At 39.1% G+C, this 144,179-nt stretch overlaps 1 protein-coding gene and 1 pseudogene across 4 annotated transcripts; both read left to right on the top strand.

The window, feature by feature from the left end:
* Positions 1-63,681: 63,681 nt before the first annotated feature.
* LOC116574956 lies at positions 63,682-64,312 on the top strand (annotated as a pseudogene).
* A 12,834-nt stretch (positions 64,313-77,146) lies between these two features.
* On the top strand, positions 77,147-134,732 carry RNF19A (ring finger protein 19A, RBR E3 ubiquitin protein ligase). Of its 4 annotated transcripts, XM_032315539.1 has the most exons (12): positions 77,147-77,253; positions 86,259-86,534; positions 98,412-98,541; positions 103,387-104,154; positions 116,845-117,053; positions 121,162-121,306; positions 122,171-122,333; positions 126,334-126,448; positions 126,947-127,108; positions 129,937-130,150; positions 131,351-131,494; positions 132,535-134,732. In XM_032315539.1, exons 4-12 carry the CDS (start codon positions 103,481-103,483, stop codon positions 133,223-133,225), a joined length of 2,517 nt encoding a protein of 838 aa, XP_032171430.1. In that variant the 5' UTR covers positions 77,147-77,253; positions 86,259-86,534; positions 98,412-98,541; positions 103,387-103,480; the 3' UTR covers positions 133,226-134,732. The 4 variants fall into 4 exon arrangements, with proteins under 4 accessions (XP_032171430.1, XP_032171429.1, XP_032171428.1 ...); XM_032315538.1 differs by lacking the exon at positions 98,412-98,541; XM_032315540.1 differs by lacking the exon at positions 86,259-86,534 and having other exon boundaries at positions 77,169-77,253.
* Positions 134,733-144,179: the final 9,447 nt, after the last annotated feature.

The following is a 144,179-nucleotide window of genomic DNA, read 5'->3' as shown; positions in this document are numbered from 1 at the left end:
TCAGTGTTCCAAGATTCATTGTTTATGTGCAATACCCAGTGCTCAACGCAATACATGCTCTCCTTAATACCCACCACCAGGCTCACCCATCCCCCCACCCCCCTCCTCTCTAAAACCCTCAGTTTGTTTCTTGGGAGTCCACAGTCTCTCATGGTTTGTCTCCCCCTCTGATCCCGCCCCCTTCACTTTTCCTTTCCTTCTCCTAATGTCCTCCATGTTATTCCTTATGTTACACAAGTAAGTGAAACCATATAATTGACTTTTTCTGCTTGACTTATTTCAGTCAGCATAATCTCCTCCAGTCCCATCTGTATTGATGCAAAAGTTGGTTATTCATTCTTTTTGATGGCTGAGTAATATTCCTTTGTGTATATGGACCACATCTTTATCCATTTGTCTGTTGAAGGGCATCTTGGCTCTTTTCACAGTTTGGTGATTGTGGACATTGCTGCTATGAACACTGGGGTACATATGATGCTTCTTTTCACTACATCTATATCTTTGGGTTAAATACCCAGTAGTGCAATTGCCTGGGTCATATTTTTAATTTTTTGAGGAATCTCCACACTGTTTTCCAAAGTGGCTGCACCAGCTTGCATTCCCACCAACAGTGTAAGAGGGTTCCCCTTTCTCCACACCCTCTCCAACATTTGTTGTTTCCTGCCTTGTTAATCTTTGCCATTCTAACTGGTGTAAGGTGGTATCTCAAAGTGGTTTTGATTTGAATCTCCCTGATGGCTAATGATGATGAACATTTTTATCATGTGTCTGCTAGCCATTTGTATGTCTTCATTGGAGAAACACTGTTCATGTCTTCTGCCCACTTTTTGGCATGATTATCCGTTTTGGGGGTGTTGAGTTTGAGAAGTTCTTTATAGATCTTGGATATCAGCCCTTTGTCTGTAGTGTCATTTGTGAATATCTTCTCCCATTCTGTGGGTTGCCTCTTTGTTTTGAAGACTGTTTCCTTTGCTGTGTAGAAGATTTTTATCTTGATGAAGTCCCAAAAGTTCATTTTCACTTTTGTTTCCTTTGCCTTTGGAGATGTGTCTTGAAATAAGTTGCTGTGGCTGTTGTCGAAGAGGTTACTGCCCATGTTCTTCTCTAGAATTTTGATGGATTCCTGTCTCACGCTGAGGTCTTTCATCCATTTTGAGTTTATCTTTATACACTCTTATTTAAATTTAACACATAAAACTTATATTTATAAGGACCAAATTTATATGTCAAAATACATCTGTTTTTACATACTTATATAGAAAATAAGAAACTCTGTGATTAATAAATAAGAGTTAGAAATAACTATATAACTCCTATAATACAAATGCTTTCCTGATCTAACCAATCTCAATGAATTAAAATTATTGTAATTCTATATTACCCACTCATACTTAAAATCCCATTAAGGTTGAATATTTCATTATAATATATATCCCATTACTTTGTTTATCCTCAGTGGTAGCAAATCATTACCAATCACCAATTTTTAATACAAATTTGATTTCTTGAAATGATCAGATGTCATTGAGAGCCAAGTCTAATGGTTCAGTGAAGGCAGTGATCGGTCTGGTTAATGCTTTTCTTTTTTCAAGACTAAGTGTTACTACTAGGTAATAATTAATTTTTCTTTAATTAATATGTCGAGATTTGTGTGTTTAAATGAGAGTTGCCCTACAAAAAAGTCCCTGGACTGAGCAGCTTGTCAACTTGTGATATGATTACTGATTAAGAAAATAATAAGGTATTATTTCTCAGCTATGACTGAGAAGCATGTTCTGCTCCTCCTTTCTTACCCCAACCCATTCCCTAGAACATGATTTTTCAACTTTGTCATTAGTGACATTTGGAGCGAGATAATGCTTCGTTGTCAGGACTATCTGTGTGTACTATGGGATGTTTAGCAGCATCCCTGACCACTACCCACTAGATGTCGGTGCCAAATGTATCTGGAGGGCAAAGTTGTCCCTGATTGAGAACCGCTGCCCAAGATGGTAGCCAGACCTTAGTGTCCTATAGATTTGGGCTTCTGTTTCTCCAGGGGATAGGTTTTTTTTACTATCAAAAGTCTAGGCCAAAAAAATCTCAAATACAAATCCTTCCAGGAGCAGGAAGATCATTTGTATTAGTCAGGTGGACCAGATGTAAAAAAAAATTTCAAGTATTTCACTCTCTTCACCATAAGAAATAAAACAAGTGGGATTAATAATGCCACTGAATGGTCAACCCGAACACTAAGGAGCAGTAGGGATTGGTGAAGACTATAGGGAATTATAGAGCTTGTGCCCCATCTAAGTGGAGGCAGCCAGTTTTTGGCTCTAGCTAGTCACTGTCATGGAGGCATGTGTTCTAATGTTTCAGAACTTTCAACTTTGAGGAAAAAAGCCAGAAATTAAGATTTTCTTTTTGAACAAATAATCCAGTTAAGATATGGGCGGAAGATATTTTTCCAAAGACAATATCCAGATGGCTAACAGATGCATGAAAAGATGCTCAATATCATTCATCATCAGGGAAATGCAAATCAAAACCACAATGAGATACCACCTCACACCTGTCAGGATGGCTGAAATTAACAACATAGGAAAGAACAGGTGTCTTCTAGGATGCGGAGAAAGGGGAGCCCTTTTAACGCAGTTGGTGTGAATGCAAATTTTGTACAGCCATTCTGGAAAATAGTACAGAGGTTCTTCAAAAATTTGGAAATAGAACTGCCCTATGACCCAGGAATTGCACTACTAGATATTTATCCAAAGGATACAAAAATACAGATTTGAAAGGGCACATGTACGCTGATGTTTATAGCAACATTATCAACAAAAGCCAAACCATGGAAAGAGCCCAAGTGTCCATTGACTGAGAAGTGAATAAAGAAAATGTGGGGTGTGTGTGTGTGTGTGTGTGTGTGTGTGTGTATAAAATGGAATATTACTCAACTATCAAAAAGAATGAAATCTTGCCATTTGCAATGATGTGGATGGAGTTACAGTGTATTATACTAAGCAGAATAAGTCAGAGAAAGACAAATATCATATAATTTCACTCATGTGAAATTAGGAAACAAAACAGATGAATATAACGGAAGGGGGAGAAAAAGAGAGAAGCAAACCATAAGAGACTCTTAATGATAAAGATTTTTCTTTTTGATTGTGAAATCTTCCAAATTTTCTCACTCTGTCAATGAATTCAAAAATGTGTAAAACCTTGAATGTGTATCTTGTGCCTGACCACTGGTCTCAGATATGCTACCCTGGGTAGAAGCACAGAATTGGATTGCTCTGAGGGGAGGGGATAGAAGCTGTGAGGGAAGGAAGGAAATGGTTAGGATCCCAGAAGTACTTGACCCTTGATTCCGGGAAGATATGCTCTCAGGTAGCATCTTAAAGGTACTAGGATCTCTGCCGGGATGTCTCTATGATGCCTGGAGACCAGACACTTCTGTGTGGCCAAGTTTGCTACAGATGGAGCAGGTGCTATGAGCACCGGCCTTCAGATGGGCAAGGTCAGCTTGGTTAATGAGCATCTTGATGTCAGTGATGACCAGGATGGACTCAAGAGCAGAGACCCTTTCTCAACTTTCCGGGATCTCATGAGCCTCAGTGTCCCAGTAATATCTTAACAGAGGGGTGGGGATCCCTCCCTCTGCAGTCCCCACCCCTCACTTCCACCGCATGACTGAGATTGGATTTCCCATGTAACCTGCTGTCATAGTGTCTGTAAATTGCTTTAAAACAATTTAGCACAGACTGGATGCATTAGTTTTATTCTAAACCCTAGGGGCAGTTAGCTGACATTTGAAATATCTGAACCAGAATATAAACTCTACAATAGTTTGTTAGCATTTGAAAGACTCTAATTAGAAACCCACACTCCCATGGTCCTTTGTCTCAGAATACTAGAGGCTTGTTAATTGGCAAAATGGATGTTGGAAAGGATTATTCATTGGAGAAGTCAATAGTGAACAGAGTGTATGGACCAGCTAGAAATCTGTACAGCCACACCCGCCCTTGCACAAACAAGTACTGAGGATCAAGTGAGCCCAGTAGTCTGTACCTATACCCTTCAATATGGCACTGGTCCTGTAATGCTTTTTGGAGACCACGCATGTTAGCTGACTCTGGCCATAAAATGCTGTCACATCCATCTTTGGTGAAACTTTCAAACAAGATGGCTTCAAAGATCTCAAAAATCAGAAATCTGGGATTTTACTCTGCAAAATAACTTCATGACTGCTTTTGTACCTGCTTGGTAATATATGTGTGGCAGAATCCAGCCTGAAACACACTTTAATAGTAAAAGAGGGTGTGGTTATGACTGTCACCTAACTGAACTATTAAAGACTGAGATGGCTACCAATAAGAACCAGGGCTTGGGAATATCCAAATTGGGTTCTCCATGTCTGCCAATGCTGGTGGATGGATGATGAGTCCAATTTCATAGGATCTTGAAAATTAAGAGTATGATGCTTCCTACTACAGAGCCAGGGAATGCATAACTATTACACACTTATTCCATCCATAATGCCAATGCCAACATTTGGAGGCTCTCTTTTATAACCACTGTTCGTGAAAGTCAGCCTTCCTAATTGTTACACCTGACATGTTAGAACCACACTTTGTTGGAACTGTGTGTCTGCAGTCTCAGCAAATGAGGCTGAGGTTCCTGCCCAGAAGGGATGGGAGAGAAGTCTCACAGAGCTTTTACTCTGTTTTATTCAGTTTCCATATTTTGCCTTGAAATGCCCATTCATTTTTATTCAACCAACAAATAAGAACCTATTATGGGTTAGCCCTCAATAGAGGCCATGTAAAGATGATCAATATGAATTAAATGTAAATCCTGAAACAACTGACTTTATAATTTGGTGAGAAAGAAAGAAATATGTGCAAATGTCAGTCAATAATTCAAATCAGAATATGATAATTTAAAAATAAAGGGATAGAGGCTTCTGGATGGATCAGTCAGTTAAGTGTCGGACTCTTGACTTCAGCTCAAGTCATGACCTTGGTGTTGTGAGATCAAGCCCTGTGTCGGCTCCACACTGGGCATGGAGCCTGCTTAAGATTCCCTCTCCCGGGGCGCCTGGATGGCTCAGTGTGTTAAGCCTCTGCCTTCAGCTCAGGTCATGATCTCAGGGTCCTGGGATCGAGTCCCGCATCAGGCTCTCTGCTCGGCAGGGAGCCTGCTTCCTCCTCTCTCTCTCTCTCTCTCTCTCTCTCTCACTCTCTGCCTACTTTTGATCTCTGTCTGTTAAATAAATAAAGTCTTAAAAAAAAAATGATTCCCTCTCCCTCTGTTCCTCCCCTCCCTGCGCTCTCTTGCACTCTCTAATTAAAAAAAAAAAAAAAATGGTGGGGGGGATAAATATCATGCTGGGAGCTCTGACTGCAGGGATAATCAGTCTTCAGAGCAGAGGATGAGATGAGTCTTAAAGAATGAAAAGGGATTTGATAAAGAATGAGGAAGTTGTTTTGTGTAGGTGGAAAGTCCCAGAGACAGGAAAGTCCTAAACTGTACAGGGAAGAGTAGGTAAAAGGACAGAGCAGGAGGAATGTGGAACCAAATCTTCACCATATCTAGCTGGGCAGTTTGCACCTGGCACTGAGGGACCCTGCCACATGGTCTTCAGGAGAATGAGATCCTGCCCTCCGCCAGCTCATCAGCTAGGTGGCAGCCATCTGCTGAAAGGGGTGTCTTTTCTTCTTTGATTTTTTTTTTTTAAGATTTTATTTATTCATTTGACAGCGAGAGAGGGAACACAAGCAGGGGGAATGGGAGAAAAAGAGGCTTCCCAACAAGCAGGGAGCCCAACGCGGGGCTCAGTCCCGGGACCTGGGATCATGACCTGAGCCAAAGTCAGGCACTTTATTTTGATTTTCATTATTATTATTTTTACAGAGCGTAAAGTATTTTACTGTGTGAGTTGTTAAAGCAAAATGGTTAATTAGCTATGCAAAATCCTTTGGTACCTCTGAGCATAGCACACAGCATTTCTGGAGGCCAGTATAGTGATATGTATCAAAAGTCTTTAAAATGGTTCTTAGGGCTATTTTTTCTAATTTGTACAAAGACCCCCTATGGGTTAGTGGAATCTCACTCTTGCTAGTCTTGAATGTCACCTCCCATCCCTCGGGAGTCTGGGCTTTGTTCTGTAGGCAATGAGAAGCCCTTATGAATTTGGGGGAAGGATTAGAAGAGTCTTTGAAAAACAATGTGAATAATGAGAATAATAACAAGATGGGTATTAAGCACACTTTTCACTGGGGCTCACTCTGTTTCAGTTATATTCTTGGATATTCACAAAAGCCTCTGAAAAGTACATTTCTCTAACATACGAGCAAATGGATCACACAACAGATGGATTTTTTAAGAGCCCACACCAAGTACAAATCTAAAGCCTGGCTCTAGACCCTCAGTCTAGAACCTAATTTCCCCGGTTTTTATTAGGTTGGATCTCTTCAATGATCTCTAGTGTGGTATTCAATGGAGTGTTTGGATGAAGTGCAAATAAAACAGAAAAAAAAAACCCACATATATAATCTAAGAGTAAAAACTTCATGGTTTCTCCTTTTGTTTAGACATATTCATTTTTCCATTTATAACTAAACTTCCCTTAAACCTTCTAATAAGATAAACTAAGATGGAGCACCTGGGTGGCTCAGTGGGTTTAAAGCCTCTGCCTTCGACTCGGATCATGATCCCAGGTTCCTGAGATCGAGCCCTGAATCGGGCTCTCTGCTCAGCAGGGAGCCTGCTTCCTCCTCTCTCTCTGGCTGCCTCTCTGCCTACTTGTGATCTCTGTCTGTCAAATAAATAAATAAAATCTTAAAAAAAAGATAAACTAAGATTTATAAGGCATCAATAGGTAGTTTACCCGAATCAGTTTAAGATCATGAGCAAAAAATGACAACTGACTTTCCCTCATGCAGACTCTGACATATTTCCACGTGTCTCTGTGTTAAATAATATACAGCATTGATCCAGCAGTCACTGGGTCATTAGTCATTAGCAGATCCAGCCTAAAGTCTTTCCTGGCCTCCAGAAGCAGCAGTGTCTTTCCTTCCTGGTACAGATCAAATTTCCACTCCAGGGAACACAAAAAGGAATGCAAATTCCAAGGAGAGACCTTTTCCAGAAGGAGGGTCCACCCCTTACTGGAGTGTGGCTTTTTCCACCCGGTTGTTCTGGGATTTCTGCACAGATGAAGACCAGGCCTCCAGGTGCAGGGCGTGGAGGCGGGGAGGGGAGGCACTAAAAGGAAATGTTGGAATCATCTAGTAGGATTTCTCTAACCCTCATGGTCTCATCTAGAGAAAAGAAAATGAGTCTCAGAGAGTTTAGGTGATGCTTCAGGTTACAAGGTTCCTGATTTCCAGCCCACTGCTTTCCTACCACACTATTCAGCCTCACAAAGTATGTATTGTTCCCTCTTGCTTATGCAATAGAATAGTCATTATTATGTTGGTTTTTTTTCCCAATTACCATCCTCTCATAAGGAGGTGCTTTTTTGTTAGCATTTGTGATAATTGAAATCGATGTCACCTAACAGACGGTGGTTCACTGTTTTGAAGTAGATACTTAAGTGGTTTTTAGTAGATTCCCAATTTGTACAGCAACCAGCACCTTCTAATTCTAGAACTTTTTCATCACCCCCAAAAGAACCCCTGTTCCACTTCGTAATTATTCCTCATTCTCCCTTCCCCTAGGCCCTGGCGACCACTCGTCCACTTCCTGTCTCTATGGATTTGCCTCTTCTGGGCTTTTCATAGCAGTGGGATCATACAATACGCGGCCTTCTGTGTCTGGCTCTTTTCACAGCACAGTGTTTTCAAGGTTCATCAGTACCATAGCCTGCATCAGGACTTCATTCCTTTGTACAACTACAGAGATGGGCTTTACAAAGAAGGTTCTAGACTGACAGATGAAAGTCTTTCCCTTTGAAGATTTTTCTTGGGGTTAGTCCTGGTATATCTGACCTAGGGAATATGCAACCCTTCTCTAGAAGGCAATTTCACTGTGCACAACTCAGTGGACCCAATTTTCTCCCTCTCTATTCACACTCTCTTTTCTCTCTTCAGCTTCAGAGGCTCCATCTTGGGCAAGAATGTAACTCAGAGATACAATCAGGCAAGTGGCTGTCTTGTAATTCATTCCTTTGCTTAGATATAAGATGTCACTGAGGAGAAATTCTGTTAGACATTCTGCTCATGGCAACTGAACCTAGTCCAGGATTACTAAGCCCACTGTTCTTAGGGACAGTTCACTTGTTCGCTGAGCAGCACACCCAGCCGCCCACCCAGCTCAGGATCAGAGCTAAACCAGATCCATTTAAGCTACCGTGAAATATAATTCACTGAATTCACTGAAACAGAGCTCAGCAGGAGGGCTGAGGGGGAGGGTGAGGTGGAGAGGATGGGCGGCCATTGCTCTTTTGTGGTAGGAAGCTGCTGTGCTCTCCTTGTATTATAAAATAGCCTCCCAAGTGTGAAGGTTCTGTCACCGGGAAAGCAGTGGTCCCTTTGGAGACATCATAGCTCTATTTATTAACTGTCAGCCTCCTTTCAAAGGGGAAGATGACTTTCTTTTTTAGAGCCCAAATCTCTTTTAACAGGTTATATTGGACTTTCCAAATGTTTGCATTTTGTGATTTTCTTTTTTTACATTTGTCACTTTCTAAAAATTCCTTTGCTAGCTGATTTTCAAAGTTCTTCCTTGGAATAGATTAAATGTTCAGAAATGAGGAGGTTTCTTTCTCATCCAAGTTCATGGATAATTTGGCATGTTTTCTTAGAGAGTTTAGATAGAATTTAATGGTGAGTGTTGGAAGGTTGAGACAGGGAAGGAAGAGATGAGCTAATGGTAGTCACTGCTTGAGAGCAGGACACAGTCATAGGGAGAGTTCAGCATCATCTTTCTCTAACACATGAAGTTCCACTGGTGATTCTTAGATGCACATGGACTAGGAAAAGCATGTCAGGTGGCATTATTTGACTTCAAGAACTCAGTCAGGAGATCAACAAGGCATGAGCACTCCAGGCCATCCACTCTGCTGGCACATGGTTGGCTGACACTTCAATGTGCCTTTTCTGTTGTCTGTTACCTGTCACAGTCATTTACTACTCAATTTCTCAGCTTCCTCTGCATCTGGAAAAGACCTTGTGACATAGTTACACAGAGAGGAAGCTTTTGCTTTTCCAGTGAGAGGAGTATCTATTGCCACTGTGACCTGCTTCTCCCTTTCTTCCTCTGAAGGTGTGAGGTCTGGCGCTATAGCAGCCCTTTTGGGCAGTCATCTTGCTCTCATAAGAAAAGGTCAAGAGACTCACTGAGATGTTAGTCCTGATATCACATCATGGACCTGATGAAACAACACTGCCTACTTCTAGCAAACTGACTAAGAACTCAAAACCATTATTTGTTGAAGACTCTTTTTAGCATGATTTTCCCTACCTGAATGCACTGCTAATATCAACAATTTATGGAAAGAATGTTATTACATACCTGTCTTCTGCCTTACTAATATTTAACAGCAAACATTCCTTTTACCTTAATATTCACCATTTCCCTTTTTCTCTGTCCTATGTATTCCAGTATTATCTAAAGGGAAATCATTATTGTTTTTATTATTTTATTCCATTTCATTTATTTTTACAGAAACTTAATAGAGGTATAAGTTTTAAGTTGGGGGTAGGCAGATTTACAAAATCCATTTTGAAGGACATATATTCAGGAGTGAGTTTCATTTTCACAATCTAACATGTGTTGCTCCATTGAGACAAAAATGTTTTCTGGGGAAGTTGCAACCCACACATGGTAAAACAGGTTGGTGTGCGAGAAGGACAAAGGGAAACTGTGACAGAGGCAGAAAGCGCAAAGCTGTCTGACCATAGGTCTGTGCATAGAAACCCATAACCTTTTGCAACCTCAAATGCCAAAAGCAGAGTGTGAAATAACCAGCACAGGAAAAAAAAAAAAAAATGGGGGCTTACGATTGATCTTCACTATAGTAATAGGTTTTAAAATTTTAAAGACATTTATATTTTTTTAGAAGAAAAAAATCTCTACTTTTAATCATTTTCAGATTAATCCCTTGCATGGATGCCTGTGGCCTGTTTAAGAGAGTCTGGGTGGCTCATACATTGTTTTGTCTGTTAAGGATATTGTCTATTGAATCATGGGCTTTCCTGTGTATTAGGACCTTTGAGGAAAATCTTCTGTCTGATCACAGAACCAAGAATATTCAGAGCTTAGCAATGGGTTTGTTTTTATCCTATGGATATTATAGTTGGTTTCATTGTCATTGAGCTGCTGATTTTTGCTTTATTGGTGCTTTAAAAAACAAACAAACAAACAAACAAAAAACCTGGGTGGTTCAGTTAGTTAAGCCTCTGCCTTCGGCTCAGGTCATGATCTCAGAGTCCTGGGATCAAACCCTGCATCAAGCTCCTTGCTCACTGGGGGGCCTGCTTCTCCCTCTCCCTCTACCTGCCACTACCCCTGCTTGTGCTTGCTCACTCTCTGTCTGTCAAATAAATAAATAAAATCTTAAAAAAAAAAAAAAGTTTATCCAGAAAGGTATGCAACTCTCACAGCTTTAGTTCCTATTAGCAAAGAATGAGCTAATTAGGTCAGATTTTCATGTAATAGCGAAGAATGACTCTCTGGCTAATAGTGTACCCAAACCCTCCACTTGAAGTTTCCCAACACGGACTCAGGATATGCAATGTTAACTAACATTATGTGAATTTTCACATTATTGCTATCCCCAACTTTAAGGATTCTCATTATAATCACAGTAAATGGAGATTAGTGGGCATTGTAGTTAAGAGAACAAACAAGTCTCAAAATATATAATTGCTTCCACATCGCTACTGAAGTCTAGTTTTCACTCAGGTTGAGTCTGACATGCATGTTTCTGATCAGCATAGAGTTCTTCTCTACCCTTGATTCCTTTCATCTTATAACTCCACTCCCTTGACTATGTGGCTTCCCAAATTGCCCTGCTGCTCGGCCATCTCGCCTGCAGCAGAGGAAAGATCATGAGGCTGAGGGCCAGGCCACTCATATTCCACTGGCTGAAGGGCAGCCCCATGGCCACACCGAAGTGCCAGGGAAGCTGCAAGAGGCAATGGAGCCCGGGCCCAGAAAGAAGAGTGAACAGGGTCGATGAAGCCCTAGCTAGTCTCCGCCACAATAAAAGTGATGATAAAGTCAAAGGCACAGAGCGTTTTATAACCTGAAGAGGGATGGAAAATTCAATTAACTCTAATCACTTGGTGTGAAGATAGGCTACACCCCAAGGGGGACTGTAGAGTTCTATCTACCCAAATCATGCGTTAAAAAGTGAAAGAGGCTATGATAAAAATAAGATAAGGGTGAAATTTGAAAGATACTCTGGGGACACATGGACACATTCCTTCTCTGGTGACACAGAAGCCAGAACCAATCCTACTATAAAAAGCAACTCAGTGTGTTAACCCGTTGTTCAGGTAGAATCCTCCTGGAAAAAATCCCAGTTTCATATATCTTGCTGATAATCAGTATTGTAGTTCCAAAGAACTCCAGCCTGCCCAGACTACCTCCCCACTCCTTTTGGCTGGTGACAATGACTTTGCTTCTCTCAAGAAGATGCAGAAAAAGTGTGCAGATGGCAAAGCCAGTCAAACTCACAATATGATTTACTCTTGTGTTAAGTTTAAGGAGTAAGTTTTATGACCATTGTGATCATCTGTTTGTGTTTGTTATTTAAAGGGTTTGAAATGTTTAAGAGACTCTAACAAATTAGCCTTGTAGTTTTATTTTCAAATGATAAATTGGTGCTCGATTCGTGATTTTTTTCCATTTGAACATTGTAAAGTAACTGAGTATGTTTGTGAAAAGCGTTTGTGTGTTGAAATGAACCCCAATGCACCACACATATAAATTAGTTTTATTAGATTTATAAAAGTTAATTGAGACATAGGAAGATTTTACTTGCTAGGTTTTTGTTGCCCTCGGGTATATGAATTGTCTCAGAAAACAAAATATATTAAGTTTGTGAGGGCAGTCAAAAATACTTCAGGAAACCTAATTACATGGCCAACATTTGAGGAAGCTTAATCTTTTTAAATTTATAAGTTAACTGAAGACTAATCCATAAAAAGCAATTGTTTTTACATAAAAATGTCTATATTTACTGATCAAATAAATGGATAAATTTGTAGATTATTTTTATAGGCTAAGTTTGAAGACTTAAGGTAAGCTAAAATGTCCAACTTTAACAAACAATATTAATTAATTAGAGTAGATGCAAGTAGTTCATTTTGCTCAATGACCTCTCACAAATACTCAACTGGTAGGAGTAAGGAAGAGGAGAGAGAGAGAGGGTAGGCATTTAATAAAGTGCAAGACCAGAAACAGTTAAATTCATTTCTTTCAAAGAGTAGTATGAGGCTAGATATTGGTCTATGGTATATCTTCAGAGAAAAAAAAAAAAAAAGCCAAAATATAATCTCTATATATCACGGTACCACAACTTGGAAATCAAAAAGGTACAATGGGTTGCTTTATTATAAACACATTAAATTTTCACAAAGTCAGCTACACGAGCTTGGTTATGACCAAAGAAGTTAATTTTGTCTCAGTCCCTAAAATCTCCTAAAGATTACGGGAATTTTTGAGAGCGATGTTGCCTTACAGATCAACCCTGGAGAAGTCAGGCATGATTCTGCCCAAATGACCGCCTGACCTGAGTCTCCCTGCTGGCTGGTGCTGCCTTTTGCCCACAAAAGGGAGGTGGTTCAGCTGAGCCTCCATGGGGAGCCCTAGAGAGGCTGAGGTGGTCAGAATGGGGAGGAAGCTGGGAGGGTCTAGAGAACTGAAGACCGAGCTGTGTTGAGGCTCCTGGGGAGCCAGTGGGATTGACAGGTAGAATAGAGGCCGTTCTAGGAATTCTCCCCAGAGCAGGGCAAGAGAGAGTTGGGGGCAGGTCTTGGTCCCAGGAAATGGGTCTGACCAGCATTCCAAAGGGGCACCAGTGCCTTGTGTCAACAGAGTAACTGGCAGCGAATGAGAGGATGGGAAGAGTCTTGTGGCAGTGGCTACAACTGTAGGGGAACTACCTGGCCACCTGATGCTGAGACAGAGCAGAACGGAGACTAAATATAACCAACTGGTAAGAATTTGTTGAATGAATGAATGAATGGCTTCTAGGTAGTATCATAGCAGTGGAAAAGTGGGGATTAGATGATGATAAAGTTCCAAAACCTTCCTGGATTGAGACAGGTGAAAGCTGATTGATAGAAGAGAGTCAAAAGAGATTTATCCCAGTAAAGAAAGAAGTAATGGTCATACGTAAAATGGGATATTACTCAGCCTTAAGAAAGAAAGCAATCCTTTCATATATGACGACATGGACAGACCTTGAGGACATTATGCTAAATGAAATGAACCAGACACAGAAGGACAAATACTGCATGATTCCACTCAGGAGATGTCTAATATAGTCATAACAGAAGTAGAGAGTAAAATGGTTGCGAGTGCAGGGGGGATGGGATGGGGGAGTTGCTCTCCAACAGCTATAATAAAGTTGTAGTTATGCCAGATGAATGAATTCTATAGATCTCTTATGCAGCAGTGTCTAGAGTTAACAATCCTGTGTCATACACGTCACAGTTTGTTAGGAGGATAGGTCTTGGTGCACCTGCTTGGCTCAGTTGGTTGAACGTCCAACTCTTGGTCCAGGCTCGGGTCTTGATCTCACCATTGTGAGTTGGAGGCCCCATGCTGGCCTCCAAGCTGGGTGTAGAGCGAGCCTACCTAAAAAAAAAAAAAAAGGAACACAGATCTCATATTAAATGTTCTTACCACCATTTGAGAGAGAGATAGAATGGTTTATACTTAAATTTAAAAATTTTTTTCTAGCTGGTATATGGGTTTATCTCCTCATTTAATAATGAGTATGTGTTTACCATTTTTAAATACATTTTTAGTCCATGTAAATACAGATGTGTTACTTCTGTGGAATTCTTAACATTCCCTTCAGAAGCCCACTTCTGTTTTAACCGGGAGTCCATCATATTACTTATGTGAGCTGACTACAAATCCTCTAGTGACAGCAACAGGACGGAGCAGTCCCTGGGTGAAGAGAGGAGAGCACAAAGCACTGTTCACGTTTTCCCCCAAAGCCCTAGCATGCGGTTAGCAGAATCCCAAAGGAAAATCTGGTTGGGTTTGTGCAGTGGGTCTGGTTTGGGAGGATCCTGGGAGGCCAAGCCAAGGAGTTGTTTTAAGGTTTGGAGCAAGGGAGAGCCCCGAGGTCACATGTTGAGCACAGTCCCATGTTGTCCACGATGCCCTGAGAGGATTCTTCAGGCACTGGTGGGCAAGGCGGACAGGAGAGGGGAGAGATGCCTCAGGATGGGCTCTGATGCCACATGAATGAAGGGAGTTGGCTGTTGGATCTCAGAGCCAAAATGCCATGTGGAAACGACTATGAAGCTATAATTGTGTCCAGCGAGGATGGAACTTCCTTACGGCTTACAGTTAGTGGAATTTAACACTGTCATGATGATCATAGATATATTTTCCTTTTCAAAAAAACTCTGGGAGCGGGTTACTAAGGCACGGTCACCAAGACCCGGACAAACCAACGCTCTCACTGCTTTGGGTAGCCTTGGCCATCAGGTCAAACCCAGTGTTATTTGAAAGGTCAAGGCATTATTTTGTCTCAAGGGAAATCAGTTTTAAGATAAGATTCTAGGATGGTCGGGATCCCTGGGTGGCTCAGAGGGTTAAGCCTCTGCCTTCAATTCAGCTCGGGGTTATGGTCCCAGGGTCCTGGGATTGAGCCCCGCATCAGGCTCTCTGCTCAGCAGGGAGCCTGCTTCTCCCTCCCTCTCTGCCTGCCTCTCTGCCTACTTGTGATCTCTCTCTCTTTGTCAAATAAATAAATAGAATCTTAAAAAAATAAAAAAGATTCTAGGATGTAAACTACATTTAAAAAATTCTTTTTATTGAGATCTGGGGAATAACTTTTAGCTATTATGAAATTACAATGTCTTAAGCTTGCCTTTTTTTTTTTTTTTTTAACGACATTATGGGAGGGAAAGGCCGTGAGGCCCGAATATCCTTTCTTATCTCCCACAGTAACAGAACTCCTGGTTTTTCAGCAGGGAATAATGGATCCCTAGAGAGCATACCTTACTTCCTGGCTTCCCATGCTAGATGTCGCCCTGTTGCTAAGTTCTGACTAATGAGATGGGGACAGAAGTATCGTGCGGAGTCTTCCAGGAATCTTCCCTTGAAAGACACCCAGTGTCTGCTCTTTGCCCTCTCTTTCTTTTGACCCTTCCTCCATCTTGCTGCTAGGACCCAGATGTAGCCGGCCTGGGCCATGAGGAGGCTGACCACCCCTAGGCGTGGCAGAGCGGGAAGCCAAAGGGGGCTGGGGGCTTGAGGCACTCACAGAGCTGTCACACTAGCCTGGCCTGCCTGACTGGCCTTTGCATGAGACAGATGGAATCTCACATGTTGCCCGAGTCTTTCTTTGGAGAGTTTTGCAGTCGAAGCTAATCTTCAGCAATACAAAAAATAAAATTCTGTTCTGTTCTTACTCACCTATTAAAAATACTTTTCAATTTCTCTCTTTCATTTTTTTCTTCCCTACCATTTGTCCCACATCACTGAAAAATGTCCTCTTAAAAAAATTTCCAACCTTCTCTTCCACGCCTCCCTCTGTTTGGCTCAAATGAGCCTTGTTCTCCTGAAATATTTATCCCCAACTCTGCCTGTCACTGTTCTCTGTGTTGTTCAAGGCCCAGCTCAAATATCATCTTTCCCAAGCAGATTTTCCTCCTTTCCTTCAACAGGATGGGATCCCTCACTCTGTTATCTAGAGCACTACATCTCTCCCACCTGACAATTATACCCTCTGATGGCTTTTCGTCATCCTGTCCTTCCTTTATCCCCATCCTATCTAGCAAGTATTGTGAAAACAGAAACTATGTTTATTCATCTGGGCATTTCTATTGCCCTTAGCATAACTCTTGCGTAGGGTGGATGCTTAATAGTTATTTGTGGAACTGAATGGCCAAGGTTCTTGGCATAGAGAGAAACCAATTCATTCATACGATTCATTGCTGATCCATTTGCTTTAGATTTTATTGTTCAGTCTCTCCTATCTTCTAGTTCTTGAAACAGAGCCCTTTGCAGTGGGGAGAAAAATTAGATACAGTCTTACATAATTAGTTGTCATAACCTAATAAATTGTAGCTCCTTGATATCAAGAACCATGTTTTTTTTTTAAAGATTTTATTTATTTATTTGATAGACAGAGATCACAAGTAGGCAGAGAGGCAGGCAGAGAGAGAGGAGGAAGCAGGCTTCCCGCTCTGCAGAGAGTCCGATTCGGGGCTCTCAATCCTAGGACCCCGGGACCATGACCTGAGCCGAAGGCAGAGGCCCCAACCCACCAAGCCACCCAGGCGCCCCAAGAACCATGTTTTAAACGCATTTTCTATTTCCTTTTTTTGTCACTTCCCCACCCCACCAAATAGTTCTGAGCTCAGTGTCACACTCACTGAATTATTTAAAATATCTGTTGAAGTAATGAATAAATGAAGTCAAATTACTTCTTCTTGACATGGATCGCATTTTCTTTTCCCCAACCTTGCTTTCTCTTTTCCATTTTCAGAGCCTGCCTCTTGCTTTGATGTCCCCGGTTTTCTTCTCGGTTGCCCAAGCATTATTCTTCAGGGATCATGCCCAGCTCTTCCCAGAGCTCCCAGATGTCCACTGACCGAAGAGAGGAAATAATAGAGACCCTCTTTGGTCTCCATGTAGTGAAAAAGTGGTGCAATACTGAAGGGCTTGAAATGCCAAAAATGTTTAAAAGACACGATCATAGCTTAGACAAGGTTTTCAGATATATAAATGTATATATTTAAATCAGAAACCACTATGAGGCCAACAAATATGATGTTATGTGGTCAACACTCCAAGACAAATAATGTTATTATAGCCAATCAAGATCTGTTCTCGTTTGGTTTTGTATGAGTACATCCTACCGCTTTCCAAATTGGAATTAAAGTAGATTAAGATCTGTTCATTTTCTGATTTGAGGCTTGCACGGTATCCCCAGGGCACATGGGTTTGGGAATTATGCCAAGGACAGCACCATCAACAAAAAAGTCTATCGCCAATACATTCCCTATGGGTACTGCCAAGCAGAAGGATTTCTTTTCTAAAGGCCACACTATTTTCTAACATAGCTTTCTCCATTAACTCTCCCTGGGATCGCTCTTGTCTTCTATGGTGCCTTCTATGATTAATACAAACTCAGTGGGTAAGCATCCCCAGAAGGACATAATCTCATTACTTAAACTACTTGTTGGGGTTTAAATTTTATAGCTGATACTAGATTTACTTCTTAATCCCATTCTTCTGGATCAACCAAGGGCCCTTTGCCTCATGGATTCTGTCACTGAGGACATTATGGTCCTACCATCTGGGTATATGGGTTAAGCCCATATATTCAGGCCAGACTACCCTCTGTATGACCTTGGGTATTATAAGTGGTGATCTTTCCCTAGTATCATGCTCACATAAATTTCCCAAAACTCACTTGCCCCTTTTGTGAACACAGGCCTCTATTAGGCAGCTCTAAACTATGCTTCCTCTTCGGTTTAGACAGGTCCTAAAGGCCACTACCCGAAGTCATTCAACCTGTGTCAAATCACAGTGCTTGACAGCTCTCCACACTTCCAAAGGTCTGTTTAGTTTAACGGATCTTTATTGACAGACTACCTCATGCCAAGCTTGATGCTAGGCTGTGGGGATATAAAGATTAAGGCATGGTTCTTGCTCTGCTGAGGAGGGGACTATAGCTTCCCCTTTCCTTTTCATATATTTTACACTCCTGCAACCATCAGCCCACAGGACTAGAACATTTTCTGGGAACTGCCACAGTTTTCAGGAATGGGAACTATACCTTGTGGTCCTACTAGCCAAACAGGCAAAAGCCATTCATATGAATGTCCATCATTCCCACTTTCCTTACTCTAATAATCTTGTGTCAGAAATGACTTAGTTTGACTTGTCCTGTAGACTACAGGGGAGATTTGGAAGAGAGGGACTCTTGTTGCTTTGAACCAAAATGAAATTTGGATCTGGGGCAGTTGAACCCCCTACTGGTTGCCTCCTATTATTTTACCCTAAAAGGAGTGTCTGGGTATCTTGCATGAAAATCTGGTAAGTAAAGATGGTCCACTATCAAGAATAAAGAATGGGGTGGGGGGGGCGGTCAAGTAGACCAGCCATCCCAAGGAAATCTAGGAAGGGAGGATGGGAAGGAAACAAGAAAATACAAATCTGTTGAAGGTTGTATTTCCTCCCCCTCCCCTGGTGGGCTTTGCTCCTTATCTTTGGCCTGGAGGAAGGGTCTGTAACTCCTCTCTGGGGCGGGGGAATTCCACCTGGGACTCTGTGTTGCTATTTCTCCCGCCAGGCCATCTCCATATGAGGTGCACCCCCCCCACCACCACCACCTCTGGAGGCTGTCACTAAAAGGGATCATCTTTCTGGTTAATCTTTGGCCATTAGCACCCACGAGATCGTATGTCTTCCTATTAAACTAAATTTTGTACTTTGTTATACTATAAAAATGCATCTCTTCTTTCTGATTGTGAGTTACATTACAAACCCTTCTTCTATGAACTTAATCTTGAGTGGCACAGTGACTGCCCCCGCCTCCGAATCAACTACAAAAGCATGTGGGGAGGGGTGGGAGCCTTCAGGATGGCCCCCTCTAAAGAAAACTGACAGGAAAGGGTGAAAGTCAGGAAAGATTACTCCTAGAGATTTTTGAGATTTCTTGAAGTTTTGTTACCTCCCCGTGGGGGGTGTGTGTGTGTGTGTGTGACTCAATTTCAAACGAGCAGTAAAAAATCCTTAATAACCCAAGGTAGATTGTGTGCTTGTCTCAGGAACAGCGGGGGCTGAGGCAGAGGTGAGATGCTTGCTCAACTTCCAAAATGCTTGAGCAACTTCCTTGCTATCTCAAAATCAGTCTAGGCCAAGAGAGGGGTCAAGAGGAAGTCACTGGGAGCCTGAGAAGAAGAGGTAACCAGGAAAAATCCTTGGACTTGTGTCATCAGTAAGAATGGAAGGGCTGAGAAAGGACCCTGCCTGGGACTGGGAAGTGGGGGTTTTCACCTGGAGAAAGGCCCGGCTCCCCAGTACTTCTGTGGCTTGGTAGCTGGTCTTTGACCCTTCTGGACACTTGTAGATGAAACGAATGAGAGTCTAGGCACTCTAAACCAAGGCTTCTAGATCTGGGGACTTTTTCCTGGGAGCGTCACTCTCTTTCATGCAGGAAGTCCAAGATTCAAGTCCTGGCTCCTGAGACCGCTGGCTGTGCCATCCTGAATCTGTCGCTTATACTCTCTGGGTACTTGGTTTCTTCATCTGTGAGAGGGATGATAATTCCACCTGCCTATCCCCCCCACCCCCCTTCAGCAGATATCTGAAGCGCGAGCCATTATACTCCAGGTCGCGGAGCCAGTGAGTGAGGAAAAATATGGTCCCTGCTCTCTGGTAGGTTTTGTTCTACTTTGAAATTGGTTGTGAGCAACTATCTACAGGTGTGACGGTGTCACCGTGGAAAAGCCTCCGGATTCGTGGGTGCATTCACCAGGGTTCCTAACCCAGACCGGAAGGTCAGGGACGGCTTCCTTGCTGGAGGCACACTTGAGCTGAGATGCAAAGGATGAGGAGAAGTTAGACCAGTGATGTGGGAAAGGGAGAGCTGGTCATGATAAAAGAACAACAGGAGAAGAAGGTGGCGTGAACAACAACAAAAAACGGGCAGAGTGACAGGAAGTGCAAAGCCATGCAGGGAAGGTGGAACAGACCGGTGCTCAGCCTCACAGGCTGCAGTAGGTTAATTCTAAGGGAGACAAAATGAATAATAAAGTGATACTATTTCTCGGGCCAGATGCTGTGGTCATCACTTTCCATGCACCATCCCATTTATGTCTCCCAATACCACAAGGTCACGTAATTATCAAGTAGGGGAGCCAGAACGCAACCCCAGGCAGCCTGCCCCGGCCCCCTCACACTATAAATGTGCTTTATATAAAAATTCTGTGCAGACTCGAAGGCAGCCTGCCACTGTCACATATGGACACTTAAGACCCAGAAGGAATCCTTTCTCCCCAAATCTCTTTTGGATATTTCTATTTTTGTAGGAGGTGTTTCCCAAGACCACAGAGAATGTGAAAAATGAAATCAGCTTCTTTTTAAAGAAACTCATGAGGAACAAATGACTCTCGGTCAGGCTGTTCCTCTCTCTGGTCAACATCCTGGCAGGAAGCTTCCATTGCTGCCTGCAACAAACACAAGAGACTTGAGAAGGAAGGAGGGTTTTCCTTTGCCTATAATTTGGTTTCCTGTTTTGCTTTCCATAATTTCAATAGATATCTTTTAAATGCTTTTAGGAAAAGTGGGGTTTTTTCCAGTCTTTTCCGGGAGACAAGATTTATGTCAGTGAGGGATCAGCCATAGGAATTGCCCAAGATTGGCTTGAGCCTTCTGGATGTAAACTCGGCTGCCTCCTCCCTGGAGCCTGTTCTGTGCCCCTTCTCCCGGTTGCCTAGAAATATCTGCTCCTTCCTTTTGTACTCTCACGCTGGCCCCACATTCCTCTGAGGCACTTTGGCAAGCTCATTTGCTTTTATGCCCGTTCCTCTACTAGACCGTCTGCTCCTTGGAGGCAGGAACTGTCTGACTCATCTGTCCATCCCCATGCTTAACTCACATGGTTTCTGGTACATGCTGGCCATTCACTGGAGGTTTATAGACGGAATGAGCAAACAGTGATACCAGCAGCAATGAAGTATCCCTTTTGTGAATAGCCCCATGTCAGTGGCTTGGACGTATCATCTCATTATATTCTTGGAAGCCTAATAGGCAGGGACTCTCTTGTTCCCTGGTTTTCAGGTAAGGAAACTGGGCTCAGGGGACTAAGTAAATCACACAAGTAGTAAACAACTGAGCCAGGAGTCTGTATCAACCTTTTCTGGCATGTTCTTGGCCTCCTTCCTTAAAGTGGCAGGTAGAAGTCAGCAGCTCAGAGGGCCAATTTTTAAATGCCGTCTCTTATTTGGCATGGTAAGGCTTGCTTTGGGGCCGCTCTAGGAGGGTGAGGTGATGGGGACCGTTACTTCCCTCATGTTCTGTGCGCTTTCCCACCAGCATTGAGCGGGAGGGAGGAAGGAAGCCATGGGTCGGCGAGGCCACAGTTCAAATCCTGGTTTTGTCACATTCCAGCTATGTGACTCTGGCAAGGTGTTCATCCCCTCTGTGTCTCTTAAAGAGGAGTCCTTTATAAAGTCTGGCTGGTTTTGTTGTGAAGATGCCCAAGAGATAAGGTCCCACCCGACCACACCCTCCAGCTTTAGCAGATAAAGCTCTGTCCCTCCACCAGGAGCACTTGCCCGTTCTGACGTTCTGACACAATCCTCCCCATCACTCCTTTCACCCTGCCTGCCCTATGGCTTGTTGCTGTCTGTTATTTGGTCATTGGTTGGTTGGCAGATATTGGGGAGGTCTTGAACTCTCGGCATGGCCAGGGCTCAGCAAACTGGAACCTGCGGGCTAAATTTTCTCTCCTTGTTTTTCTATGACCCACAAAGTAAGACTGGTTTATACATTGTTAAATGGTTGGGAAAAAATTTTTTTTAGTATATGTGCTGCCGAAGCGAGCACAAAAGGGTACTGTTTTGTGACAAACGAAACTCATGTACAATTCAAACTTTGTGGTCCATAAATAGTTTTATTGGAAGACAGCCAAAAAAAAAGGAAGACCGTCCTGCTCACTCATTTACATATTATCTACAGCTGCTTTCCTGTGACAAGACAGAGCTGAGTAGTCACAACAAAGGCTGTAGGGTCTGCACAGTCTAAAATATTTCCTATCTGGCCCTTTACAGGAAAGTTCGCCATTCCCTGGTATAAGCAAATAATGGCGGAAGATTCCTCACTCAAAAATACCCAAGCAAACCTCTTCCCCTTCTCCCTCGGTTGCCCATCCCCAAACAGAGCCTCAGGCCAGAAGTTCTACTGGGTGCACAAACTGCATATACTCCCTGAGAACTCCACCAGTGCTCACCACGCTTCACACTTTTATATTATTTGACTTCATCACACCTTAGCATAGGGGAGGGAGGGAGGAGAAGGTGGAAGCAGATGAGGAGGAGGAAAAAAAAAAAAAAAGAACAAGAGAAGTGAAAGAAAGAGAGAGTGAGAAGGATACACAAGAGCGTAAATAGACTTGTCCCAAACAAATCCATTAAAAGTCAGGAAAAGATTTAATGGAAATGTATAAGTTTCCCCATCTTCCCCTCAAATGACACAATCATACCATGTCTTCTTCTCCAAAAAAAGTAACAGTTCTGACAAGATGGCAACGAGAGCTAATGATACCAGTTAGAGAAGACAGCTGTTAACCAGGCAACTATTGTTGACACAATTTAGTATTTACTCAGCTTAGAAACTGACCAGTTGACAGAGATGACCTCAAAACTCTTGGCAAAATTTGGCTGTCCTGGCAAACAAGCTGAGGGGCCAGAACTATCTAGAAGTCACTGGATCTCTGGAAAAGAAAGAAATAGCAATTTTAGCACTGAAACCTTCGTAGTTTTTAAACTTTAATGTATTATTTGCCCCAGGGGTACAGGTCTGTGAATCATCAGTCTTACACAATTCACAGCGCTCACCATAGCACATACCCTCCCCTGTGTCTATCACCCAGCCACCCTATCCCTTCCCCACACAACCCCCCAGCAAACCTCAGTTTGTTTCTTGAGATTAAGAGTCTCTTATGGGGGCGCCTGGGTGGCTCAGTGGGTTGAGCCTCTGCCTTCAGCTCGGGTCATGGTCCCAAGGTGCTGGGATCGAGCCCCGCATCCGGCTCTCTGCTCAGCAGGGGAGCCTGCTTCCTCCTCTCTCTGCCTGCCTCTCTGCCTACTTGTGATCTCTCTGTCCAATAAATAAATAAAATCTTAAAAAAAAAAAAAAGTCTCGTATGGATTATCTCCCTCCCCAGTCCCGTCTTGTTTCATTTTTCCTCTCTTCCCCCCACAATCTGCCGCCCTGCCTTTCAAATTCCTCATATCAGAGAGATCACATGATAATTGTCTTTCTCTGACTGACTTATTTCGCTTAGCATAATACCCTCTAGTTCCATCCACGTCATGAAACCTTCATGTTGAATGACTATAGTAATTAACAGGGAAAGTGCTGGGTAGAAAAAGACATGGGCATTATTTTTAAAAATTAAAAAGCTAGCACATGCACTTGATTAGCATAAGCCTTACTTCATCAATAGAAAGAAAAGCCCTGGTGATGGTAAATACCAGAGAAGATCTGGTTTTATCCTCCGTGTCTGGGGAGCTCAGGCAAGATTTCTGAGCACAGGAATAGGGATTGTTAAAATACCACAATAAGCCTAGCAAAGCATTTCTCCACTTTAGCACAAAGACCAGAGATGACGACCACAAGAGCACAAGTGTTTGCCAAAGCCAAGTCTCATGGGGCTTCGTTTTTTTCTGAGTGTGCACTTGACACAGAGGGGGAGATTTAATCTAACCCGGACTCACAGAGGAATGGGAAAAGCTGAAAAATCTTATCTCCTCACCTCCAAGGCATTTAGTAGTACCAAAAGAAGATAAAAAAAAAAAAAAGAGAGAGAGAGAGCAGAAAAGCAAAAACCAAAGTGGTATAAGCAAAAAGAATAGGAAAACACTTGCTATGTTCTCTGCACTCTGGGGCTTTTAAGCATTTGCTTATGCTCCTGGCTCCCCCAGCTCCAGCATTCCACATTCCCAACTTGGGGGAGTTAATGCACAAGTTTATGCCAAACTGTAAAAGGGGCGCCCCCACCCCGATTCACTGCCCCAAATTAGATAGCAAAAAGGATAAGAGAAAAATTAAGTGATTCCAATCAGTGCATCTCAAAATAGTCAAGGTCATGAAAAGTAAGGCTGGTCTGAGAAACTGTCACAGCCAAGAGGAGCCTAAGAAGACGCAATGACTAAATGTAACAGCGCAGAGGATCAGAGGGGAAGGGGGGCAAACCGAATGGGAAGTCATCAGAGGGAGACAAACCGTGAGAGACTCAACTCTAGGAAATAAACTGAGGATGGCTGGAGGGGAAGGGGGATGGGGTGGCTGGGGGATGGGCATTAAAGAGGGCACCTGATGTGATGAGCACCGGGTGTTGTACGCAACTGATGAATTATTTAACTCTACCTCTGAAACTAATGATGCATACTATGTGTTGGCTAACTGAACTGAAATTTTTAAAAAATGTTATGTGGTACCAGGATGGGATCCTGGAACAGGAAAAGGATATTGGGTGCAAATAAATAAAATAAATAAATATGTATATATATATATATATATATATATGTGTGTGTGTGTGTGTGTGTGTGTGTGTAAATAGACTTTAGACTTGGATTAATAGTGATGTGTCAATATTGACTTATAAACTGTAAAAAATCCACCATACTTTTGCATCTCCCAAAATTCTCAATGGTTTCACTACATAGGGGGTAAACTGTCCTCTTGACCCTGCAATGGCTTAAGTCTGTGTTTTCCCAAGGGAAATTCTCTGTGAGATTCAGTAGGTGTTACTTCAGTAGGTGTTACTCTGTGAGATTCAGAGAGGGAGAGGGAAGAGGGATGGATGCCTGGGTGGCTCAGTGAGTTAAACGTCTGCCTTTGGCTCAGGTCATGATCCCAGGGTCCTGGGGTTGAGTCCGCACATCAGGATCTTTGCTCAGCGGGGAGCCTGCTTCTCTCTCTGCCTGCTGCTCCCCCTCCTTCTCTCTCTTTCTCTCTCTCTCTCTTTGACAAATAAATAAATAAATAAAATTCTTAAAAAAATTAAAGAAAATGGCACACATTTAAACAAAAATTAAAAGACAGGGAGAGAAAGAACAAAAGAGAGGGTAGACTTCGGTTAAACAAATTCCAGAAAAACTGAATTATGCACATTTCTCTACTGTGGGACCTTGCAGAGCCTTTCTTTGGTGCATGAACATTGCACATATCCAGAAAGATGTAGAATGCAGCATTTCCCAAACTTAGTTGATTATGAGACTCTTTTATTATAGAACACCGCTTGGGACTAGCTTTCTCCTGAACGTACTTTGGAAAACACTAATTTGTGCAACCTAAGAAGAGGACTAAAATAGCTAACAACAACTAAAAGAAGGCCCTGAAAAAGTAAGAAGAAACACAACGGAAACTATCCAATTAGCCATTGCTGATTTTTAACAGGGTTGCTTCGGGATCTCAAAAGCAAGAAATTCTGCCAAACTAATTGCTGAAAAATTCTCATTTTACGCCCAGGGCCTTAGACAAGAGCTTAATGGACTGTGTATCTTGTTAAAAGCAACTGGATGAGGAAACTATTAACATGGGGCTCAGCTGATTTCCTTTGTTGCTAAACAAAAGGCATTTGTATCTCAGTCCTTTGAAGAGTTACACAGATTTGCGTGAACAATGAATATGTGGTCGAGATTAGTTAATGCGAGATGAATAAATCCTCCCTCTTCTGGGGAACAAAGACAATTCAGTTTGCAAATAACTGCAGACACCCAAATGTATCTTGGACAGCTGGAATATTTAGAACTCATATGTGAAAAATTGTACATTTTATTCCCTTAGACGTGAGAGTTTCTCAAGTCCAAACTGCATTCTAATTTAATCAGTTTGGGCTTGTGTATCTCATCAACGGAGATTAAAATAATAACAGGCTCAAACTATTCAGGCTTTTCTGGCGAATTTGTTTCAAAATGTAACAGAGGATAAGGGATAAGACTTGAATCTGGACAACAAAGCTTTGTGATGGCATACATTAGTAGCATTTTTATCAGCTCTGTTTTTGGCACAATCCTTGAGGAATTGGAAAAATCTCGCTTGAGATGCATTTAAAGTAGCAGAAAAAAAATCGTTGAGGAAAGAGAAGACCTGAGACAGCAGAATAGACTAAGGAATCAGACTGGAATAGAAAGACACAGGCTTTTTGAAGGGTAACATATATGCGTTTGAATCCTAGATCCATCCCTTCAAAGTTGAATAACATTGGGCAAATCACTGGAAATCTTAGCTCCCTCATCAGTAAAATGTGAACAAGAATATTACCTTTGCAAGGTTGTTGTCATAAAAATAGGGCTCACAAACTGTCTTTTACAATACTAGACACTTACTATACTCTCAGCAAATGATTATTCTAATAAGAAAGTACCATCATTAATCTCCAACAGCAAAGAGTTTAGCAAGGATACAAGCAAATGTGGGAATATCAGTGCAAAACCCCTGGAAGCCAGGTTTATAGGAGACAGAGGAAAGGAAAAAATGTTAGGCCAACTAACAGTGAATGCTGTATGGAAAGAACAACTTTATTTGCATCAGCTGAGTTTCTTGGATGGCAGGCAAGACTAATAAACTTTTAGCCTGTTGGCATAACTGAACCCAATTATAGTCCTTCTGCTTGAGTCAAGTTCATAAAATGGGCTACCCTGTACTTCTCAGATCAAAGTCTTCTAAAACTAAACTTCCTAAACTCAAACAAACAAGCAAACAAAATTATTAGATTCTCAAAAATAATACAGTGAAAGTAAACCAAGGAAATGTTTCCCAAAGTACCTTCTGGATGTTATTCAGAGGAAAAGAAATTGTGAAATTATATATTTCAGGAGCCGTTGGGTTAACATTAAACCAATTTCTAGGTTTCTTTAAAAAAGCTAAGCATAGGGATGCCTGGGTGGCTCAGTCATTAAGCATCTGCCTTCAGCTCAAGTCATGGCCCCAGCATCCTGGGATCGAGCCCCAAATCGAGCCACAGGTCAGGCTCCCTGCTTGGTGGGAAGCGCGTTTCTCCCTCTCCCTCTCCCACTTCCCCTGCTTGTGTTCCCTCTCTCATTGTCACTCTCTCTGTCAGATGAATAAATGAAATATTTAAAAAAAAAAAAAAGTAAAGCATACACATGGATAAATATTTGGACAGTAGAAAAGAGCAAAGAATGCAACCTAAGATTTCTTCTCACCTCTCCTACTGCCCCCCAGTTCTTCACAGAATCAAGGATTGTTAAGTTTCTTGTGTATCTTTCCAGAGACATTGTATACATTTATAAGCCTCTTTTTAAAAATATTTATTTATTTATTTATTTGAGAGAGAGAGACAGAGAGACAGAGGGGCAGAGGGGCAGAGGGAGAGAAAGAAACTCAGGCAGACTGTGCACTGATTGCAAAGCCTGACACAGGTCTTGATCGCATGGCCCTGAGATCGTGACCTGAGCCGAAACCAAGAGTCAGACATTTAATCAACTGCATCACCCAGGTGCCCCTACATCTCTTATTTAAATCAAGGTGTCGGTAGCTATAGGTAAATAGTTTACACAAATGATAACATATTGGGGCGCCTGTGGCTCAGTGGGTTAAAGCCTCTGCCTTCGGCTCAGGTCATGGTCTCCAAGTCCTGGAGTCAAGCCCCGCATCGGGCTCTCTGCACCGCAGGGAGCCTGCTTCCCCTTCTCTCTCTGCCTGCCTCTCTGCCTACTTGTGATCTCCCTCTCTGTCAAGTAAACAAATAAAATCTAAAAAAAAAAAAAAAGATAGCATATTATACCTGTTTCTCCACCTTCCTTTGTTCACTTAAATATAACTTAGGGGAACTATTAGTTCCTTTAGATCAGTAGTGGTCAACCAGGGGTGCTATCTGGAGACATTTTGCTATGGGAGCTACCGGCAACTAGAGTTCAGGGATTCTGCTAAACATCTACATGCACAGGACAGCCTCCTACAGTGATGGATTATCTAGCCCAAAACAGCAACGGGGCTGCCATTGAGAAACTGGTTTAGGTCTATCTCATTTTTTTAAATGACCTCATATGCTTCCACTATATGGATGAATCCTAATTTATATAACTTATGCAATATTGGTGGTCATCCAGGTGACTTCAAGTCTTTTACTAGGAAAAAAAAAGAAAGCACAAATGCAGAAGCATATCTATAAAATATTATCCTATAAGTAGAATGGAGGGGTCAAAGTGTGTATTTTTTTTTTAATGATTTTATTCTATTTCCTTAAGTAAACTCTATGTCCAATGTGGGGCTCGAAACCACAACCCCGAGATCAGGAACCCTATGATCCACCAACTGGGCCAGCCAGGCCCCCCTGTGTGTGCATTTTTATCATAAAAATGATCAGTTGTTTTCCAAAGATGTTACACTAGTTTATACCACCATCAACCATGCAGGAAAATTCCTGTTTCCTCAGATCCTATCCAAGGCAGTGTCGTCACATAATTTTTTATACTTGCCCATCTAATTGGTTAAAATAGTTTGTTTTAATTTGTGTTTACTTATTGTAAGTGAAGTTGAGCTTTTGTTCATATACCTAAATTCCATTAATTATCTTTGTAAACTATTTGACTAAAGTTTGACTTAATGCAAGTCTTCTTAGAGCCTTTTATATATTCTTCTATATTATTATGAGTCTCCAAGAGATAACATTCAGCATCTCCCAGTTTTGGTGCCCTCATTACTGTATTTCCCTCGTAAATCATTTTTAGTAAGTATGGTTCTGTGACACACTCTGAGAATCACTAAACACAAGACACCAGGATAATACTGGCGTGTGAAAGGACTTTGTGGACATTTTAGGGAATGTACAACAGTGACTTATCAATCCTTTGACGGCCTTTTTAGCTCATAGGGAACCTCATAGAGAACCTTCCTTCCTTAGAAGGAAGGTCAGTCACACTTGAGCCCCCTAGACTCTTGCTTTTCCACCAAGTGTTCTGTCAGGATCCTTTCCCTTACAGACTGAAACCCAGCTGAATGAAACCCAACCGACTCAAACTAAGTTCGGCAAAACAAAACACATAAATAAATTTGGGGAGGGCCTGTACTTCAGTTGTACCTCAGTATTAAGTGGTGCCAAGAATTCAAACTCTGTGGGATTTTCCTCTCTTTGTACTCTCTTGCTCACTCACATTCTGGGCTTCTCTTATCAGTCTTAGCCCCTCAAATGACAACACCCCCCCGCCTTGCAGCTCCTATACCTACAATTTCACTATTCACTACCAGAGAGACTGAAACCCTTGCTTTTGGTCCCCAGGTTCATAAGTACCAGGGGGAGCCCTGGGTCACTGCCCACCCCTGCACCGCACTAGGGCGCCAGGGCTGGTTACCGTGAGGAGACCAAGCGGCCATCCCCTAGTCTGCATCATGGCAGTCGGGGAAGGAGTTTTGCCCAGAGAGAGGACAAAGGAAGTTTCTCTTTCACCAAGACATCACAAAATGTCCTCTGTGTTAACAAAAGAGACCAAAATCTTGGAGCATAAGTGACATTTGGCAAATAAATTTAAAAAGAAGCTATGATCCATATATACAATGAAGTATTGTGCCTCCATCAGAAAGGATGAATACCCAACTTTTGTAGCAACATGTACGGGACTGGAGGAGATTACTCTGAGTGAAATAAGTCAAGCAGAGAGTCAGTTATCATATGGTTTCACTTACTTGTGGAGCATAAGGAATAACACGGAGGACATTGGGAGGTGGAGAGGAGAAGTGAGTTGGGGGAAATCAGAGGGGGAGACAAACCATGAGAGACTGTGGACTCTGAGAAACAAACTGAGGGTTTTGGAGGGGAGGGGGTTGGGGGGTTAGGTGAGCCTGGTAGTGGGTATTACAGAGAGCACAAGTTGCATGGAGCACTGGGCGTGGTACATAAACAATGAATCTTGGAACACTGAAAAAAAATTAAATTAAAAAAAAAAAAGAAATTTAACTGTGTGCAGTTTACACAGATGTGCCAACATGAAAAACAGCATCAGACACTGGAAAAGGGCTATTAATTGACGTGATTTGGACAGGTGAAAAAATAAATATCAAAGGGATTGCCGGCTGAGGCCCTGGGGCAGAGGGTAGATTCATAAACCTTGCCAGATATTAAATAAATAAATTCTCTTTTTCACAGTTAAAAGTCTGGAATGGAGAATAGGAAAAACTGGACTATTCAGTACCAGTCTGAATGTATGGAACACTTAGAAATTATATTCAATTTCTATTTGCTGCCAAAACCTGGGAAATGCTGAATACTATCTCTTGGAGAGTTATAGTAGATGAACATATCAAAGGCTCACACAAACTTAGGGGCTTCAAAAATGCAAATGTATTATCTTACAGTCCTGAAGGTTAGCAGTCCAAAATGGGTCTCCCTGGGCTAAAATTAAGGTGTTGGCTGGGCTGGGTTCCCTCATAGAAGTTCTAGAAAGAGAATCCCTTTTCCTGCCTTTTCCGGTTTCTAGAGGCTGCCCACATTCCTTGGCTCTGGTCTGCGTTTCTTCATCTACAAAGCCAGCAATGGTAGGCCCTGCCTTTCTCACATCCCATAATACTGACTCACTTCTGTTGTCACATTTCTCTCTCTGACCCCCTCCCACTTTTAAGAACACTTGTGACTACCTTGGGTCCACATGGTTAATCCAGAAGAATTTTTCTGTCTTGAAGTTGATGATTAGCAACCTTATTTCCTTAACTCTGCAATCTCCTTCTCCATTGCCAGTAAAGTACCATTTCCCACGGTTCCCAGGGGTCAGGAAGTGGATATATTTGGGGAGGCATGATTCTGCCTACAAATTAAGACCTTGAAACCATTTTCTCCTGAGTCACCAGAAGGACAGTCAGCATTTGAAATACGGATTATCAATGATATTAGGTACTCCAGATGTATAAAGCAATGTCTAAAGTTTAAATATTTCAAATGCTCAGAGGACAGTTTGCATGGACATGGAAAGGTAAGTCTCTCTGTAGGCTAACCCCTAACTTAGAGGCAAGAAATTTCATGAAAAGAACTAAGTGAACACTTTTGAAACTGGCTATTTTTGAGTCATTCAGGAAATTGTTCACATTGCTTAATTTGTATTTTATCCTCCCAGCAACAGTACACATCATATATAGTATTACCACAAAAATCCCATAAAACTCATATATTCAATATCTACAACAGAAAACCAAATGGCAGAAATTCTTTTTTTTTTTTCATATTTTATTTATTTATTTAAGAGAGAGAGAACATGACCAAGGGGAGGGACAGAGGGAGAAAGAGAAGCAGACGCCACTCTGAGCAGAGAGCCTGATGTGGGGCTCTATCCCAGGACTCTAAGATTATGACCTGAGCTGAAGGCAGATGCTTAACCAACTGAGCCACCCAGGTGCCCCTCAAGGGAAAAGATCCTTACAAGGTATATCAAAATTAGCACAGCATTATCCTTTCCTTAGCTAACAGGGAAGACTTCTTCACAGTACTCCTGAGATTAGCCCCTCCTTCCTTGAAGGCAACACTTAGGCTTAAAGCTATCCAAATAGACAAATAGTGATGATAGTTTCCTGCAGATATATCATGAAATGAGAAAAAAAAAAGGGGGGGGGTGGATTTTATGTTATGTGAAATGTGGTATTGAATTATATCTCAGTAAAGATGTTATTAAAGAAAATAGTTCAGTATCATAAATGGTGGATCTGTCACAATTAAATAAAATAAGCCCTCAATAATAGTTCACAATAATTGAATATTAAGGACCAGAATTTTCCTGAATATTTCATACGTATTGACTTGTGTGATCCTCACAATCATCCTCTAAGGCAACTACTCTTACCCGCACAAATAAACTGATTCATCCAAGAACCCCAATAGTGAACCCCAATAGTAAATGGCAGAGTTGAGGTCTGAACTCAGGACATCTAAGTTCAGAACCTCTGTTTCTAACCCTACATTGTTCATTCCCTTAACCACTGTACTACGCCCTACTGCATCCTTGAATAGATGGGGTCCATTTATCTGAAGACCGAAGTTACTATTAGACATTCTCAGCAAAAAACTATGGTGGAAAAATAACTTAATATTTCACTCTAAATAGCTGTATGTTTTGGCAGAACTAAACAATATAATCAGCCTATACCCCAAGCCTGGTTTGACAACATATGTGAAGTTATAAAATTGAGAAAGTCATCATAGATTTAAACCACCTCCCACCCAAGTTCAACAGGCATTTTTTATCCTGTTGAATGCTCTAGAATTTTATCAATAAGAAAAACAGTGCAATCAGAGAAGAACATGTATTTCACATCCCATAAACATTTCCTTGAGTAGAATAAACAAAAGCTTGACGTCAAGATGAAATATATCTTCAATATCCATTTTGATATGGAAATGACATTAGAATTCCTGTATCATGTAAAAAAAAATGTAACTTTTTCTTTTGTTTCTATTTCCATTAACCTAGTCTGGTGGGGAAAATTGAAATATATATATGAGAGTTTAGGAAAGATTTCAATAGCATTTATTTTTCTCTCCTCAAAACAAAAGGCAATATATATCTGTTAAATAGGACACAAAAGTGTTAAGGGAGCAACAGTCCATGCTTGTAATGAGCTGAAGTTTCTTTGCCCTTTTGTTTTAAAATTAGGCTCTTGGGTTTTGTTTGACTAACATTTGAAAACTGAGTATTTTGTGCCTTATTAACACATAAAGTACCTTCTTATCGGAAAATGATGATTCCACTTACTCTGAAGGTTTCCCGTATACAAGGTCAGAGCCTCATCTCTTGCACTCAGTGCCAAGGTTTTTGTAGGATACCAGGACTGGGAAGTGGGGTGAAAGCTGACTCAGAAATGTTGGGCAAAGGCGCATGGGTGGCTCAGTCACTAAGCGTCTGCTCTCCGCTCAAGTCATGATCCCAGGGTCCTGGGATCGAGCTCTGCATTGGGCTCCCTGCTCAGTGGAGAGCCTGCTTCGCCCTCTCCCTCTGCCCCTCCCCCAGCTTGTGCATTCTTGCATTCTCTCTCTATCCCTCAAATAAAGAAATAAAAATCTTAAAAAAAATAAAAAGAAGAGTCAGGCGAATTGGCTTGGAGGTGTGTTGAGATTAAAATTCCACCTGCAAACAACAGTAGTTACAGTCTTAACCCTGAACAAGTTGTGTGCCCATGAGCTTCCCTCAAAGATGTGAAAAAGAAGAAAATGTCGCGACTAGCCAGTTGCCGATCTTTCAGATCGCCTCTCTTCCATGGCTCACTTACCAAAACCCTCAGGCTTCATCTTCACCAAGCCACCTTCCTATGTGTGTTCTACACTCCACCACCCTGGGGTCTTGGGCCCAGCTGCCCAGGTCCCTGGAGAAAATCTCCCCAACATGCACACATACACCTTCTACACTTTTTCTTCAGTAATTTTATTCAACCAACACACATTCATTTAGAACCAAAACTATGGGCCAAACATTACAGAAACAATGCTTAAATGACTATTTTGGGGGGGCAATTTTGCAATTATGATCGTGCTTGCATTGATTTATATGGTAACTCTGTCCTATTGCTTGATGAGGACTTGCCTGTTCTTTGTATCCTTAAGCACTCTGGATTCTGGCATTATTGGTACTCACTCGTGCTCTGTGAGTTTTACTTAGCCTCCCAAGAGTGAACCCAGAGCAGCTCTTCTCACTATGCTCCACAGTAAGAGAAAATACATGAACTTTACCTCACTATCTGAGCCACACTAATCCAGCTGACTTGTGACCCCCCCCTCCACCCTCCTCACCAAAACAAACATGGAATAATTATCCCCAAGAATTATCAACTTTGGCCAAAAACAGGAACCCTGAAGCCCAGAATCCAAGTCCTTTGCCTAAAGACTTTAATTAGCTGAAACATCTCAGAATACAGAGAAAGAGGACAAGGACACAGGATTTGAATCTGGGTGCTGCCACATCAGCTGGGACATCCCCAAGGAAACCACAACTTCACCGAGGTTCACTGTGCTCATGTGTAGGATGCAAAGGCTGGTGCCTGCCTACCAGGGCTTCTGGGAGGGAAAAAATAAGGAACCGTCTAAGAGAAGGCTGGGAAAACTGCATAGACTTAGGGGGAAAAAGAAAAACAACTATTGACAAGCCTCTCCTGCCTTTCTCTGGCTCACTACTGCCTTCCGAAGGACCAGTGCCTTCCTAATAAACCCAGTTTTGCGTCAATGACACAGACCTTTAATCTTTGCCTTTTGGCACTGGAATTTCAAATCAAACTTCACAAAAGAAAATCCTCACAGACTTTCTCCATAATCAGTCATGCCTCAACCCCTGTAATCTGTCTTCCGTTCTCAGAAATGTAATGAAGCTGTAGCCTTGAAGTTCATCTAGGAGTTCAGTTTGCCAAGTCTAAGAACTTCTTTCCTTGTCAGTCGACTGGTCACTTGTTGCTCTCGATCATTTTTCTTTCTCCACTCCTGAGACATAGCAACAGTGTGGTTTTTCTCTTACCTCTCAGTCTTCCCTCCCAGGACTCTTTGCGTTTCTATCTCCTTCTGTCTCCTAATGGCTGCTGTCCCTAGCGTCCTGCCCTCCATTGTGCTTTTTGGCTTCTGACTCTTGCCTCATGGACTCATCCACCATCATGACTTCAGCGACCACTTTCTGAGCAAATGACCCCCATTTGTAGCTTCAGTCCCCATCTCCCTACAGGCTTGCTGGATCTTCCCACACGATGAAAGCTTGACCATGTCATGTCTGCAACAAAATTCATTATATCTCCCCCAAACTGACTCTTCTTTCTGCTTTTTCTCTCCCTCACCCCCCTTATGTGCTTAATCACCTAATCCTGGTAGTCCTTCCCTCAAAATACCTTGTCCAAGCCCCCGTCACCATGGAGAGTGATGACAATCGTCTTCTTTCCATCTTGCATGACTAGGGGGCTCTCCTTTTTGACACAAGGGGGCAAGTTTGGATTTGTGGTTTAATTACACAAGAGCATTTAAATGTATGAAAATTGTTTCTAGGCAACAAATTTCTGCTAAGCATTTTTAATACATTGTCTTAGGAGGAAGGTTTGAGTTGATCATTCTCACTTGGCAGTAAAAAGATATAGTAAAAGATTACATAATAGGTGTTTCTCAGATCAACAGACTGGGGGTGATATGATTCTCCCCCAGATATTAGTGGAACAGGTTTCCCAATTTTGTAAACCTCTGCTCAATCCGAACTGACCCATGCCTCAGAGGGTCCACACATCCAGGTCCTAAAGATGAGGTCTATTTAACTCCTAAGTGTATAGGGACACTGTACTTCCCCAAAAGTCCATGCCCAGCCCCCTACCCTACCCCCCACACCCCTATATTCCTGTCTAATGAACATGCCAACCCCAGCGAAGCTTTTCTTTTTTCCTGCCATATACAAACTGCTGGTCATCTCTGCTTCATTGACAGTCCACCTTCCAGCTGTTCTGCCACCAAACCTCTGCTTTCTGCTCCAGTGAAAGGAAATATGCCTGTAGCTCCACTCAGGAACAAGAACTTAGGAGACCCCCAAAGAGTACATGAGGTTTTGATACAAAATACTATGTCCAATAGATGAGGTAAAGCCACCTCTATGTCCCCCACCCCTGACTCTCAGGATGCCACCTCATTCTTCCTGAGAAGTCCAGACCCCCCACCACCACACTGCCTGAACAGGGGAGAAGCTTCTAACAGCCATGTTATCTGGCCCTGTGCACCCTGCTTCACTTCTCTTGAAGGGGATGATTTGGACCCCCAAATCCACTCCAATACTCTACCCTCTCTGTTGCTCTCTTCTCTCCTTCCAGCAGCTTCTCTGTTCCCCCCAGAAGGTCTTTCCAAAGCTCAAAGGACAAATTGAGCCCCGTGACATTGACCGTCTCTTTCAGAGTCTCTCATGATAATTACCCTTCACCTAAACTTAAACAAAAAATCATGGCAAAAGATGTCACAGTACTCCATTCACTCCCAGGAGCTGACTCCGTTGAATTAACCGAACATGCCTGTCTCTCTGTGATGTATATTCTTAGACTGTTGGTCCATCATAGTCAACAACTTTGTACTAGCTTTTTATTAAAAATTACAGGCATAGCTTCCCAGAAGACCAACAGCAACACTGAGACATAATGTACTGGCGGCCGCATAGAAGGGCACATAGGGAAGGAAAACAAGAGGCCTACAGATAGACTTGCCCCCACTTCAAGAAAAGTCTGAGTCGAAACAGACCATCACAGGAGTGTTCGCTAGGGCACTGACAGGACCAACCTCCTTCTATGCTAATTCACAGAGATGTTTATGCCTCCATCACCGTTTAAAACATTTCTTAATTTCTTTGGGCTTTGAGGTCTACAACATTGTTTTCAGTTTACATTTTCCACCTGGTGTATAGCCCACACACTCAAAAGGGCAGAGAAATTCCATTTTATGTGAGGCAGAAAGGTCTTTCAGAGCCACTCCTAAGAGTCAGTGGAAAAATTTCTTCTCTCGTCCTCTCTCATCTTCTCCCCATCGCTCCCCACACAGCCTTTAGTACCCACTCACTGGTATAGAATCCTCCTAGCAGCTCTTCATCCTTAAATATTATTAAATGGGGTTTGTACAAAATTAAAAGTGAAATATCATGAGAGGAAGTACACGTTAAGTCTCACCAGTCATTTGCATTTTGATGAAAAGCTTAGTTGATTTTATCTCTTTTCCACTTCCCTCAGAGCAAATTTTAAGAAAGGAAGAAGAACAAATGGGTTGTGGACACTGAGGACCTAATAAGGCCATGGAAAAACCTAGAGTCCAGTTGCCTATATCACAGTCTGGCTAAAAGCAGGGTCACGGGTATTTCTCTTTACAGTTCTGTCATATCCCCTCAGTCCCATGTGGTATCCAAGGGATAAAAAGCCCAGCACCTCCATCGCTATCTAAGAAATGAGAAGAAAAAAGAATAAATGAGTTGCAAGTGGGAAGATAACACATGCCAAAGAGATCAAGCCAATGGTTTGAGGTGAGAAGCTATTCCTTGTGTTTGGCCTTATTTTATTATTAGTCAATAATCAATGCAAGTTCATGTCTTTAGTTGATCTTTGTATTAAGCGTTATAGGAACCAACTGATACACAGCAAAATGTAGTGATTTCTGGAGTAAGACGGGGAAGGAAGAAGGAACCCTGTGGCCATCATCTTGGGACCTTGAGTTTGATTTTCAATGTGAACTTGAACCAGAAATCACTGACATATGAATGGAAAAACAACCCCCCTTTCAAGACTGCAAACCGTTTTCAGTGTCATATGCAAGGAGATTTAAAGGACCAATCAGGACCAGATACATAATTTGTAGAGCCCAGAGCAAAATAAAAATGTAGGACCCTTGTTTATAAAGTCATAAGAAATCCAAAATGATGACAGCAGCGCATTCGAACAAACATCCCTTCTGAGCATGGGACCCTAAGAAGCTACACAGGTTGAAGGCCCATGAAACTGGGCATGGGGCCATTTAATCATTCCAATGTGGACAACTTCTAATGTGGACATAGTTGAGGCCTGACTCCAAGGAGCTGAAGTGCTCCATGGAAGAATATGACTTTATGAAGGCAGGAATGTGGGCTCTTTGGTTACCACCATATTGCCAGAGCATAGAGCAGGTGTTCGATCAATATTTGTTGGGGAGCAAATGAGCAAATGAGCATGAAATGCTTCGTACGCAACAGGTAGCTGCATCATTGCAGACTTTACTTATGTTTGCTTCCAGGTTTTCTGTGTAGGAAACTGAACTGAAAATGCAAGTAAACCATTGCCTGTGCTTACAGAAACATGAATATTCCATTTACTCAAGAAAACCAAGGAGTTGTTTCCATCAAGGTGTTTGAGAAAATCTGAGCCCAGATGGTGCCTGGGGTTGAGAGGACCGAGTGTGGCCCCAGTTGGGAGCAAGTCTTTCTTGTCAGTAATGAAAGGAGAGCAGAGCCATTCATTCACCTCAACTATTGGAAGCACTGGGACCATGTCTTGGAGTATTAGCCATATACCTATGTGTTTAAGACCAAGGGCACCGAAATCAGACTAGCTTCATTATTCGCTGCTCCTGAACCTTGAACAAGTTATTGAGCCTTTCCATGCCTCCATTTCCTCTTCTATAAAAGGGAGGGATAATATAGTATCTACCTCACCAGACTGTTTAGAGGCTCAAATGAATTTTAAGTGCCAAGCCCTTAGAATAGTGTCTAGAACATAGTAAGTGCTATATAAATATTTGCTGCTTCTTATAACACTCTTTGAAAGACACCGTGGTCTGAGGCAATCATGAGGCACCTTTAAGGACCTTCCTGGACAGTGAACGATGATGGGAATGGGAACAGAAGAGGAGGAACAGGCTCAATGCTGCCAACAAGCAAGTATGGGAGCACTTTTGTTCCCCCAGCCCTTACCTTAGCATATTGCTAGAAACTCCAGGGAAGAAGAGTTCTTTACTTCATGGGTGAGGGAAGGGAGAGGCAGACAATAAGCATGGAAAATTCAGGACACCAGTGCTATCGTGTGATTTGACTTGTAAGTTTAGGCTGGAAGAAGAAGTGCACAGTGGGAGTCTACACACCTAGATGGTTATGAGCAAGGGTCCTGGGGTCAGACTGTCTGGGTCCAAGCCCTGGCTCACCTGTGGGTTCAAAACTAATTTAGTAGTATAACTAGAACCCAACCCTTGGGACATCTGGGTGGCTCAGTCAGTTACACATCTTCCTTTGGCTCAGGTCATGATCTCAGGGTCCTGGGATCAAGTCCCTGCATTGGGCTCCTTGCTCAGTGGAGAGCCTGCTGCTTCTTCTGCCTGCTGTTTGTATTCTCTCTCTCTCTCTCTCTCTCTCTCTCTCTGATAAATAAATAAATCTTCAAAAACAAACAAAAAGAACCCAACCCTGAGTGATAAGCCTTCCTCTACAAGAGAAACCTAGAACGGAATTGGTGTTCTAAGGTTTTCCACGTTCTCACAGAAGACCAACCCTGTGTTGGGTAACTGAAAGGACTACTGGCCCAACTGGCCACTATGTGTGAAGCAAGAGAAGTCTTCATTTTCTGAGCTCGCAAAGCTCAGGCTGGACTTGACTTCCAATTCATCCCTTTGCCAGAAGCCCCTGTCAGGGTTTATTTAAGCTTAACACATATACTCAAAGCACAGTTAACCAAATCAGTTACTATTTTAGTGTAAAGAAAACAACAACTTGGAAGAAAAGCGTCATTTAATTAAAAAATAACAAAGTCCATGAATTTTACATGTATTTTTGCAACTAGTCAAGACCAAGAAGACTGAATCTGGAGGCTCTGGCCAGTCATACTTTCTTAAGATGTTTAAGATCCTAGTAGAAAACAATATATTTTATCGTTTTTAGAAGGAAATGTTAAGAAATGCTTTGCCAAACAGAAATTGGAATTAAAAAATAGTGGTCACTTTCATCACCAATCATATATGAAGTTCAAAAGAGTGGTTAAAAAAAAAAACACAATTTTCCTATGAAATCTTTAAGTAAGGAAAAAACCCATAAAAGTAATTTGACACAGTTATACAGTAAGTTATCTCTGTGGTTTTAAAATGGAAAAAATAGATATATTAAAATATCTTCTATATGTAATTTAGATACAATTTGCAATTTAGATGCAAGTTATAATTGAGTCAGTAGTAAGAGATGTGAAATCTTTGCATTTGGAAAGTAGAACTGATTTAGGATTTTCACAAGTACCACCAATTATATATATTTTCCTGATATATTCTCCAGATTCCTGTCAAGAGTCTTCCCAAGACCGAGGATTTCTTTGCCTGCAGCATGGAGAGACGAGTGCTGGACTGGATCAACATACAGGGGTTTAGAACACATTCAGCCACCAACCAGCTGGCCCTGCTGGAATGATCTTCCTCTCATTCTCCTCCAGCCAAATCCTGTTCCTCTTTCAAGACTCAGCCCAAATCCCAGCTCCTCCCGGAAACCTTCATGGACTCCCCCAGAGAGTCTCTGGATTCTCACGCATTTTGCTGTATGTCTTTTATAGTTTTTTAGCTGTTTCATAATTTTGTTTTCCTAGCACCTAGTACAATACTTGACTAGGTAAATGATTAAATTAATGAACGAGCAGTGCTCCTAGGCAGTTCATATACTCTCTTTGGTACTGGTTTTCTTCATCTATAAAAGGAAGACATCAGGCTATTTCTCAAGGTCCCATCTGGTTCGAATGTTCCTTGAATATATCTTCAGTTACCAATATTCTGCCCAGGCCTTTTCCAGGGGTAGAGCAGACAGGGTTCTGTCATATCCCCTTTGTACCCTCTATTCATCTGATTCCCCTCACATATCCTGGCTATATCTTTTCCACAAGCCCTTGCACTCAACTAATAGTCAATAGTATCAGGGTTAAGACACAGGGCCTGGAGACAGACTGAAATCAAACATTGGCTCTAGCACTAACTAATATGACTTTGAGAATGTTAGTTAACCTCTTGATTCCCTAATTTTAAAATAGGGATGATAATAACAATGACTTGCCTTCCTAGTATGTCTAACACAGGCTCTGACCAATCAGAATGGATCTAGGCTTAAACATCCTGCACAGATAAAATGAGCACAGGATGCCTTCCCCCAACCTTGTAGCCTTCCAGTGCTGAATCTGTTGTAGCCATTGACTGTTATTTTTGAGAAGAAATCAAATAAGGGCTTAACAAAAGATGCTCCCCCTCCCTAGGAATTTTGAATAAGGCCTTGGAGGTGGGACAATTCAGATAGTTGAAGTCCAGTCCCAAGAAGGCTCACCTTAAGAAGGTTTCCAAGCTTCGTTGATTTCACTTTGGCAATGAATGGCCAAGCTTTGGAACCTACTCCTCCTAGTTTGTGAACAGAATATATGTCTACTTATTATCAGAAAATAATATTAACATGGTTTCTCAAGATTTATAATTCTCCGATCATATGTGTAACTTAAGAAACTGTTACTTTTAATAAAATATTTAATGTTAAAATAACACTTCATGCATTTCCCTGTAAATTACTTCATACAATTCTCACAAGCCCCAAGTGAGGTGGGTAGGGCAATATGAGCTGCCCCATTCAAAGAGTAATCACAAATTTGTCGTATCTGGGAGCATCTAACACATACAATTTGGGGCAATTCTTCAGAAACTTGTCTAAATACTGATGAGCTGGTAGTATTCTCTGGGAAAGTAGGAGAGTAACTCAGATTTTCTTAATCAATTTCCTGGAATCTAATTGGAAATCTTGGATGATGTAAGACTCTAAGGGTAATAGCTCATATTAAATGGATCTGTAGCTTAGAAATTGCTGCTGTCACAGATAATATATTACTTCACTTACTCCAAGAATATAAGGTAAGTGACTTTTGCAATTCACAGAGCAAAGTAGAAATAGAGGCATACCAAGCACATAGATTAGTTATAAAATATTATAGTAGAATCCCTCTGAAATATAAAGCTATTAGGAGCTCTGTAGACCATCTCTCCTATGTGGAGATGAGCAAATTACAATTTTACTTAACTTGACAGAATACGTGATGCAGAAAGAATAATCTTCACCCGGCAAATCACAATTGTAGTCCCAATCCTCTTCCACTATTCATTAAATTAATATACCCTTGACTTCTAAGAGAATGCTTAACAATAATTAAAGCTTATGGCTTATAAATGTAAGTTTGACTCTATTAATGGGTCTATAGACTAGATATTAATATATAATAGCTAAATCTTCTGTCTTCAATCCTAGACAAGTATTTGTTCACTGATCATCTCTTTTGATAAGTTCAGAGGAAAAGAATTGTGTCAACTCATCACTGAACGCAATTTCTGTGAAGCATCCTTATGCCTAAGAGCAAGTGAGGTAGGCAATCTTTGTTTATTGAACAGATTGATGGAGTAACATTTTGGAAAAATTATAGGAGTAAGCAGATGGGAAATGGGCAAAAAGCCACACGGGTAAGAAAAATCACGAGTTTTCATCATGTCACTGTGAAATACGAAGGAAAATTCTTTGGGGAACCCCATGGGTCACTTCATTCAACAACAGTGATTTATTTTCTATTGAGCAAGGGTTCTAAACTTTGGGAGTACAGGGAGTTTTATGACATATGGCTCTCAGCACCAGCTGTGACAGAAAAAAAGGCAGGGTAGGGGGGAGGCTGTTGATAGAATAATTCTGACCAAGATAATGAGATCCTTAGCTGGCTGCCTCTAATAGCCTCACAGGAAATTTTAGAATGGAAGTCAGCCAACGAGCCCATCTTCATTTGCCCTTTCCTTTGAGCTGGCACAAACAGTAGATACTTATTTATTTCTCTGAAAAATTAATTCCTTTAAAAAAAATTTAATGGAGTCCTTTCCCATGATAGTCCAGCCTATATTTCAAACTAGATAAAAGCTTCAAAATAATGTTCCATCTTGCTGGCTTGTTCCATCTCATCCTTGGCCCCATTGTGTCATCCTGTTATGTCATGACTACTGAAGGTGGAGAGACTGATCATGCGAGAGCCGCTGGAGATGGGAGTGCAGGAGGGAAAACAGCCCACGGGGAGCTCTGTCTCCACACAGAGAAGGGTCTCACACAGCAGGCGAAGGGTAAGCAATACAAGCTACAGATGCTTCCCAACTAGGAGTGCTATAGACTGAATCTTTGTGTGCCCCCCCCCCACCAAATTCCTTAGGTTAAAATCCTAACCCCCAGCATGATGATATCAGAAGGTGACTGGCACATTTGGGAAGTGAATAGGTCATGTGGCCCAGGTCCTCACGAATGGGATTAATGCCTTTATAAAAGAGGCCAAGAAAACTCCCTCACCCCTTCTGCCATATACAATTATGGGGAAAAGATAGTCTTCAGTGAGAAATCAGGCTCTCTCCAGGCACTCAATCTGCACTATGATCTTGAACTTCCAGCCTCCAGAACTTTGAGAATTAAATGTTTGTTGTTGGGCTGCCTGGGTGGCTCAGTGGGTTAAAGCCTCTGCCTTCAGCTCTAGTCATGATCCCAGGGTCCTGGAATCGAGTTCCGCATTGGGATATCTGCTCAGCGGGGAACCTGCTTCCCCCCTTCTCTCTCTGCCTGCCTCTCTGCCTACTTGTGATCTCTGTCAAATAAATAAATTGAAAAATCTTTAAATGTTTGTTGTTTATAAGCCATTCAGTTTATAGTATTTTGTGACAGCAGCCCAGTGGACTGGTGTCCAAAGGAATATGGTGTAATCAGATCTGTGCTTCAGAAAATCACTCAGGTGACAACATGGAGGACAGATTAGAAGAGAAAGACTATGGACTTTGTTATATCACTTGGAAAATTCTCTAAAAGGGCTGAGGGGAGAAATGCTGAGAACCTGAACTAAGTGGCTCTGGGGATAGAGAGGAAAAAACAGATCAGCACACTTAGTCATCAGGTCCTGTTCATTTTCTCTCTGAAATCTCTCCACCAAACTAATCAAATATCCCAGTAATGTCCTTTAGAGCATTTTGTTTTCCTGCATTAGGAGACGCAGTTCAGGATCACGAATTGTGTTTGGTTGTTATGTCTCTTTAGTCACTTTTAATCTGGAACAGCTCATCAGCTTTTCATTATCTTTCATGACACTGACATTTTTTTTTTAAGTACAGGTCAGTTCTTTTATAGACTGTTTCTTAACTTGGGTTTGTCTGATGTTTTCTCGTGATTAGATTCAGGTTATGCATTTCCAGCTGGAATACCACATAAGCAATGTCATGTCCTTCACGGGGTCACATCTGGAGGCCACATGAGGTCTGGCTGCTCCTCATTGGTTATGTTCATCTTGATCACCCGGCCTGGTTTCTCCACTGTGTAGTTACTATTTCCCCCTTTGTGGCCAGTAAGCAATGTGGGGAGATATGGTAAAACCATACAAGTGTTCTGCTCTTCAGCAAACTTTCCTCCCCAGACTGAACATTCTCTGATGATCCTTGTCCAAATCAATATTTACTAGGATGGCTACAAAGTGGTGATTCTTCCAGCACCTCCATTTTTAGCTGGACGTATTACTGTCAGAAATGAGGGGCCCCCTATCCAGTCTAGTTGTTGTGATTTTGTGACTAAATTCTCCTTGTAGCAGTCTGTGGGATTTCCAAGAAGTGTCCTTAAAGGTGAGGTGGGATGGGCAGGTGTTCATCTTCACCCCGCTTCCTGCACCTCTAGGTTGAAGGTCCATCTTCCAGGTTAGACCACTTTGGACATTGCAAATGAAATCTTCAGTTAAAGGATACCAGAGCGGAAATCTTGTATCTCTGTTGACACCATGAAGCTTCCACACCAGCGTTAGGCTGTCTACATTCGGACTTGCACCTTGTTGAAGCCAGTGTTTTGGGGTTCTCTGTTACAGATGAACAAAAATTTCTGGCTAGATACATACATAGTAGTTGAATCCTTGAGAAAGCATGGGCAGTTTTTTTAAGAAGAACATGGTGTAAGAAGAGAGAAGACTCTAGGGGCACTTGGGTGGCTCAGCTAAGTGTTTTACTCTTGATCTCAGCTTGGATCTTGATCCCAAGATCCTGAGTTCAGGCCCCATGTGGAACTTACAAGAAGAAGAAGGAGGAGGAGGAGAGGAAGGGGAGGGGGAGGAGGAGGAAGAAGAGGGCCCTGGGGAATACTGCAAATTACTGGGTAGAAGAGTAGCAGCTGTGAATCTGAAAAATCACGCACCAGGACAGAGTAGTGCCTCCAAAATCAAGGAAAGAAAGAGTTTGTAAGGAGAATGGAATGAGCAGTTCAAATATCGTAAGAACGCCAAAGTAAGTGAAGAGCCTCCATTGAATTGGCCATAAGAAATCTTTGGTCAGGGGCACCTGGGTGGCTCAGTGGGTTAAAGCCTCTGCCTTCAGCTCAGGTCATGATCTAAGGTCCTGGGATTGAGCCCCACATCAGGCTCTCTGCTCAGCAGGGAGCCTGCTTCTCTCTCTCTCTCTCTCTCTCTCTGCCTGCTTGTGATCTCTGTCTTTCAAATAAATAAATAAAAATCTTTAAAAAAAAAAAAAAAGTCTTTGGTCACCTACCAAAAGGAATTTTACTGAAATGGAGGGGGAAAACCTAGACTGTACGAAGATGAAATATGGGCATTACAATCATTTAGTTGACTCTTCTGTAAAGCTTCCCAGAAAGGAAAAGGAATAAGATCAAGCTGTCACAAAACCTCAAACTAATATACTGAAGACAGAGGTAAATTGTCTTGATTACCCTGGTCTCCAGCAATTCATGCACACTTAGCACATAATAAGCAGTAAATAAATACTAGCTGAATGCAAACTACACAGAAAAAGTCTCTTCCTTTAGAGACCTTTGAGAGTAGGATGCATGGTGGAGGGTTCTTTTTTTTTTTTTAAGGATATATATTTTTTCAGGTTTATTATATTAGGCATACAGCCCTATGAGTTTTGACAAACATACACTGTCAGTCACTGTCAGATTCATCTTTGTTTTTGCATGTACTAGTGGTTTATTCCCCACATTCTTACCAACACTTGTTATCTCTTATCTCTTTGATGATATCCTATCTAACAGGTATGAGATAACATACTGTGGTTTTGATTTGCCTTTCTCCGATGGATAGTAAAGTTGAGCACCTTTTCACGTACCCACTGGCCATTTGTACACCCTCTTTGGAAAATCTACTATTTGGTTCCTCTGCCAGGAACCAGATTTTTAAATTTTTAAGTCTGATTGTTCGGTTTGTTTTTTATTTTGGTTTGGTTGTTGTTGTACTTATTCTTTATGTTGTTTGTTATTGAGTTGTATGAGTTCTTTATGTATACTTGTGATGTGAACCCCTTATAAGATATATGATTTGAAAATAGTTTTCCCATTCAGTAGGTTGCCTTTTCATTTTGTTTATTATTTCTTTTGTCATGCAGAAGGTTTTTAGTTTGATGTAGTCTCATTTGTTAATTTTTGCTTTTGTTGCTTGTGCAAATTTTTGTGTCCTATCCAAAAAATTGTTGCCAAAACCAACATTAAGGAGCTGGTCCCACATGTTTTCTTCTGGAAGTTTTATGGTTTCAGGTTTTGTGTTTTAGTCTTTAATCTATTCTGAGTTAATTTTTGTGTGTTGTGTAAGATAGGGGGTCCTATTTCATTCCTCTGAATGTGATTATTCAGTTTTCCCAACACCATTTATTGAAAAGACTATCCTTTCCCCATTGAGTATTTTTGACTCCCTTGTCAAGGGGACAAGCTGACTGAATATGCACAAGTTTATTTCTAGGCTCTCGGTTCTGTTCCATTGACCTATGAGGCTATTTTTCTGCCAGTACTGTTTTCATTACTACAGGTTTATAATACACTTAGAATCAGGAAGTATAATGTCTTTATACTTTATTCTTATTATTTAGCTTTATTCTTCTTTCTTGAGATCGCCTTAGCATTCAGGGTATTTTGTGGTTTCATACAAATTTTGGGATTGTTTCTAATATTTCTGTGGAAAATACCATTTGAATTTTGATAGGGATTGCATTGAATCAACAGATGGTTTTGGGTAGTATGGACATTTTAACAATATTAATTCTTCACACCCACGGACATGAGATAACTTTCCATTTATTTGTGGCTTCTTCCATTTCTGTCATCAAAGTCTTATAGTTTTCAGTGTATATATCTCCTACCTCTGTGGTTAAATTTATCTCCAAATGTTTCATTGTTTGATGCAATTGTAAATGGGATTATTTTCTTTATTTCTTTTTCAGATATTTCATTGTTAGTATAGAAGAAGTGCAACTGATTTCTGTATGTCCCTTTTGTATCCTACAACTTTACTGAATTCATTGATTAGTTATAACAGTTTTTGTGGAGTCTTTAGGATTTTCTATATATAAGATACCATCTACAAACAAGACAGTTGTACTTTTTCCTTTCTAAATTGGATACCTTTTATTTCTTTTGCTTGCGTTATTGCTCTTGTTAATACTATGTTAAATAGGAATTGTGACAAGAGTGGGCACCCTTGTCTTGTTGCTGATCTTAAAGGAAAATCCTCCCAATCTTTCACTGTTGAGTATGATGCTAGCTGTGGGCTTGTTGTATATGGCCTTTATTATGTTGAGGTATGTTCCTTCCATACCCAATCTGTTGAGAGTTTTCATTATGAAAGGTTGTTATATTTTGTCAAATGTTTTATCTGGAACTGCTGGGATGGTCATAATTTTTTCTTTCATTCTCTTGATGTGGTGGTATATCATATTTAGTGACTTGCATATGTTGAACCATCCTGGCAGTGTCTGTCCTATTCGTGCTTCTAGAAACGTACCTTAATAGGACGAAAACCTACAATCATGAAAAGGACCTCAGATATAGTTCCTACCCCTCAGGAGAGGCTGTACCTTAATTGTTTACCAAGTACATAACTTCAGTCATTTTTCAATGGTTTCCAGGAGGAAGATTTTTCAAAAATGAATAAGAAAATTGCCTGTTTTAAAGGAGCTTACAGTCTAGAAAGGAAAAAAAATTTATTATCACAATATATAGCATATTATAGGACTCAAAGTTATATATAGGAACAGTGAAGAAAACAACTGATTCCAGCTTGACATACTGTTCATCAGAAGATACAGGGTTTAAGTTGACCCTTGGCAGATGGTTGGAATCTCAACCAGGAAAAGGACATTCTAGACTAAGAAAACAGAAAGCAAATAAGTCAAGATTCAGAAGTCATAAAGTACAAGATTTATTCTTGAAACATCTCATGTTTCATGTGGCAGTGGGATAGGGTTTTAGAGATAAGGGTGTGAGGCAATAGGGCTGCCGAGGTGGTTTGGGGGGGTGCTTCTTGTGGAAAGCAGAATAAGACAGCAAGCAAGATGGATTTTTTCTGTACACACTGGGGAGCTACCGCAGGTTCTGAAGAAGCAAGTAAATAATAAGTCAGTTTTGAAAGGATTTGACTAGAGGCCAAGGGTAGAGGGAAGAGTTTGGAGACAGGGATGGGTTAGACGATTTTGCCATGGTGATACCTAAAGAGTCTGAACATCTGTATGGGCTGTGGTTCTAGGAAGGGAAAGAGGAGGATGAACACAAGAGCCACTTCACAGGGCAATGAAGGGAAAGTGTCCTGAAAATGTGATTACCATAAGATTCCTCTCTTTGCAAAATATTACCATAAACCAGTTGCAGACATAAGCCACAGAGTAACTCCTGCTGCTGGCTAGAAGACAACAGGTCAGTTTCAAAACATACTGCCATTTTTCTCTGCCTCACGGTGTTCAGAAAATTATTTGAATCATTTATTGCATTTTGTCTTTATTTTATTGTAATAGTGTAAAATATAAAATAACAGTGTTACTAATAGGAATGAGAAGCATTGGTCTTACAAACTTAAGACAACCGTGACTGTCAGAAAGAACCAAACTTCAAGTTCCCTAAATGCTTTCTAAACTTTAACTGGTTAATTTCTATTCAGTTATGATGGAAAAATACAGAATCAAGAATACGAGTAAAATGCTAGAACCACGTTATGAAAGATTATATCTAAGAAGTTCTACATATAACTATGAATATAAATTGTATGTCTCTCTATAGATAGACACATGGATATAGTTATAGATATAGATACACACAATTTATATTTATACTCTGGGATAAAATCCTTCCTTCAAACATGTATTTCTATTGTTTAGCTTTTACATATTTAATTTTAATTCACATTTCCACAAACGCATGTGTGAAAAGGAGACTTATTCGCCTCTCTTTACATTCAGAGTTTTCCAACGTTGAGGTCTTATTTAAATAACCTCTTACTTCTTCCCAAAATCTACCTTGATGAATCCTTTCGGTCTAAACAGAAAGCTAATGCTGCTGTCCTTCTATGTTTCTCTCCCACTGTCCTTCTATGTAACTCTCACTTTTCTTCTCTGTTCTGTACTGCAGCCCTCAGCCCCTCAGCTCTTTCTCTCCGTTATCCCAGCCTCGCTCTCTCTTAAAATGTTACCTAAGTGTCTAGATTATTTTTCTTCCTCAAATGAACCTAAATGCCTCCAAGCAAAGAGATTAGGAATATAGTCACACAAAGAAGGACTGATTTGAAATAAAAATAACTCGGGTGTTGGCAGGTGCCCCTCTGTTTCTCAGTATTTTATTACATGTGGGTTATTTCTCGCTCATACTCTGTAAACCATAAGAACTATTAAAATTCCTTTGCTTGGCATGGTTCTGAGAATCCTGTTATAAGCACCAAATGTGATATTGCCAAACAAAATTTAATGAATCGTGAACGCAGAGGACCTAAATTCCAATCTCATGGCTGCCCTCTGTAGAATAATAAACATAGCAAATAGCAAATCTTGCTCATTCTGGAGATGAACAATAAAGAGGAAAGCAAATCTAAATTCACAAAAAGTTAAAGAGCTGCTTTGTTATACTACCTTTGTATACCAAGAATAATTTGAATGCCAAGGCTAAGGAAGGTTTTCTAAGTTAGAAGCCCTATCTTTTTTAATATTTTATTTATTTATTTGACAGAGAGAGATCACAAGTAGGCAGAGAGAGAGGAGGAAGGAGGCTCCCTGCTGAGCAGAAAGTGGGATGTGGGGCTCCATCCCAGGACCCTGAGATCACGACCTAAGCCAAAGGCAGAGGCTTAACCCACTGAGCCAGCCAGGCACCCATTTACATACTTCAGAGATAACAAACCTTTGGGTAGTTAACAGGATCTATTTACATATAAATAGCAAATGCACTTATCTCCTTAAAAAACATTTCTTCTTTTAAGTAGACTAACATAGTAACCCCCCCAAACACAGAACCACAATCTCATCTAGGGGATTGATTTGCTCCCTTTAGATAGCACTGACAGTTACTCCTTGCAAGAATGGTTTCATTAGAGATTTACATTTTATTTTAATCTCCATAATTAGGGCTATATCCCTGACAAAGTTAGAGTTAGAAAAAGATACACTGGTATTACAGTTAAAATAGCCTATGAGAGGGTGCCTGGGTCGCTCATTCTGTTAAGCGTCTTCCTTTCTGCTAAGATCCTGATCTCAGGGTCCTCGGAAGGAGCCCCATATCTAGCTCCTTGCTCAGCAAGGAGCCTGCTTCTCCCTCTCACCAGTACTCCTGTTCTCTCTCGCTCTTTCTCTCTCTCTCCCCTCTCTCTCTCTCTCTCTCTCTCTCAAATAAATAAGATAATAAGATCTTAAAAAAAAAAAAACTAAAAAAAAAAGAATAAAATAGTATGTGTGATTTCAACTGTGAGGGACCAGTCTAACATTGTTTTAGGCTGTGGCAACCTCAATTCATCACTCTTAGTTTAGTACAAAAAATGAAGTTGTAGTTTAGTTCTATCATAAAGTGTATGGGTTTTGGAGGTAAAGAAACCATTTGAGATTATATAGAGGAGTTTATATTAAGAATTTGCAGATTTTGAAATAGTTCACTGGTACTGCCTCCCCAAAAAACCATTAGGTGTAAAGTAAAGGAAAAACAAAATGCGATGCAAACCCCACAAGATTTAGAGTATAAAAACCTTAATGTTTATCTGGCATATATATGACTTTGGACACGTCCTGTAACCTCTCTGGCGCTGTTTTCCAGCTACAGAATAATACTACAGTACTAACCTCAACATATTATTTTGAGTATTAAATTCGATCACATGTGAGAAAAATGTTTTGTAAACTATTCAATGCTTGATTAAAAATGGAAAAACACTTAATTTGCATTTTATTGCTTTTGAAATAGAACTGTTCCTGTCTTGGCCTGAGAGAAAAATTTCCTCTAACACTTGGCATCTTTTGAAAAGCTAATAATAAACTCTTCTACCAGTAGTTGACTCGTAATTATTTCATACATTTGTGAAAGGAAGGAAACACGATACAAAGTAGTGACTTTAGACAAACTGTCAAAACATCCTTACAACAGTGACAAGTTTTTGGTCAGGAAAACATTCCCGTGTAGCTGCAACGTGGAGTTTAAAACCGGTTTTTGTTTTTGTTTTTTATTTTTTAAGATTTTATTTATTTATTTGACAGAGAGACAGCAAAAGAGAGCACAAGCCTCGGAAGTGGGAGAGGGAGAACCAGGCTCCTTGCAGAGCAGGGAGCCCAATGCGGGGCTGGATCCCAGGACCCTGGAATCATGATCTGAGCCGAAGGCAGACGCTTAAGGACTGAGCCACCTGGGCCCCCCTTAAAGTGGTTTTTCACTACAACATCAACAGCAGCTCATAACTATATTGTTAAAAATGAGATATGCATTGTACTTAGTTGAATATGAACTAAAGTTTTACAAAGCTAGTGGAGTAGTAGCATCCTGAGATGTGATAAGAAAGAACTGAAGAGGGGACGCATGGGAGGCTCAACGGGTTAAGCGTCTGCCATCAGCTCAGGTCATGATTCCAGGTCCTGGGATGGAGCCCCGCAGGGGGTCTGCAATCATCATGGCAACATCAGGGCTTCCTTGCTCAGTGGGGAGCCTCCTTTCCTCTCTGCCCCTCCCCCCTGCTTAGGCTCACACTCTCTCTCCCTCTCTCTCTCTAGCAAAAATAAATAAATAAAACCTTTAAAAAAAAAAAAAGAACTGAAGAGAATTGTCTTGTCGCCCTCGATAGTTTTCATATTTGTACATGAATGAAAATCAAAATAAGTGACTATTGACTAATTCCAGATGGGGATAGGTAGTACCACCAACAATTGGTTATTGTTAGCCCGACTCTAAGCACTAACGGTGAAAAACAAGGAAGAGGAAAAGGAAATATGTAATAACAAAATAGGGCTCAGAAATTCAGAAATTTCACCCAGGTGGAAATGCCAATCATTTCTTCCCTGTCAAAATCTCTTCAGGTAGCCTGCTGCCTGTAGCCTGTGAGGGCATTCTTTCGGGAATAAGGACCCTGCCCTACTAACTGGCTCTCCCACCAGCTAACTGGACCAGGAGCAGAGACACCAGGCTCAAACTGGGTCCATTCTCGAAGACATGGAGGCAGAATTGGATATTCTTGGCAATGAAGAAGCAAAGTCATGAAGAGTCATGGCCAAAACTGGCAATATGGCAACCCGAAGTCATGCGCTAGCCAGTGTGAGGAGGGCAGAGAAACTAAAATCCTTACAGAGAAGCAGAATAACCAGTTGGCAGAGAGGAAAACGGATCAGATGTGAAACCAGGATAAGGAGAGATTAAGAAACCAAGCAGCCAGTAGGAGAGAGGGAAAGAAAGAGACAGAATGAGAGAGAATCTGTCTGACCATGCATCCTTTCTTCAGCTGGGTTCTGTAAAATGTCTTAAAATAAACCTCCTTTCCTGTACTTGTGCTGGCTTCAGTGTGTTTGGTTCCTCAGAACCGGGGGATATTTTAGTAAGACATTCACTGATTGGACTAGAGCCAAAAGTATAAAAGTAAACAAGAAAGACATCTGAACAAACTGCATTTCCAAAACGTATACTAAAGCTCATGTGAAACTAAAAGTCTTCATGCTTATTCAATTTTGTGTAACAGCTTTATTGAGATGTAATTGACATCTCTGATACTATAACATTCACCTTTCTCTAATTGCCCGTTTACTTAGAGTTTTTTTCAATTCCGTCAGGCTTCCAGATCGAGTGTCCAAGTCTACAAGTAGCCTTAATAACAAAGACAGAAAGACTAGTACATGCAGACACACTCTGGCAATGAAATGTGACAGTTGACAGCCTAGCAGCAAAGGAGAAACAGAAAAACTATAAATAGGAGAACAATAATTCCAAGGGGGAAAAAGAGAGCAATCTGGGGCCGTGTAGAGTGTTTTTCTTACGCTCTTTTAGTTCCGAGGAACAGCTCAAGTTACATCTAATATTAGGGGAAGGAGTTATAAGTAATGAAGAAAACAGGGATCTTAGCCCCACAGGGCCTCGTGGGAACGACTGAGGGCCAGATCACCAAGCCTCTGGAAGAGCAGGCTCTGTCACCGAGCCAAACCTCGGGAAGACTGAAACCAAGACACCACGAAGAATCCAAGGTTACCCCAGGACTTCAGCATCAGGAGCCTGCACATCATCACCTCGGTGATTGGTTATTTATGTGACTCAGCTGTCCCCACGGGCTGTGGCCGTCCATATCTAACTGGCTTCCTCATCCTCTTTCTGGAATGTGCAAATGGCCAGTTCTTGACCTGTTTCAACCTGCAGACACATTTTGTTTGGCCAGCATGATGCCTCCACATTGTTGAGAATTCCAGTCTTTGGGTGGGACGTGAACTTGGAAGTCTTCGGAATCTTGACGGGGACCCATTACCTTCGCCACACCCTCTTCTCTCAGCCACGGAGCCTGCTGGACTGCTGAAGGTACCTGAGTTTGTGACTCCTGCTCGCTCTCTTTTTTCCACCGCCCAGCAACCTTGTACCATTGTATCTGGTTCCTCATAACTTTTGCTTTTTCTCCCCCAGCAGCTCTCTCTCTCTATATATATGCCTTCAGCTCCCACTGCTAACTAACAGTTCCCAGTTCAAATTCCCCAAAGGGAGAATCTGGATCACGTTGCCCATTCTTGGCTAACCTTCTCCCACTGGTTCATATTGTAGAATTCTGGCCAGACTGGAGCATGTTTCCTTTAAGACAGGTGTCGTTCCGTCAGCAGCTGGGGCCAGGGGAGCTCCAAGGCCTGCACCGAACAGAGCACAGCTGTCTCGGGCCAACGCCTCAGTCGGGTCCATGAGCTGCGTAGCTAGTTACCTTGAGAAGGGACCGAGGGCAAAGGTGGCCACTGCACTTGTCTAGTGCAGTGGGTCAAAATGACATGACTCTGCAAGTTTAAAAAACAAAAACAAAAACAAAACAAAACTGAGAATCAGCCTCCCTCTAACCTCCCCCAAGTAATTACAGTCCATGATGCTAGCACGGAGTCTTCAAGAAAAGGTTAAATCATGTTCGCTTTCCTCTATTTAAAAAGCAGCAACATGCACAGTATACTTTGGAAGAATTTTCGTTGAAAACTAGAAAAGAAAAATAGTGGAAGTTATTTACTACATACTCAGATATTTGAGAAACTTTGGATATCTAAAAAAAAATCTCATTTTCCTTTGAAATAGGAATTAGTCTTAGAAAGTTGTTAAGAACAGAAGCCCTGGAAGTTTTCTAATCCTGACTCTGATACTTCCCAGCTAGCAAATCCTTGAGCAATTCAGTGCCTCCATTTCTTCATCTATAAAATGAGGGTAATAATAATACCTATCTCACAGGGTTGTCAGATTAATGAAACAATCAAAACAAAACAAAATAAAACCTTAGAACATGTACTTGGTGCATAGAGAGAGCTAAAAAGTATTATTGTTGCTTTTGTTATTATATAAATAAGCAGTCTGTGTTATGATGTCATGAGTCCAATTTTTATAATAGTTGAGAACGGCTGAGGTTTTCCTCTTTGTATGTATATATTCTCTTCTCTGTGATATTTTATTCTAGCTCGGTCACACAAATTATGTATCACACGTCCATATGAAACAAATTGCTTTGATCAGATCAGATTGCTGTATCATTAGCAATAGTGTTTTGTTTGGGGAGATCTGAGCTTATTTTAATGCCAGTGCTGGCTTGTCTGTTCATTCGCTTCCCTTCGCCTAGACTGAAAGGCAGCCCATACACGGCAATCTTCAGAGCAGGCTCCAATACAGACAGTTGTCTATTTGAAAGTAAACACCTTTGAAACACAACAAAGGCTATAGCTGATGCCAGAGCATTTATCCAAAGACAGTCTCTTTGGAGTCTCTGGCCAGGGCTAGGATGACTTCCTGCCTGGAAACAGGACAGGAAAGTGCTGGAAGGGGTGCATGCCAGAAGGGCTGGGGCCTGAAAGCATTAGGGCTCCCTTAGTGAAACCATTAAAGGCAGATAGGGAGCTTTAGAAAACAGATCAGTGCTGTCCCGCCTTTGACCCATTAAATTCTAAACCTCTGAGCAGGGCGGGGGAAGGAAGAGAGCAAACAGTTATATTTTTTAAAGCTCCCCCAATGTTTATAATAGGTGGCCAGGGTTGAGAACCCTGCCATTCGCGGGCTTCCTCTAATTTGCTTCCGCCACTGGGCGGGGCCTCCTCGGAAGAGAGGCTTCCGGGAAAGACCGGGTTGCTGGGGGGTTGGTGAAGAAGAGAGGACATTGCCCACCAAGCTGCTCCTCCTAGCAGCCGCCTCGGGACTTGGCCAGGGCTTTGCCTCTGCTCAGCACTTTGCAGAAACCAAGTGGGAAGAGAAAAGAAGATTATGATTAGCGCTGCCTGCCCTCACAGAGCTCTCAAAACAGTTGGGGATTCCCTATTAGCCCATGAGAAATGGCGGCAGAACCGTGAGGCATTACCCTGCAGCCAGGATTGAAAGGACACACTCCGAGAGTTCCACCAAGGGGGGATGGTGAAGGTGGACATGGAGGAGACGGGGCCTCCTAAGGATGTGAGAGAGAGGGGTACAAACGGAGCATGATGAAGGCGGTTGTGAGAGCAGTGCACAGAATGAGCAGGGTCACAGCAAAGGCCTGGGGTGTCCCAGTGACATATACATATATGTATGTTCCCCACCCCAATACCTTTACAGAGAGTCTTTGCACCCTACATTTTTACTCAACAATGTATCTTGGAGAAACGCCATATCAGTACCTACAAAGGCCCATTGTTCTCTTTAATGGATGGGTAATACTCAACCGCATAGAGACACCCTACATTACTTAAATGATCTATTGATGTACCTTACGTTGTTTCCAATATTATGCTCCTACCAACAAATTTGCAATGATTATCTGAGTCATAGATTATTTCATACGCATTGCGAATTATCCATAGGATAAAGTCCTAAAAGTAGAATTGTTGGGTCAAAGAATATGACTAATTTTCTGTATTGATATCTATTGTCCACTTCTCCCCCAAAGTGATCACATAAATTAATAGTCTATCAACAATGGATGAATGTCTGTTTTCCAGCATCCTCTTTTTTTTTTTTTTTAAGATTTTATTTATTTATTTGAAAGACAGAGATCACAAGTAGGCAGAGAGAGAGGAAGGGAAGAACGCTCCCTGCTGAGCAGAGAGCCGGATGCGGGGCTCGATCCCAGAACCCTGGGATCATGACCTGAGCCAAAGGCAGAGGCTTTAACCCACTGAGCCACCCAGGTGCCCCTCCAGCATCCTCTTTGACAAAGTCTATTTTTAAACATTTTGGTCTTTGTAAATCTGCAAGTGAAAAATACTATCTCATTTTCATTTTAACCTTACATATTTTATTATGAGGTTGAGTATCTGCTTGTGTTTAATACTCACTTGTCTTTCCTTCCCTAGAACTATTTGTTCATGTTTGTTGCCGTTTTTCTATTAGATTGTTAACCTATTGATTGGTATATACATTTTACATTTTATGGAAACTAGCTTCTTTTCTTCCATATGTATTTGCAACTTTTTTCTAGATTGCTATTTAACCTTTCATTTCATTTATGTGTTTCTTTTTTTGCTTTGTCGTGTTTATTTTTGCCAAGAACATGACAACTTTGAATCTTCTTTTTTAATCCTCTGTATATTGCTAAGTCTTAAAGTTTGTTCCTTTTTACTATTCCGTGATGGGAGAAAAATGAGCAGACCATTTATAAGCAAGGAAGTACAAGTGGCTAATAATAAGCACATAAAAATTTCATCCTCATAAACAACAAAAAAATACAAATTGGTTTCATTTTTTAGTCAAGCAAATTAGCAAAGATAATTAAAGTGAAACCAGCATTGCTATACTGTGTTGGCAGGAGTGCAAATTAGTTCAGTACTTTTGGAAAGCAAATTCTCAGTAAGTAGCAAGAACTTTAAATTTTTGAAAACTCTTTATTCAGTAATGGCACACCTAGAAATTTATCCTATGGCTGTACCATCAAGATAGACAAAGATTCATGTCTGAGATGTACTTCTACCCCATACTATTTTAGCAGGGGAAGAATGGAAAGCAATTCATAAGTTGTTGTCCTGCAAGTAAATCACAGTGCAGCCATACCAACGAAGGCTACACAGCTACCAAATTAAAGCTCAAAGCTATTAACAATGCAGGAAAATTCTCATACTCTTATACTAAAGATGGGATACAAGTTTGCTTAGACTGTGAGATAACAACTCCATTACAATAAATGAAAAATCAAAGAGAAATGTCAAAGCAGTGGTTACTTGTGTTTAGAGAAATTATGCATGAAAATTTTCTCCTTTTTACCCTTCTGTGATTTCTCAAATTTTATAGTGTGCATGTATCATATAGTCTGATAAAAATCAAAATCAAAAAAAGCACACATCAAAGGAATGTAAACCTATTTCTAGGATTTTTTCTTTCTCCTTGTGCTTCCATGGTGACCACAGAGGCCTTTATTTATTTATTGGTCTTTCACATTGGGATTATTGTATTACCCCATCTTGCTGCCTCTGGTCTCCCCCAATACTCTGTTAGGTTTCTGGAAAACACTGTCATTACTCAAGACCCCGCAATGTCTTCTTACTCCCTACTGCGTGATGTTACAGCACTCATAGTGCATCGGTCTTCCATAATTTGGCCCCACTCTGCTTAAATCATCCAAGTGGATTTCCTGCTGCTCTCCAGGGACATCTTGCACCCTAGAGGGGTCTTGTCACTGGGACACCCCAAGCCTTTTCCATGACTCTGCTCACTCTGTACATTGTTCTCATAACCACCTTTGTCATGCTCCCTTTGTGCCCCTCTCTCGCACATCCTTATGTGAGATCTCCATCTCCTCCATGTCCATCTTCACCCCTCACCCTTGGTGGAACTCTCAGAGTATGTATATATATGCCCAGACTTGTTTTGGATTGATATGTAAGGTACTAATAATAGTTGCCTGGGGGGAGGGTGCTGGAGAGGTGGGACAGAGGTTTTTACCTCTAGAAAACGTTCACTCTATCCTTTTGTTCCTCTTGAATTTTGTATCGTTCATCTGCAATGGGAAAATGTAACTCTTAAGCGTGTGATGACGGCTATCCTACACTGTGTGAAATCAAGGTTCAAAAGGGCAGCTGCTTGGATTCTCTCCCAGTTATGATTTGGATACAGCTGCATCAGTCAGCGCTCTCCCCTGGACTGTCAACCCAAGATGACAGGGCCTGTGTAGGTTCACCTCCCCATTGAATCACCAGCATCTAGCCCAGATGGGAGGGGCTTAATAAATACATCTCAGATGACTACCAGGGTTTTAACTTAATAGAAAAATGGGAGGAGCCACAGGGAGAAACAGATTAATGTGAAAGGAAGACTCAGAGACAAAAGCATGTAGGAGCAAAAAGAAGGTTCCTTGCAAAAATGTTGCAAGGAAATCAGACTTCAGGACTGGCCCGGAGCCAGGCTGCTCCTTCTGCATCAGCACTGAGTGGTGTTAGAGCCAGCTGGGGGAGATGCAGCTGGAGAGGCGGGCTGGGCAAGTTGCCATGGGCCCAGGACACCACGTAAAGAAGTGAGAAGAGCAGTTAGAAAGAAATGGAGAGCCCAAACATGCTGTTCAGACTATTTTGGCTTCAAGAGACGGAGATCTAAACCAAAGAGGGAGTTTATTGGCTGGAGTAACTGGAAAGTCCAGAGATTCAACAATATCATCAGGATATTCTTTCTCTTTCCCCACCTCCACACCCACTTTTCTGTGCTGGCTTCTCTCTCTTGCAGACTCTTTCCACATGCTGGTTTTCTGGCAACTCCAGCTTTACAGTGAACAAACAAGTGGTCCCAGCAGTTCCTAAGAATTCCAGCAAAAACCTTAGAATGGATTCTCACTGGACAGCTTAGGTCACATGCTCATCCCCGAATTAGTCACTGTCTGAAACATTAGTAGGCCAGGCAAAAGTCATATGATCACCCCTAGGAGTGGTGGTGGTGAATACCACTCTAATCTTATAACCCAAGAGTGAGGGGAGTAGTCAGGATGCCATTTCCAGATACAAAGATACTGAACAGGTAAAAGCAATAATAGCACTACACTCTAACCAAAAACAAAAGATATGGGGTGCCTGGGTGGCTCAGTGGGTTAAAGCCTCTGTCTTCAGCTCAGGTCATGATCCCAGGGTCCTGGGATCGAGCCCCGCATTGGGTTCTCTGCTCAGCGGGGAACCTGCTTCCCCACTTCTCTCTCTGCCTGCCTCTCTGCCTACTTGTGATCTCTGTCAAATAAATAAATAAAACCTTAAAAAAAAAAAAGATCAATTGAAGATTGTTCCTTTCTTTAAAAATAAAAATTGGAAAGGATTTTTGGAAGGAGAAAATGTTAAGATCCTAGGCAAAGCGGGGGCGGTCATGGAAGCAAACTCTGGAGAAATGGGAAGGGTTGGCATTCAGATGGAAAGACTGATGGTGGAAAGTAATTGTGCATTAGTAGAGTTAATCCAGCCCCCTTACTCCTCTTATGTGGGCCTCCTCTGCCCATGCCACATACACAAAATTGGGACCTCTTATAGGACCATTCGAATTCAACCTGAACATATTCAATAACAGATAGTTTATGATTTCAGAAATTAGTTTTATCATCTGGGTTTGCTTCTCTAAAATGTCTGTGTGTCAGTGAGCTGGATCCCAGTTCTCAGGCGTCTTCTGGATTAACAAACCTTCAGGCTACTTCTCTCATCAGATGATCCTTGACGTGTTGGATAACACATTCCTGCCCCAGTATTTTCTCTTTTGGCCAAACACAACCCGTTCTTTTGATCTTGTATCAGGTGACATGGTTTCCAGATTTTTCTAGGGCTTAATTATCTTTCTCTGGATTCATGCTGGTTTATATGCATCTGTCTTTAAAATAGGCTTAGATGTAAGCCAACAGATGAGGCCTTACCACTGCTGAGTTCAGTGGGGCTATTGCCTCCCTTTATCTGGACACTATATTTTGCTATTGCAATTGAAGATTTCATTGGCTTTTTTTTTTTTTCTTTTTAACAACCATATCACAACTCAGTCCTGTTAAGCTTGTTACCAACAAAATCCCCAGGTCTTTTTTTCTTATGAACGGTTGCCAAGTCAGGCTTTTTGTAATTATGCAAGTAGTACTTTTCTGAGCCAACAGAATGGAACTTCCTAGTTTTTTTTTTCTTTTAAATCTTTCTTTATTGTTTCTTTCAAGCTCCATCCTGTTACTTGCTCTGCCAAAGGCTCTTTCTGAGCCTTTAGAACCAGGTGGTATAAGGCCTGTAGACCTTGCTGCAAAAGAAGGAAACCCTCTGGTATTCTATTTACCCAACTGGTTTTTGGCTTATGCATGGGCCAGGACTCATGCCTATTCCTGAATAATCTGGTTTCTGTTCCTTGCTAATACCTTGGTCGTATGTTACACCACGAATAATTGGGCAGCCTTGCTAGCCCATAGCGGCTGGGCATGTGCCTACACATGTGTATCGGATGATAAGCTTTGACCCGTGGTTTCAGGTCAGTTACTGCCAACCTTTGTCCCCGCTTTAGTTTCGTGCCTGCTGTTCCAGATGAGCAGACACTGGTGCCAGTAAAGCCATTCCACCGCTCTCCCATGACCAATGAAAAGATATCAGCCAGTATAGGTCCAGAGGCATTTGGAATTGGTCATATCTGGCCTGTGCTTTACACCAGAGTTGTCGGAGCTCTAACTAATCATCATGTAGCCAAACAGTCTGATGAGCCTTTGACCCAAGTCCCAGATTCTAGATGTCCCCCACCCCACATCCTGACTGGAACTAAAGGCCTCCGTACTTCAGCTGTGTCATCTAGGATCTTGACTCCCTGAGGATTCCCTCTTCTGGTTCACAGAAGACCCTTTTCACGGGGTTATACATATGCTTTCAGAACTCAGAAGGGCCTCTCTGATCTAAGATTTGCATACCCCATTACTGCTTTAAGATGCTCCTCCCCAGAAACTTCTCCTACACATTGCCCTAGTCCCTTGGACTAGACCCTTTGCATATAGACACACTACAAAGTGAACTAAAATTCACCTTGTCATTCTGACTCAATGATTTTAACTGCTGACCTCTCCCTGATTGGATCTGGCTCCTTTGCTTCAGTTCGTCTCTGCTGTTTTTCTCTGCCCCCATGCTGCTCTCCTATTAGCTTGAGCCTGCTTCTGTACCAAGAGGTCCTAGGCGGTTGAGGCTCTGGGAAAGTGCCAATCATGATCATTAAAGAAAATGTGCAACTGGGACACTGAGGTTGTGGTCAAAAGTGGAGACTCTTCCCTGACCCAGAGAAGGAAGGTAGGTTATTCCAGGTGTAGGCCGTTATGCTAACGACCCTTGCATCCTGTCTCCCGTAATACATGCATTGGAGGCACCTGGAAAGAAGGACCAAGGTCTGAGACTCTCACTAGATAGTAAGACCCATATCTCAAATATTTGAAAGGTCTACCTTTTTGGCAGGATTTATTTCTCAGTTTTTTCCCATAAATCTCTACAAGAGCTCACTGTCAGATTGTGTCAACAGCAATAAAAATATAATATATTAGCCCTGCTTCCTCCCATATTCTGTGTCCCTGAAGAAGAAATGCTGTCTTGAAGAGCAAGGCTGAAATAAAACCATCAGCGGTGTTCCCTTCACCTTTCCAAACTTGATTCTTGTGATGCCCTTCTTTAGAAGCAGTATTTTAAAAAGAGGAACCAGATGTTTTCCTAAGGGGAAATTTCTGACACCTTCTCTCTAAAAAAATAAGGCACTGGAATTGAAAGATCATACACTCAGGATTTTCCAGGTTATGATCATAGTAAAGTTAACGGGTGACATCACCTACAGGAGAGAGTTTTCATGAATGGATGCAGTAAACTGTGTATGAGAAGTAATTACTAAATCTAACAAGAAATTTCTATAAGAATTCCTAGATACTGAAGTACTCTTCCTTGCCAACCCAAAATTAGGAGATCAGAAAGAGAAAATAATTGTTCTTGTTATTTGTTAGCCAAACTAAGATTGAAAAACCAAGCCTGTATGTGTGGGAATATTTTTATAGCAAAATAGAAAGTACCTGGAAGGCAATCCAAATAAAATCATCTAAAAAGAAAGGATCCTGACATATCTGCTAAGGAACTATTCATTAGAATGTTTAGATCAGATCCAAGAATGTTAATCCTCTGGCTCCTATGTTGATTATTTTGGGACAGAACACAGATTTCAAAAAGAAGAAAACATAAGATAGCATTCAAAGAAACTGCCAGTTCTATAATTTGAAGATATTAACAAACGTACTCAGCATTTCTCTCATCAAAGAAAATTTTAAAACTTTGTATTTAATGCAGACCGTCTAAAGTGTTTAAGATATTATCATTTATTTTAGAATAAAAAGTATGAAGAACCATAAGGGGTAAGGTATTGGAAGAGGGAAGGAAGGAAGGAATTCAAGAGCTCCTGTGGGAAAGTAAATAAGATTGGCTCTTCCTCTGAGACAGGAGGAAAGGTAGAGACAAAGAAGCAGAGAGAGGTGACATAGGGAAAGGGAAGATGAAGAGGCTGTTGCTTGCGAAAGACCTGATTGTTTCCAGCAAAGCAGAATGGGTGGGAAGCTTTTTTGTTTCCCTCACTAGACCATAAGATCTGTCAGGGCGGGGATTGAGTCTGTATTGTTTACTGGGAATGCCCATCGCCTAGTGTAGCAGGTGGTATATTATTGATTCTCAATTAGTATTTGTTGAATAAAATGAATGAAAGAATGTGGACATTAGGAATTTAGAAGAACAGGAAATGCTGGGAATAGCTACGTTAGAAATCAGTAAGAAATGAATAATGGGGTTAAAAATTTGAGGTTAGCTGGTATGCAAAGTTCAGAAGCAAGAATGGAAAAGCAGGCAGATTGGAAATTGGTGTGACTGAGTGGGATGAAAAAGGAGTAAGAGGGTTCAGTATGCAAGCAAAGATGATGGAAGCCAGGCTGGAAACGAGGCTCAAAGACGAAAACCTATTGGAAGCAGCAATAGACTGTCAAGGTCATGTGATTAGAAGTACTTCTGAGGGTTTTAGGCAATGAGCCCCTTTAAAAACACCAGTGTGGCATATAACTTTGTCACAGGCTAAGCAAGCTTCCAACTCAAATTTTTACTCTCGATTCTGTGACTGTTCAGACATGAACTATGTCTGATTTGTTATCTCTTGTCACCCGATATGTTTTTTTTTTAAGATTTTTATTTATTTATTTGACAGAGAGAGATCACAAGTAGACAGAGAGGCAGGCAGAGAGAGAAAGGAGGAAGCAGGCTCTCAGCGGCGCAGAGAGCCTGATGTGGGGCTCGATCCCAGGACCCTGGGATCATGACCTGAGCCGAAGGCAGAGTGTTTAACCCACTGAGCCACCCAGGTGCCCCCGATATGTTTTTTTTTTTTTTAATTTAAATTCAATTTAAGTAACATACGGTGTATTACTAGTTTCAGAGATAGAATTTAGAGATTCATCAGTTGCATAGAACACCCAGCGCTCATTCCATTAAGTGCCCTCCTTAATGTCTATCCCCTGGGTACCCCATCCCCCCACCCACCTCCTCTCAGTTATCCTGTTTCCTAGAGTTAAGAGTCTCTTGTGGTTTGTCTCCCTCTCTATCTTGTTTTATTTTTCCTTCCCGTTCCCTATGTTCATCAGTTTTGTTTCTTAAATTCCACATGAAGGAAATCATATGATATTTGTCTCTCTCTGACTTATTTCACTTAGTATAATTCACCCTAGTCCCATCCACGTATCATTGCAAATGGCAAAATTTCATTCTTTTGGATGGCCAAGGAATATCCTATTGTATATAAATGCCACATCTTCTTTAGCCATTCAGTTGTCAATGGACATCGGTCACCTGGTATGTTAATCAAATGAACAAAAAAGGGAGGTAAGAAGAAGAAAGGAAATCAAAGACATGATTTACATGTCGTGTCTGTTAAAATTATGAGCTATTCTAGTCCTTTCTGGGGTGGCAGGGAGAGCAGAGAGAAGGTCCTGAAGGTCTGGGTCACACTTCAAGAGTACAAGGTGGTGGGGAGCTGCCTGCCCACCCCGAATGTCGCACTCTGCCCCTCTACTGGGTGTGAATCTTTGCACCTAATCATGTGGTCACCGAGTTCTGCTTCTGGTACTTTTCATCTCAGCTGAAGAAGATGAAGTCTTCAGGGGAAATTGTTGACTGTGGACAGGTGTTGGAGAAATCTCCCTTGTGGGTAAAGAGTGCTGGCATCCGGCTGTGCTATGACTCCCACAGGGTCTCCCACATCACTGGCCAGGAGCTGATCATGGCAGGCACTGTCATCCTTTGCTGTGAGTTGTGGGCACTGGCACCGCACCAGGCCCACTCTATCCAGATCACAAAGATGAAGGAGACTACAGCCAGCAAGTGCCACCGAATGGCCATCAGATAGTTCCAGGACTCCCCACGATCAGGATCCTGCTGCTTCACTGGGTCCTCCATGACCAGCACAAGCCACGCTTCACCACCAAGAGGCCCAACACTTTCTTTTGGATGCAGAGCCTCCCTGTCCCCAGGTTGGCCCAAATAAACCCTGTGGGAAAACCAGGGTATTAGAAAAAAATAAAATAAAATATTTTTAAAATTATAAGCTATCCTAATTTTTTTCTGTGTGTCAAAGTGTATCAACATTTGGATATGCATATATAATACTCACAAATTCACCATCACAAACATCTGCAGATATTTCTGCAGTATTGGGGTTGATAACAAAGATTGGATAATCCGACGTTAGTTATGTTCTAACTTCTGTGCTATAGGATTGAGCCAAGATCTGGTAAATACTAGGCTTGGGGACGCAGGAGACAGGCTAGAGATTTGAAGCTGCTGGGGGCAGAAAAGTAGAACCAAATTCCTGGGTACAAGCATCTTGTCCAGAGGGTAGTTACTGAAAAGAAAGGGCATAGAGGTGACACGGTTTGACCAGAATCAGAGACCATGGAACTGGTCAGGTCAAACAGGGAAAAATTAGCAGATGCTATATAGGAAGTCAGAATCGAGAATGACTGTGTGTTTTTCTTCTTTGGAAGACCCAAAAATCAAACCCTTTGCTAAGACTCTGTAGTTTGAAGTTTTCTGTCTTTGATAGCAAACATACTTTCTTTTTTAGGATTTTCTATTTAAAAGATGAAGCTTTTGAGTTAATTTTCTTATCACCTCTTACTGAAATGTCATTTTATAAGGTTCTTTCTATTTCATTTGTTTTAAAATTTTTATGACATTATGAAAATACATATATTCATATATTCTGTTTCTCAGGCTGGAAATTCTTCACTTGTGAAAAATCAGTGCAAAGGTATATTAGAAGCCAAATTAAAACAGTGCTCATTGTTAGATCAGAGTGAGATGGGAGTGAGCTTTGGAAGAACAGAAGGAAAGGAACTTTCTCCTCCAGACTTCCTACATAAGTCTTCCAAATGTAGTATTTCAGGAGAATCCATTGTTCATTTTAAAGAAGAAAAAAAACCTCTATACTTTCTTTTCTATTGGGTCTAGAAGTCAGTAAAATACTAAGGTGGAAACAAAAGAAATACCTCTTGGTGATTGACCATCTACTTGAGTCACCCATCCTTGAATTTGATGGTGCTGCAGATTTGTACTTCTGAAAATAGAATGTCTCAAGTATTATTGCTAAGTCCTCGAATGCTTGCTCCCAAATTATTTCTCTTCTATTCAACTGAAATGCAGAGATCGTTTAAAAGAGCTCCTGTGATGTACGGAACCAGCATTGTACAAAATCTGAATTGGGCACCCTCCTCTTCTTGGTAAAAATAAATTGTAATACAATTTTAGCATGTGGGAATCTTTATTTAAACAAAACCATCTCATAATGACAGCGCTGTAGTAATTATTCAGTTTTCCCTTCATGTCCTTGAGATACATTGTTTAAAAGTTTTTATCACAGGATATAAAACCCCTAGAAACAAATTGAAATTGAATACATAACACTAACCCTGAGACTTCAGATGTTTTTCTCCCTTGCTTACTTACTCAACTATTTTAAAATCTTACTCTCTTTGATCACTGATAGGAATGTTGGCCTGGCACAGTCATTTTAGCTCCAAAGTTGTGATGGTTTTTTGTTTTTTTTTTGTTTTAAAACTCCCGAGTATGAATTTCAGCAAGGTAACAAATTCTTCCCTCAAGCCCCAAATATCAGTTGATGTATTCAAGGTACTACATGTCATCTCTTGTCCACCTTTTTACATCACACAGACTTATAATTAGTCATTTTGGATTCTGACCACATTTGCCAGGAAATAACTGTTTAAATGTGTCTTCTAACACATTTCTGATGGGATTCCCCTGGCAAAGGTAGATGGGATTTTTAAAATTGGAACCATACTAGACACAGAATTGGTTTTTTTGGTAATTGCTGATGAGTTTCCTGGCTAGCATACATGGAACTAAAGTGACAGTACTATTGAACAGAATGGATGGCCAAAAAAGGGCGGTGGCTTGCGGGGGGAGGATGGCACCTGCAAAAACAGGCTGTCCACTGCCAGCGGGGGTTAATTTGTGCTTAGTTGTCTTTCCTACTATTTTCTCTCTGCTTAAATGTTTTGTATCTTCTTACTGCTTCAGTGCTAGACTGCCAAAAATATTAAACACAATTTGAAACACTTAAATACCACTGAATCCAATATCCACTCATCTTAAAATAACACTATTGATAATAGCTCATTTTTACTGAGTGGTTACTAAGTGCCATGCAAAATATTTTTATATTACTTCATCTAATTTTCACAGAAACTCTAAAGAGTTACTTTCAGGGGCGCCTGGGTGGCTCAGTGGGTTAAAGCCTCTGCCTTCGGCTCAGTTCATGATCTCAGGGTCCTGGGATCGAGCCCCGCATCAGGCTCTCTGCTCAGCGGGGAACCTTCTTCTGCCTGTCTCTCTGCCTACTTGTGATCTTTGTCTGGCAAATAAATAAATAAAAACTTTTAAAAAAGAGTTATTTTCATTATCTTCATTTTTACAAAGATGAGGAAACAGGCATATAGGGACCTTGATTTATGAACATTCATCTCCTTGTATTAATAATTTTAGACTTTCTACTGGAATAGCTTTGAGGATCCAAATACACACATGTATTTTTTTTTTCACCCACTGAATTTTTTTTTTAATTTTTTATTTTTTATAAACATATATTTTTATCCCCAGGGGTACAGGTCTGTGAATCACCAGGTTTACACACTTCACAGCACTCACCAAAGCACATACCCTCCCCAATGTCCATAACCCCACCCCACTTCTGCCAACCCCCCTCCCCCCAGCAACCCTCTGTTTGTTTTGTAAGATTAAGACTCACTTATGGTTTGTCTCCCTCCCAATCCCATCTTGTTTCATTTATTCTTCTCCTACCCACTTAAGCCCCCATGTTGCATCACCACTTCCTCATATCAGGGAGATCATATGATAGTTGTCTTTCTCTGCTTGACTTATTTCGCTAAGCATGATACACTCTAGTTCCATCCATGTGGTCGCAAATGGCAAGATTTCATTTCTTTTGATGGCTGCATAGTATTCCATTGTGTGTATATACCACATCTTCTTTATCCATTCGTCTGTTGATGGACATCTAGGTTCTTTCCATAGTTTGGCTATTGTGGACATTGCTGCTATAAACATTCGAGTGCACATGCCCCTTCGGATCACTACGTTTGTATCTTTAGGGTAAATACCCAGTAGTGCAATTGCTGGGTCATAGGGCAGTTCTATTTTCAACATTTTGAGGAACCTCCATGCTGTTTTCCAGAGTGGTTGCACCAGCTTGCATTCCCACCAACAGTGTAGGAGGGTTCCCCTTTCTCCGCATCCTCACCAGCATCTGTCATTTCCTGACTTGTTGATTTTAGCCATTCTGACTGGTGTTAGGTGATATCTTATTGTGGTTTTGATTTGTATTTCCCTGATGCCGAGTGATATGGAGCACTTTTTCATGTGTCTGTTGGCCATCTGGACGTCTTCTTTGCAGAAATGTCTGTTCATGTCCTCTGCCCATTTCTTGATTGGATTATTTGTTCTTTGGGTGTTGAGTTTGCTAAGTTCTTTATAGATTTTGGACACTAGTCCTTTATCTGATATGTCGTTTGCAAATATCTTCTCTCATTCTGTCAGTTGTCTTTTGATTTTGTTAACCATTTCCTTTGCTGTGCAAAAGCTTTTGATCTTGATGAAATCCCAATAGTTCATTTTTGCCCTTGCTTCCCTTGCCTTTGGCGATGTTCCTAGGAAGATGTTGCTGTGGCTGAGGTCAAAGAGGTTGCTGCCTGTGTTCTCCTCAAGGATTTTGATGCATTCCTTTCTCACATTGAGGTCCTTCAACCATTTTGAGTCTATTTTTGTGTGTGGTGTAAGGAAATGGTCCAATTTCATTTTTCTGCATGTGGCTGTCCGATTTTCCCAACACCATTTATTGAAGAGGCTGTCTTTTTTCCATTGGACATTCTTTCCTGCTTTGTCGAAGATTAGTTGACCATAGAGTTGAGGGTCTATTTCTGGGCTCTCTATTCTGTTCCATTGATCTATGTGTCTGTTTTTGTGCCAGTACCATGCTGTCTTGATGATGACAGCTTTGTAATAGAGCTTGAAGTCCAGAATTGTGATGCCACCAACTTTGGCTTTCTTTTTCAATATCCCTTTGGCTATTCGAGGTCTTTTCTGGTTCCATATAATTTTAGAATTATTTGTTCCATTTCTTTGAAAAAGATGGATGGTACTTTGATAGGAATTGCATTAAATGTGTAGATTGCTTTAGGTAGCATAGACATTTTCACAATATTTATTCTTCCAATCCAGGAGCATGGAACATTTTTCCATTTCTTTGTGTCTTCCTCAATTTCTTTCATGAGTACTTTGTAGTTTTCTGAGTATAGATTCTTAGCCTCTTTGGTTAGATTTATTCCTAGGTATCTTATGGTTTGGGGTGCAACTGTAAATGGGATGGACTCCTTAATTTCTCTTTCTTCTGTCTTTTTGTTGGTGTAGAGAAATGCAACTGATTTATGTGCATTGATTTTATATCCTGACACTTTACTGAATTCCTGTACAAGTTCTAGCAGTTTTGGAGTGGAGTCTTTTGGGTTTTCCACATATAGTATCATATCATCTGCGAAGAGTGATAATTTGACTTCTTCTTTGCCGATTTGGATGCCTTTAATTTCCTTTTGTTGTCTGATTGCTGAGGCTAGGATCACCCACTGAATATTAACACTTACAGGTATAATCAGAATAAAGGACAGTCATAAGACAGGTTCTAGTATTTTTCAAGTTTTAAGAGTGCTTCAGTAATTCTGCTTCTAGGTATATACTCCAGAGAAATTCTCCCATACGTGCAAAAAGACACATATAAGGGGCACCTGGGTGGCTCAGTGGGTTAAGCCTCTGCTTTTGGCTCAGGTCATGATCCCAGGGTCCTGGGATCGAACCCCGCATCGGGCTCTCTGCTCAGCAGGGAGCCTACTTCCCCTCCTCTCTCTCTCTCTCTCTCTGCCTGCCTCTCTGCCTACTTGTGATCTCTCTGTCAAATAAATAAATAAAATCTTTAAAAACGAAAGACACATATAAGAAAACTCATTTATATGGAAGTTTAAGTAAATAAACTAGATTTCCATGTATCGACATGGGTAGATCGCAAAACAATGTTAAGTAGGAAAAAAGAAGGGAGGCTGCTGTAGAATGACACATTTGATACAATATCATTTATGTAAGAATGTTATTTAGTAAAAACTGTGTTTAGAACATAAAACAACAGAATATGTTATTGGGGAATATGCACTTAATGTCATAAAAGGATATGAACCAGAAGGGTAAAACTTTTAGGATAACAGTTACTTGGGGAGGAGAGAAATGGGACTGGGGCTGGGGAGGTCCAAAGGAGGTTTCAACTCTATAATGTTTCACTTCTTTTGCTTAAAAAAATATTACAAGTAAGAAAAATGTTAATATTTGTTCTTTCAGGTGCTACATGGGTTTGTTCCCTCACTCTCTGAAAGCTTGTATTTTAAGACATATAAATGTGTCTATTCACACTGATAAGGGGCAGAAATCACTATATTCAGTATAATCTCCATAAATATGGGGTGCAAATGTTTTGAAGCGGATTTAACTAGATGCCCAATTTATCCATTAAATAACATAGAATGTCTGGCATCAAGTCTTGTAAATTCAGTGCAATCTCCAAAATAAACTAGTTGTAAAATGTATTTCTCAGTAATTTAATTTAAGTGAATTTCTTTATGTGGTTTTATGTTATCTACAAACCACAGTCAGTCAGGCTCCCCCTCTCCCGACTCCGGCAATATTATCAAGGCCAACAGTAAAAAGAATTGTCTGGAGACTGTTACAGGCCACATACTTCTAGCCAAAGACTCCTTTTCATGGGTCATCAGTATTATCTGGACTGCACATACTCAAATCTGATTCCCTGACCTGCCCCCCTCCTCTCCCTTTCTTCGTGTCCAACAGTACAGGATTTCATTATGAAGGTAAACACTCCTGCACACTATCTAATTAGGCTATGCAGTTTCTGTAGTGAGTGTTCCTCATTGCATTATTTGGTATAAGGTTTGGGGTCATATCTAAAAATATTGCAGCTTGAAAATTAATCTAACCTTTTGTTCATTTCCTTTTGTTTGAATCTTTCCACTTTCTAGATAATGAGGTAATTTAAGAATGCTAAATCCAGCATTACTTAAAATGTTATTCATTTTGTTAATATTACATTTTGAAGTGAGGAAATAATTCGTTGTGTACATTTTAAAATAATCCCTTTCAGCTATGTAACTAACAATCAGGACCAGTTTGTTTGTGGGCCTGTGTTCAGACACATTTTGCTTATACCTGCCTTGTTTCAAAAAGAATGAGATGAGTTACAGATACATACAACACAGTACCAGAGAAATAAATCTGAAAGTGAAGAAATGGAAATAATCACTCTTGACTTAAGTACATCTTGTTCAGTCTTACATAGAGGCCAGAAGGAGGCCACATGATACAGCTCTAAACTTCCTCATACCAAGAGAAATACTGTCAGTTCCACAATTAGGTGTCCAGAAGACAAAACAAATTGGGATAATAAACAAGGGGAAAAGGGAAACACAACTATGCCAGGTGCTAAAATCAAAGAAAAATATTTTCCAGATACAGTCAGAGAGAATAAATATAGCAACAATCTTCACGGACCTTTCTTATAAATACCTTATTTACTTATTACACCGAAGTAAATTCATTAAGGAAATCTGAGAGGAGGGAGTCATGGCATGAGACTGGAGACTAGGATAGGTAGGGGGTGGTCTAGACACAATCCAAGGGCTAAAGGGCTGCAACTCTTGGTTTTGACATGAGGCTCATTACCAGGCTGATGATTTAATGTGTCTAACCCTGCACCCTTGGAGAGTGAAAGGGGTGCCATCAATATTTAAGCCTCCACAACAGGTATGAGCCAGAATTTTTCTGAGCAAACTGGGACATATGGTCATTAAGTCCTTGCTCATCACCCACTGACTTCCTGCTTCCAGGGCAACCCACCACTGTGGACCTAGTCAGCCAAACTCACCCTGTCCAACCAGCAGTAAGTCTACCAGCTCTAGTTTTAGGGGGCTCTGGGGATTTCTAGCGCAGGTGACCAACTCAGGGTAGGTTACCTCCTGAAACAAATAGGAAATGTAATTAAGAAAGACTGGAATAAGCGAAGGGTAATGGTGACCTGAGGACCCAGTCTCCACCAAGAGAAGGTTAAAGGAGATTTCACTTCTGATAATGGGTAGGAGGGAGAATGAACTAGAGTATAGGCAACTGAATGGGTCCCCTGAAGAGGAATGAGATACCCTCCTTCCAAAAGAGCCCGATGAGAGATCCTGTGGAAGAAAACTGCTTGAAGTTGGGATACTATCATAACGGCTGGAGCACTTAAGCTGTAGTTCTTAAACGTGTAATATGAACTACCCGGAGAGTTTGTTTAAAATTAGATTCCAGGACCCCAACCTCACAGATGATGGTTTGGAAATGGAACCCAAGAATCTATTCTAGGAGGTGTTCCAGGTGATGCTGACAATGATGGTTCTAGCCTGTACTTTGAGAAATACCACTCTCAAGGTGGATTAATAGCCCTTTGGGGAGTCTAATCTTCCCACAAGAAAAAGTACCTTGGGCTGACTTGGGGGAGGATATGGTGCCATTTCCCCTGTGGAAGGTGGTGAGTGAGAGATGGAGCAGGGAGAAGAGAGGCATCAGAGCAACTCCGCTTTCAGCCACGTGAAGGATTTTTCCATTGAGGAGCCTTCATTTCTCAGTTTGGAAGGGAAAAGTCCTTTCCTTTCCTTTCCGGATCCCCTATATGGTCCTAATAATCATGATCCCCTCTATGCTCAGATCCCTGAGCAGGGATGCAGATGACCCCATCCAAAAAATCCTAGCTGGATTAACTCCCACTCTAGCCAGCTTCCCTTTACATAGTAATAACCGCTGATATTTACTGATGGTTTACTACATGCCAAGCTTGAGAACTGTATCTGTTTTTATTTATTGAATCCTGAGAACAACCCAGTGGGGTAGGTACTATTTTTCCTTCCTATTTTATGACAGGTTATGTTGAGGAGGGCCACTATGTCCGCAAGGTACTGTGCACAGTGTGGTCTATGTCCTTGATATCCCTTATGGTCACGCAGGGAAAAACCCTTATGCCTTACACACTGGGCCCAACACTGTGGGGCACAGGAGCTCTCAATAATTTTCCCAAGGTCCCACAGCTAGAGCCCAAGCTCTGAGAACTCATACATGAGAAAAATGAGGGACTTGTATAAGAAGAAATGTCTATGAACCTGCCGGGTAGGGAACTGAACCAACTTGAGATCAGTACACTTATTCACACAGTGACAGGTCAAAGTGAAAATCAGGAAGTGGCACATTCCAGTGAATCAACTGTGACAACTGAAGATATCCCAAATCTTCCTGGATGAGGTCCCAAGATTGCCTCCCCAAGCCATATTAAATGATAGAGGAGAACAAAGCCCCCAAGCTCCCATTTCCGCTTGTATTTTTTTTCCCCCAGTGAAACAACCTTTAGGCCAAGCCTCTTGCCTCCGATGTCCTGTCTTACAACATTTTGTTTCTATTACCCTTTTGGCCTTTGTATTAGAATGGTTTTCTATGAGTCTGTTTCCCTGTCAAGTTTACAAGCTTCTTGAAGGCAAGAACAATGCTTTACCACATTTGCCTCTCTTAATGCCCAAGGAGGACCCCTTTGCTCTCACCCTTATGTATTTGGCTTTAAGGTAGCCACCTTCAAAATCTAGTGGGAAAGACCTACAAACACTAACGATGCACTTTACATAGAAAATTTTGGAGGTATGCACAGAGAAGATGGGTTTAACCTAGCCCGCAAGGATCACCAAAGGTCATTAGATTGAGCCAGGCAGAGAAGGGGAGAGGGAATTCTAGGCAGAGGAAGCAGCATATACAAAGAAAAGTAAATGCTCATGTGTAAGAGAGAGGGAGGAGAGAGAGGAAAAAAGAAAAAAGATTTGCAGTATTGTAAGTAGTTTAATGAGGCTGAAAATTTCACTTTGTGACACCAGTGGAGGGGGCTTATGGTTGGGGTAGAGAAAGAGTATGAACTGTAGAGCCAGACTACCTTGCCTGTGTGGTCCAAATCCAAGCTATGCCACTTACCAACTATTTAACTTTGGGCAAATTACTTACCCTCTCAAGCCTTGGATCCTAATTTGTTAATGGGATAAAAATAGTACCGATCTTGGGGTGCCTGGGTAGCTCAGTCAGCTAAGCACCTGCCTTCAGCTCAGGTCATGATCCCAGGGTCCTGACTCCCTGCTCAGCAGGGAGTCTGCTTCTCACTCTCCCACTTCCCCCGTTTGTGTGCTCTCTCTCTCTCTCTCTGTCAAATAACTAGGTAATCTTTTTTTAAAAAATAGTACCTATCTTTTGGGACTCCTACAATAATTAAATGGCTTAATACTTAAAGCACTTAGAACAGTGCCTGCCAGGTAACATGTATTCAGTAAAGAGTAGCTGCACTTTTAGTCCATTTCCTGCCTTTATTCTAAGCAAGTCTTACCAATTCTGGCTCCAACACAAATACCAAAACCATTCTTTTCTGTCTCCGCCTTAGTCTGAAGAACTATGATTTCTTTCCTGGATTCTTGAAGTAGCCTCAAAACTAATCTCCTTCTTCCACTCTTGTTCTGCCACAATCTGATCCCCAAAGCAACCAGAGTGATCCTTTCCAGAGATAAATAAGGTGTCACTCCACTTAAAAAATCTGTTATCTAGCCACACATCATACCAATCATTTAGAATTCTCTTTATCATGATCTCAGAATGTCTTAAATAACTGGCTTCCTCATACCTCTGTAACCCCATGTGGTATATTCCCTCTTACTCACTATGCTTCAGCCTCTAGCTAACTTGAACTTGGGAAGTTTGTCTTGCAAGGGCATTTGCACCTGGTGTTTCCTCTACCTTCCCCACCCCTTAACTTGTTTGCCTTCTTCTTGTCTTGTAGAACCCAGCTCAAATGTCAGAGGAGGTAGACTTTAGTTTGAGACTTTTAGTTTGAGGTAGATTTTAGTTTGAGACCTTAGTATAAACTAAGGTAATGTTCTCCCAGGTTTCTGTATGTCATGAAGGTAAATTTACTTCCTTTATTCGTTGTTTTTTTCTGCCTTTTCCAACTGTGCCACCCCACTCCCCCACACCATAAGCTCTATGAGACCGGATACAAGGGCTGTCTTTTTCATTGTTGTATTCCCAGTTTCTGGGAAACTCTAACCCCTTCCCCCTCACGCACACACACACACACATACTAAGGCACTCAATTAATATTTATTGAATTGATTCTGAATGAATTAGAAGAGAGTAGGGAAAGAAAGGAGAATGCTGCCAAAAATCAAGGCACCTGAGGCCAATTATGATCTTCCAGTAATCTGGTGAGAAATGATGAGGCCCTAGCAGTGGTTTTCAACCGTGGCTATGCATTAGAATCACGAGAGGGTTTTTTTGTTTACTGTTGGTTTTTTGTTGTTGTTTGTTTGTTTTAAATCTTGAATCCTCAGAGATTCTGACTTAATTGATGGAGGCATCCTGGGCATCAGGATTTTTTTCAAAGCTCCTCAGGGGATCCTGATGTGCAAAGTGGGAATCACTGCCCTAAAGGCAGGAGGACGGGGATATAGAAGAGAGAGTACAGGGATATTTAACAGAACTTAAGGTTGATTATGAATTGGAAGTGACTGAACCAGGGGTACTTGGGAAGAATCCTAGATTTCTGGCTTGGGCCTGGGTGAATGACAGACACAAGTTTTGAGGAAAAGAGAAATTGTGTCTTGGGCAGGCTGAGTTTGATGTACCTGTGGGAATCCAAGTGGAGATGTTCAACAGATATTTGCTGTTGTTGTTTTTAACAGATCTATGTTGCCTCAGTGAAGAGTAGGAAATCCCTCTAGTTTTCAAGAGGACAGCAGGAAAAGGAATCTCTGGAAAAGATGACAATTGTACAGAGTACAAGACCTGTTTTCACTTCGCATAGCCTCTTTCCTCAAAACCTCCTTCCAAGCCAATGTCCCATCTGTTCTGCAATGTTCAACATGTTGAAATATTCTTAAGGATTATATTATGTATGAACAAGTTCCATAAATCCATTTAACTTATACTATTTTTGTACTATTGGTACAAAGTACCCCATTTATTAAATTGTAGGCAGCTTTCAAATAAGATTTATTTTTTTTAAGATTTTATTTATTTATTTGACAGAAAGAGATCACAAGTAGGCAGAGAGAGAGAGGAGGAAGCAGGCTCCCCGCTGAGCAGAGAGCCTGATGCGGGGCTCGATCCCAGGAGCCTGGGATCATGAACTGAGCCGAAGGCAGAGGCTTTAACCCACTGAGCCACCCAGGTGCCCCTCAAGTAGGATTTAAAGGAGTACATAACAGCTTTAAAATTTCCAATAAATGAAAATAAACATACCCATAATGATTTCCTTTAAGATTTGTGGTTAAAAAACAAAACAAAAAAGCAAACAAAACAAAAACAAAAACAAAAAATCTTGGACCTAAACTGCTTAGCTTGTTTAGTTTTCTAATTGGTAAACATTTACTGGGTTACCAAAGATACGAAGTACTGTCTGGAAGACCATGGCTCCTTGGTTTGTTTCTAATTTAAATTAGACAGACGCTCTAAAACAAGGATTGATAGGATGATATATTTAGTTAAGTAACAGATGGCAAATGGACATTCTGTCCAGCTTCCATCACATTCCGTTTCTCAGTATTCCAGGGAAGAGTGACTCTAAATCTTGACATCAACTATGAAGGAATTAACCCGGTCTGCACTGAATGTTTATTCAGTTTATGTTTATTCAGTTTATTCAGTTTATGCACTGAAAAGAACTGATACTAAACCAGACGCAGGTTAAAAAATTCAAAGGGGAGGTATGACTGGCTTAAAGGATAAGAGGGGCTGGAACACATAAAGCTGGATTCAAGTAATTCAGAATGTATCAGTAAGTACTAAAGGATGAATTCTGAATACTTAAGCGACTTTGTGAAAGTAAGCGATGCGGGGTATGAGAAGAGGCGAGGGGCAGATATTCTCTGCACGCTCACACAGGGTGTTAAACGGTGGTGAAGCGCTGCTGCTAGCAGCCCCTGCGGAAGAATGGGGTCTCTTAAAACTAAGAACGAAAGGGTGGGAGAGCCGTCACCCTGGGGGAAGACAATTCCACGCGGAGGGGAGAAGAAACTCGCAGCAACATCCCGGCTTTGCCTTCCCTGGGGTTGCCAACCTAACAGGTGAACCGTGAGAACACAAAGAAACGAGTCATAAATGGTGTGCGGGATGCCAAGAGCCAGGGTCCTCAAGTCCAGCATCTACCACCACGTCCGGAGCAGCTCCGGCCACCCCACCCATCCTCGGAGGCGACACCTGCTCCACAGCCCCGCCCGCTGGGGGCGAAGTGCTGCTTGCCGAGGGGCAGAAAGGGCGGCTGACTTGACCGCGTAAGGGACGAGCGGGGCGCTGTCCGCCCAGCCGCCCGGTCGCAGGCGGGACACACCAAGACCCGCCAGGCCGAACGTGCGCGAGCGAACGACAGCGTCCCAGAGCCGCCCGCGGCGAACCCGAGGGGCGTGACGCCATGACGCACGGCACGCGGGCGGCGCGGCGGGGCGGGGCGGGGTGGGCCGGGGGCGGGAGGAAGGAGTGGGAGGAGGAGGCGGAGACAGCGGGGGCCGAAGGAGGGGGAGAATGGCAGTTGGGGCGCTGGTTCCCGGGAACAGCCGTCAAGACAGAACTGCGGAGGAGGAGTTCGGGAAAGCGGCGGTCGGGACCCCTCCTCTGCGTTCCCCCCGCCCCAGCTGAGAGGCGTCTCGGCGGGTCTGAGGAGCCCTCCTCCGTACTTCCTTCGGCTTCTGCCGCCGCCGCTGAGAGATGGGCCTCCTCTCCCGCACTCCGGCAACCGCCGCCGCTCTGAGGAGTTGAAGGTACGGTCGGCGCGGGTGGAGGTTGCGCCTGGGTGCGGGAGGACAGGGGCGGCTCCCGTTTCCGACTCCAGGCGCTCCCGCACGGCCGCTGCCCTCGCGCCCCTCCCCGGGACGGAAATGGATTCAGAAATCCCACGGGAAAGGCGCCCCCTCTCGGGCCGGGCCCCGGGGTAGGGGCCGGGGCGGGGGTCGGTCCTGGTCCTGGGGGTCAGGCCGCTGGCTGTTTTCGCTTTCACAGCCCCGACCCGGCGCTGGCGCCCCCTGGGCCGCGCAGGCTGAGCCTGAGCGTGGGATCCGCCCCGAGCTCTGCCCTCCCGGCCGGGGCAGTCTGTGGAGTCGGCGGCCAACCCAGCAGTGTTGTGACGGGCCGAGGCGGCGCTCCCCGGCAGCACTTCCCGGGCCGCCGAAGCAGCCGACACCGAGGGCGGCCGCCGCGCGGAGGCGGCGGGGGTGGAGCGCATTCCTGATGGGTGAAATCGGCTCTAACGGGACCGATTCCCGGGCCGCGCTGCAAATTCAGACCTGGGGCGAGAGCCCCCAACCCCTGCTGCAGAGGGCTCTGGGGAATGGGTGGCAGGCACCCGGGAAGATTCTTCGGGGAGAACTGCCATCCCCTTCAAAAGCAGAAATTAAACAGACGAAAAATGGTGTTGCTTTAGTTAAAGGGTGCTTTAAGAGGGGTCTACCCAGGATCGTCTCTCTTGCTAAACCCTCAGGGTGTTCCTAGCCTTCACCCAGCAAGAAATGCCACGATTTTTAATTTCGTTTTCCGTGTCATTTGGGTTTCCCTCTCTCGTTGCTCTTCCTCCCCATTGCCATTAATGGGAAAAAGAAAAAGAAGTTTAGGGTTCATTAGCCCCGCGACAAGGGCAATAAATAAGAGGGGAGAGAGGGGCGCCAAGGCTATATATGGGAGAAAAAAAAAAGGTCTTAATTTTTTCCCATTGGTCCTTAAAGGTGTAAATACGCGAACGATGCTTTATTCTGGTTAATGTTTACTATTCAGAACGTTGCAGAATGTTCTGTTGGGTTTACGTTGGAAAAGACAATGTTTCCGTGCTGCTATTTTCAAACCCAGGTGTTGACTAGAAATGCTAGTTTTAAATGTTAGTAAACAGTGGAGGCGTAAAGCAGTCTTTCCCATGGTTGCCTTAAAATGTTTGTGATCTTTTCTTTCCGTTCTACTTTTTTTTTCTTTTTGTAAGAACATGGCTGTCTTATTCATTTTTTATTATTTTAACCTAGATTCCTTGACTCTTGGTTACACGAAGTATGACGGTATGCCTTGTTTTCATTTTCAGTTTTGCCATTAACCATCTTAATAGGCAGCCTTCCACGTCTGTTTATAATTCAAGCTATTACCGTATTTGCCTTTTTATGCTTCCTTAACACCCAACTGACTGGACTGAATTAAAATGTAAATACTTCTCTCTGTGTCGAAAATGGCGATGATCTATTGTTAACTCTTATTTTCAAATGTTCTTTTCTTGCTATTTGGAATTCCATGGTAAAGATTTGGAATTAAGTCTTGGGACTTAAGTACATTATGCAACAACAACAACAGCAAAAAGTCCTTTTTCTTTGTTTAGTATTCTTTTTTATTGTATACAATATAGCAAGTTTAAATTTCATGCCTCCATGGAAACTATTTTAATGTCACCCCAACGTGTCTTTCTGAGGGGGAAAAAATTACACTTGGCAACTAATATTAAAATATTTTTTCAATATTGTTGACTTCCAGGAGGAGTCCAGTAAGATTAACTTTTTAAAAACTGCCGTGTGTTTTAAGAGTTGAAACACAACCCAAGTCTCCAGATAGTGGCTACTTAAAATATTGTTGTTTCATTTTGGGGAGGGCCTCAGTTGATCATTAGCTTAAATAAAGAACAGTCCATTTTACTATCTAACCAGTGTTGCAGTTTCTTTTTAAAATTTTCATGGCGATTTGTAGAATTTGGGGTGCCTTTTTACTTGACTAAATGAAACCATATTTTTTTCTACCTAATGTATGGAAGGTACTAGATTAGTATCTGTTTTTAAAGATACCTCAGCATCTTAGTTGCAAATAAACGTATTTCATAAATTTGAAGTAGGGAAGGTCATAAAGTAATATTTTTCCAGTTGTGAATGTAAGACCCTTGGAGCGCCCTCTCTTTAGTGAGATCAGATTGAAAGATACTATTTGTTCTCATAGGGTTATTAGATAGAATTATTTTTTTTTTAAAGATTTTATTTATTTATTTGACAGAGAGAGAGATCACAAATAGGCAGAGAGGCAGACAGAGAGAGAGATGAGGAGAAGCAGGCTCCCTGCTGAGCAGAGAGCCCCATGCGGGACTCGATCCCAGGCCCCTGGGATCATGACCTGAGCCGAAGGTAGAGGCTTAACCCACTGAGCCACCCAGGCGCCCCTAGATAGAATTAAATATAGGTAATTTGAAGGAAACTTTTTTAGCATGTGAAAGACTCTCTTGTATAGTATTATGGCAGGTTCTGATTTTAGCCTTAAACATTTAGGTTTATCACAGAAATGCTTTGGTTTGTAATCATCTCCCACTCTCCCAGCTTTGTTTTGCTTTTTTAATCTGAAGGGCACTGAGGATTGAAAAATGTAGTTTTCTGAATTTATCAAGGAGGGAGGTGGGAGGACAAATAGTTGAGATAACATGTAAAAAGACCCTGGTCTAGTGCTGGGCACAGAGTAAGGGGTGGGAGCAGATAAATTTTGTAACATTTACATCTGAATTGTCTCCTTATATTCTCTCTTCAGGTTATAAAGGAAATTTTAGGGAATTGTTACTTGTTTTCCTGATGCTACTAACAAGAGACAATCGATTGTCAAATGCAGACTGATTTTGCACTAAGCTTTATGCTCTTTTGTTTGAGGCCCATATAAAAAATAGGCCATTTGGGGTTGAAGACCAAAGAAAAGTTGAATTTGTCAACTTATATTTAATTGCTTTGTATTTGGCATGTTAGCACTAGTAGTTTAATGATTGAAAGGACCCATGATCCTGTATGAATTACTTTCATTTAAAGATTTTGATTTGACTCCTTTTTAGCAAAGTGCTAATTTGATTATTTATGGGAAATAGCTCTATTTTCCTTAGGCATTTTTTCCCCCAATGAGTGATTATTATTTTCTTTAGCTTTAAAAAAAAATGTCATAATAGTTTTTTGTTTGCTCGTAGAAGATGCATAACGTTGAAACAACTACGTATGTAACCACACCTGCATGCACAGCAATAGACCGAGGGATAGTAATTCCTTTGCTCACCACATCTGTATTTCAGATGGTGGTAGATTTAAACCAAAAAAGGCAGTGAGATCACTTTGGGTGTTTGAAACTTGGGTACTTCATTTGTTTCTCAATAGCTATCATATGTCAGTAATACTTTCTCTATTAAAGTGGGAAAAATTACCACCTTTTGATAAAGTAGGTTTGTTTTTCTTGCTTTCTTTGTAGCTGTCTATAAACTTGAGCATTTAGTTTATTAGTAATAGTTTCTTGAAAGCAATGCCATTTGCCTTAAAAACATACATATTCTTGACCTATTGATGTTACCTAGTATTTTATTTTGAAAATCATTTGCTAGATAAAATACCACTAGTTAATTCATTTTAGAAGTCCTATTTGGTAAAGTTTTCTTACGTGAACGCCTCAGTGGGACAAAACTAATGAGTTGTTTTAGCTCTCAAGTAAATTTGTGCTTTTAATTATGAAGTAAAATCCTACAGAAATCACCCAAGTTTTAAACCCAAAAGAAACTTCAAATCTCAGTCTTGGGTCCAAAAAACAGGAGTTGGCTGCCTAAAATTATGTACACTTTACATTTTCAACCTCTTTCCTTCTTTGTAGACCCCTGAAAGTATAAATAACCCTGCTGTAATATGATTAGCAGGCAGGTTGCCAGTTGAAGAGACAGTCTGGGAGAGGTGAGCCATAAAGAGGGAGCAAACTAGTTAGAGGGAGGCATCAAGAAACTGGAAGAAGCTGTTGGAATGTGATAGTATTAGGCTTCCAGATAAACATTATATAGCATGTATCACAAAAAATAGACAGCCATTAGTGTGAGTCTTTATGCTTTATATTCTGTCATTTCTAAGTCAAGTATTGGCATTTGCTCCCCCATATGGTAAAGTATTCTAAAATTAAATTATCCTTATGCATTATCACAAATGTGATAATATATGTGAAATGTGCATTAGAAGTGTAGGAGATAATTTAAAAATTATGGCAGGGACCATTCTCTTTGTTCACTGTTAAGGTCCCAGCATTTAGCATAAAGCTTGACAATAATAGATGTTGAATAAATATGTACTAACTGAATATGTGTAATGTAAGGTATCTATTTCATAACTCTCTACAGCAGGGCTGTCATTATTAATGAAGTCTAATGTGAGTCATAAGTAATTAAAGATTTTTCTATTAGCTAAATTAAAAGTAAAAAGAAGCAGATGAAACTAATTTTCGTAATATATTTTATTTAATCTAGTGTATCCAAAATATTACCATTTCAGCATATATTGAGTGACTTTACATTCTTTTATTCATACTAAGTTTTTGATCCAGTACATATTTATACTGAACAGCATACATCTAGGGGCATTTTGCATGAAATGTTTGTTCCTTTCCACAGAAGTTCTATTAAATTAGATTCATTAGATATTTAACTATAGACTCCTAGGAAATATCAACCTAAAGACCAATTTGAAAAATCACTAATCAGGAGACAGAGGGCATCTCTTAAATTAATTACAGAGATACAAAGAGTGAAATGACAAGGGTACAAACCTGGAATTGCTCTAGTTATGTTCAGGTGCATCTACTCGAATACTCATTTACTTTTTTCTTGGAATGTGGCACCAACTTGATTTGGCTGTGGAACTTATCCTAGTGACACTAGTGTTCTAATTTAACCTCTCCATTTTATAAGTGAGAGAACTATAGTGTAGAGCTACTCAGTCCAATGTATCATCACTAGACAAATGAGGCTATTTAAGTTTAAATTAGTTAACATTTAAAAAAATTTAAAATCCAGTTCCTCAGTTGTACCAGTTATGTCTCAGATACTCTGTAGCCATATGCAACTGCTGGCTACCATATTGGACAGTGCAGGTCTAGAATATTTCTCTCATTTCAGGAAGTGCTGTTGGATTGTGCTGGTCTAAAGATTTATCCACACAGCTAATGTGGTAGAGCCAGAGTTTCAAACCACTTTCTCTTATCTTCCCAGACTGAAATTTCATTAATCACCTGGTTTCTGAATGATCACATGAGTCCTTTTGTTTACAAATCTTCATTTGCTTCTTACAGATAAATTTCAAATTTTCATGGCATTCAAAACCTTCCACAAGCTAACCTTACTCTCTCGCCATTCTGGGGGGGGGGACCTCAACATTGAAGCCTGTTGATCTGTTTGGTAAATATGTTAATAAAACATCCTTAGTTTCACCCCCATGACTTTTCATAGGCCTTTTATCTCTGCCTGGAATACCCTTTTCCATTTTCCCTACTTATCTAAGGTCCTCTTCTTTCAAGGCCTGACTCCTATCTTATCTCCACAGATCATTCCAGGTTGGTGATTCTAAGTTAACTACTAAAAATTTTTCTGAGATATTATTAACAGGTTCCAGACATGAATGGGAACATAACTTTTGAGGACCACCAATCTACTACGTGGTGCCACAAGTTTTTGCTAAGGACATTAGTAAAGTATATTATGTTTATGTAAAAAGCCAAAGGATAGTCATTCGTAATAAAAATTTTGTTTTGTTTTGTTTTTTTAAATGGTATTGCTTGCCATAAGGAGACATCTGTTTGATTTGGCTATGTGTAACTGCTTACCAGGTAACCTGATTTGGATGAAAGAATTAGTTGTTGTGCTATACATAATCTATCTTGTGATGATAGGCTTTTCTAAATGGTTGTTGTATTTCCCCCTTTCACACCCACTGATCAGTCCCTAACCCTCTTTCCAAAGGACTTTATTTCACTATTTTAAGAATGCCTATTTAAGAAGTGTTGGTTATTCATATAAACAAAAACTGCAGGATAGATTAGTTTAGGCAGTATTTATGTGGATCAGAGATTTAAAATCTGGTGCTGCAGTGGACCTACTCACCTTTCCAGATTCTTCCTATTACAGTAGCATTTTGTATTGATTTATTCATTGTAACTGATTCCAGTGTGGGCAGTAACAGGACCTTCATATGCAGTAGTCTCATGGGAACTTCTTTCTTTTGTTTTTATACTTAGATTTGCTATGACAAGTTACCAATGGGGCAAAAAAATCTCTTGTCTGAGTTCAGGATTCAAAAATATACTTTAATACTAATCCAGTGAAATAGATGATAGCACATTTTCCCTTATTTGATAGGGAAAAAGAGTGAAGTACAGTCATTCTGGGAGAGTTGTAAAGCCAAGAAAAGGCTTAGATCCTGACTTTCAGTTCAACTTAGTAATTCTGGATCAGTCACATATGTGCTTCCGTATTTGGTCTCAGAAGAAGACTACCAAAAAGGCAAAGACTATACTCATTCCACTGGATTTACAAAAGAGCATACTAACATTTTAGAGAATTTGGAGATTTTTTAAAACAAAATTATCTCAGAAAAATCTAAATTATCCACTTTTAACTCTAAAGTATGCTGTATATTAAAACTATTCATTTGTAATTGGAATTTTAGTCTTTTTTTTTAAGATTTTATTTATTTATTAGAGAGAGAATGAGAGCAAGTAAGCATGAGGGGGAAGGTCAGAGGGAGAAGCAGACCCCCTGCTCAGGAGGAAGCCTGATGCAGGACTCATCCAGGGACTCAAAGTTTATGAACTGAGCTGAAGGCAGTCGCTCAACCAACAGAGCCAGCCAGACACCCTGAATTTTAGTCTTTTAGAATTAAGGGACCTTTGACATCATCTGGTTCAACTTGTAAATAAGGAAACTGAAATTCAGAAAAGTAGATAGATGTGGCTAAGATTTCAGATGAGGTTAGTATTACCCTTCTGTTAATCTGTAGCAATAAATATTTTAACCAGTTCAAAAAATTTTTGGCAACTAGGTATCTTTTTTAAAACCTATTTAAAAACCTTTGAATTTCTCTAGGCATTCCATCATGTGTGGCATTTTGAATGTTTCTGAGTACTCTGTCATGCCCAGGATTTTGCATTATGCTTTCCTATTTACCTGTTGGTTTGTCCTTCTGAACAAAGAGGGCCTGGCATGAGGCAGCCAAAATGTTTTTAATCTTTCTCTTTTTGGAAAAATGGAATGAATAAGGCTTTTGCTTTCTGCATCAGCTTTCTTTTTGTAATAGATTAAGTAAATAGTAGTTTTAATGAGTATTATTAAAACCACAAAGTACCATTCTGTTCTACATCCCAATCAAGAATAGGCTTCAGGAGGTGAATGTGGCAGGTATATGTTTGTGAAGCTGTTTAAGAACCCTCTTTGAAGAGGGTTATGGAATATGGGAATATGAGAATAGTATGCTCTGAACTTTGTTTCTTTTTCTGTGGAATTGTAGAAACTATTTAAAGGACAGAGCTCAAAATAGTATATTTGAATCATTCTTAAAAACTTGCTGGATGGGGCGCCTGGGTGGCTCAGTGGGTTAAGCCTCTGCCTTCGGCTCAGGTCATGATCTCAGAATCCTGGGATCGAGTCCCACATCGGGATCTCTGCTTGGCAGGGAGTGTGCTTCCTCCTCTCTCTCTCTCTGCCTGCTTCTCTGCCTGCTTGGTCTCTCTCTGTCAAATAAATAAATAAAATCTTAAAAAAAAAAAACTTGCTGGAAACTGTACTTGCCTATGTTAATGATCTGTTTGAATTACCCTCACCTCATACAGTTATAAATAGTTGAATCAAAATTTTTAATCCATTTTTTTAAAGATTTTATTTATTTATTTAACAGAGAGAGAGAGAGATCACAAGTAGACAGAGAGGCAGGCAGAGAGAGAGAGAGAGAAGCAGGATCCCTGCTGAGTAGAGAGCCTGATGTGGGGGCTTGATCCTAGGATCCTGGGATCATGACCTGAGCCAAAGGCAGAGGCTTTAACCCACTGAAGCACCCGAGCACCCCTAATCCATTTTTAATATTGGAAAGACCACGGGACGCCTGGGTGGCTCAGTCAGTTAAGTGTCTGCCTTTGGCTCAGGTCATGATCCGAGTCCTAGGATAGACTCCCGCATTGGGCTCCCTGCATGGGCTGCTTGCTTAGCAGGGAATTTGCTTCTCCAGCTGCCTGGTGGGCTTGTGCATGTGCGCGTTTGCGCTCTCTCTCTCTCTCTGACAAATAAATAAAATCTTTAAAATATGTGCTAGACCACTTGAGGTAGGTTTGTAGCTGTATAAACATAAGACTAAAAACATTCCTATTTGCCTTAGAGAAATTAATATACTATAATGATGTATTCCAAACTTCCACATGACTAAATTTTCTGATTCCATTAGAAAAGCCCTCTCAGAACCAGCAGTTTGTTTTATTACTAACCTTAAATATGATAATCTTTCCAACAGTTTTATCCAGTAGGTGGTTTAGTTAGACTTGTGCCATCTTCTTAAATATTTTTAATAGTTTGGCTAGTATTTGTAAAGTAGTTAAAAGTGCCATACCCTATTCTGCATTCTTTGTATATTTTATTTCGCTTAATCCTAATAATAATCTGGTGGGCTGTAGGTATTATTATTATTACTCCTATTTTGTAGTTGAAAAAACTGTATTAGTAATTTAACTCAGTGTCCCATAGCATAGTAAGTGTCAGAGGCTGAGCTTGAACCCAGACTTGTGAATCCAAAGTCCATGCCTTAGTTTCTGGATAAAAAGTTCTTGTCATTATCCCACATATGTATAATATTTAAAAATCCCTGCCCCCCCCAAGCTACTCTAAATTTTTTACCTCATTTTATTCCCCCCCACTAAGGTAGGTTAAGATAATTGTATCTGAAACAGAGAACCCCAAAATCTCACGGTGGAGCACAGTAAAACTTTATTTTTCACACAGAGAACCATGTGGATGAATCCAGTATCCACATTCCTTCCGTCTTGTGACTCAGTTGCCCCTGTGGCCTGCTTGGAGTCACCACTAGAATTACTACATTCAACAAGCCAGTGATGGAAGAGTGAGAGCTCAAAGGATATGTGAAAGGAAGATTTAGGGACCAGTCCTGGAAGGAGCATACATCATTGCATTGGTCAGGACTAGATCCATGGCTGCATGTAGCAGCAAGTGGAATGGAAAATGTGGTCCTCCTATGTGCTTGGGAGAAAAATGAAACAGGTGAGTACATAACCTCATTACTGCTACAGTTGGGTATTCCCTTTTTCACAGATGGTACAGAGAGGTGGTTACTGAACCAAAGCCACAAAACCACTTGGTAGCAATAAATAGAATCCAGATTTCCTTAGAGCTGCATATAATATGCTCATGTTTCTGAGGAGACGTTCAAATAATTGAAAGGCATTTAGATTGTATTTCTAGCACCACTGCTGATTCTTTCTTATTGGACAGCAAATATTTTACCTCTGTGTCCATTACATTTTAAAAAGAGATACTGTCATTGATTACTTTACGAGGAATGATAAAAACATTTTCCAGTGGTAATTGCCATTTTAAGTGAAGAAGATATAGTAGCATTATAATACCTTTATATACATATTAATAATCAGTTGCCCTTTTAGTTTACAATATTAATTTATTTTACAATATTAATTCATTATTTGTATAATTTTATATAAAACATGGGATAGATTATTTTAGGCCATATACATGCCTCATGTTTATTCTTCCATTATGAACCTGAGACATTTGTTTTAGGGATGAGAGTTGTTTTTTAACCTTCCCCAAAACTTTTTTTTTTTTAGCGTTCTAAGATTCATTGTTTATGTACCACACCCAGTGCTCCATGCAATATGTGCTCTCCTTAGTACCCAGATCACCCAAGCCCCCACCCCCTCCCTTCCAAAATCCTCAGCGTGTTTTTCAGTGTTCACGGTCTCTCACAGTTTGTTTCCCGTTTCCCCCAACTCACTCCTCTTCTCCTTCTCCCAATGTCCTCTGTGTTATTCCTTATGCTCCACAAGTAAGTGAAACCATAATAATTGACTCTCTCTGCTTGACTCATGTTACTCAGCATAATCTCCTCTAGTCCCATCTATATTGATGCAAAAGTTGGGTATTCATCCTTTCTGATGCCTGAGTAATATTCCATTGTGTTTATGGACCACATATTCTTTATCCACTCATCTGTTGAAGGGCATCTTGGCTCTTTCTACAGTTTGGCTATTGTGGACATTGCTGCTATGAACACTGGGGTCATATGACCCTTCTTTTCTCTACATCTGTATCTTTGGGATAAATACCCAGTACTGCAATTGCCGGGTCATAGGGTAGTTCTATTTTTAATTTCCTAAGGAATATCCACACTGTTTTCCAAAGTGACTGCACCAACTTGCATTCCCACCAACAGTGTAAGAGGGTTCCCCTTTCTCCACATCTTCTCCAATACTTGTTTATTGTCTTGTCAACAATGTCTTGTTGATTTTGGCCATTCTAACTGGTGTAAGGTGGTATCTCAACATGGTCTTGATTTGAAGCTCCCTGATGGCTAATGATGGTGAACATTTTTTCATGTGTTTGTTAGCCATTTGTGTGTCTTCTTTAGAGAAGTGTCTATTCATGTCTTCTGCCCATTTTTTGACGTGATTATCTGTTTTGTATGCATTGAGTTTGAGGAGTTCTTTATAGATCCTGGATATCAGCTCTTTGTCTGTAGTGTCATTTGTGAATATTTTCTCCCATTCCCTGGGACTGCCTCCTTGTTTCATTGACTATTTCCTTTGCTGTGCAGAAGCTTTTAATCTTGATGAAGTCCCAAAAGTTCATTCTTGCTTGTTTCCTTTGACTTTGGAGACATGTCTTGAAAGAAGTTGCTATTAACCTTCTCCAAAACTTAACTCTTTTGGAAATAACTGCAGCTTCAAACCTTAACGGGATACAAGTGCATTCTAACTGAGTTAACAGTTAGTATAGATAAGAATATCATTCTGATATGAATTATGGAGAGCAGAAAATTTACAGAAACTGATGTTAACATCTACTGGCAAATTAAATTCCAATATCTCAGTGGTAGCTGTTAACCTTTTGTTTAGACTCCTTGGGGAATCTCTTGAAAGTTATGGATTCTGTCCATAGAATGTACAGTTATGCACTATTTAGTATAACATTTTAGAGATTTCATGGATTTTTTTGAAGCTTATCCATGTATTAGCTGTTATTTTTAAGCATTTTTATTCTTCTCCAAATATGTATTGTGGTGCCTATTACATTTTTACTTTAACACACATAGTATGAAGAGATGTTTAATATTTCAGAGTTTTTATAAGAGTGTGCCTCAGTATTATTTGGGCAGCAAGAACTAGGCCCAGAACCTGCACTGCTCTGATAGCTGAATTTGGCAGCTATATTGGGGATAGATTTATTAGAGGAAAATATGGCATTTTCAAATTTGACATTGGCAAAATGAATGCCATAACTTAAAAAAAAAAAAACTTTAGACATTTAAATAATCTTTTTGAGTAACAGCAAACATTGTTATAATGAACTTTAGTAGTTTACCTTTGTTTAGAGAAAGCCATATATGAAAATCCAAGAAAATTAAATGCCTCGGACTTCTCTTAATGAGATGTTTCAGATTTACAAAAGCACCGTTTACTTTGGGCCAAAATCAGCTTATATATGGACACATATTTTTTTTTTTAGAGATTTTATTCATTTATTTGACAGAGATCACAACTAGGAGGAGAAATCAGGCAGAGAGAGAGAGGAGGAAGCAGGCTCCCCGCTGAGCAGAGAGCCAGATGCAGGGCTCGATCCCAAGGACCCTGGGACCATGACCTGCGCCGAAGGCAGAGGCTTTAACCCACCGAGCCACCCAGGCACCCTGGACACATTATTTTTAATACATCACTTCCAGTTGTGGTTCGATCAAAAGATGGCTTATGATAATTCTGGTTTTTTGTTTTTTTGTTTTTAAATTCTGGTTTTTGGTAGTCAGTTACTACATTAAAATGTACCTAGCCATGTTTAAATTTGATAGGTTGTTATTTGCAACTCTCCCTGTAGGAGATAGTATGGAAAGATAGATAGTTCTTTTCTCACTGCCTTAGGAGCCTTTATTTAACTCTAGAGGAATGGTAGAACCAAAGATATGAGTGAGGTTTTGAAGGTTTCCCCCACTATTTATTTACCAGTATGGGTTCCTGAAATTATGCACAGTGACCTAAATGAATGTTCTCTATACTATGTTGTATGGTCAAATAACCAGTGATTCCTTTTTGTATAACTTAAATTGTCAGCTATTTATGGTGTCAGAAATTCATTGTTACAATGAAAAGCAGAGTTGCTATCAGGGTATATGTAGTTTTTTAAAAGAAAGCTTTAAAATGGATTTTGATAAGTATTTATTTAGTTTATGGGACTACCATAATGTCCAAATGTAAAATCAATTTTTCTTTCAAAATTATGCATATGAAAAAAGGGCATCACTTTATTATAATGTAGATCCTGGCAAAATCACTCATATTATTGTTTGGGGAAGACATAGTCTGAAATGTCTTTGTTCAGTTTTTTAGATGCACTGGAATGAAAATTCCACAGAACAGAGGCCTTGCCTATTTCTATCTTGGTATTGTATATATACCACCTAGGAGATTATTGAAAGACTAAATGAATTAATACACAGGTTACTTCAGTAAAAAGTCAAAAAGTTTAATAAATTCAGGTATTCCTTGAAGCCATTGCAGTTGCAAGTATTATAAATACAAGAACACCTTTTAAAGATCAGTTTTTAAAAGCTGTACAGTATGCATTTATATTTTAGAGATAATGTATACTTAATGTTAGGCTAAGATTTCTTACGACAGCATCATAAACAGGTTGAACAATACTGTACCTCAGAACCTAGTTGAAGATGTACTTTGGAAAACTGCCAGATGTTTAAAAAAAAAAAAAAGTTTATATAGCTTTCCTCTTGAACAAAAGACCATGCAGCACAGGGCAGCTGGAAATCAGGTAGAAAGTCAGAATCTTACTGGTTTAAGGTGTCAAGGAATGAAGTTTGAGAGTGCCAGAATTGCTGGAAATTGATGAATTCCAGAAAGGAGGGAGTTATAGTAGGATAGCCTTAAAATCTATGACTAACCCCCACACCCCAAGACTTAGGTGACCCCTGAATTGTGAATGGAAGATACTGCTGAGCTCAATGGAAAACAACAGCTGTAAGACTGAAAATGCTGACTAGAGATATTGCAGTTATCCTCAGCAGGGGGACAGAATTTGGTTTTTGATTCCCACCAAATTAAAGGGTCTTGGTAAACATGTTCTTAAGACCCATGCTAAAAAAGTGTAAACCAGTGTAAACCAAGCATCCACAAGTCCAACTTGATTAGCCATTGATTTTAACTGCCAGGTATAATACAAATCCTCATTCTTCACGAGATCATAAGAGACTCCTAAAGTCTCTACAACATATCTTCCACAATATCCAGTTTATAATACACAGTTACTAGAATCAGGAAAATATGACTTTATGCCAACATCATCTACCCCAAATGGTAGCAGACGCTAATATTAGCAGGATTAGCAGACTTTAAAAAGCAACTGTAGTATTTTCAATGACTTAAAGGGAGAAGCATGATAATGACTGAACAGATGGGTAATGTCAGTGGAGAAGTGGAAACTATAAAAAGGAATAGACATTCTAGGACTAAAAAGTCCAATGTCTGAGATGAAAATTTCACTGAATGGATTTAACAACAGATTGGGGATGCCAGAGGTAGAATTGGTGAACTTGAAGATAAGTAAAAATTTGTCAATCTAAGGAATGCAGAAGCATTACAGAAAATAAACAGAGCCTCGATGGCCAATGGGACAGTATTAAACTGTCTAACATATGAATGGCAGAAGGAGAGATGAAACAGATCGGATAAAGGGGCACCTGGGCTCCGTGGGTTAAGCCTCTGCCTTCGGCTCAGTTCATGATCTCAGGGTCCTGGGATCTAGCTCTGCATTGGGCTCTCTGCTCTTCAGGGAGCCTGCTTCACCCTCTCCCTCTGCCTACTTGTGATCTCTCTCTCTCTCTCTCTCTTGCTCTGTCAAATAACTAAAAATAAAAATCTTAAAAAAAAAACATTGGAAGAAGTAATTGCCATCACTTACTCAGATTAAAATCAATTTCAAATCCAAGAAGTTAAGAGAATCCCAAGCAGGATAAACACAGGGAAAACCACATGTAGGCACATCTTAAGCTACTGAATATCACAGGTTGAAAGAAAATATGGAATGTAGCCAAAGGGTGGAGGGCGGGGAGACACATTAGGAACATAGGAATTAAAATATCAAAAAAGGATGACTTAACCAGGAATAATGAAGGTTAGAAGACAATGGAATGACCTGTTTAAAGTTCTAAAAGGATAAAGCTGTCAACCTGGAATTCTGAATTCAGCAAAAATATCCATAAAACATGAAGGTGAAATTGGGACATTTTTCAGATAAACAAAAGTTGAGAGAATTCGTTGCAAGGAGGCCTGCGTACCAAGAAATGCTATAGGATGCTCTTCAGACTGAAAGGAAATAACCTCAGGTGAAACTTGAATCCTCGAGAAGGAATTATTACAAAAAAAATGGTATTTGTATTGGTAAATAGATTCCATCCTCTGAGAAGATTTTGTAAGCATATGAAACAAAGAATTTACAAAGAAACAAAGAAGAGCTTGATAGATGTGACTAAATAAAAATTTTAAACACCTTCAAAGTGTTCCACAATTAAAGGGCAAATGTTAGGAAGTAAATATTGTATGTTTAAAATCAAAGAGCATTAAGGTTCCAGTGTAAAAATGGGAAAAAAAAAATCATGGTCCATTTGAACAAATAAACCATTGAAGAAATAAAGAAGATTGTTGAATTTGTTTAGTAATCAAATAAATGGAAATTGAAGTACTTTTTTGTCACTCTGAAAATGCTATTTAAAAAACATGGGATATTAGTAAGAATTCAGGATCTAAGCACCTTTCTGACTGGTGGGAGTACAGATTCGAACAAAACAGTTTGGTAGTTTATTTCAAGAGCTTATTTTAGAAGTCCATACCACCTAGATAGCAAAAATTCATACTAAGATGTAGCTTATTAAATAGGTGGGAGTTGTGGATGAGAAAGAGGTAACTGGCTAGCCATTAAGAAAACATCAAATTTTGATCTCACTTATTCCTAACATTTAAAATGAAATGAATGAAAGATTTAAGCCAGAAGATAAGCTGTAGAAGTACCAAAAGAAGCATGAGAGCATTTTAAAAATACACTCTTGGAATAAGCCAAGACTTGTCCAAGACAGGTATAGAAGCCAAAAGTCATAAAGAGAAAGATACGTGAATTTGAAATACCTGCATTGGAAAATTGCCATAAAATCAAGTATAATTAAAAAAAATTTTTTTTGACACATAAAAGCAAGTGTTTTTTACATATAAATAAGTTTTACACATGAGTAAGGAAAAGTCCAATATTGGGATATGAGCATATGGTTAGGCCATACATAGCAAGTGAAATACAAATGACTTGTAAACACGTGAGAAATACTGTAGATATCTTGCCCACCAAAGCAAATGTCTCTCTTTGTCTCCCGGTCTCACATATAATAGCAAATACATAGCCACTGAAATGAATAAGTATTTTATTCCTCATCTTCTCCCAACTTCACAACATAAGTGTATATTGCTGAAGTTTAATCGCCTGTTACGCTTTTTAATACAGAATATAACATCAAAAATAGAAAGTCTTGTTTATCTTCTTTCATGATTATTTCACTTGAATATAAGATAGCTCAGGCTTCACTAGTAACCAAAATCAGTGAGCTATAGAAACTCTGGTGGGGATCTCTGTGCCTCTTCCTCCTCACTTAAAAACAAGAAAATGACTTTATACTTAGCTGTTCTCTTCAACAGTGCTAATAAATGTTCCATGCTAATAAATGTTATTCCTTCTTTACATGCAGGTTTTTAGAGGTGTAGAACATCTGGGTGTCAGACATCTAAAAAAATTGAAATTAGAAGTTGTAGGTACTTTTTATTCTTATACTTAGTAATTAGACCATCAACACAAAATTTTTGGACTTTCTCTGTATTTTAACTTTTTCGAGAAGTAACAGAAGAAACCTAATTTTAGCTGAATAACAAGCAAAAACAGATCAAGAGTATAAATGAATTTTCTCTCGGGAAGTGATTTATTGTCTGTAAACATTTTTGCGCAGCCCTCTACTTTCCGAAATACCTTCTCATTAGTTTTAAATAATTTGGCATATGGGTAGCTATTAGATGCTATTGAAGTGCTTATGATTAGGAGATGTTTTTTAGGATAAATCCTAAATCTTTTTTTTTTTTTTTAAGATTTTATTTATTTATTTGACAAACAGATTACAAGCAGGCAGAGAGGCAGGCAGAGAGAGAAGAGGAAGCCAGCTCCCCACTGAGCAGAGAGCGAGATGCGGGGCTCGATCCCAGGACCCTGAGATCACGACCTGAGCCAAAGGCAGAGGCCCTAACCCATTGAGCCACCCAGGCGCCCCCTAAATCTATAATTCTTGAAGTGACATAGTGTCAAGATACTTAACATGTTTTATTTCTCCTGTAGCACTCTTGGGATAAAGTTTCTTATTTTTTCACAATGTAAAAAGCTGGGTATAGTAAGATTGTATCCCTTGATAAGGATGGTACATTGATAGCAAACTAGAAGTAAAGATATGGATAGAATCCTCAGTTCCTCATTTCCACTTATGTATATTTTGCATCATATTTAGCCAAAGTTTATTAGGCATCTGCTGTAAGTTACACATTGTGTTAGGCACTAGGGATACAAAGCTTGTGTTAATTTCATTTCAGCTAACATTTAGTATAATGCCAGATTCTGTTAGATACTTTCAGCACTGGTCAACCTCACTTTATTTGCCTCACATCTGTTTGAAGTGAGTGGCATCATTCATATTTTGTAGTGGAGATCACAGACACGGTATTATACTTTATATATGGATTATATAACTAAAAGTAGCTAAACCAGGTCTTGACTCCCAAATTCTCTTTTTTATATATCCAGTACTGGATTTTTTTTTTTTTTAATTTGTCCCTCCAGATCCACTCTTAACCCATTTGTGCCTTGCTCTGTGTCCCAGAGGGAGTTGACTTCTAAGAACTGCCTCATTTGGGCTCATTTGTTGGACTTAGCCAGTGTGAGGCATGGGCAGGATATTGGAGAGCCACAGAGAGAAGCTGGGTATTATTCTTCCAATTACTCTGGCACAGCTCCTCTTCAGTAATTGTTCCTCCTGCCTCTTCATTCCAAAGGGTGGCAGTGGGTTCCTGAGTGCTTTGCCATTCCTGTTTGGTTCCTTTAACCCTGCCCACACTTTCTTCAATGTGCCCTTCAGTTATCTCTTTGAAGAATGCTTTGTGTTTTGCCAGGACCTGACTGATACATACAGCTTTTCTTAAACAATGGGCTACTATTTGTATGGATTTGAACCTTTTTCCTGTTCTTGTCTATCCTGTGTTTATAAATTGAGTGTTTAAAATCTGGTATGTATTTTCATTTGAAAGAATATTTTAGGGGCACGTGGGTGGCTCAGTGGGTTAAGCCTCTGCCTTTGGCTCAGGTCGTGATCTCAGGGTCCTGGGATCCAGCTTGGCATCAGGCTCTCTGCTCAGCGGGGAGCTTGCTTCCCCCTCTCTCTGCCTGCTGCTCTGCCTACTTGTGATCTCTCTCTCTCTCTCTCAAATAAATAAAAATCTCTCAAAAATCTTTTAAAAAATGATATTTTAATTGTTGGTTAGATGCTTCAGGTGGAATGCTCGATTTCTGTAATGTTTACAAATATAAAATATAGTGTGGTTTCAAATTAGATGTATTTTATGAGTCAGTACAAAGTTACCAGCACTTTTACTAAATCTTAATTCTACGGAGTTTTGACACATATTGGTAGAAATATCTTTGTTTTTGAATATTCCTATTTCATAATCCCTCACGTATTCTCAAGAGGTAGAAAAAAGTAGGGGCACCTGTGGGGGGGGGCTCAGTCAGTTAAGCATCTGATGATTTTGGCTCAGGTCATGATCTCAGGGTTTTGAGACTGAGTCCACATGTTGGGTTCCGCATTGGGCTTTTGAAGGCTGCTTTAAGATTCTTTCTCTCCTCTCCCTCTGCTCCTCCCCAGCCCCCCCCTAAAAAGTAGAAAAAGGTAAGAATCAAGAGACCTTGACTTTAAAGGGGTATGAACCCTGAGAAGGTTAGATGAGGAGGTATGGGTCTCTGTCCTTCTCCATACCAGTCTTAGGTTCTGTTCTTCAATTGAAGTCCATTAAAAAAAAAAAAAAAGGTCAAAAGTGGGGCCCCTCTGCAATAAAACTAATTCCCCAACCATTCTTTTTAAACATTTTATTTATTTATGAGAGAGAAAGAGCAAGCACAAGTACAAGCAGGGGGAGCAGCAGGCAGAGGGAGAAGCGGGCTCTCTGCTGAGCAAGGAGCCCAATGCGGGATTCAATCCCAGGACCCTGGGATCATGACCTGAGCTGGACGCAGATGCTTAACCGGCTGAGCCACTGAGGTGTCGTGTCCCTCTCCTGCCATTTTCTTTAGGAGCATGAGTGTGTAGCAGCAATTGGTAGTCTTGGTTACTTGTTGGAGTTATCCTATAGTGAGAACAAGGGTAAGGAGAGACCTTTCTCATAGTTTAATTAACAGGTGACTAGAATTCCTTGTGACATTGGTGTAACAATAATTATGATTGTAGATACTTAGTTGAAAATGCATACTTTAGGATCTATTTGTGTTTTATTATTCTTTTCTGTTTCAGTAACTAAACTCTTCTAGTGTCTTTAATTAAAGATCTGTGCTTTTATTTTGGGTATTCCACTAAGTCAATAACCATATGGAGCCCAACTTGAGTTATCTTTTCCCCCTCACTATTTTATGTTATCAGTGCATTACAGCCTGACAAATCCTTGTGCTAGTATATCAATTTAAAGAGCTTCCAAGATTGGGGATTTTTAGCAGTTGGGGGTATTTCAGATTATGTTATTAGTACATTTACTGCCTTTCATCATCTGCTCCTGCTCTGAAGTTGTGTGAACTATTCTATTACACCATGCAAATGTTTGTTTTTATATATAATCTATTCTGTATTTAATACAGTAGACCTGATATTTCTCTTTGTAGACCTAGTATGAACTAAATGGACTATTTAAAAAAAAATAGAACAGGGGTGCCTGGGTGGCTCAGTGGGTTAAAGCCTCTGCCTTCGGGCTCAGCCCGACCCTGTATGGGGCTCTCTGCTCAGCAGGGAGCCTCCTTCCCTTCTTCTCTCTCTGCCTACTTGTGATCTCTGTCAAATAAATAAATAAATAAATAAAATCTTTAAAAAAAAAAAAGAAAGAACACATATGTGCTTAGGAAGTATGACAGTGAACTAACAGACTGATATTTTCTTCTGGTTATGAAATAGTAGCATCACTTCAGTGACATTGTGTCACTTTAAGAAATACTCATTTGGCATTTGTTCATGATGTTTCTGTTTATGACACCATCTTGGCTCTGTTGTATTAAAGAAATCACAAATATTCAAGTTCTACCTCAACCTTATTAAAAATTTAAAGATAATCAGGAAAAAAGTGGACAAAATGAAGTCATCGGAATTTTAAAAGTTGAGTACAGGGGTGCCTGGGTGGCTCAGTGGGTTAAGCCTCTGCCTTCAGCTGAGGTCATGATCTCAGGGTCCTGGATTGAGCCCCACAGCAAACTCTCTGCTCAGCAGGGAGCCTGCTTCCCCCACTCTCTCTGCCTGCCTCTCTGCCTACTTGTGATACTCTCTATCAAATAAAATCTTTTTTAAAAGAAGTTGAGTACAGTTTGGTTAGGAGGAGAGAAAGAAAGTGACATTTCAGACAGGAGGAATGGTTTGAGTGAGACATGGAGTTTAAGGATAGTTAAGATGAGCCCCATGGGACGCCTGGGTGGCTCAGTTGGTTAAGCAGCTGCCTTCGGCTCAGGTCATGATCCCAGCGTCCTGGGATCGAGTCCCACGTCGGGCTCCTTGCTCAGCGGGGAGCCTGCTTCTCCCTCTGCCTCTGTCTGCCTGTGCTCTCTCTCTCCCCCCTCTCTCTCTGATAAATAAATAAAATCTTAAAAAAAAAAAAAAAAAAGATGAGCCCCAGATGATGTATAAGATGTAATTGTCTTTTATTTTCTGAGGTAATTCTTGATATCTTGACAGTGACTAGAGAAGTTTTCATGAAGACAGCTGAAAGCAGATAATGGTACTGAGGCCGAGGTATCAGAACACCTGAATTTCCCTTAACCCTATCCTTTACTTGCAGTATTTACTCTCTGAACTTCAGTTTTCCTGTCAAATAAGTCTAATAAAACTTTTCTTTCAAGCAGTGAGGCTTGAATTAAGACACAGATAAAAAGGACTTTTAAACTCTATAATGGTATTATTATATACAACATAATTTCCATTCTTTTTCCAACCTGAAAACCAGCCATTTGTTTTAGAACTCAAGTAATATTTTTGTCTTAATGGTGTGTACATTTGAGAGGCAGAACATAATGCAGAATCATATAGTTGGTAGTTACTTCAAAAAAAATTGAGTTAAAAAAGAATAGTATTATATTAAATGATGCAAATAATAGATTTTTATTTTTCACTGGAGAATGAAGTCAGCTTTTTCTAAAAATAAGTTCCTGAATCACTGAAGTTTTTTTTTTAATGTCACACATTTTGTTATCTTTAAAAATTGGCAGAAGTTCTGTAGTGCTTTTTTATTTTCCTTCGTGGTTTAGGGTGTAGTCTTAAAAATCCCAAGTTAGCCAAAGTTCCCTTGATTGAGGCATTCGCAGTACTCTTCTATAAGTACATGCTTATAGACACTTCTATGGATTATTTCTGCAGAAAAATAGTCATTAAAGTATGTGGATCTTTAAGTAAGTCTCATCATCTCTATGCCATAGGTTAAGGGGTACTTCACCATAATCCTTTTGACTGATGATGACTAATAAACTGAGTTGTTTGTTGTTGTTGTTGTTGTTTGATTATTTATTTATGTATTTATTTGACAGAGCAAGCGTGCAAGCAGGGTTGCTGCAGAGGAGAGGGAGAAGCTGGGGCTGGATCCAAGGGGCTGGATTCCAGTACCTTGGGATCACAGCCTGAACTGAAGGCACACCCTTAACTGACTGAGCCATGCAGGTGCCCCCTGAGTTGTCGTTTTGTTTTTGTTTAGTTTTGTTTTGTTTTGAGTTGTTTTTAATAGAACTTTTTATTTTTTGTACCTGACGTAATGAAAAACAAGGAACTTTGTTTCAGAGGCAAAGCCCATAGAGTTTTGTTTTTTAAGTGAGTGTTTTAAGTCTCCTTAGTTTAGTGGTTCTTAATCAGAGTGTGCCACTAAATTATTGACCTAAATATAAAACACACAAACTCTGGACCCCATCCTTATTATTATTGGTTAGCTTTAGGGAAAAATAATTGTTACTGCTTGTGGGGTTCAGTTAGGTTTCTTTTCTTTTTTTTTTTTTTTTTTTTTTAATTTAAACTCTGATAAGAGTTTTAAACTCTGCAGGAGGCAGAAAGTCAGTATTAGATTGCACTAAACCACAGTGAGATACCTCGTCACATCAGTCAGAATGGCTAAAATTAACCAGTCAGGAAACAACAGGTGTGGGCGAGGATGCAGAGAAAAGGGAACCCTCCTACATTGTTTTTGCGAATGCAAGCTGATGCAGCCACTCTGGAAAATGGTTTGGGGGTTCCTTAAAAAGTTGAAAATAGAGCTACCCTATGACCCATCAATTGCACTGCTGGGTATTTACCCTAAAGATACAAACGTAGTGTCTGAAGGGGCATGTGCATCTGAGTGTTATAGCAGCAATGTCTGCAATAGCTGGACTGTGGAAAGAGCATACATGTCCATCAAAAGCTGAATGGATAAAGAAGATGTGGTGTGTGTATATACACAATGGAATACTATGCACCCATCAAAAATAAAATCTTGCCATTTGCAACAACATGGATGGAACTAGAGGGTATTATGCTAAGCGAAATAAGTCAATCAGAGAAAGGCAATTATCATATGATCTTTCTGATACAAGGAATTTGAGAGGCATGGAAGGAGGTCTGAGGGGAAGGGAGGGCAAAATGAAACAAAATGGGACCGGGGAGGGGAACGAACCATGAGAGACTCTTAACCTCAGGAAACAAACTGAGGGTTGCTGGAGAGGAGGAGGAGGGAGGTATAGGGTGGCTGGGTGATGGACATTGGGGAGGGTATGTGCTTTGTTGAGTGCTGAGAATTGTGTAAGACTGGTGATTCACAGACCTGTAGCCCTGAAACAAATAATACTTCTATATTAATTTTAAAAAATACTAGATTGTACTTCCCTTAGTAACTATTGTCAGTGATTTCTTAATTTTTTCCAAAAATTGTGTAAGTATATGTAAGTCTGTGTGGATATATTTTTTCCACAAATGCATTGCTCATATTATATACACTATTTTGAAGTTATTTACTTAGCATTATGTAGAGAGTGCTTTCCATATCATTGCACATAAATCGTGGCTGGTTCATTTATTTTTATCAATCCCCTGTTAGATACATAAGTTTTATTTTCAGGTTTTGTGTGGGTTTTTTTGTTTTTGTTTTTGTTTTTTTTGTCCTGTTTTGTTTGTTTCTATCAACTAGGCTACGGTGAATTTCCTTGCACATTATCTTTGCACACCTGTGTCCTTACATTTTCTGAAGGATAAGTTTTACATGTGGGATTGCTGGTCAAAGAATACTTCCATTTTGACGTTTAATAGATAAGGCTAAATTGGTTTCCCCAAATTGTGCTGATTTGCACTCCTCCCAACAGTATATGAGTTTGTTTGTTTTGTTTTGTTTTGTTTTTAAGATTTTATTATTTATTTCACAGAGAGACAGTGAGAAAGGGAACACAAGCAGGGGGAATGGGAGAGGGAGAAGCAGGCTTCCCACTGAGCAGGGAGCCCCATGTGGGGTTTGATCCAAGGACCCTGGGATTATGACCTGAGCCGAAGGCTGACACTTAACAACTAAGCCACCCAGGTGCCCCAGTCAGTATATGAGACGTTAACAGTACATGCTTACCAACTTTTTACAACCTTTGTCAATCTAATGTGCACAAAGAGGATATCTGATGTTTGAATTTTTGCTTCTTTAGTTTTAGTTATTATTAAAAACTGTGTTCAGTCTTTCTAATTTTTATAATTCTTCAGACATCCTCCTTGTATCTTTGTTATCAGGTTTACATCTTTTTCTCATTAATGTGTAAAAGCTGTTTGTATGGTAGGGAAATTTTTTCATTGTTATACACATTTTTCTAATTTATCACTGTCTTTCTGCATTATAATATTTTTTACCATGTAGAAATATTCAGGTTTTAGTATTCAGATTTGTTTATTTTTCCTTTGAGCCATATTTGTGTATTTGCGTAATGTTTTAAGATTTCCTAAATAGGATGAACACATGTTCTAATCTGCTCACTATCCTAGTTTAAATATTAAGAGTACGTCTAAAAGCACCTGAATGGCTCAGTTGGTTGAGCATCCAACTCTTTTATTGGCTCATGTCATGATCTGAGGGTTGTGGGATCAAGCCCCACGTCTGGCTCTGTCTCTCCCTGTTACCCGCCACCTCTGTACGTTTCTCCCCCTGCCTCGCCCCAGCTCAAACTAATAAATCTTAAAAACAAAAAACAAGCAAACAAAAAAACCCTACAGGGTTCTCTTTTGGAGAAAAAAAATTCCATGTCTATCAAGTGTCTTAAAATGTATATATATTTTTAAAGATTTTATTTATTTATTTGATAGAGAGAGATCACAAGTAGGCAGAGAGGCAGGCAGAGAGGGAGAGAGGGAAGCAGGTTCCCCGCTGAGCAGAGAGCCTGATTCGGGACTCGATCCCAGGACCCTGAGATCATGACCTGAGCCGAAAGCAGCGGCTTAACCCACTGAGCTACCCAGGTGCGCCTTAAAATGTATATTTTGAAAAATTTCCCAGGTGATACTGATAAGTACCATTGGTTTACTATTTTAAGTGACAGAATCTGATGATAAGTTCCCCAAAGTCGATTACCTCTGTAGTTGTCTTCTATGATAAATATATTTCACTGTGGAGTACAGAAGACATTTTGAAATGCAAATTAAAATAAAAACATGGAAGAAAATAATGCTGAAAATTTTAGTAAAACCTACCATTACACCCTATATTTGCCGCAGAATTAGCAGAGAATGCTGCAAATAATGAGAAAATATAAACTGATGGACAAGAATAATGTTTGCCTGAGTGAAATGTTTTTCTAGATTTTGTGTTGGGAAATCAATATGACTTTCTCAAGGATACATGTAGATACCAGCTCAGGAAGTTGTTTTTTTTTTTTTTTTTTTAAACTCTGTGATAGAACAATCATTCAGTAAAGTGTATAAACATGAGTTTGTAGGTCATTGTAGTAGTTAGTTACTACTACATATGTTAAACTACTACATATGTCAAAGTTCCCTTTGTGCCTCCGCACAAAAGGTATCTATACTCCTGATTTCAGTCATCGTAGATTAGTTCTACCTGGTTTTAAACTTTCTTTAAATAGAATTATACATACAGTATGCCATCTTTTGTGTGAGATTCATTCTTATTTTGTGTAAAGCAGTATTTTGTTCATTTTCATTCATTTCTAATATGCTAGAAAGTGAATATAATTCGTTGGAAGAAGTGTGGGTTGCATCTAGTATTTTGGCTTGTTATAAATAATGCTGCTATTAATATTGTTATGTATCTCTTGATGCATGTAGGCATTCATTTCCCTTTTGCAGTTATTTCTGGTAGCGTAATTGGGTAATAAAGTGTCTATATGTTCAAGTTTGGTAGATACCATTAAACAGTTATCCAAAGTAGTTACGCCATTTTACACTCCCACCAGCAATCCACATCTTCGGTAATACTTGGAAATGTCAGTCTGAATTTAAGCCATTCTGCTAGATGTGTATCTCATTGTGGCTTTAATCTGTATCTCCCTGATGACAGATGTTGTTGAGCACTTTTTCATATCCTTTTTTTAAATGCCTGTTAAATCCCTTGCCCATTTTCTTTTTGTCTGTTTTGTCTTAATATGTAAGTGTTATCCACACTCTGGGTACTTGGTCCTTTATTAGTTATATGTGTCAACTGTCTTGTCCCACTCTCTTGAATACCATCTCTTGAGTTTATTGTATTCCAATTTGTCAGTCTTTTCTTTTATGGTTAGTACTTTTGTATGTTTAAGAAGTCTTTTCACAGAAATATTCTCATTGACTTCTAGAAGCTTTATCATTTTACTTTTCATACTTAGATCTGCGAACCAAATGGAATTGATTTTTATGCATCTGGTGTGCTATAGGTTAAGTTCCTCTTCTCAGATGGTAACCAGTAAAACAATAGTATGTTTGTTTTGTTTTTGAAAAGGCTATTGTTGCCTTTGACGTAACTCTAGTATCCACATATACTTGAGACCTTTTCTGGACTGTGTTATGCTCCATTGGTCTTTGTATCTAGCGTTGTGATGTACCACAATGTTGTCTTAATTCCTGCAACTTTCTAAATTTCTAATTTTCTGCATTTGGCAGGATAAGAGCACACACACACTTCACTTTTCTTCAAGATTGTATAAGCTATACTTAGTAATCCTTTGTATCTACATGTATATTTTACAGTCAGTTAAATTCTGAAAAGCAGTGGGGAATCATTGAAGTCTCAGTGAAAATGGTCAAAGATTTTTATGAGAGTTTAATAATGGTAAGGTCAGCTCAAATCTAGTTTTTTTTTTATTAAGATTAAAGAATATACTTGTTTTAGTGCTAGCTATATATACTTACATTCTCATGTAGACTACTCAGTAAATTAAATTGGTGTTATTGAAAAAACCCTAATGACTAAAGAACATACTGGTTTGAAGTTTTGTAGTAAGGTTGTAAGTTTATTTAAAAATCATGCACACTAAGAATATAAATAAAATTTTCTTGGTGTTATGTTTTGTTTTTCAGACCATCTATGATAACAGTCTTCTGTAAGTCAAGCTTTTTCAAGAACTCGCTGAAGGAACCAAGTAGGATTCTCTTACATCATGACTTAATCTGAATGCAAGAACAAGAAATAGGTTTCATTTCTAAATATAATGAAGGGCTGTGTGTAAACACAGACCCTGAGTCAATTCTAATGAACATTTTAGACATGAGTTTACATCGGCAAATGGGTTCAGATCGTGATCTTCAGTCTTCTGCTTCATCTGTGAGCTTGCCTTCAGTGAAAAAGGCACCCAAAAAAAGAAGAATTTCAATAGGCTCTCTGTTTCGGAGAAAAAAGGATAACAAACGTAAATCCAGGGAGCTAAATGGCGGGGTGGATGGAATTGCAAGCATTGAAAGTATACATTCTGAAATGTGTACTGATAAGAACTCCATTTTCTCTACAAATACCTCCTCTGACAATGGATTAACTTCTATCAGCAAACAAATTGGAGACTTTATAGAGTGCCCTTTGTGCCTTCTGCGGCATTCTAAGGACAGATTTCCTGAGATCATGACTTGTCATCATAGATCTTGTGTGGATTGCTTACGACAATATCTAAGGATAGAAATTTCTGAAAGTAGAGTTAATATCAGTTGCCCAGAATGTACTGAACGGTTTAATCCCCATGATATTCGCTTGATATTAAGTGATGATGTCTTGATGGAAAAATATGAAGAATTTATGCTTAGACGGTGGCTTGTTGCAGATCCTGATTGTAGGTGGTGTCCAGCTCCAGACTGTGGGTAAGATTTTGTTTGGTTTTTCTTGAGTTAATATTTTTTTCTGTGGATAAAATAAGAATTAGCTGTTACTCAAAAGAAAAATCTTAACATGTCAGGTGTGATTCATTGTTCAGTAGACAAATGTACATAGAGTGCATACCATGTGCCAGGCTCAATGTTAGATGCAAATAGCAGGAATATTATCTTACTCATTTTTATATTGTGTCTCATTGCATACTCATTTGAACATTTTCGGAAGAAAGGGATAAGTTGGTAGAGTACAGGGTCTGGTTGTGTTCAAAATTGATTATCCCTCTAATTTGGAAAATTGTTATTTTAGTGTAGCAGATGAAATGATCAGGGGTTTTGTTTGGTTTTGGTTGTATAAACTCAAATGACCCTTTCAGAAGACACCTTAATGTGTGCACAATGTCATGTGTTCATGTTGGTATGATGTAAGTATTGCTAATATAAAGATTTAAAATATTTTTTCTTATACATTTGATTATGTTAACAATATCTTCTGTTTATAGAGCATTTCCTATGTAGGGTTGTCAGAACTAGGAATAAATAGTCTTATGCTTTTCAAGAATAACAAAGGCTGTAAACATTGGATGTTATCATTAGTAAGCTAGAGATTATGTATAAGTAAGAGTTGGGAAAACCCAGAGCTTTCAATATTATCTGAGTATAATCAGAAATAAGAGTAGAATGTGAGTTCAGTTTCTCAGATGAAGTTTCAGTTTTCATCATCTGAATCAAATCTATTATTAAAAGCTTGTTGAGTAGTAACTTTTCAGATTGCATCTAGCCTATATCTCTCATTCCAAATGAGAAAATTAATAGTATGTTACCAGCCTTTGCAAATCCCAACCAGTTTTCCCAGGTATAACTAAACTTTAACTGTCCACCAGGATTTCAGTGGAAATAACATATTAAAAATATTACCTGATTATTTGACATTTTATGAATTCATTAGTTGTGTGAAGTACTTAGAAATATAATTCATTATCACATTTGAACTGTGCTCCCCTCTAATGCAGGGAGCTTGTACTAGAACATAAATAATAAAATAATATTTTAAAGATACTTTCTAAACTGAGCCAAGGTTGACTGTGCTTACAGGTGTATGACAGAAGCAAACTCTGGGAGCCCTGAAGAGATAAACTCTCAAGAAAAAGATTGGAAGAAATCTTGATAATGAACAGTACCTTTAAAAATAACTTGAGCAGGAGACAGTATCCTGTCAAAAGAACAGCTTGCATACAGTTGTATCACTCTTGGTCCCGTGGACCTCTGCACAACATTTTCACTGGTGCAAGCATGCATTCATTAAATTTCAACTTGGACAACAAATTTTAGGTTAACACACTTTTTGCAAATCATTATAGCAAATACTCCTTCAAGAGTTCAAATAATGAGGAATATACCTATATGGTGTGTTTTGTCTGGAGAAAGAGTGGTTTTCTGTCTCTCATGGAACCCCAGGGTAAAAAGTACTTCCCAAGTTCCTCAAGCATTTAATGGTTTGGTTGCCTTTTTTTTTTTTTTTTTTTTTAAGATTCATTTATTTATTTGTCAGAGAGAGAGCATGCACACAAGCAGGGGGACAGTAGGCAGAGGGAGAAGCAGGCTTCCCACTGATCAAGGATCCCGATATGGGACTCAATTCCAGGGCCCTGGAATCATGATGTGAGCCAAAGGCAGATGCCTAACTAACTGAGCCACCCAGGCATCCCCATTTAATAGTTTTAAGAGAAAAAGTTTGAAAATGATGGCATGAATTAAAAGGCTAAGTGTCAGAAGCTATGGCCCCAGGAGATTGAGGCAGTAAATCCTGGGCACAAATTTTCTGGCCACTAAATAGATATATTCTCTTGAGCTGTGTTGATTGATCATGTGTTCCTAATGGATATCAATTGTATTAACTTAATAGAACACAATAGATACAGCTGAAACAGATTCTTATTTAGATAAGAATTTGATTTTAGGAGAAACATGCTAAACCAACTGGGAAAGGATTGATTTTTTTCAACATACAGAGTTGTGAAAGTAGCTGTTTGAGGGGGGGAAAAATGTGATTATCTCCACACATAACACACCAAAGCAAAATCAAAACAGATTATAAAGGAAAGTTTTATAAATAAAAGGGAAAATTTTAAATGAAAAGAAAATATAGGTGGAAGATTAGCTCACCAGCTGCCTTATTATTATTAAAATTGAATACACATTTACCCTGTAACTTAGAAGATTCACTCCTAGTGAAATACCTTGAAGAAATTCTTGTATGCCAGGAGACATCTAGTTAGGAGACATGTTTAAGAATGTTCATAATAAAAAAGGGAACTGTTTTCAAAAAAGAAAAAAAAAGAATGTTCATAATAGGCGCACCTAGGTGGTACATCCCAACCCTTGGTTTCAGCTCAGGTAGTGATCTCAAGGTGGTGAGATCGAGGCCTGCCTCCACTCTGCACTTAGCAGGGAGTCTACTTGAGATTCTCCCTCTGCCCCTCCGCCTCATGCACTTTCTAAAATAAATAAATCTTAAAAAAAAAAAAAAAAGAATGTTCATGATAGCAAACAAGAAAAAAAGTGTTCGTTAACACTAAAATGGATGAATATATTTAGTTTCATGGTTACCTATTGAAAGGAGGTTGTGAATTTGAAGGAGCAATCAAGAAGCTTCTAAAGCCACTGATAAATGTGGTAAAACCATAGGTTCTGACTTGCCAGAGGTAGTTCGGTTTTGCTTTTGCTGTAATTTTGATCGCATTACTCTTCTCAAGTGTTTTAGTTTGGGTTGTTAATTATATGATCACCTTACTGATACTTTTCTTAGTTTGCGTGGTAGATACGGGGTATTTGTTTTTATTTATAAATCCTTTTTGTATGGGTGACATTTTTCAGTAAAATTTAAAGATGTTTCATAAACTCATATTTTGTGTTATTTTTGCCCACTTTCTTCTTATTGAGACTTCATTGTCAGAGAGTAAAATGGCTTAGGGGCACATAGGTGATTCAGTTGGTTAAGTGTCTAACTCTTGATTTTGGCTAAAGTCATAATCTCAAAGGTGTGGATTTGAGCCCTGCATTGGGCTCAGGTTCAGTCTGCTTGTCTGTTGCCCTCTGCTCCTCCCCCAGCTCGCTCTCTCTCTTTCTCTCAAATAAATGAATAAAATCTTAAAAAAAAAAAAAAGCAAAATGGCTTAATATTTTAAATATTTTGGAGAAGATAAATGTTAAGTGTAAAATATAAAATAATAGAAATAGCTACTTTAATAAATTCTGTTATTATGAACACAACTACTTGATTGCTATGTAAGTTTAACAAAGAATTAGTCTTGGTTAATTTGACTATAAATTAACTCTTGATTTCATGGTTGTCAATAGTCTTACCCACAAAGGACAAAGAAAACATGTCAGTATTACTTCGTAATGTATTGTCATTTATATTTGATTTATGTTGTCCCTAGATTAAGAGCATATTTTATATACTTGATTACATTGTAGGTTTTATGGTTGCATTACATAGAAACTGTCATCCAGTAGCAGAAAATTTATATGTGTACTTTGAGAATGGAATGCTACATACGCCTTGATTAAAGGTTTCAGTTTTACTTACCATGAGCATTTAGACCTGATTTTAAATGTCTGTCCCATCATGTTGTTATAAGGCTTGGGGTAGACCTCTAATTTTATGACTAACATAATTCCTGGCACACAGCAAGTTTTTTGTAGCTCTTATTTATAATTCCTTGTGTCCATTTCTTAAGTTCCGCCTTAATTTTTAAAAATCAGACAGTTACTCATATATTTAAAGTACCTGTGTGCCAGGTACTTGGAAACTTAATAATGAATAAAAGACAAAAATCCCTTCCCCCTGGAACTTACTAAAATCTTTGGATCCACAGAGGGACATATTTTATTTAGAATCCACTTATTATTTAAATCTGGCATAAAGAATACTGGTAAATAAATGCCTGATTATCTGGCAGTGAGTAATGGAAATACTTAGCTAGCTAGGACCGTTGACATGTATATAGTATTTAACCCCTTCTCTTGTACAACACACTTGAAAGACTTTTTTCTAGAAATGCTGTATGTAAAATTGTGAATTTTTTTTGCATATGATATTAATCTGACCATTTTCTGTATCTGACATTAATTTTACTTAAACATGTAGTTTAACACACTTTGAGAAATATTGCCCTTAGCTTAGAGGATAAAGAAAAGCTGACCTGGTTTCTATTTGAGATCCCTCAGGTTTTCTGACCTAATATTCTTTCTACTCTTCTGAGGGCCAGGACAAATTGAACTTGTTTTAAAAGACAGTATTTCGGAAAAGTCCTCTTGAGAAGGAGCCAAACCTGTGTGCTTTGATTTAACCAGGATGAAGTTTGCAAAACTGCTGCTATAACATGCAGTCTACACAGGCTCAGAAAAGAATCTGGCCATGACTAGGGAGATGTGTTGGGGCGAGTTGAGGGGCACATAGGAAGGAATGCATAGAACTTGTCTTGAGTAAAAAGACCTGATTACCTTCTACCCAGGTAGCCTAGTTTATACATTGCAGGCAGACAGCAAAAAGTTGGCATTTTAATGTTTGTCATCACATGTTTCAGTTGGCCACCCTTCTACCAGCACACATTATCCCATGTGAGTGTTTTCTCATGTGAGTGCTTCTGACTTTGCTGGGGAGCTTTGAATATACAAGAACATTTATAATACAAGAATATAGTTAATGATTTAATAATGTCTGTGAGCCTTTCAAGGGCAAAAAAGAAAAAAGTATTTGATTTTCTTTGTAATTGCTGGTTTAGCCATGCTCAATAAAGTGTTGTTGAATGAATCAATCGGACTGTATGCCACTAATATAAATCATATATCATAGGAGCTGTCAATAAGCCATTTTATTTTACTTTTTTTTCCAATAAGCCATTTTAAAGCAATGTGATCAACTGTAATCAGGTTTGTATAGTGTCAAACTGGCTGACATTTAAATGATTCTGAATAATAATTTATTCTGGTGGAGGATACTATTCATAATAGATTTAAAAAATGGTATTGGGGGCGCCTGAGTGGCTCAGTGGGTTAAAGCCTCTGCCTTCGGCTCAGGTCATGATCCCAGGGTCCTAGGATGGAGCCCCGCATCGTGCTCTCTGCACCGTGCTCTCTGCTCAGCGGGGAGCCTGCTTCCTCCTCTCTCTCTGCCTGCCTCTCTGTCTACTTGTGAACTCTGAGTGTCAAATAAATAAATAAAATATTTTTTAAAAATGGTTTCGGCTTAGGAACTAAACAAGATACATTTTTAAATTCCAGTTAATCTTCATATAGCTCTTATTTCAAAACCCTACAAAGAAAGGTTTTAGCCATAACTTGACCGTCTTTTGACATGCTGAAAGTGCTTTTGTAGGCTGACCTTTTAGAAATTTTATACAGAGAACAGATGCAACTTGTGATTTTCTCCAGAGGAAACAAATACATGTGACTTAGAAAACAGCAGGTTTTGTGTATAGGAAGCCATAATGAGTATAAACTGTGTTTCAGTGGAAGTTGTAATTCATAACTAATGACAGATTGTATCTGTTAGAATAGACATTCATAAAAGTATTCTAAGACTTTGAGCTTAGAGTTTAAAAATTCCTTGAGCTGAGAGTTTGCTCTTTTTAGTTTATTCTTCCTAACCATAAAATTGGTCTAGATATATTTTAATGCTATGTAATTCAGTATATACTGCTGCTACACCAGCCGTTGTTAAATGATACTGAAATTTTGGGTGGTTTTAAGGGAATCAATAAAAATAACATACCCTCAAACCCTCAGTCAGAACCAAGTGGATATGTAGGAGACATGTCAGCTCTACTAAAGAATGTGGCTTTAGTTATGCAGCCAGAATGGCTTGCTGACACCACCCTTGAATTAGACTGACTTCTCCAAATAGACTGGGCAGTTCTTGACAATTCCCCTGTAGCATGTAGTGGAAAGCACAACAGAAGGCATCCTCTAGAGGAAGCAGCTCATGAAAGAGGGAACCAGGAGATGAGCCTCACTTTATCTAGACCTTCTCCCAAACATTTTAAACAAGTCACTCCTCTATTGAGTAATAGTAAATTCTAGCAAGTAGAAACACAAACCTGTTGATTTTGATGCAAAACTTGACTTTCCCCCCTAACTGGATCAAACAGTATTTGTGATTATATTTTCTTTGTTCTCTAAAGGTTTTGTTAAAGCTTTACTTTTGGGGGGCAGGGGTCTTTGATGCCTGGATAATCTTTCTTCATTCTTTTTCCTCATTTTTTAATTAAAATTTTTGTTGTGGAGTATTATGTTTATCTTAGGATTAGATTTTGTTTTAGGTATAGTTTGTTCTTTTTACTTGTTCCTTCATAAGGAATTCAGTATAGACACAATACAGTACCCTAGCTGGTATCCCTACTTGCTCTGTTATCAGTGATGTAATTTGTAGAACTCTAGTACTGTGAGACTCTCCCAGAAAATAGATGCCATGGTGAAATAACTGGAAATAGTGCACACTATATTCTGATCACTGGTATGTTAAAAATTCTTTTAGCGGGGTGCCTGGGTGGATTAGTGGGTTAAGCCTCTCCCTTCGGCTCAGGTCATGATCTCAGGGTCCTGGGATCAAGCCCCACATCTGGTTCTCTGCTGGGCAGGGAGCCTGCTTCCTCTCTCTCTCTCTGCCTACTTGTGATCTCTCTCTGTCAAATAAATAAATAAAATCTTTTTAAATAAATTCTTTTAGCAAATCCTGTAGTTAAAAATGAAAAAAGTGCTTTAATTTTGCTTAGCATTTTTCTAACTTGACCACTGAGTACTTTCTTAGTATAGACCTCCTGTTGCCACTCCAGTGAACGGAAAATATTTCTGGAAAGACTGTCCTATTTCAGTCCCTGTTTCTCTTTTCCCCACTTTCTTCTTGTCCCTCCACTCTGCTAAATAGGAAGATTTAAACATTTTTAAGTAGATAGACATGGAAGAATAGAGATGGAAAGTAAGACTTGAGTTAAATAATCATAGAAGGACAAGGAGCCATCTTTTAAACCAAGATTTGGATACTGTTCAAGCCAAAGATCTTAGGTTAACTAGTATTGTTCAGTTATTCCTGACATTCTGCTGAGGGTGTTCTTTTCCCATATAACACTTAATGCACCGGAACAGAGATACTCCTGACATTTTTCTTTAAAGGAAGCGTTGTTTTTTTTTTTTAAGATTTTATTTATTTATTTGACAGAGATCAAAGTAGGCAGAGAGGCAGGCAGAGAGAGGGGAAGGGAAGCAGGCTCCCTGCTGAGCAGAGAGCCCCATGCGGGGCTCCATCCCAGGACCCTGGGACCATGACCCAGGCCGCAGAGGCTTTAACCCACTGAGCCACCCAGGCGCCCCAAAGGAAGCATTTTATATTTAATTTAGTTTTACCATTTGCTTCAATGGAAAATAAGTTTGACTCCCACACAATGAAAATCATCAAGAGGCCTAACATTCTGTTTTCAATGTGTGAATGCTAGTTACATTTAATTCTTGCTATATTATAAAATATGCCTAACAAAGTTATTATTAAGATTGAATGTTTATGAAAATTTACATAGTAAGCACTCAATAACTGTTAATAAGAAAAAAATGTGATAGACTCTTAACTTTTAGTTATCAAAATATACATTCATGAAAAATAGTTAGGATTATTAAAGATAAACCTATTTTTCTTTATAACTTGTACAGATTGAATGGGACTTGAATGTTTAATTCTGGGGTAGGATCTCTCAGCTTTTCCTTTAAAAAGGAGATACTGGGAAGTAGCATAAACAAGTTTGAGGTACTTTATCTCTGATTCTTTCAGCTTTTCCTTTAAAAAGGAGATATTGGGAAGTAGCATAAACAAGTTTGAGGTACTTTATCTCTGATATTTGAGTACATAATGATGATGTCCCATGAATGAATTCTCTTTCCCTTTCCCCCGGCTTTCCCCCGTTCTTTCCGCAACACACAGTTTTATTTAAAGATCACAGTCTTTTTTTTTTTTTTTTAAGATTTTATTTATTTATTTCACAGAGATATTAGATTACAAGTAGGCAGAGCAGCAGACAGAGAGAGGGGGAAGTAGGCTTCCCGCTGAGCAGAGAGTCCAACGCGGGGCTCCATCCCAGGACCCTGGGATCGTGACCTGAGCCGAAGGCAGAGGCTTAACTCACTGAGCCACCCAGTTACCCCTAAATATCACAACTCTTTTTTATTATGATATCCTAATTTCTGAGATGCATCAGACCTACATTTATTTTCAACAGATGCCAAATGACCAGACAATTAATACTTCTCCAGGGCAATTTCAAATATCATAATTAAGGTGTGATGAATTTATGGGATACAAAAGTAAATGTAAAATTTTATTTTAAAAAATAATCAAATGTTAAATACTTGACATCATGCAGAAATGCTAGTCTACTTTTCAGCTCTTTAGTTTGCTCCAGATAATTATACTGCATATATTTAAAAAATATAAATAGGTATTCACTATTCATAAACAGTTATTCTCAACAAGTTTAAGTCACTGTAGGGAATTTTTATCTTAAAGCAACTTATGATGCTGTTTTGAAGCTTGATTATTGAGATTAAAATGTTTTGAGACCTCAGTTTTCACACCATACCCTTTCATGTTTTCATGGATTACATACCAGATGTGGAAATTATCTTGTCATGAAAGTTTAAAATAGCAAAGCTGACATTCTGCTTTTAATTCTTGTCAAAATGTGAAGAATTCCCTAATAGGACTTTTTCTTAAAAGACCCATAGCTTGGGTGCCTGGGTAGCTCAGTTGTTGGGCATATGCCTTAGGCTCAGGTCATGATCCCAAGGTCCTGGGATTAAGCCCCACATTGAGTTCCCTGCTTCGTGGGAAGCCTCCTTCCTCTCCCACTTCCCCTGCTTCTGTTCCCTCTCTTGTTGTGTCTCTGTCTGTCAAATAAAAATCTTAAAAAAAAAAAAAAAAAAGACTCATAGCTTAAATCATTGATTAAAAATTACATCAGTTCTTAAGTTTTGTTTAGTGATATGGTGGTATACTGAACGACCTGTAAAGGTTAGAATTATATAACCAGGTGCCTGGGTGGCTCAGTTGGTTAAGCTTCTGCCTTCAGCTCAGGTCATGATCTCAGGGTCCTGGTATAGAGCCCTGCATCGGGCTCCCAGGTTGGTGGAGAGCCTGTTTCCCCCTCTTCCTCTGCCTGCCTCTCTGCCTGCTTGTGATCTCTCTTTCTCTGCCAAATAAATAAAATCTTTTTTTAAAAAAAGAATTATGATATAACCTATTTCTGTTAATCTGCCTTGTGTATTTTTATATTTATTTACTCAGAAAGACTATTCTTCCTAAATTTAGTTCTGGCACTCCAGTGTTCATATTAACTACAAGTCTATATCCCTGTTTTAATGAATTAAAAGTTAAGTTTAGGGACGCCTGGGTGGCTCAGTTGGTTAAGCAGCTGCCTTCGGCTCGGGTCATGGTCCCAGCGTCCTGGGATCGAGTCCCACATCGGGCTCCTTGCTCAGCAGGGAGCCTGCTTCTCCCTCTGCCTCTGCCTGCCATTCTCTCTGCCTGTGCTTGCTCTCTCCCTCTCTCTCTCTCTGATGAATAAATAAAATCTTTAAAAAAAAAAAAAGTTAAGTTTATATCTAAACTTGGCTTTCACAGGTCTCACTAATAATTACTGTATTTTATTCTTAAACACAATGTGCATTCATACTTCTGTTGTCCAGTAAAATTTCACCAGATGAAGCAGTAAGATTTTTTATTCTGTATCTAGAATGCCTACCATTGTTTGTTTGTTTTGTTTTTTAAGAATTATTTCAGAGAGTGAAAGAGCACAGGGGGGAGGGACAAAGGAAGGGGAGAGAGTCTCAAGCAGACTCCGCACTGAGCCCAGAGCCCAGAGCCCAGCAAGCCCAACACAGGGCTTGATTTCCCAACTCTGAGATCATGATGTGAGCCAAAACCAAGCATCAGATACTTAACCAACTGCTCCATCCAGGCGCCTTCCATACATTATTTCTATTGATATAGAAAGGATAATAACTGTGGATTCCATGGTCATTAATCAAGTACAGATGCAGAGGTACTGGAACTGTCACTGAAATGGTGAATTGCTTGTTTGGCATTCTAAAGATCAAGGCTAAAGCTAAAGTTGACTTTGGCTGAATGCTGAAGTATTTGAATCCTGTTTTATGTTTTGGGAAGACTTAGTTGTAGGGAGGCTATGTGATTTAATGAGACTATACAGATTATAAGTGGTGGAAATTGTATTTTGACCAGGTAACCTAAACTTCTCTTCTGCCTTATATATTGTGACTGACCTTAACAAACAGTTGGTCTTAGCGTCATCGTCCCTTGCACACACACAGATTTCCCCATGTCCCTCTCCTTCCCTCCTTCCTTCAAGAAAAGCTAGGATAGAAAAGAGTTACAGAAGAGAGCATCATTTCCTTTTCAGTGAAATTACTATTTTAAAGACTGTTTAGCATTATAATTTGATAGAAAATAAAGTGTTGAGTCTTTGAGGACTTTTTTTTTTTTTATGAGTAACTGCAATGAACTACTTTCCCTCAGGGAAAGTAAACTTGGCTAAATTACCCCATGTTGATAAATAAGTTGTCTTTAATTTAATCATGCTTGGACACATTTATGATTATGTTGGTAACTGGAGAATCGGTCTATCAAAAATAAAATGGAATTTAAGATGTAAAATTTAAGTTTAAAAAGATACTAAGGGAGCAACAGGTCCCAAAAGTGGAGGAACTTCCTGACTCTTAAAATTTTATCATTTTACACATTATTTGGAAATTTAATAAAAATATAAGTTATAGTTACTATTTAAATTTTATTGCCAATAACAAGAGGAACCCTGAAAACTCCCTTAAATTTCCAGCCAAAAGGAAATATTTGCTATTTTAAAAAGCTCTTATACATAGATAAGACTTGTGTGTCTTTCAAAGAGAACCAAAACACCAGACATTTTTTATCTTAAGTTTTATTAAGATAATTGTAGATTCCTGTGTAGTTGTTAGAAATAATAAAGAGAAATCCTGATCCCAGGGGTGCCTGGGTGGCTCAGTGGGTTAAGCCTCTGCCTTCGGTTCAGGTTGTGATCTTAGGGTCCTGGGATCGAGCCCCGCATCGGACTCTCTTCTCAGTGGGGAGGCAGCTTCCCCTTCTCTCTCTTCCTGCCTCTCTGTCTACTTGTGACCTCTGTCAAATAAATAAGTAAAATCTAAAAAAAAAGAAGGAGAAGAAATCCCATTCCTTCAGTTTGTCCCAGTGGTACCATTCTTCAGTGCTATAAAACAACATCACAAAACAAAACAGCAGCAAAAAACATCACAAGCAGGATATTGGCATTGATATAATCTACCAATCTTGTTTAAATTTCCCCAGTTTTACTTGTGTGTGCATGTATATTTAGTTATATGCCATTTTATCACCTTACATAAGTGTATTCACCACCATGGGGTGGTGAATATACCATGGTGGTATATACCATGGTGGTGAACCTATTGTTCTTTTATAAATCCTCTGTCGCCTTCCCAACCACATCCCTAATCCCTGGCCACCTCTAATCTGTTTCCATTTCTAAAATTTTGTCATCTCAAAAATGGTCTATAAATGGAATCATAGAGTATATAACTTTTAAATTGACTTTTTTCACTCAGCATAATTCCTTAGAGATTTATCAGAGTGAAGTGTACTGGTAGTTTCATTTTGTTGTTGAGTAGTATTCCATATATATGCACCATAGTTTAAACATTCACCTAGTGAAAAAGACATCTAGACTGTTTCTGATTTTTGGCTGTTACAAAAAAAGCTGCTACAAGCATTTGTGTACATGTTTGTACGTAAGTTTTCATTACTCTGGGATAAATGTCCAAGTGTGCCCAGAATTTAAGTAAGAAATTATTGAAGTGCCAAAATACTAATACGGAGAATAGGTCTCAGGGCTAGTCATGAGTCTACTGTTTTCAGTTTTTTTAATCTGAAGTGAAAAAACAAATTTTCTAATTGGGAAAATCGAGTTCACGTACATTTTGGAGGAGATTGGCACCAAAGAACACTTTTACTATGCATTTTAGAAACATTAATGTAAGAATTTATGCATAAATACAAGATAGTCACAAAATTTATGAATTATCAGAGTTTGCCATTAACTGATGTAATGGTGTAGCTGATTCAGTCATCATCCCTTTTTTAAATAGGTGATATTTTAATTTTCTGATTTTAAAAGTAGCAGGTAATTATAAAAATCAGAAATATGTAAGTATATAAAGAAGAGAACTAGAACTCTAGTACCAGCAAAACTACTGTTAAGATTTTTGGTATATTTCCTTCTGGTGTTTTCTGTGTGCATACAATACTAATTTAATATAATTTTTATAAAATTGGAATTATGCTAACTATACAGTTTGACATCTTAGATAAAATTGAAAGTTAAAAGTTAAATATTGAACTTTAAAAATGTTTTTAGCCATTTATATGTATTCATTTGTGAATTGTTCATTTTTCCCCCATTTTTATGTTGATGAGATAGTGTTAGGGTTTATGACTTAATTTGCTCATGTATATATAAATAGAAAACTTTTTCAGTTGGATAATTGTTTTACTTAGTATCTCTTCTTTTATGTCCCATTTTAAATCATTTTTCTTATTCTTTGAAGATATGCTGTGATAGCATTTGGATGTGCTAGCTGTCCAAAATTAACTTGTGGGCGAGAAGGCTGTGGAACAGAGTTTTGCTACCACTGTAAACAAATCTGGCACCCCAATCAGACCTGTGATGCTGCTCGGCAAGAGAGAGCCCAGAGTTTACGTCTGAGAACTATACGTTCTTCATCCATTAGTTATAGTCAGGAGTCTGGAGCAGCAGGTATTTATGTCTAAGTTTTTCTAATAAAATATTTGACACAAACAGCACTATAGTCATCTTAATAAAAAATGCAGTATTCAAATAGTTCCTGTTATTACCTTTCCTCCCTTCAGTTTTCAGAAATGTTCTTTGTGTTGTTAGTATTTCTGTTCCAGAAGCACTCATTCCTTACTGTGGGAAAAATGGTATTGAGGTTGGGAAGATTTTATTGTAAAAAGAGAAAAAAGGAAGTGCTGTGGTGATGTATATAACTGATAACTGAGGATGGTCTGAAACTGTGGTTCATAAAAGTATGTTATGCAAAGCTTAGCAAAGATGTTTAAAAATCATCTTTTATTTACAGATGTGTCATCTAATTCCAGGATGAAGGATTCAAAATCATACTTTATGGGACATTAAGAATTTTGTGTCTTTGGCTAGGAATTTTAAAATTACCTGGGGATCTATTTGAATAATGTATCCATCTCCTAAATCTCAAAAATTAAGAAAAATTATGATCTTAATGTTCTTCAGATAAAAATTGAAAAAATTAATATTTCCCATTTATAGAATGTCATTGTTTATTGAATTTTCAGTCATTTTTAGAAAAATATTTTTCTCACTGATTATAAAATGGAAAAACTTGGAAAATACAGAAATTTGTCAAAATAATTTACATTCTTACTAGCACTGTGTTGAGATAGTCGTGTACTTTATGCTGTTAAAGTCAAATTTAAAATTAAACTTTAAATTCAACATTTAATACTTTATACAGTGTACACAGATTTTCATGATTATTTGCTCATTGGCTTGTTTCTCTTTGCTTTCCTGAAGATTTGGGGTGGAATTCAAAGGTATTAATAATAATTTACAGGTATGGGCCCAGAAGTAACTCAAAGGAGACCTGATAAACCTAAACTGTATCCTCTAGGGTCAGCTGTAGACATGGAGTGATCCACTTGGAAATGATATCTCTCTTCTCTGTGTGTGGACATGGGTATTTATTGATTGGTTACAGGATGTACATATTGAGTTAAGAGCCTGGACTCTGGAATCAGTCTGTCTAGATTTGAATCCTAGCTTTTCCACTAATTCTGTGTGACCCAATCAAGTTTTCTCATCTGTAAAATGAAGACACTAATAATACTTATGTCTGTAAGGTTTAAACATTTCCTGACACAAAGTAGGTGCTCTAGCTGTTTGAGGTAGAGAAACTAGAGAAACCAGTCATCTGTTAGAGATTTGCATTTGTTATTAATTTTAAAATAAACATCATGATTTAGTCATGCAAATGAATGTTGATCTTTCTCACTGTATTCACTGTGAAAGATTTTATGGTTATTTCAGCAGTGCTACCCTGGAATGCCTTATTGTTCATAACCTTTAGATCCCAGTACAGCCACTTAAATTACCTTCTTAATTTCAGTTTGATTTCTGGAAGTAACGAGAAGTTCTTTTGGAACTAAGTCTAACAACTAGAATAACCAAGTTGAATCACTGGTTTGGGGTGGATCCAAACTAAGATGTGACTGTATGATCATGAGAGTGATTTTTTTTTATATTAAGTAGTTTTGAAAATAATTTGAAAGAAAAACTTCCCAAGTGATTTGAGCCAAATAGTAGCATTGTTGGAACAAATATAACCTCCCAAGGTGATTATTTTAAAAACTTCTTTTGGAGTTTTTCCATGTTCAGAAGCCCTTATAATTCTGAAAATTTCAAGTACATGCATTTTTACCTCCAGTGCTCTTAAAAAATCAAAGCTCTCAGGATAAATGTTCATGTGATAGTTTCTTTTGACGAATCTATAAAAAACTTGAACTTAGCTACTCATTGACTTGTGGGGGAGAAAAAAGAGGAAAGGGCACTGCCATCTAAAATGGTTTTATTAATTCCATTATTCCAGATATCTTGATTTTTTTTTGTCTCCTGTTACCATGATACATTGAAAAATTGGCTGCACTTTTAATAATTACTTGACATAATGATAATTAATTGGCTCTTTCTGATCAGTCAGCTGAAGATAAATACGTATGCTTAATCATCTGGTACATTAAGTAATTTGTATTATGATAAAATTATCTTTAAACTGTAACAGTATTATATCTACATAAGACACTTTATTATAGCTACGAGGGAGTTTATGCACTTGGAGTTAGCATTTTACATGAATTATATATTTTTCATTTTTTTACTATATTTCTCCCTTTATTAAAAATATTTTTAATTGGCTTTCGAACCTCATCTGTGTCTCCTACTGCTACCACCCCAAGAGATAACCACTTTTAACACTTTGTTGTAAGTCCTTATAGGTAATCTGGTGGAGGTAGGAAAGTTCTTTGAACAAATTTTGAAAACTGTATATTGTTTTTTAACCTGTTGTGTTTATTTCCCTCTAACATGACAATAACCCACATTTTAACAGTAAATAGAAATGTAATGATTAAAAATGTACCTTAAATAGAAATGGGAAGCTTTTTTTTTTTTTCTCAATATAAAGCTGCTATGGCTTAATTGATGTTCAGGGAAGGGGGCATCAATTGACCAGCCAATCAGTAAAACAACTCTATTTAGGAGTTTTGCATTTGAGAATATTTTGAGAGAGATATATAATGTGCACAGTAAATTTCTAATTAAAGAGACAAAGACAAAACAGCCTTTTGTATGGATATATAATTACACAGTAGAAACATGCAGATACAGATCTGTAAAGAGACATCAAAAATACATTGCTATGGCATTTGTTTCTAACATATAATCTTAGCATATTGAAAGGCTGTTTTGTGTTTTAGAACCATAAAAATGGGGATGTCACCTTTCATTTTGTTCTGAAGATTGCATTTATTACAGCGAAAGTCAAATCTTCTTACTCCCACCACTAATTAAGATAGTTACTAGTTGAGGAAACTCTGGAATGAGGAAGTTTATCAATTAATATACCACTTAAGCAGATAGTTTTAGCATTTCTTTAATTTGATGTACAAGCATTATATCTGCTGTAAAAGCCAGCTTTTTTAAATTCATGCTCCAATGTTAAAAAAATTTTAATGCAGACTTTTATGTTCTTTGGATCATTTAAATCGTGACCTGAATATTTTTAATTTTTATATTCTAGTATTTATCATTTGTCTTGGTCTGGCTGCATAGAGTTATCAGTTTGCTCAAAATTGTTTGAAATTGTTAAAATACTAATTATGAGCATTGACCAGTTCTTAAGTTAAAAAACAGCTTTGGCCCTAAAAGAAGCACTAAAGAAACCCGAATTCACTGATAAAGCACAGGTAAATTTGACCATAAAACTTTTAGAAAGGAAAATATAATATAGTTTAATGCTTATCATGTAAGAAAATAGAACAAGTACTTGAATTCAGCAGCTAGTACTACACATACCTTTTCTTAACTGTGTGTAATTGGAAAATATAGCTGGCTACTAATAATAGTAAAATAATTTACTGGTTGCTATTAAGTAGATGCCAAGGTTCAAAGTAGTTGTATAATATAACTCTTACTTTGTGTCAGTGATTCCAAAAGTTACTGATTTTAACTTTAACCATTTGATTTTAACTTGGCACCTTTGTGCCTTATAACCATAGTATTTGACAGGGATATAGCAACAGCGTTTGAATAAATGACTTTTAAAAAAACAAAGATAACTTCTGTAGTACAAAGAATATCTACACTTTAATAAAGCAGAGATGGTTAGAAAAATTCTAGAATATGAAGTGCCACTCAGAGAAGACAGCAGTGGGGTAGGAACAAATACAAACTTTATGTAGTTTGCAGTTTGCTTAGGGCTGTCCTTGGTTCTCCTTTTTCTTTTTATTATTTTGTTGCTCTTTGTTCTCATTGTTCTATTGTGTTTGAAAATGTTTACAGTTTGAAAATTTAATGTAAAACATGTTCCTTTTCTCAGAAAGGAAGAAAAATACTTTTTAAAAAAGTTAAATAGATATTCTCTGTAGCATTTCTTTTGAAAAAATAGTTTATGTACTAAAAAAAGCTGGCTAAAGCTATCAGTTAACAAACTATATATGTTAAGATTTTTTGGCATTGCTATAATTATCTATTAGAAATTGTTATTTTTGGACCAGTTTTATGTAATAAACAGGTCTCTCTGTTTTCCTAATAGCTGATGATATAAAGCCATGTCCACGATGTGCTGCTTATATAATAAAGATGAATGATGGGAGCTGTAATCACATGACATGTGCTGTCTGTGGTTGTGAGTTTTGTTGGTTATGTATGAAAGAAATCTCAGATTTACATTATCTAAGGTAAGTTTATAGACAGAGCCATTTAATTTATGTCCTACCATCCTAAATGTGCCCTATCTTGTCTGATATTGGAAGCTAAGCAGGGTTGGCCTGGTTAGTAGTTGGAGAGGGAGGGAGAAAGAGCTATTTATATCTAAATATTTTATATTGTAAGATAATTGGGAGACCGTATTATCTTAGGAATTTTTAAACTTGATGCTTATACTAAGAGGAATGTGTTTTATTCTAGTTGCATACATCAGGTAATGTGAGACATAAATTCATGATGTATCTTTGAGTGGAAAAAACATTTTTTAAACAAAAATAAAATTTTTATTTTATTTAAAAATATTTAAAAGGAGTCAAATAATTGTGCTAGCCACTTGGGATTAATTAGTCAAAATAAGCATTAGATGTCTTCTTTTTTTGTTTGTTTTGTTAAACTAGAAGCTAGTATTTTATATCCCCGTGTAATTGCGCTAGGTTTTAACTATTTCCATTTAATTTTCTTAAATATAAATTCCCTCATTTAGTCCACAAAGTGAGTTTGATATAATCAGATAATTGTATGCCTAAAAATAAGGCTTTTTTTTTTTTTTGCATTAATGTTTTGCATTAATTTACTCTTCAGAAACTAACCTAACATTTTCAAGATAATGACTAGGGATAAATACTTAACCTGAATTCTGGTTGTCAGTTTTCCTTTGAAAATAACTGATGGTCATTCTTACATTGATTTTTTTTTTTGCTTTTTAGTGAACTCAGAATTTAAAAAACCTCATTTCTGAGTATGAGAATTCTTTTAAAGACATTGTTTTAATGTATTATAAGTCATTTGCTGATACTATGTTTTATAGCAGTTATAGTTACAATTTTTTCCCTTAGTCCATCAGGATGTACTTTTTGGGGGAAGAAACCTTGGAGCCGGAAGAAGAAGATATTGTGGCAGCTTGGAACACTTGTTGGTGCTCCTGTAGGAATTGCTTTAATAGCTGGCATTGCTATCCCTGCAATGATTATTGGCATTCCTGTGTATGTGGGCCGTAAGGTAAAATGCTTAATTCTGTATTAGTTCATTATCTTATTCTAAACCTTCAGGTTTAAGACTGATGATCTTAGGGGTTTGTTTTGTTTTGTTTTGTTTGTCTTGAAAGATCATTTTTCGTATCTCAGTATAAAACTATTTTATTTTTTCACAAGATAATAAATTTTCAGTGTTTGACAAACTTGTATGTACCCATAAAAAGTAGAGTTGCTTTTTTGTTTTTTGACAGACAGATTACAAGTAGGCAGAGAGGCAGGCAGAGAGAGAGAAGAAAGCAGGCTCCTCGTGGAGCAGAGAGCTGGTTATGGGACTCGCTCCCAGGACTCTGGGATCATGACCTGAGCTGAAGGCAGAGGCTTTAATCCACTGAGCCACCCAGGTGCCCCAAAAGTAGAGTTGCTTTAAAATTACCTGAATCTGGGGTGCCTGGGTGGCTTAGCGGCTTAAGCCTCTGCCTGTGGCTCAGGTCATAATCTTGGGGTCCTGGAATCAAGCCCACATCGGGCTCTCTGTTCAGCGGGGAGCCTGCTTATCCCTCTATCTCTCTGCTGCTGCTCTGCCTACTTGTGATCTCTCTCTGTCAAATCAATAAATAAAATTTAAAAAATAAAATAAAATTACTTGAATCTAAAAACTTCCGTACATTTCCTAACTTTAAAGTATTGAAGGACACCTGCTATTTTTCTCATGGATATATCCTTTTAAAGTTAAGTCTATAACAATTTAATAGCTAAATAACACATGCCCTAAAGGCAAAGAATAATTAGCCAGTTCCTGAATTATTTTGAACTTCAGTTCAAAGGTTTTATTTTCTTAGATTACTGCTATTTGTAAATATGCTGTTCTGTAGATTATAACTGTCTTGTGTAAGTCCAGACACCAGTAATTACCACTGGCCTATGAGTGATGAATTATACTTCATTAGCCAGTCAATAATTCTTTTTTGAAAGGTTAAAGGGATAATTTATGAAGTGGCTAAGAAGTCTGCTGCTGTCTACATTAATGGAATCTCAGAATTGAGAAGGTACTTTAGAAATTATCTAAGGGGTGGCTGGGTGGCTCAGTTGGTTGGGCATCCAACTCTTAGTTTTGGTTCAGGTCATGATCTCATGAGTCCTCAGAGCCAGCAGCAGACTCCAAACTCAGTGGGGAATCTGCTCGATTCCCTCCCTCTGCCTCTCCCCCAACTCACACCATGCATTCTCTCACTCTCTCTAAAATAAATCTTCAAAAAAAAGAAAGAAACTGTCTAATCGTAACCTTGCACTCAAGCAGAATAAAGTATAGGAATTAGAAGAAATAACATGTGGTGAACCCTTACTGTGGGGTAGTTGTTTTAATTTGACTCATTTTAACCTTAAAGAAATTTATGTATTTGAATATTGAGGTTTGGGAAAGTTTATGTAGTTTTAAGTTATACAGAAAGAAACAGAGCTAGGATTTAAACCTAGATACACACATTCTTTATGTAAGATCCCTGATCGGTTTCTCTAGCCATTTGGGCACTTCAGTGTTGGGGACATCACCAACTCCTGCAGTGGCCCATTCTGTTGCCAGCTGTCTGTAGTTGTTAGGTTGAGTCAGAATCTGCTTTCCTTTTAATTGTTTCGTTAAATTCTGGTTATGACTTTTGGAACTAAACTCAAGAGGAGGCTGATCCTCTTCCATATTCAATATATGTTGAATATTTTTAAAATATTCAACATATATTACTTTATAATCAGAAAAATCACAATATATACTATTTTTGAAAAATTACCAAAGATAAATAAACATGGATACTTATGAGCCTATTTTTTATTTCAGGAGGTTTTAATTAATTAAATTTGTTTAACGTCCCCAACATAGTAGCTGATTATTTAAACTTTTATGTAGTTATCCAAAGCAAGGCTTTGCTAAAAACAAAACTGTTTATTCAGATACCTAGAAGTAGAAGAGAAGAAGAGACTGTTGTACTGCACACACCTACAAATAATTTATAGTGGAGAGATTATTTACCTCATTGTTCATGTCTTGGGAGCAGTTAAAAGGTTAAAAGTCTCCTTTTTTCAGACATATACCCAGAGGGTTGGCAGTTGATAAATTAGTTTTCCATTGAAACAATGTTCTCTATGGTGTTTAGGGTTATAGACCAGCCCAGGAAAACCTGTTAAGCTGATAAAGTACCTAAAAGCTTAGTCTTTATTTATAGTAACAAATAGAAATGTTGCACAAAACAGTAGAGCAGAAAGAAATTAAGCTGAACCAGGAATAGAATGTTGTGATCACTGTAATTAAAGATTGGTGCTTAAGGATGCAAAATTTTCTGAAGATTCCTGTCTAGTCTGTCAGTTTTTTAGCTCTGGCTTTTCTCTGCTTCATTCCTGAGTTTTTCAGGAATGGTAATGAGGAGAGGAACAAGAATTAGCTGCAGTGCTGAAAGATAATGAAAGATGCCTTGGGGGAGGCCCTGCCATCTCTGCCTGCGTAGACTATTTAGGGAGGTAGAGAGGCTCATTCCCTAGGGACGTATAGTCAATGCTGGCAGGACACTGACTAGGAAAGATGAATGCATCTTGTCCCATGCATGCTTCACCTACCTCTCCACCCCACTTTTGTCACTGTTTCGTATATGCCACAAGACTCATTGTACTTGATAGCCTTCAAGATAACCACATAATAATAATAATAATTTTATTAAACCTCACCTGTAACACTGTTCATAAGTCAAGTATTTATTTTAGAGACTACCCTTACAGTTTTGAGGGCTGTTTTGAATATGTCTTGAAACAGAAGGGAAATGTACTTTATGAGCTTTAGCCATGAGACCAAAGATACTGGGCTGTTTCTTGAAGTTGATCTGTTTCACAAGCCACTTTCAATGTGGTATTAAATTCTGTTTATTAACACCTCTACTATACAAAGTTGCTAAGTAGATCTAGTTCCTATCCTCTGGCCGCATTCTTCTCTTTTATTCCCTCTTAGTACCTTTGACTTTGAGCTATAAATGAGACCCCAGGATTCTGAGTCATTTGATGATAATTTTCTTTATAAAAAGGGATCCAAGAAAAAATTAACTTATTTATGATGTTTGCTTATTAGTACCGCTTGTTAAGGTCTATTTAAAAAAAAAAAAAGTGTGGCAGTCTCCCCTAGAAGCCAACTTTTACCATTTTGGGATGTTTACCTATTTACTTATTTATTTTAATGATTTTATTTAGCTGAGAGAGACAGAAAGTACAGACGGGGAGGAGAAGGGAGCACAGAGGGGAAAAGAGGGAGGAGCAGGTTCCCCACTGAGCAAGGAGCCCAGTGCAGGACTCAAACCCAGGACCCTGAGACCATGACCTGAGCCAAAGGGAGAGGCTTAACCGACTGAGCCACCCAGGTACCATAAGGGATGCTTATTTAGAAAGAAACCTGTGGAATGCTAAATTTCTTAGAAGTAATCCTATTAGTCAAACATCCAGTCCATAACTATGTTAAAAATAATATTCTTTTTTTTTTTTTTTAAGATTTTATTTGTCAGAGAGAGAGAGAGGGAGAACACAAGCAGGCAGAGTGACAGGCAGAGGCAGAGAGAGAAGCAGGCTCCCCACTGAGCAAGGAGCCTGATGTGGGACTCGAGCCCAGGACCCTGGGATCATGACCTGAGCCAAACGCACCGGCTTAACCAACTGAGCTACCCAGGCATCCCTAAAAATAATATTCTTAATTCCTTCTTTGCTCAAAACATGATTTTATTATTCCTGAATAAAATTATACATCTACTCAAAACTGTTTTTTAAAAGCAAACACAAAGTAAAATCTATTAAATCACTGTCTTATTTAAGCAGATTATTAATAAGGACTAAATTATGGGTAAAAATATGGTTTAAGAACAATAAAACAATCATCTTGAATTAGGACACTCGAATGAAATAAAAAATCACTTTACTAGCAACTGTAGGTCTGTTTCATTTAAATTAAATATGTAATGTGTTTTTTCTTTAAACCCCCACCCCATTTTTATTTTTAATTCAAGATTCACAATCGATATGAAGGCAAAGATGTTTCAAAGCACAAACGGAATTTGGCTATAACAGGTGGTGTGACATTGTCCGTAATAGTATCTCCAGTTGTAGCTGCAGTAACTGTAGGTAAGAAAATGCTTAAAATTACTGATCACCTCAGATTTTGTAGAATCTAAGTTTTGTGGAAGGATTTAAGACAGATCATTATATTGTGGACGATAAGAGAGTTACTTTTTTATTTATTTAAGGACAGTTTAAGCGGAGCCTACAGAAAGCCTCTCATTGAGTAACTATATTGGTTAAAAGCACTATAGACTGAAGAGCCTAGGATTAGGATAATTGGTAAATTCTTACTGACTGATACCCACCCTCACCTCATATGGTTTAGAGCCTTGGGACTTAAAAACAAAAAGGTTTTCATCTTTTTTTTCTCATGTGTGTCACCGGAAAGTTAAGAAGTTTTGAATTTGTTTGTGTCCCTTAACCGGTAAATCTTCTTTGGGCAAGGGTTGGAGAACAGTAGCACTTTTCTCCTATACAGTTGCTTTTGAAAAGGCTTTCTAAGAACTCATGTTTCTGTGATTTATTTTTTAACTTACAATGACTAATTTAATTCCTCTTTAGGTATTGGTGTTCCTATTATGTTAGCCTATGTCTATGGCGTTGTTCCAATCTCTCTCTGTCGAAGTGGAGGTTGTGGAGTCTCAGCAGGCAATGGAAAAGGAGTTAGGATTGAATTTGATGACGAAAACGATATAAATGTTGGTGGAACTAACACAGCTGTAGGTAAGTTTTTTAAGCAAAGGAAGAAGATACATTTATTAATAGTTTAAGTTGGAGAAATAAATAACATGCAGATTAGAATTTCCATTGCCCACCTTTTGCTAGGCCTAATAGCATTCATCCCGATGTACATCAGTGAAATGAACTGCCCGGGAAAGGTGAATGGATGAAAGGGGGTGAAAGAGTTCTGGATAATCCACACTAGAAATGTGATGTTTTAGAAACATCCAGACTTTCATCCTAAGTTTTGCCTTAAACGATACAAATTGGTAAGAACAAGATACGAAGAGAAAGGTAGTTCATAAAAGAAGAAATACAGATGGCCAGTGATTAGAGAGTATCTTTAACCCAGGGTTATTCAGAGAAATATGAATTAGAACAATACCTGTAGGATGAAAAGGCCCTCATAAAAATTTATTATAGAAATTTGTCTTTAGGAAGTAATCAGGCAGATGTGCAAAGATAATGACCACTTTCTTACCTCCCATTCTCTCTTGAACCCACTCTAATCAGTTTTGGTCCCTGCCACTCTAAGGTTTTATCTCTGCCACACCACCAAAGCAGAGCCATGAGTGACCTCCATCTTACCAGATATAATGGTCAACTCTTGATTTTCATTTTAATATAACAATTCAATGAAAAGAAAAAAATAATAATACAACAATTTGCCTGACATAGTAGACCATGCCCTCCTGCTTGAAACATTTGCTTGTCTTTCACCTGAGAAACCATTTCTCATCTCATTGTATTTCCTAGCCATTCGTTCTCAGTCTTCATCTATACTCATTCCCTGGGTCATCTCTTAATATGGGTCGTATTAAATAATATGTAGACTGACCACTCATAAATTTGTATCTAGGCTAGAACTTTCCCCTCTGCACTTCAGATTTGTACATCTAACTCTCCTCGTTAATCTACACTTAAATGTCTGACAAGAATTTCAAGTTGTCTGTAACCAAACTCTTCACTCTAAAACCTGTTCTCTCCAGTCATCATCCTTACCTCATCAGATAGCCTCTCCATTCTAACTGTTGGTTGGACCAAAAACCTTCACTTACAGTGATTCCTCCTTTTCTGTTCTTAGCTTCCATCTGATCTGACAGCTAATTCTGGTGCTTCCTTTAGTGTTTAGCCATAATCCAACCATTTCTCACCCTCTCCACTGTTCCGTTAGTTCAAGCTACTGTCCTTTTTCTTGCCCTATTGTAATAGGCTCTTTAGATGATCCATCAACTTCTCATCTACTGCTTACTATTCCACAGGATATGTAGTGATACTTCTTCTTTTTTTTTTTTTAAATAAATAAAGATTTTATTTATTTATTTGACAGAGAGAGATCACAAGTAGGCAGAGAGGTAGCCAGAGAGAGGAGGAAGCAGGCTCCCCGTGGAGCAGAGAGCCCGATGTGGGGCTCTATCCCAGAACCCTGGAATCATGACCTGAGCCAAAGGCAGAGGCTTTAACCCACTGAGCCACCCAGGCGCCCCTGTAGTGATACTTCTGAAACATAAATCAGATCAGTTCTTATGCGCAGAACACTCCTTGTGCTTCCAGCTGTACTGAAGGAAAACCCACAATCCTTATCTTAGCCCATACTGTCCCACATGATCTGTCCTGGGCTGCATCTCTCTCATCTCTTTTTACTCTCCTATTTAATACCACCCCTCTGTGATGTTTTGAGGACGCCAAGTACCCTTTCACTTCTAGGCTTTTAAACTTGCAGTTCCCTCTGCCTGGAATAGTCTTCCTTCTGATAATTTTATGGAATACGGTGGTATCAGATCTTGTAATAGCTTGCAATAGTAGACAATCGGATCTGAGGAACATACCTAGAAATCAACTTTTGGCCCATTTTATTGACCTGAAGAATAATAAGCTCTTTAAATGAAACCCTTATTAAAAACTCACATATTTTCCTCCAGAGTCAGCTAAATCTTCCAGCTCTCATATTTTTTAAAGAATTCCTAAATCTTAAAGTGGTGACCACTTTTTTTTGAGAATTTCAAGCCAATTTATTTTAGATTGAAGGTAAAAAGTTTGATTCCTTAAAAGCACTTATCACAGTCGGTAATAACTTGTTTCTTTGTTTACTTGGTTTCTTAGGGGTGAAGGCTATACCTGTATTCTTTGTTACTGTATTTTTAAAACCTGGAATATAGGGATGCCTGGGTGGCTCAGTGGGTTAAGCATCTGCCATTGGCTCAGGCCATGATCCCGGGGTCCTGGGATTGAGCCCTGCATTGGGCTCCTGCTCAGCAGGGAACCTACTTCTCCCTCTGCCTGAGGCTTTCCTTGCTTGAGCTCTCTCTCTCTGACAAATAAATAAATACAATCTTTAAAAAAAAGAAAAAACCTGGAACATAGTAGGCACTTGATTTCATCATCTTTATTTAGCATATAAAAATCCTAATACCTTTACTCTTAATAAAAGGAGGAAACCACTTCTCTCCTCCTATTTCTTCTTGGTCCTCATTTCTTCTTAATATGAATATAGTTGACACACAATGTTACCTTAATTTCAGTTGTTTAACATATGATTCAGCAAGTTTCTACATTATGATATGTTCACCACAAGTATAGCTACCATCTCACCATACAATGCTATTACAGTAAAAAATGTCGTGACCATTTAATACCGAGAGCCAGTCCCTAATCCAATATTACACTCAGAGATAGTTCCCTTTCCTCTTACCCCATAGTTGTGTGTTCCTGGTTCCAGATGTCTTTTCTGTTCCTGTGCATGTTGTATAATAAAATGTCCTATCTGAAATCATGGAGGAATTCGAGAATTAATCTTTCTTATTTAATTTCTTTGAAATATTTGCATTTAGACACAACTTCAGTAGCAGAAGCAAGACACAACCCTAGCATAGGGGAGGGAAGTGTTGGTGGTCTGACTGGCAGTTTGAGCGCAAGTGGAAGCCACATGGATCGCATAGGAGCCATTCGAGACAACCTGAGCGAGACGGCTAGTACCATGGCCCTAGCCGGAGCCAGTATAACGGGGAGTCTGTCAGGAAGCGCCATGGTGAACTGTTTCAACAGGTAAGAGAAATGTGCTCTGTTTTCTTTTTGCCTTCTGTTAACTACAAATTATTAGATGAGAATTTTGAAGATTATTATAATTGTGTAATCATTATGATTACATACAATCTTATGTTGGGGCTGAAAACAGTAATGTTAGCAATGAAATTTAGTGGTAAACAGTGAAATTTTTACTTGTTTGAATTTTCTGTTGTAGTATTTTATACCCATGGTGCGGTAAAAACCAAGTCTAAGGCATGGCATTCTGCTAATTTCTTCATTGCATTTGTCAGATTTGATGTTATGCATCAGTGCTGGAGCTGCTTTGGTGTACGTGGTAAAGGCAGTGCTGAAGTCTGGAACCTCACCTCTGGAGGTGGCCACAGCTAGATGTTAGAAAAGGGGACACTGGCTGAGGCCTGGGGGGAGCAGATGGAGTCAGGATGTGTGGGAGTACGTGAGCTGAGGCCAGGGTAGTCTAGTCCTCCGGAAACCTTGTATGTGTTAGCACTTACTTCATTCTCACCAAGTCTCGTACCAGCAGCCATATCAATAAATAGAAGAAATCAAAGCATTTTTGTCTTCCTTTGTTTCTTCTCTAATTCTCTATTCTTTATTTCTGTTTATGAGCTTTGTTGTTGTTTTTAACATAGGAGAGTGTGCATGAATTAAAAGATAAGTTGATTATATTTATCTTATTTTTAGGTAGTTCACTTTTATTTATTATTTGTTTTTAGGTATCTTGTTTTGATGCTTTTTTTTTTTTGCTTTTATGCTTTTAAACACAAATTCTCTTATAGTAGTGTTTATTATGTCTTTTTTAAAGAATTGGGTATTAAATTTAGAGGGTCAGTTTTAATATGTAGAGGCTTGGGGTGTTTTGATCCACTCATCTGTCATGTACACTGGTTTTTAATATATTCAGATTTTGTTTCACACTCAGACATGGCTAGCATATTTAATTAAAATCTTTTATGTCCTTTTTGTGTTAATCTTTTACTACCTTATTTGGCAGACAGCTAATTTTTCCTGTTTTATTTGGATGGCTGGCACTGCAGTAGAATTTGAGTTATCAAATACAATGAAATTTTAAAAATGCTGATAGTTTCTAAAATAGTTTCTTGTTACTAGGGGTGTTAACTGAATTATATAACTGCTATATATTATAGTAGTCTGATATGAAATGTAATTTCAGTTTTTATCTGCTCCCTGCTCTTTAAGGTTGGAAGTACAAGCAGATGTACAGAAAGAACGGTACAGTCTAAGTGGAGAATCTGGCACAGTCAGCTTGGGAACAGTTAGTGATAATGCCAGCACCAAAGCAATGGCAGGATCTATTCTGAATTCCTACATCCCATTGGACAAGTAAGGAAAGAACTGTTAAACAGTTCAAGTATTTTTTTATTTTTTTTTGTTGTTGTTTTTTTTTTTTTTTTAAAGATTTTATTTATTTATTTTAGAAGGAGAAAGAGAATCCCAAGCTGACTCTGCGCTTAGCGCAGAGCCCCCTCACAGGACTTGATCCCAAGACCCTGAGATCATGACCTGAGACGAAATCAAGAGTTGGACAATTAACTGACTGAGCCACTGAGGTGCTCCTTAAAATTAATTTTAAAATAACTATTCCTATCATCAAGCAAAATTATAATAAATAATGGTTACCAACTATTAGGTTCTCCAGGAAAAAAAAAATGATGAGATGTCCAGAGTAGGCAAATTCAGAGACAGGAAGTAGATTAGTGGTTACCACGGACTGGGGGCAGGAAAGGGTGGCAACAGACTGCTAGTGGATATAGGGTTTCTTTTGGGAATGATGAAAATGTTCTGCAGTTAGTTGCTAGTGACAGTTGCACAACTCTGAATATACTATTAAAAACCATAGAATTGTGCACTTTAAACAGGTGAATTTTGTGATATATATGTATTTCAATAAAGCTGTTCTGAAAAAAAAAATGGAGAGGGTAACATAGTACCTGGAACAGATAAGCAATCATTGTAGCTACTTCTGTTTTTTTAAATTGAAACATTATTATAAATACTGTTCTTAGAGTGCCTGGGTGGCACAGTCAGTTAAGCATCTGCCTTTGGCTCAGGTCATGATCCCGGGTCCTGAATTAAGCCTTTTAGGCTCCCTGCTCAGTGGGGAGCCTACTTCTTCTCCCTCTGCTGCTCCCCCTGCTTGTGTGGGCGCATGCTCGCTCGTGCGCTCTGTCAAGTAAATAAAATCTTTAAAAAGTCCTCTTATTTCAAGTAATATTTTAATAGAGCATATCCTGCATTCATTTGTTTTGATGGTTTTTATGTAGTCTTTGAATTTTTCACACAGAAGTCCCTCTCCCTTTGCTTTTACATCAATAAAAAAGGAAGTTAGAAATGTATTTATATTTGTTACTCTTATGTTCCAGAGAAGGCAACAGTATGGAGGTGCAAGTAGATATTGAATCAAAGCCATCCAAATTCAGGCACAACAGTGGAAGCAGCAGTGTGGAGGATGGCAGTGCCACCCGAAGTCATGCCGGTGCTTCGTCCAGCGGCTTGCCTGAAGGTAAATCTGGTGCCACCAAGTGGTCCAAAGAAGCAACAGCAGGGAAGAAAGCAAAAGGTGGTAAATTGAGGAAAAAGAGTAACATGAAGATAAACGAGACCAGAGAGGACATGGATGCACAGTTGCTAGAACAACAAAGCACGAACTCAAGTGAATTTGAGGCTCCATCCCTCAGTGACAGTATGCCATCTGTAGCAGATTCCCACTCCAGTCATTTTTCTGAATTTAGTTGTTCTGACCTAGAAAGCATGAAAACTTCTTGTAGTCATGGTTCCAATGATTATCATGCCCGCTTTGCTACTGTTAACATTCTTCCTGAGGTAGAAAACGATCGTCTGGAAAATTCCCCACATCAGTGTAGCATTTCTTTGCTTACCAAAACTGCTTCATGTTCAGAAGTTCCACAGTTGAATCATATTGCTGAAGAACATGGTAACAATGGAGTAAAACCCAGTGTTGATTTATATTTTGGTGATGCGCTAAAAGAAACAAATAACAACCACTCACATCAGACAATGGAATTAAAAGTTGCAATTCAGACTGAAATTTAGGCCTATAAATGCTGCAGATTAATTACCGCTGAACAACCTTGTTTGGAGCTGGTTGAACTACATGTGACTACTTTAAGTTTCAAGTTACCAGCAAATGCCCGGTTACATAATCTAATGCAGATACATTTTCTATGTTGAGCAGAGCATTGTGTTTCATGTGGATCTTAATTACCAAACTATGAAATGAAGGCTTTAAAAGTGCATTATTGTAAGGACAATAGTTCTTAAGAGAAGTATGTTTTGTGTGTTTGCCACAAAACATTGCTTGAAGCACATACTTGTGTATTTAGATAGGACTTTGGCTTAATTTATAATCAATATAAAATACTAATACAGTTAGAAACATTCTTATGAAGAAAACTTGAGACTTAGGGGTAAGTGGTTAGTGACATTTTATTGAAACCACTAAGGGATATTGTTTAAAGAACCTTGCAGGTTACTCTCAGTATATGATACTCTTTGTAACATTTCTGTTCATAACTGGGCATAAATTTCATTTTTTTCTTCATATGCAATGTGGAATTGTAAAGCTTAATGCAGCCCATTTGCTACCATTTGGATACTTAGACACTTTGAGCAAGATTGTGGCAGTTTTTGCACAACTTTGAAATAGAAATACCTGGTACTCTATATCTCTTGTATATTGTTGATGCCATCTTAGAAGCAAAATGTAAAGGTAGGTAATTAAGTGTACTGACAGCACCAAATAAGGTACATAAAACTACAAAATAAAATTCCATTAGTTTGTAAGTATTATTAAAAAAAAAGTCACCTTCCACCAAGGGGAAGTTTGCATCCCATTGATTCTTGGTGCCTTTGGAATAGACTGGATTTTAAGGGCCTAGTTGTTTGAGGATTTTGCTGTCTTGTTTTCCACTAGTCCTCTCTAGCCACCTTGGATTATATAGACAAATACAAGATAGATAAACATAAATATGAATAATAATAACAATGCTGAAAAAGTATTAGCCTACCAAAGACACACTCAGGCTTTAGTGAATACATAACCTCAGTTTTAACACACGCGTATCTTCTCCAATCATGAAATCAAAGCACGGTGCAGAGTTTGTACCAAGTGCTAAGGAGGGATCCACGTATGGCTGGCTTTATTTTCCTTTGCTTTTGTTTATGGAAGGTGTTCAGCTGACATAAACAGAAGTCGACCCAAATAACTGCCTATACTGTTAATTTCCTGTATAATTCACTTAAATAAAACAGGTTAACCTCAAAGATAGCATTTGAAATGTTCCATCTTATGTGTTTCTGTTAAGTATTACCATTATGGTGCTACTGAGCATTTTCTTTTGATAAAAAGAAAAATGCCATGGGCTGCAGTCTTCTTCTACCACTTTTTCTCACCAGGTCCATTAATATGCTTATAACACTAGTGCCAGTTATTTTATTTGATAATGCTTATTATGGAATTTGTATATTTGTTTGCATTCCAGTTTTGTTCAATAGTGAGTGTGTAAACTGCATACATTAAATAAATGTAAATACTAATGTATTGCTGCCTTATGGTTTGTGTGCAGGTATTTTTATAAGAATAAGAATTCTCATTTGTCACATGGTAGTTACTTAACAAATATTGGAAGCCATTGAGATGATTCTGTATACTGGTCTCAGCCCAAAAGAAAGCATTTGCTGAACTTCCTCAGCAAACAGTGTTGACACACAGTGAATCCTTTCTTCATGTTTAATACCTGCCTTTCTTCCAGAAATAAGCTGCTTTATTCATCAACATATTTTACTTTTTAAAGTGAATTGGTTGGAAAATAAATAGATCTATCATTTAATTGTGAAGAGATAAATACTATAAAGGCTCATCATAACAGAAAAATAAAAAGATCTTAAAAGACTATTCTAAGAGATTCTACTCTGGCAACATTAGATCATGAAACTAGAGCTGTTTAAATTTAAGCTAGTAATTGTAAATTAAATGCTTTCTATCCTCAATAGCCTCTATAAAATGGTGTTTTTTCTCATTTCCTGTTACATAGTACTTAATGAAATAATATGTATGAATATGTGGACAGCTTCTTGACATTTCTGTAAAAGGCCAAAGATTAAATGGAAAGCTAAATGATTCTCAGAGGAATCCAGCAGAAGTGGTGCTATGTAGAAGGTTAGTGCATTTAGTTTACCCATTCCTCTTCTGGTTGTACCCTCAACCATTACCCCACCAGTGTCACTTGAAAAAATGGTCTAAACCTTTCAGCTGGCTTCAGAAGTTCCTTCATCTCCCAGGAGTCATTCAAACTTGAATTAATTTAGGGCCAAGCCAAATTCCCTTGGAGCTCAACTCTAGGACTAGACTAAAACAAGAGAATACTCCAGGGTTCAAGACAGGCATTAACTCCCCAAAATCTTTGAAAGTCCCTTTGTACTTTGTTTTCTTTAAGGTCTATGAGGGGGAAAAAATCACGAGGTTGTGAGAGAGAATACAAAGATTAAAATGGCATACCCTACTGTTCATTATATTGACCACCATTTTAACTGCATTCTCTTGAATGTACAAATTCATATCTCCAGAGCATTGGATTAGTTGGCTTCTATGTTATATTAACACAATCCTTCACTCTTATTTTCACCAAAAATTGGGTTAATTTGTAAATATGTAAGACTTCCCATAGCATATTGTTTAGTTAAATACAACTTTGATCACCAAAGGATAAATACATGTTGGAAACCATCATAGCTATTAATTCCTATGTGAGCAAAATACCTAAACTCCTATTCTTCTGATCATTTTGCCTTTCTAATCAGAGTCTTCAGGATTCTCAGGGCTATGTTTTATGTGGTTCCTTTTTATGGACTTGTTTCATTTCTTCCCCTTATTAAAATATGAGATACCACTGCTAAGAGCCCGTGTTTAAAACTGGTCAGTTTTGAATGCTCAAAGTAGTATTTTAAACTTGGGGAGAGTCACAGTGTTTTGGTAGCCTTCATTTAATAGATAAATAGTGAAAGGGAGTTTGCAGTTTTTAAATTTAGTTCAAATTAATTCACTGTACTTCATATGCCAATCAGAATTTTTGTCATTTCTGCCAATTCATTCAACAAAGTAACAGTGGATTTGGGGATACATAGCATTGTATCAGACACCCTGGCTTCAATGGACTTACAGTTGGGGGAGAGAGGCATAAAAAACACATACACATAGCTTAAAATGATGTCAGATGATGGGTGCCAAGAAAAATACAGAGTGTGGAATAAAGTGACTAGAGTATTGGGTAGTGCTATTTCATATAGAGCAAATCACAGGTCTCTATCCTAGATGACATTAATGCAAAGATATAAAAGAAATGAGAGAAGAACTGGGTAGACTTACCAAATGGATGAACATTGCAGAAAGAGATCTTCTCCCAGGTGAGTTAACAGCCTATTTAGACACCTGTCTTGGAATTTGATAACTAGTAAGACAAATCTGCCTCCTAGTTTTTCTTGGGAGAATGTCTTGACTGTTCTTCACACTTTATTATTTTCATAACCATTTCGGAGTAACCTTGTTGAATTCTACCAGTTTGTGTTGGGATAGTACTGAGTCTGTAATTATCCTTTTATTGAGAGCTTTCATGTTTTTTACTAATTTTATTCCTGGGTACTTGGTACTTTTTGGATGCCATTTTCTTTTTGTTCCTAATAGTATATAGAAATACAACTAATTTTCATGTAATGATTTCATGTCTTGGGTAATATTATTTCCCTTTTAATTCCAGGAGTTTAGCTTCTTTGAGATTTCTGTGTACACAGTAATCATCTGTGAATAATGTATTTTTTATTTAACACTTTTACAGTGCTTTGAAGTGTCAAACACTTTCTGTGTACTTTCAAAATATTAACCTATTTACTCTTCAGAACAACTCTGTGAAGAAGGTATTCATTATCCCATTTTATAAATGAAACAGAGGCAAAGAGTTAAGTCGTTTGTCCAGAGTTGCATGGCTGGTAAGTGGCAAAGCCAGGATTCAGACTGTTTTGTTTCTTCCTCTTCGAGCTTTTGATCATGTATTTCTTTTTCTGGCCCATTTGCAGTGGCTGGGACTTCAAGTGTAAAGTGCTAAACAGCAGTGGTGATAGGGGCATTGTTTACTTGTTAAACAAGTAAACCTTTCAGTGTTTCAGCTGTTAAGTGTGATATTTGTGCAGATATATTTGTAGATGCCCTTTATCAAATTTATCAAATTGTCTTCTAACTCTTCGTTTGCCAAGAGTTTTTAAAACCTCAGGAAATACGTTGAATTTTATTGGGTGCCATTGAGGTATATCTGTCACATAATTGTGATTTATTCCTTTCATGTAATTGTGCAATGTGAATATGATTTATTCCTTTAACCAGGGTTAATATGGTTATGGTTAAAATAAGAATTTGATTTTTCAAATATTAAACCAACCTCCTGGGATAAACTCCAGTATCAGCACATAAGATTGGAATTACATCTTTTATGAATGCTTAGTAGAAATTGCTGTTAAGGCTGTGTGGGCCTTCTGAATTGTTTTTTAATATTACAGAAAACCAGGTTTTCAGGGTTGAGAAGCAGTTCATCTTCGTAGATATAATATGAGCAGTAACCCTTTCCCTCTGTAAGAGTTTCCTAATCCTAGAACGTGTATATTCTCCTAGGTCTATGGTGACAACATAGTTTTCCTCTTACTCTTTTTCTTTTTCTGTCCAGCGTTTTGCCTAATAATTGGAACACCTATTTCTACTACCTTGTATCCAGCATAGAGGAGGTTTAAACTTAGATTTTACATGCCATGTGCACCAGGTGCCTCCAAATTCAGAATTCAGGATACTGGGAAAAAGAAATCTTAGAAAGAAACTTAAGGCTCTTAGGGCAAGGACCTTGTCTATTCTTTCTGTAAGTATGTACCAATATGTATATACCAAGAAGAGATTGAGGAGGTCCTTGCTATGATTGGGACAGAATAACTGAGCCACAGGAATAAGAATGCTTGTGGACTCAGGCCTCAGATTTGGTGCCTAGTCTCTTCATTACACTGTGCACTAGAATAAGCTGTTTGAAACAAGACAGTGACTAAAACAGTCCCTTTTGGTAAGGTTTAATGCCACATATGTTAGGTCATAAATATTGTAGAATGTGTGACAGCCACCGGCACATCATTTTTCAGAGTTGATTTAGCCAAGGCATTTTAATTTTGGTTTTGGGGAGCTTTTTGTTGCATGTTCATTTCAAGGAAATGTGGTACCTTAAGCTAGTAAAGAAATTTGCTTTAGAGAGATAAAATGCAAACATGTTTAGAGACAATTACTATTGACAGTTTATAAATAGAATACAAACAAAAGAATTTACTCCCCTTCCCCCTTTTTCGCTTTCTATCCCTTTTTTCTATGCTCCACCTTTTCTTAGACCCTCCTTCCCACCTTAACTTCCTCCATAACCGATGCAAATGAGTATGTACGTATGCTAGCATAGTTTTCTCCGTGTTACTTAGTGACACATGGTGCATATATACATGAATCACTTTCTCAATTTTCTCAGTATCTTACAGAAATTAATCCAAGTCAAGCGGTATAGCTCCAAATCATTCTTATTTAATGTCTGCATATGATGGGCATTCTCTTGGTGTCACTCTTGTGTTTTTTTCCCCCTACTACAAAACAGTGCAGGAAACATCCTCATATATAAGTCCTATTTTCTGGTAGTTTTCATTACAGGAAATAGTTTCACGGATATCAAATGGCTAGGTTGCAAAGTATATATAGTTTTAAATTGAATAAGGTTATCAGATTGCCTTTTGAAAAAGGCTGTCAACATTTAGAGTTCCACTGATAATACATGAGTCCCCTTTCCTCTGCATCCAGCCAAGAGCAAATATTAGAGCTGTACTGTTTTTACAAGACTGATATAATATGTATCACCTGATTTTGTATTTATGCATCCCTGACCATTAGTGAATTTGTACATCTTTTTGTGTGGTTTTCTTTTTTAGAGGAGGAGGGGAATTGGTATTTGATTTGCTGTTTTCTAAACGGAGTATTACATCTTTTGCTTATTTTGCAGGGGGGATTCTCCTTGTGCAGTTTGAAAGAGATCTTTATTGTAGCTATTATATATTACAACTATTACATTTTTTAAGGTTTATTTTTAGAAAGAGGGACAGGCAGGAGAGACAGAGGGTGAGGGAGAGAGAATCCCAAGCAGACTCCATGCTGAGCCTGAAGCGGGATTCACCCTCAGGACCCTGAGATCACTACCTGTGCCAAAACCAATGCTTAACCAACTGTGCCACCCAGGTGCCGCATTTTGTAGCTATTATCATAGCTATGCATTGTAGATATCATAGTACATGTGCTGCCGAAGCGAGCACAGTTCTTATTAGTTGTTTTTTCTTACATTCTTGTTCAAATCCATTATTTGACCATTGACTTTATTAATTTGTTCTGCATTTTATTCTAAACTTTATTTGAAATATTTTTAGACTATAAAGTTGCAAAGATAGTTCAGAAGCTTCCCGAATACACTACACACACACACACACACACACACACACACACACACACACATATACTCTCACACATTTTGCTATATGAAAACTCTGTTGTCAAATGTATCTGATTTTACATTTCAGACCTTCCAATCATGGTTAAGGTCTGTTTTGTTCCTAAATTATACTTACAGTCTTGTAGGTTTCTTGTGAGATTTTTATTTAATTTTTTATATTTGCCTTAATCTGTCTTGAATTTGTTTACTACAATGTAGAGGTCCAATCTTACTTCTTCCAGATGATAAGCTGTTTGTGATGGTACATTATTTTAAAAATAATCTATCCTTTCCCACTGATCTGAATGCTGCCCTTATACTGGAATTTCTAGATTTCTGTCAGAAAGCCCACTGGGATTTTTATTGTGATTCCATTGAATCTACATTAGATCTATTTGGGGGAAATTGGCATTTTAACAATAATGAGCCTTCTGATCCATGAATATGGTATATGTATAAATGCATACATTTATTGGGTTTTTTAATTTCATAAGTGCTTTATAGTTTTCAGTATACAGATACTTTTTAAAATCTCAATTTCTGCTTATATATAGAAATACAGTTGATTTTTGTAGATCTGGAGTCCTAGAAACTTGTCATTTATTAACTCTTAATAGATTCTTAGTAAATCTAGAAGATTTTTCTGCATAGACAATCATGTTTCTGAAAATAGTTTGATTTCCTTCTTTCCAATCTGGATGCCTTTAAGAACTTTTGGAGTGGGGGCTCCTTTTGTACTGACTTTGGTTTTGATACAATCTTAAATAGAGGTGATAAAAGAGACAACCTTACCTTGTTTCCAATCATGGCGTATAAGTATATAGTCTTTTATCCTCCGCTTTTATTCCTTCTGATAAATTCTTGACAAGCTTAAAGTGGTTGCCATGTTGGCAACCCCAGAGTTTGCCAGTAAGTTATTGTTTGAGTTGGGTCGTTTGCTTTTTTTTCTTCGGTTTTTAAAGTTGAGATATAGTTCACATATTGTAAAATTCGCCCTTTTTAAAGTGTAAAATTCAGTAATTGCTAATATATTTACAAGGTTATGCAACCATAACCATTACCTAATACTAGAACATCTTCATCACCCCAAAAAGAAACCTTGTATCCATTATCATTAATTCCCATTCCCCTGCCTTCTCAACCCCTGGCAACCACTTACAGCTATTTTCTGTCTGAATAGGTTTGTCTATTCTGGGCATTTTATATAAGAAGAGTCATATAATATGTGTTTTTTGTGTGTGTGTATGGCTTCTTTCACTTAACAGTTTTCAAGGTTCATCTGTGGAGTAGTGTATATCAGTACTTCACGCTTTTTATGGTTCAATAGTATTCTGTTGTATGAATATACAATTTTTATTTATTCATCAGTTAATAGACATTTGGGTTGTTCCCACAGTTTTGGCTATCATAAATGAGGTTGATATCAACATTTGTGAACAGGACATTGTATGAACGTATGTTTTCAATTTTATTGGGTATAATGCTAGGAATAGAATTGCTGGGTCATATGGTAACACTGTTTACATTTTTGGAAAACTACCAAACTGTTTTCCAAAGCAGCTGCATCAATTTACATTCCCATCAGCAATATGTATTGTTTCTAATTCCTCCATATCCTTGTCAACATTTGTTTTTGTCCTTTTTTAAATTATTACACACATTCTAGTTAAATCTTTGCCCTTGTTGTAGCACACATGTGAATTAGGATTAAAATTGTATTTGTTGAAGTCCTCCCAACCCACTGCTTAATTATATTAAATACTTGGTCCTATTTGAGGGTGGGAAACAAATTTTAAAAAGGTCAAATGGCAGCCAGTAAGATTCAATTTTTAGCAATTTTGGGATTTGATAGGTCACTATTAAAACCCTAAGGAAAAAAATAGATAACCCAGTTTGTTATGTTCCTGTCTGGTGTCTGCCTGCTACACAGCAAAGCTTACAGTACCAGCATGATTACTACTAAGTTTCTAGTGCGTTGTGATAGTGGAAATTCCATAGTTATTTAATTATACTGAGCTCTCCCATCTCATCCACTGAAGTCTGTTTAAAAACGTGGCTTAAATTTTACCTTTTCCTGAAAACATTCTTGATTTATTCTACTTGATCCTGTTAGTAACTTTGACAAAAGTTTCACTGATGCTACCCCCACACACACACTAGAGTCTCTCCTACCCTTTTTTAAAGATGTATTTATTTTAGGGAGAGTGAGCGTGAGCGGGAGGGGGAGGAGGGAAAGAGTATCTCAAGGAGACTCGCGCTAAGTGCGAAGCCCAGCACGAGGCGTGATCTCACAACCCTGAGATCATGAAACCGAGGGTGGGAAACCCAACCAGCTGTGCCACCCAGGTGCCCCCTACTAGAGTCTCTTGAACTTGGTTTTAATTTCTGTTTAAGTTAGTTGTCAGCTCATGAAAAGCTGGAACTATCCTTTTTATCTCTTCCCCATAATACTTTATTCAGAAGGTCATGAATAGTTGAGTTCACTTACAGTGCTTATCAACTCAGATACTAGTTACTGCACACTCGCCTTCTAGGACAGTGGGTCACATATTCCACCCTAAGAATTAAAGAGATATTTTAAAAGTTAGATTCCTAACCCCTGGGACTCAAGATTCCCAAGTGATTCTGATGCAGATATCCTAAGAACTGCTTGAGAAATATTTGGGTTTTTAAAAAATATTTTATTTATCTCATAGACCAAGCAGTTGGGAGAGGCAAAGGTTGAAGCAGGCTCTCCATGGAGCAAGGAGCCCGGTGCAGGGCTCATCCCAGGACGCTGGAATCCTGACCTGAGCCAAAGGCAGACGCTTCACCAGCTGAGCCACTCAGGCATCTCTATGTTCCAGGTTTTAAAAATATAGTATCAAAGAATACAGGTGTAGCCCTCACTGCTAAGAAACCAAGTAAACAACAACAACAACAAAATTGTTATAGACTGTGTTAAGTCCTTTTAAGGAATCAAACTTTTATTTCAATCTAAAATAAATTGGTTTGAAATCCTCAAAAAAAAGGTCACCACTTCCCAGGATCATGAAGGGAGTTTTCACCAAAATGCATTTCAGAAGTGAAAGCGAAAGCTTTCCTGACAAACATCAAATTATCAGCATGTCCACCCTGTTGTAGTGACAACTTAAAGAGCCCTGTGCTTTCTGAGATCTTGCTCATGAAAGAGTTACTCTCTGAAACGGCCTAGAAACATCGTCCATCATTCTGAGCAGTCAGAGCTAAGATAGCCAGTTTAGATTCAGTCTTGCAGCTGCTGTTAAGGTTTTTGCTGTTTTCACCTTTCACGTTTCATTTTCTTTGCCCACAATCTCAGCAGAAGGGCAAAAACAGTACAGAGTTTATCAGCATTTCTAACTGCATAGTATTCTATTATGTTCTTAATTTGGGCTTCAGTATAAATACAGGGAGTAGATTTAGATGAGATGATCTCTAAAACAAAATCTCTTTGGGCCACAGTATAACCCAATTCTGTGACTAAGTAAAGGCTTCTGGATTTGACCAAGATTGTTGAGAGTAGTTTGAATACTGATGAGCAATAGAGGTCAAATTTCTTTATTAAAAAAAAAGGATTCAGGAGGTGGGAAAAATAGAAAAAGTTATTTTTGAAAACATGATGTAGGAAAGGATGGAAACTTGATTGAAAGGAACTTTTAAGTGGGGAAGAGTTGAGTAGGTTTGTAGGCTAAGAGGAAGGTGGTAATTGAAAGGGACATATGCAAAAGATGGTATTATCGTTGGAGGAAAGTCCTTATAGAGGGGACAGGATGAGGGATCAGCCCTAGTAAGGAGGGGGAAATTACTTTCTAAAAATGAAGAAGGGCAGGGAAAATGTGATGTCAGTAGGAAAGGGAGCTGATTGGAGCAGTTGTAGGAGATGGCCTGTTACTTCAGTTAAGGTCAAGAGCTGAGAGTGGTCACAGCTAGTGGCACTACCATGGCAGTGGACTGTGGGATGATGTAACAGCTACAGAGACTGGACATTAACTGATGGGCCGTAGTTAGGAGATGTTCTATACACGGGAAGTTTTCATAGTGTCCATGAACCAGAAATACTGTATATAGCTTAGGAGGCATTTTCATATGTTGTATCACAACAAAATGCTATCATCCCAGGGGATATTTATCATTTAAAAATATGCAAACTTAAGCCCAGGATTCATAGATTTCCCCAGGTGTTATACATCTAGTAAGTATTGCCATGTTTGCTTTTCATTTGAAAGGCTTTGGGCTTTCCCCCCTTTTTCTGTTTTAATATTTTGTCTTTCATTCTTATGTCTAGAAATTTCCTTATTAGGTCCCTAAGGCATAAGGTCAAACTTTAATGATAAATCACCCTGACTCAGTATAGAATTACTTTCTTTGAGACTTTGCTACTTCTGGATGCATGATTTATAGCAACCTATTAGGTTAAATAAGTGCTCATTCTATTGAAGTATTTTAAT

The sequence above is a fragment of the Mustela erminea genome, chromosome 16 (genome assembly GCF_009829155.1).
Source record: "Mustela erminea isolate mMusErm1 chromosome 16, mMusErm1.Pri, whole genome shotgun sequence".
NCBI lineage: Eukaryota > Metazoa > Chordata > Mammalia > Carnivora > Mustelidae > Mustela > Mustela erminea.
The sequence above is the reverse complement of the archived record's forward strand: the minus strand, read 5'-3'. Positions and strand labels throughout refer to the sequence as shown.

Coding starts and splice junctions, on each gene's coding strand:
- RNF19A (XM_032315538.1), top strand. CDS start 103,481: ATGCAAGAACAAGAAATAGGTTTCATTTCTAAATATAATGAAGGGCTG. Junction 121,307..122,170: donor TCAGATTTACATTATCTAAG/GTAAGTTTATAG, acceptor TTTTTCCCTTAG/TCCATCAGGATGTACTTTTT. Junction 126,449..126,946: donor TGTAGCTGCAGTAACTGTAG/GTAAGAAAATGC, acceptor ATTCCTCTTTAG/GTATTGGTGTTCCTATTATG.